This window comes from Thamnophis elegans, chromosome 9 (assembly GCF_009769535.1).
Source record: "Thamnophis elegans isolate rThaEle1 chromosome 9, rThaEle1.pri, whole genome shotgun sequence".
Lineage (NCBI taxonomy): Eukaryota > Metazoa > Chordata > Lepidosauria > Squamata > Colubridae > Thamnophis > Thamnophis elegans.
In genome coordinates this window covers 272,419-394,203 of record NC_045549.1, presented here as the reverse complement: position 1 = coordinate 394,203, position 121,785 = coordinate 272,419, and the positions used below count along the sequence as shown (strand labels likewise).

Genomic DNA, 121,785 nt, shown 5'->3' with positions numbered 1-121,785 from the left:
CTGGCTTTACAAGCAGACCCCCCCCCAGGCCCAACAAAGACCCTGGTCCCTTCCCTCCTGGGGGGGGGGGAACTGCACAGAAACTTCTCCCCAGCAGAACAGGGTGGCTCTCTATTTCCCACCCCTCTTTCTCTCCTCTCAATCCACTTCCCCCTGGCTGTGTCCCTTCCTCCCCATCCCTCCTGCCCCGGCTCACTTGCAGGGGACTTGCCCTGGGAGACAAGCAGCAAGCTTCTGCTGGTGCCAGGATCCAGGCACAGAGGAAGGGCACTCGTGGGGGTGGGGGTGGGGCCAGGGCAGCCAGCAGGTTTCAAGGGGCCGGGCATTCCCTGGGACTGGGAGCCCTGAGCCCTGCAACCTTCAGGGCCAGCTGGGAGGCCAGGCAGCCCCCACCCTGGTGAGTCAAGAGGGGGAGACCTTCCTTCTCAAGGACAGACCCCCCCACCCCTATTTTAGGAGCTGTCGGTGTCCAGGTGAAAATGCCCCCTCCCCGTTATCCTTCTGAAGGAAGAGGAGGGGAGCTGGGAGTATTTTCTGGATTTTCCTCTCTTTTATGGTGATCTCCGAGGTTTGCTTTCTTGGGGGAGGGGGGTTTGGAGGAAGAGATGCTGGGAGTTATTGTCAGTCAAAAGTGAGGAGAAGCCCCTCAGCTCAAGATGCCCTGACATTGGGATAGCAAGACACACACACACACACACAAACACACACACACACACACCATGGCTGGTGCAGGGCCGGGCAGAGGGGCTGCCAGCCTCTGCAGATTACAGGGACTGAGCCGGAGGGGGGGCTTGCCCTGGGGGGGGACACTCTGCCCAAAAAGGGCGGGGGGGGCTGTTTGGCCTGGACGAGCCTGCCAGGAACGGGCAGGGAGGACTGACTTCCAGCCGCACCTCCACGGACACGGCGAGGGGGGCAGGGAGGGGGCGGCGAGGGGGGCAGGGAGTGCCAGGCCCAACCCCGGGCCCGTCGGAAGCTGCTGCAGGAACCCCGCCAAGGGCGGCAGGGAAGCAGCCGGTCCCGCCTCTCGCTCTCCGCCTGCGCCTCCCCCGCCGGGAGCTCTGCGCCTCCTTCCCCCGCCGGCCACCGAGTGGGGCCTCCTGGCCCGAGCGCCCCTTCCTGTCTTCGGAAAGCCTCCGCTCTGAGCGATGGGCCGATGGGCATCTCGGGCCGGCTGAGGGACGGGCAGGAAGAGCTCGGCTGCGGGGCTTTAGCCAAGAACCGGCGGGACGTGGCCCCGCTCGGGCGCCCTGCCGCTTCTCCGCCGAGGGCCTGGCGCCGCATCGGCTGGGCAGAGCCGGGCAGGGCACTTCGGGGGGTGGGTGGGGGTCTTGCTGCAGGCAGGGCGGGGCTCCCCGGGCAGAGTGGCGGTCCCGGGCTCCAGTTCCCTTTCTGGCCAACCCTGCCCATCTAATCTCCCCCCTCGCGGTCCAAGATGCTGGGCTCTCCGTTCTCTGACGAGGCTGGTTCGATACCAACCGCTCCCCCCCCAAGGGAGTGCCTGGTGATGCCCGGCTCCCTTCGCAGGGCGAGAGGCAGGACCTGCCGGGCAGGAAGGCTCCCCCCCACCTCCCCATGGTCAGTGCCCCGCTGGGCCGGCATCCTGGAGGAAACGTTTGGGGAGTCATTCGGTGGGAAGGAGCAGCTGCCAGCCTGGGCTCTGCAGCCAGAAGAGGCCTTGGGCACCTCCGTCCAGCCCCCAGCCAGGCAAGGGGAGATGCCCCAGAGGGCAAGGGGCAGGGCAGCGGGCCATTCCTCCAGAGAAAGGGGCCTCTGCACGGATGATGCCCCCCAATGAAAAGTTTCCCCATGAGGCTAGGAGGGAATGGGAGCCTGGCTGGCTCTCAGGGCCCTGCACAGTGAGGGAGGTTCCCTGGCCCTGGGCTCCCTTGGACCAACTCTGCCCCCTCTACAATCTGAAGTTGGCAGGGATTGTCCACGGGGCTGTTCTCTGATATGTCCCCCCCCCCCAATATAAAAGGGGATATTTCTCAGAAATAAGGAAGAAGAACCTGAAAAAAGAAAGCCAAGAGTCCAGGAGTGACTTTTGGGGGGGGGGCTTGGTCTCCAAGACCAGGGAGCTGAGTGACCCTCTGGGAGACAGAAACACCCCCCCACAAACAAGGAGGACAAAAACAAAGGAAAGAGTAGATGATGATACAGAACAGAAAAGAGAACAAAGGAAGGAGAGAAAGGGGGGGGGGCAAAAGGACTCAGGGAATCCTCTTTTCAATACATTCAGAACAAGAACTCTGCTTCCAAAAATGAATGTTTGGCAGAAGTTGGGGAAATGACGGGAAAGGAAAATCTTGCCTGTTGGAAACTCTGGAAGTCACAATAGCACCAGTGGAAAGTCATTGTGGGGACTCAGGTTGCAAAAGAGCCTCTGTGTGTGTGAGAGAGAGGGGGGGGGGAGGGAGATTTCTGCCTCTGGCCAGGGTGCCCTGTGGGTGCAATTTCCAGCTGCAAGTGCCGGAGCAGAGCGGGGTTGGCTGCCTGTTTACCAGAGGGTTACGGGTGGGGGGGGGGGGGAGGCAGTGAAGGGGAGTTGAGAACAAATGAAGAGTTCAAATGTGAAACGATTAAAAATAAAATAAACTACATCGAAGGGAGGCGAGATAAGGCGCCTGAGCTCTTTCTCCCTATTTAACATTCATTGGATTGAATAATCAGGCCTCATTATCTCAAATTGGTTGCATATTTGCCCTCAAAATGCTAATTTGAAAGTTGGCTGCAAGCACCGTTGTGCCTATTTTGACTAAAATATTATTTTGTTTTATTGTGGGCTGCCGGTAGCTCCGGGGGCTTTTCCAGTTTAAAACAAAATAATAATAATAAAAAGAATTCTATCAGAGTCTGGCCCCGAAGAAAGCCACCAGCTGCCGAGGCTGCTTGGCGTAGAAATGCCATTTCCAGGCCTTGAAGTAAAATTAGGGCCCTTATCAGCTTCTTTGGGGGAATGGGCAATTTATCATTAATCTCAGAGAAGGAAATGGAGGGAATATTTTTATTATTATTTCACCAGGGGGCCAGGCTGGGCCGCCCCTCCTGAGCTTCAGAGCTTCTGACCTCTGCTGAGACCGGGGGGGGGGGGGAGGCTCCTTCATCCTGAACCCCCACCCCCCCCCGTCAGCCCTGCAAAAGGCCCCCTTCCCGGGCCCATAAAAGGGGGGGGGCAAGGCAGCCGAGGGCCCTGGGCAGACAGACCAAGGGGCAGCAAAGAACAGCTGGGTGAAGCCCACCTACCACACTGCAGAGGAGGAAGCCCCCTCCTCGCCAGAGTATTGGGACAGGGGGCCCAGGTAAAGGAAGTACAGGCTCCCTTGTCCTCCCCCCATCCAGAGGACCCTTTGCAGTGCAGCACCCCAGGATCTGTCCCTCTTTCAGTCCCTCCTACCCTGGCTAAGAACAGCAGCCCAGCAAGATGCAGGAAGGGGTGGGGTGGGAGAGGAAGGGTCCAGGAGGGGCTGCCTCCCAGTTCAGGGCCTCCCAGCTGCAACTGGTCAGGCCTTCACTCATCCCTCTGGGGAGCAAGCTGAGCTGACCAAGGGGTGACTTCCTTCTCCACTCCTTCGGTTGCCCTGCGTGTAGCTGCCCCAGGCCAGGGAAGGGGGCAGGGGCTCCAGGGAGGCCCCTGGGTAGGCTTGAGGGGCTGCTCAGCTCCACTGGGGAGAATGGGAGGAAGAGGAAGAAGATGGGGAGGGGATCAAGAAGCATCGGCAGAGACAGAGATGGCCTCAATCGTGGGGCTGTGGGAGGGGGAGGCATTGGAGTAGACCCCCTTACAGTCTTTCTCTTTGCATCTGGGGTTTTGGCACTTGTGGGCGTTCAGTCATTCAGAATTGCATGTGTCCAGCAGGGCACAAAGGCCCCCTAATCCCCCCACTTGCTCCTCCCTCCCCCCAGGGCTACAGACCCTCCAATTCCTGCTGGCATCTCCTCAGATCCCTCCAGGGGAGTCCTGAACTCTCCTTCCGCAGGGCCCCCTTCAAGCGCCCCCCCCCTTGGGGATTCATCACCCCCCCCAGCTCCTTGACTGGTCCCTCCCCTGCCCTTGCCTGCCAGCTGCTGGACGCGTGTCGTGTGGCACGGGAAGTGGTCTCTGGCAGCCAAACAATCAGACCAGGCGTAATTTTATTTACACGATTACCCTTTCTAAAAGTCAATCAATAGATAATAAAGTTGGAATAATACAGGGGCTTAAGAGCTCCCTTCAGAGGCCGGATTAGGGAGAGGGGCCTCAATCCCGTCTTAGCGATGCAAAGGTTCACTTGCCAGATTACCCAGCATTCCGTGGGGCGGCTGCAGGTGACCTCCCTCGGATGCGGCGCCAAAGTCTGTTTGCACAGAGGACGGCAATTGTAGCCAAGATCACACAGGCCGGGAGGGGGGAGGCAGGGTGGGCTGCGACACTTAAACATGGAAATCCCCCACTCTCGATTCCGAGGGCATCTCCTCCTGCGTTTGGCAATGACTTCCCCCCCCTGGACAGATGGACGTGCCCGGGGCAGGCCCAGAGGTGCCCAGAAGGGCGGAGAACAGGAGCATCCCTGGCTTGGCAGGCTGCAGCACAGCCCCCTCCCCCAGGGATGGAGCCCCCAGGGTGACGGGCAAGCGAAGGACACCACCCCATCTTTTGTGGGAATGAGGCACGCTTGGAGGACAGCAAAAGGACAAATCTTGGGAGCCTCTCTCTGTCCCAGAACAGTGGCTCTTCCCAGACGGAGGCAGGAGAAGGAGGGCAGAGGGGGGGGATCTCCAGCACACCAAGCTCCCCCCACAAGGAAGGGCCCCCTCAGCTGCCCAGAGCCCCAGCCTACAAACAGAGGGGCCTGACCGCTTCTCTCTCCCTCCCTTTCTCCCTCAGGCACAAGGGAAGTTGGAGTCAAAGCCTCTCGACATCCAGGAAGGCTCCCTGGGGGAGGGGGGTGTCCTGAAGCTGATGCTGCCCCTCTGCCCAGCTGCAGGCCTAGCCCCCCTCCCCTCCTGGGCCCACGGGAGAGCTCTCTGCAAGGCTCCCAAGGAGAAGTCTCCCGGAGGGCACGAGGAGGATATTGGCCACGGGCCATGGATGAAAATGGTCGTGTTTGCACAAATGCTCTCTGTTTATTGGATTCCTTTCTGAAAAGCTGAGCTTGCAATTCTTCCGAGATACGTCGGTGAATCAATAGGTTTAGAAGCAAAATTGTGACCCTGGGCTTTCTCAGCAGTGCAGCAAGAAGCGGTTTCAGCGGGTGACCTTAATGGGGGCACAGATTCTCCTACGACTGGCTTCTAACTGCCATAATAAATAGACCCATGTCAAACTTTTAACATTCTGGAGGTTTTAAAATGCTGCCGGGAGTTACGTTTCCACGTTTGGGTTTGCAATAATTGTCTTCCTTGAATTATGCGGCAGAGGCTCCTTCATGGGCTGCTTTCAACGTCTGTCAGAAATCTTCTGTTTGAATTTGGACGTCTGAGAGAGGGCTGGGGAAGCATCTGTGGACTTCAACTCCCAGAATTCTTCAGCCAGGCGGTCACGGAGGGGCCACAGCTCCCCACCGTGGTCTAAGAGAGCAGAACCCACCTAACATGGGAAAAGGTTGTCTAGGCCAGTGTTTCTCAACCTTGGCAACTTGAAGATGTCCGGACTTCAACTCCCAGAATTCCCCAGCCAGCATTCGCTGGCTGGGGAATTCTGGGAGTTGAAGTCCGGACATCTTCAAGTTGCCAAGGTTGAGAAACACTGGTCTAGGCAGTAACAACCTGGTGTTTTGACATATTTCTTTTCCTTTTTCCAAGATCTGAAGATAGTTCATTGGTCCCCTTTTCCCACTCCCCAGCACTAGGCAGCAGCCACCCCTGGGAGCCCCCGTGGGCCGTGGGGGCTTTTGGCAGCAGCTGTAGTTTTTAGCCACCGTGGAAAAGAAGATTTGGAGGGGGGGGAAATGTTTCTGGGGATCCAAAGGGGACTAGGACCCCTGAAAGGGCCACATCAGCATTTATCCCCCTGATAAAGGGGTCATCTTCATTTCCTTCACTGAAGTTTCCTTTTAAAAAAATTCCAAATTCAAAGGTTTTGCCTTTACCGGAGCCTGAAGCAAAATTTCACCCAGGAGCCCTCAAATAATTCAGGTTTGTTTTTGTTTTTTTTTTGGGGGGGGGGGAATCTCCTTCCGGAAGGGCATTTGTGGATAAAGGGAGCCCCCAGCTGGTAGGATCTGGGAATGGCTTCCACCGGGCGGAGAGACTGGAAAAGCCAAAAGATTTCCAGGAAAGAGTAAGGTAAACCTCCTGGGCCAAAGACCTCCTTTCTTTCTGGGGGGGCACTCCACGGCCAGCCCCCCCCCCCACGGAGCAGGAGGGACCTTGAGGGGCAGCTGGAAGAGCCACTGCGGAGGGCAAGGTCGGTCGGAGGGAATGACACCTGCGTCCGGGAAGCCCCCTCCCTAATTCTCACGTCCATAAGGGGGGGGGGGGCATTCAGACTGGCAAGATGCAGTTACTGTGACTCTGTAGGAAAGTACGGGGTCCTCCACTTACGACCACAACTGAGCATTTCTGTCCTTAAGTGAGCCATTTGTTAAGTGACTTTTGCCCCATTTTAGGACCTTCCTTGCCACAGTCGTTAAGTGAATCACTGCAGTTGATAAGTTAACAACCCGGCTGTTAAGTGTATCCGACTTCCTCATCGACTTGGCTGGTCAGGAGGTCGCCAAAGGGGACCGTCATAAATAGGAGCCACTTGCCAAGCATCTGAATTCGGATCCTGTGACGAGGTGGGGGCTGCGTAAGGGTGAAAAGCGGCCTCCCTTTTTTTCAGGGCTCCTGTAACTTTGCAAGGGCACCAAGGAAAAGGTTGGAAGTCGAGGGGGGCCTGGAGTAGAGTCGCCCCTCAGCTACCAACCATAGTTGGGACAGGCAACTTCCTGGCTAAGCGATGCGGTCCTTAAGTGAGACATCATCATGGGACTTCCCTGCCGGCCTCTGCGTCGGCTGCGCTTATTGGAAGCCGGCAGTGGAGCATGGGAGTGGGGATCCCACGGTCGCTTGGTGCCTTGAGGAATATCTCTGGATTTGCTTTCAGAGTCGCAGGAGCTGAAGGGCACCAGGGCTCCTCCCGCCACCTTCTTCAAAATCCACCCGGAAGGATCCCCAGGGGGAGGCATGAGGAGCCGCCCCAGGGACAGCAGCCGCTTCAGCCCTCGCCCACCCCCCTTTGGGGCCCCCGTCAGAGGGCCCTGGGCAAATGGGGAGCCAGCACCTCGAGGTCGGAGGGCTGGGGAGACGCTGTCACAGCCAGGGAGGATCACGGCTGGGCTGGCCCTCTGGTCCCAAAGGCAGAGCCCGGCTCCCCCAAAGGCTGGGCGGGGCTACGGGGGGGGGAATCGGTGGCACAAGAGCCCCCCAGCCAGTCGGGGCTGCCAGCCCTGTAGGCAGGTTGGCTGAGCTTGTGTGGCCCTGTGATAAGCCACCCAGAGTCAAAAGCAAGAAGGCTGGGAAATAAACCTAATAAAAATAATAAATAAAAGCCTTTTGCCACATCCACAGCTCATCCTCTCCTTCCAGCAGCCCTTTGGGGTTCACCCAGGGGCCTTTCAGTCTGGAGAGGCCCTCCAGAGACCATCAGGCCTGGGCTGGCAGTGTCAGCAGGTTGCCATGGAGACAAAGGCATCCTTGCTGGCCATCCGTCTTCCCAATGGCAGCTCAGCTGGGGGTGGGGGTCAACTTCCCTTCCCCTGAGTGCAGACCCTTCTGCCTTGTGCGGGGAAGCCTAGGAGGGAGCACCAGGCAGCAAAGCCCCCCCCCCCGGCCCGCTCTCCTCCAGCTCCTGGCACATTTGAGTGCCCGGCCCCTCAAGGCTGTGGCACCAGTCCGCGCTTTCCCCTTCGTGCTTCTTTCTGGGGTGCAATCAAGCACCCAGGAGGGGGACCCTGTGGAGGAATCACAGAGGCTTTCATTCTGAGCTCAGGTTGCCCGAGCGGGTGTCCATCAGAAGGTGGGTGGGGGTCTTCCCCCAGGGTGCACCTGCCCAGTCCGGCTCCACAGCCGGGGAATGCAACTGGCAGATGGGCAGCGCTTTGATCTCTGCAGCTGCAGCTTTGGGGAGTTTTATGGCATCTGTGTGTGTTCACATTCTTGTGTTGTGCAAACACAGCTTGTTTGGTCCGTGGGGGTTCAGGGTATCGTGCAGTGCCTGCTAATTGGATGGGTAGACTGGCACAGGTGGCGTGTAAGCCCAGTGCAAACCCCAGCGCCTGATCCTTTCCGGCTGTGACATAAAGCAGAAGTAGGGCACACACACACACACACACACACACACAGACTGCCCCTGAGCTCCAGAGGGAGAGAGGATAGCCATTCCTCCCCTTCTATGCAGCTCAGGACACTCCATCCATCACCTGGTGGGCACAGAGAGCTGCCCCCCCCGCCTCGTGACGGAGAGATTGTGAGCATTGCTAAAACCCAGCAGGTCTGCTCTGAAGGGAGGAAAGGCCGGGCCTCCCCCTCGCCTAAGGACTGCAGCTGAAGGGCCACTTTGGTCCAGGCGTGGAGGCACCAGAGGAGAAAGTTCTAGTCCTGCCAGGTGTGAAAGCTGGCTGGGTGACTTTGAGCCTGTCACGCTCCCTCAGCCCAACCCGCCTCACAAGGTTGTTGTGGGGAAAATAGGAGGAGGAGGAGGGAGGGGTGTCTGATATGTTTGCCACCGTGAGGAATTCTGTAAAAATGATAGAGGATGCAGAGAAAGATGCAGAGGATCCACCACAATCAAGAGAAGGAGGGGCTGCCATGCGCTGAACCCCGTTTATTTCTCAAGTTGCAACCACACCTGGAGGGTCGGAGGCCTCTGGCCCAGAATAGCCACCCATTTCCTTTTCTATAAACTAGGCTTTATTGCAGCACAAAAATATCAGAAACAAATAATAAATTAAGTTGCAGGTTAACAGCTTCATAAAAATACCAGTCCTACATAAATAAATAAGTGTGAAGAGCTATTTACAAGAATCCGACCGGAAGCATAAGAGGCAGCCTCCATTTCCCTGAGATCGGAGCATAGCACCAATGACGCACAGCTCTTCTCCTCCTCTTCCTCCCACAGCGAAGTCAGAGAGTGTTAAAGACGCGAGGGACTTCTTGGCCAGCTGCCAAGTGGGAGCAGAGCCTTCACCTGGAGGGCAGCCAGAGATGGGGAAGGGGCACAGACTCCCCCATAGCTTGCTTCCTGACAAGAAGGGCTCCCCCGTCCCCCAAAGTCAGTGCTTGCTTCCCCTGGCCCTTCCCCGCCCAGCTGCACGCCAGCAACCATTCCAGCTGTCCGGGATGGGCACCCCACAGGAGCTGTGGGGTCCCCCCACTCCTCATGACTGGTGCAGAGAGACAGGGCCTGCCCCACCGAAAGGCCGAGGCTGACCCAGAGCTGAGCGGTTCAAGGCTGGGAACCTGGTGAGCCCAGAGCAGAAGAGCTTCCTCCCATGATGGATGAGGACACAGGCCTGGTTCCCACTTTCACACGTGCCTGTGGGGCTGGGCAAGAATATCCCCCCTCCCGAGGCCCAGGACTGTCTGAGAGGGGTGGGTGGATTGTTCCAGGGCTTTCCCCATTTTAATTAAACCAAAGTCATCGGTGGAGCACAACTGTATGCCGCCACTGGGAGGCAGGCAGGAGCCCCCAAGGAGTCCCAAGAAGGAATCCACTGGCTCCATCACATCTGGAGGTTGCAAGCCAGAGGGGACAATGGGGCTCATCTGCAGCCTCTGGGGCAGAGCAGGGGCCAGGCTGGAAACCAGACATGGGGCGAGGGGGGCATTCAGTGTACCCAGGCAGGCTTCCAGAAGGCAGCTTAGGTGACCCAGGCCCCCTTCAGCTGCAGCTGGGCAACCGGAGGCAGAGGCTGCGCCATTCCCCCACCCAACAGAGCCAGGCGGGGCCTTCTGATCCGGGTCTCCACCTGCACTGACCGTCTGGTTCCTTCCAGGGGGCAGGAGGGGCCGCCACCCCCACCCACCCGAGGGGCCTGGCTTGCAAAGATCCTCTGGGCATGGGGGGGGGGAGGCTAAAGGTCCACGTTGAGCTCCTCCTCCCTGTCACTTTCCTGCCCGTCCAGCGGGCCGGAGGGGGCCATCCGTGCCACCCCGAACTGCGAGGAGAGCTTGGCCGCCTTCTGCTCCAGGCTCTGCTTGCGCCATTTGATTCTGCGGTTCTGGAACCAGACCTTGACCTGAAAGGAGAGCAAGAGGGAGTCCTGAAGCCCAAGCAGCCCCTTGCCCGGCTGGGCTGCTGGAAGGAGGCTCAGCAACACATGGAGGCCCACAGATACCCCACTGACTAGAAAGGAGCAGCAAAGTGTGCTTCTAGACCTCACTGAGGAAAGGAAGCAAAAGATGGGAACAGGACATTCCTACCCAGGTCCAGATGCAGCTCTGGGGACAGAGGGAGCCTCCCGAATATCCAGAGGACTTTGAGCCCCCATCATTCTGCTCCTTCCCTGGGTGTTTGAGGGGAGGGGGGGCTCCCTACCTGGGTCTCCGTGAGCTGCAGGGCGGCTGCCAGGTCCAGGCGCTCGGAGCCAACCAGGTACTGCTGCTTCAGGAACTCTTCCTCCAGGCGCTCCAGCTGCTCCGGGGTGAAGACGGTGCGGACTCGCTTCAGCTTGCAGGGGCCTCCGGGTCTCCAGGGAAGGGCCGGCCCCAGGGAGCCCGGGCAGCGCAAGAATTCCAGGCCTGCCATCGCGAGAGGAGCGGAGGGTGACCCGGGGCCAGGAGGGAGAGAGGACAGCGCCCCCTGCCCCGTAGGGGCTTCTCCTTGCCAGACCCTCGGAGAGCGGCTCGCCCGGCCCTTCCGGGAAAGGCGCCCCGGCGGCTCCTCCTGGCCACAAAGTCCGGACTTAGTTCGGTCTCCTTTCCTGCTGGACGCTGGATCGGAACCACCCCGCGCGCCCTCCTTCCCAGCCTCCCTTCGCAGCGTCCGTCAGTGGCAAAACCTGCCATCTGGCGGCAGGAGATGCGCGGCTGAGCCCGATCCAGACGCCTCTGCCTGGACGCTCCCTGAGGAGACTCCTGTGCTTCGAAGGGGCAGGTGGAGCGGGCTCTAGAAGGCCGTGGAGCCTCCAAATTCACCCGCAGTCTACCTCGCGGGCTTAGGAACGACCTCGACGGACGGGCCTCGGGCTCCCCGCGCGGGCAGACCGGGCGGGCGGCTTCCTCACCTGGCCTCTTGCAGGCGGGGGCGGCGCAACGGCAGGTCGGGGCGGAGAGGAAGGGCTGCTGCGCGGCCAAGTACAGGGCCGGGAAACGCAGCGTCGCCGCCAGGCAGCCGAAGTGCAGCGCAGGCGAGGCAGTGGTGGCGGCGGCGGCGGCGGCGGCCCAGGTACCGGGAACCGGCGACTCCCGACGGGGCGGCTCCGACTTGGCTAGCAGCGACTCGATGTCGAAGCGGTTCCTGGCCTTGGAGGGCGGCGGCTGCTGGGGCCGGCGGGGCAGCGCGAGCGGCGGGGCGGCGGCGGGATCTGGCGGCGGATTGCGCAGCATCCTCGGACGGGGCGCAGAGTCTGCGGCGGGGCGGGGGCGCGAGGGCCTTATAGGGCTGCGGGGCAGGCTCGCGCAAAGCCGGAGGGCGTGGCCCGCCAGGCCTGCCCAAAGCTGCGCCGTCCCGGACCGCCCCGGTACAGGAGAGCCGTCGGGCGGGAACGCGGTGACCGAGCCCCCGGCTTTTCGCGGCCGAGGCTGCGGGGTCTCTCCTGGCGAGCCGAAAGGCGGCCTTGCCCAGCGGTGCTGGGAGGAGAAAGGCAAGGCGGAGGGGCCGCAGCCGCCCCGGAGCCCGGAGGTTCGCGCGGATGGAGGCTCCGAAGACGGCGCTCCCAGTCCCAGCCTGTCAAGCACTGGCGGTGCCCGGCGGAGAACCGGAGATCCCTCCTTCTTTTCCGCCTCCCCGGCGCATTTGGCTGGCGGCCTTCGGACCGGAGGACGCTACTTGTTGGGGGTGGGGGGCTCGTGAATCAGGGTGACCCCCCCCCCGAGGCTTCCGCAGTCTTGGGGCAACCCAAAGTCCTCCCGTCCATCCATTTTTCATTCATTTTCAGCGTTAGGGACGGATTCCGAATCCTTCAGACCCACGAAGCAAAACGATCCAGCGGATTCTGGCCCTCCCACCTTCAGTCCGTGGCCAAGGTGCCTCTCCAGGGGGGAGGGGGCCACCACTGAAAAAGCCCCTTTGTCCCGAGTGGGGTCGGTGGCCCAATCTTGGTGGGGGTGCAGGACTCCCAGGTGAAAGAGGCACCAACTCCTTGTGACCCCAGGGGCCTTGTTGTTTTCCACAAAAAATGAGAAGGTGGGTCTAGCCTGGGATCTCCTCGTGGTCTCCAGTCCTGCATAGCTTTTCTGAGACTGTCAGGGGCCCACTAGTTGTGGACTGCCTAGCATGGCGCCAATCTCTCTTACAGAAGTTGGATGCCAGCATAGAAGGAATGCCAGGGCAGGCAGGGAGGGATTGAAAGGGTGCCAGTCCACGTACTGCAGCCAGCGTGGCCTGGAGGGGATACCGCGGTGTTCAACCAAAGCAGGGGCTTCCTGTAGGCCCAGTCATCCCGCAGGCTGCCCGCGGAAGGAAGGCCATGGGGACTTTGGGGCTGCGAGGTCCCGGGGTGGATGGGGGGGGGGGGGAATCATGCTGGCAGAGTCTCCTCTTCTCACAAACACAGGGGGGGGGGGAGATGTTTACCTCCCTCTGGAAGTGAGATGTAGGCATTGCCAGCCTTTTCCCTTGCGGAGGGGGGGGCGGGGCGGAGAAAGGGGGCACGGAAGGTGTGAAATTTCTCAGGGCTAAAGAAGTGAAATGAACCTGCAGGATGTCTCGTGCAAACGGGGAGGGAGGAACCATAGGAGGGCCCCCTTTTCTGAAAAGCCCGGCGGGAGAAGGATGGAGGAAGGAGCCCTTTGTGGAGCAGGGACTGTAAAAAGCTGCCCCCCCCCCCCGCACGAAAGAAGGCCCCGTTCCATCTAATAGTCATTAGCATCAATTAGGAGCCTTTGAAGTGGCCAGGCGCTTTGTCCTGCCGCAGAAAAGGAGCCCTCCTTTCGGGCAGCCCATAATAATCACATCTGGCGGGAGGAGGGGCTGCCGCCGCCCCTCCGCTTTCATCTCTTCCCAAGGTGCTTGGAATGTTAATGGGGGCAGAACCAGGAAATGCTTTCTCCTCCTGGAGACCTGGCGGTGGGAGGGGGGTCTCCAGAAGTCCCCCCTCCCTCCCCTCGCAAGAAGAGGACCGCCATCCCCGCAAAGGCGCCCCTGCCCCGGCCGCTCTTCCGCCGAGGGCGACATTTCCCAGCGAGAATCCCCCGTTTCCCCCGCAGCCCATGAAGGAGCGCCGCGGCTAACGGGGCTAGAGGGGCAGCGCAACCGCCGGCCCGGGCGCCGAGCCAGGCTGTACGAAGCAGCGGGGGCAGCCGCCAAGGCTGCCCCATGACCCGTCGCCGGCCTGGGTTAGGGCAGAGAGCCTGGTGCTGGGATCCCCCAGTGAATACTGCAATGTGCTCTACATGGGGCTGCCCTTGAAGAGCATCCGGCGACTTCAGCTAGTGCAGAACGCAGCCGCGCGAGTGATTGCGGGTGCACCCCGATTCACCCGCATTACACCTATCCTCCGCGAGCTGCGCTGGCTACCTGTCGATCTCCGGATGCGCTTCAAGGTGCTATTGACCACCCATAAAGCCCTACATGGCAGTGGATCTGGATACTTGAGAGACCGCCTTCTGCCAATTACCTCCCTACGGCCTATAAGATCTCATAGGTTAGGCCTCCTCCGCATCCCATCGGCCAGCCAATGTCGGCTGGCAACCACAAGGAGGAGGGCCTTCTCAGTAGCGGCCCCGACCCTTTGGAACGAGCTCCCCGTAGAGATTCGTACCCTCTCCACCGTCCAGGCCTTCCGCACAGCCTTGAAGAACTGGCTCGCCCGTCAGGCCTGGGGATAAGGACCATTACCCCGCCCGAATGTTGTATGCATGTTGTGTATCATTTTTATTATGTGTTGTTGTCTTAGTACTGTATTGTATTGTATTCCCCTCTCCCTGGTTTCTGTGAGCCGCCCTGAGTCCCCTCAGGGAAAAGGGCGGCCTACAAATAAAATCAATTCAATTCAATTCAATTCAATTCCCGGAATGCAACCGGTGGTCTTGAGCCGCTTTCCCTCTGCCCAGCCTGCTTCACAGAGTTGTTATTAGGATAAATTTGCAGCGAAGGCCGCCTACACCGCCCTCAGCTCTAGGGGCAAAATGGGGTTCAAGGACTCTCTTCATCCAAGAACGTTGTCTGGATGCTTTCCACTGGGGAGTTGGCCAGAGGAGGTAGTGCCTGGGGTTTTGGGGGATCAGACTGATGGGTGAGGAGATAACCACCACCACCCCCAAAAAGGAGGAAAAGCAGCCTTAAGTTCTGCAGCAGAAGAGACTCCTCTTTGGCTCCTGTGATCTCCAAGGAAGGCTCTCTTTGGACCAGAAGATTGGGGGGGGGGAGCTCCCATCGTGCTGCCAAAGAGCCAGGAGAGCACAAGGTGGGGTCCCCCCCATTTCCCCACCTTTGTGTATTAAGTTGCATTTCTCCTTTTGCCTCCCCTGCCATGCTGGGGGAGGGGCTCTTCCTTCAGCACCAGAAACAGAATTATGAGGGCTAACAGAATTCACTTTTGGTGAATATTAACACTGCTTTGTTTCCTTGTTTTATCTTTTGAATTATCTGTTTTAATCATTGTTATGTATTTTGATTGTCCTATTACCTACACTGCCCAGAGTCACTATTCAAGTGTCATTCTCGTTAATTAATGAATTGAAAGTGGATTGATTCCGCTGTCTTCCCAGGAGGCTCATCCTACTTGTAAGAAAAACTGAAATTCTACAGAGGGGGGGTGGGGGGGGGAAGATCAGTCTCCAGGCCCTCAAGGGCAGCAATTAGCATGGACAATGACCTTCATCAGCAAGCCTGGGCCTGTCCAGCTTTGTGGATTGCCATGTCTGGGCCTGCAGGGCTGCAAGCCAAGGCCTCCCCTCCCCCACAGGTCTACATCACCCTCCCAAAAACGTGGCTGCCATTCCTCCTGCTGGTGGTGGCTCCTCTGGAAGTGACCTGCAGAAGGCGGCCTCCAGCCCCTCCAGCTCCCCCTCCAGCCAACTCAGGCTCCCTAACTAGAGGACTGATCCAGGGTTGGGCTCAGCTCCCTGGTCCACAGCTGGTTCTTGCCGAAACAGGATGCTCCCGGTTCTTTGGGGCGCTCCCTGGCATGGTCCTAGGCATGTAAGCAGGACCAAGCAGGAGGGCCAGCAAGGGAGGCCAAGGGGAGGCCTGTGCCAGCTCCTGGAGCCATTGTCCAGAAGGCAGAGGGAGGGGCTGGGTTGGTCTCTCTCCCCAAGGGCCCTGGACCCTCCTCTAAGCAGCCATGGGTTCCCCTGACCAGGCTGGAGCCCGGGAAGGGCAGGGACAGGGGCTGATCCTTGCCCAGGAGGCCCCAGGAGGAGGCTGGAGGGAGCCCTTCTCAGCCTGGGTGCCGTGGCCTCAAGCACACCGGCCTTTGCTACATGCCAACAGAGTCAAGCCTCCTCTGGGATTAATTGGGCATTATAGACAGGCCTAGACTGGGCAATGTTACAGCCAGGCGTGAGGTTAATCCCCCCCCCTCCATCCTAGTCTCTGGCCAGAGGGAGCAAAGCTGTCCACTCTGGCCAGGCCCTGTATGGCTTTATACACCTCAGTTATGTCCCATCTCCCCCCCACCCCAGCTTCACTGTTCCCCCTTGGGTGATGAAAGCGCTGGAAGCAAACACCCGGCTGAGAGAGCCTCAAGGACTCCTTGCAATGTCCGAATTCTCCCAGGGTGGCCCCGGGTCACAGAGGGCTTCCTGGTGCCCAGACCTTCCTGGCTGAGAAGGCAGAGAGGGTTTTGGGGGGAGCAGCGTGAGGCTGTCCCTCTCCACAGTTCCTGCTGCTTTCCCCCCTTGGGATTTCACTTTATGCTTGGGGCATGAAAGGCAGTTCAGAATGTGAGGCCCAGGACAGGGGCTTCCATGGTGCACTGCCCACATTGGGGTGGGGGGCTGCTGATCCTATTTCGGGAGGAGCAGATGGGATCTTCCTGGCTCCCCCAGTGGTTGTGCAGTGGCACTTTCATGGCATCTTCCAGCCAGGAATTAAGAAGCGGAACTGATTAAGCAGGAAACACGATTACCTGCCAAAGGGACTGGGGGCTGGGGGGGGGGGCTGGGATGAGCTCCTGGTGCTTCCCTGCAGAGAGATTCCCAGGGCTCTTCCTGAAGGAGCCTCCCCTCCCCAAGTGGAATGTGAGGAAGCCGAGTTCCTGGAAGAAACCCAGCTGGAGTCTCTGTGTAGCAAAGAGGGTCAAATCCATTCAAAGTCAGCATTTTCCCCTCTGGTCCAATTCACTTGAGGGTGGGGGGGAGGTGGGGGAGGCATTTTCTAGACCTGCCTCTCCCAAGGGGCAAGCCAGGAAGGAGCTGGGCTCACACTTCTTTTGTCTGCTCCACCGACAGAAGGACACGTGGGAAATTGCTCCATTCCCGATATATTTTATAGCACCCAAAGTTGGAAACAGTGAAATTGATTTGGCAGTCCAGCTCTGTGTCCCAGCTCGGCCTTCACTGAGAGCCCACTGAGAGCCCACCTGGGGTGAGACTCGCCTTGGGAGGCAGGAGGAAGAATGCAGCCCAGACAACCTGCTTGATCAATGGAATCCTCCACCCCAGGGGACAGGGGGGTGGGAGCATCCCAGAAGGGACCGAGAGAGCCAGTCGGAGGAGATGAGAGCTTTGGGAAGAATCTGCTGCCAGAACCTCGCAACAGAGGCAGCCCGAGAGACTTCTGGGTGGGCAGAAAAGGCAGAGAGAAGGAAGGGGGGAATCGGGGCCCTTCCCTGTTGCTGGAGGAGAGCCCGAGGGAGGCTGCAAGAAGCCAAAGGAGGAAGTTCTTCTCCTCCCTTTGAAGTCTGGAGGGAGAAGAGGGCCAGGAGCAGCCTCGGATTGCCCTTCGGGGGGGGGGGTTCAAAAGTGGGACAGAAAACCTGCCCATCCCCAGAAGGAAGGAGGGGAGCAGGGCTGGCTGGGCCAGGACAGGGGAGAGGCCCCTCCATGCGGAGCTCTTGGGAGGGTCTTTCCACGTAGCCCCTGAGGCTTCCCCTCTCTGACTCTCATGGCTGCGACGGCTGCAGCTGAGCCTGGGGTCCTGTCCAGAGCTTCCCCCCCCCCGCGCGTGCACCCCTCGGTGGGTTTGGCATGCAGGGCTCTGCTAATCCTGAAGCCAGAGGAAGTTCCGGCCCCAGCAGGACAATGCCTGGGCAGCGTAATCCTCCGCATCCAAGTGGCAGGGAAGGCGGCCAATGGGATTAGCTGAGGGAGGAAGCCAGGTGGGGAGATGGAGCCCAGCCGCCCTTTGTCCCTCTGGGATTAGCAGTGGCCTGAAAGGGCCGGAAGGGGCTTCCCTCTTCAGGGGCCGATGGGACGTCGGTTTGGGGGCCAGGCAGCCAGGGGCCACAGGAAGGGCTCAGCGGGGCTGAGAAAGCTCAGGGGGACATGATGGGGGGGGGATGCCTGCACAGCATCAGGGAGGGGGGCAGTCAAAGGCTGGCTTCCACTGCCAGGGGGTCCAACCAAGACCCCCCACCCCCCCGAGAAGGATGCTGGCTCTGAAGAGGAGAGGAGGGGGCTACGTCTGCCCTGGAGGGGGCTCTCTCGGCCGATGCCACCCTGAATTCTGACAGTGGAACATGGAAGCAGCTCAGGCTCCAGAATTGGGGGGGGGCAGAGCAGACCCCTCTTCTGAGCAGAGGCCTGGCCCTATCCCAAGGGAGCACAGACACACAGTCCAGGACAGGAGCTCCTGGTCAGCAGGAGGCCTCCGCCTCTTCCTAACATACACTTATGGGGGGGGGGACTGCCTTGGTCTGGCCTAGATGGACTGCTGGGGAGCTTAAAAGCTGAAGCTTCTTTGGCCTGTGATCTGGGAAAGCCCCCCAAACAGCTCTCAGGGCCTGGCTGGGCTTATCCTGAGAGGAGGCAGGGGCTGCAGCCAGCCAGGCTCTCATCAAGGCACTCGGAAAGGCTGACTTGCCCCCCCACCCCCCTCCCCGGCTTGCATCCCAGAGAGTAGGTTGGGGAGCAGCTGCAGAGCCCCCCCCCACCCCATTTCAAAGGAGCCTGCAGAGGCAGCTCTGCAAATAAGACCCCATAAAGTGGTTAAACATCCTTGCCCGAGAACAGCTCTCCCAAAGAGCCCACCCCCCTCGCCAGGAAAGCAAACAGATATGTTTGTCCCAGGATGGGGCCCAGCACAGTTCCCCCCCCCCCCACCTCACACCTATCAAAGGGCCAGGAAGAACCGTTGCTCTCTGTGTGTCTGGGGGAGGGGGGAGAATTGCTTCCTTCCATCCTGGTGTTTGTGGAAGACACCCACATGCTAGTGGTCTCCCCCCACCATACCCCACTCTCAGCCGGGGCTGCCAGGGAGGGAGGATGGCCAGCTGCTTCAGAGGGACTCAGGCAGCCCCCCAAGGCCAGCCAGCTGAGCAGAGAGCGGCCCACTTGCTGATGCCCACCTGGGCCAGAGGGGGCCTGTCCCAGCTTCCTCGGCCGACTCAGGGCTTTCCCGATTCTTTGGCTGGGGAGGGAGGGGGGGTTAGGCTTAGAATGCATAGCGGGTGCAGAAGGAAGAAGGCAGGGCATCCCAGAGGATGGTGCCAGGGAAGAGCTGCCAGCATTCGGGGTCCCCTCCCTGGGCATCCTGGGCTTAGGTGGCCTGGCCCACTTGCCGTGCACCCCAGGGCCCGAACCAAGGCCACTGCCCTGCGGAGCTGAGGGTGGAGCCCAGAGGGCCCCAGGCGCATCATTTGGACCAGCTCAGCGTCTCCAAAAGGCCTCCGACCAGGGGGGAGTCTTGGCCTCCAGAGGACGTTCTCCCCCCACCTCTTCGGCCTCTCTTTTGGCCCAGGGGGGGCTTGGGGTGCTTGGGCCATGACTGAGCGCTCTCTGGGAGGCGATGGGCTTCTTCCTGGCCCTGCCCACTGCAGAACCATCAACTGCGCCCCACGGCTGCTTCTCCCACCCTGCCCCCCTCCAGGCACGGAGGGTCTATCCAGAATAAACCCCGTTTCCCCCCTTCTGTGAGAAGAGCTGGGTTTGTGTCTAGATGGGATTAGAAGCCGGGTCCCCGTTTCTAGCCTGGTGTCTTAACCAGGGCATCAAATGGTCAGGTCTTTTGCCTGGCAGGCAAGGCCAGCCCCCCCACTCCACACAGGGCAGGGTTCCTCACCCTGGATGTTCCAGAAAGCAACTCCCCTCCCCCATGAAGTCAGCCAGACAGGCAAAGGGGTCCCCCCCCCCCCCGAGAGGGCCCCTGCCTTGCCAGGGCTCAGGCGAATGGGTGTGCAGCCGACCCCCATCTTCTCCAGTGGGGAAGGGGCTGAGTCCGCCTGTGGCCGGCCGAGTGGACCGGACACGGCCAAGCAGGGAGGCCAATTGGAGGAGCCCTTGCAGGCCGCTGCTTTTGGCCAAAGGGTGGGGGCTCTCAAAGACCAAGGCTTGGAAGAGAGGCAGGAGATCAGGCCAGGGCACAGCTGGGAGGGAGGGGGGTTTGTGGGAAGGGGCACACCCAACTGACACCAAAGGTCCTGATTCCGCTGTGGCTGAAGGTCCAGGAGGCTGCAGGAGGCCGATGGCCCTTGGCCGTAATTACATCAGACCAGCAATCCCCTTAAAGACTGTTCCATGGAAGCTTATCTCATGGTCATGAAGAGGCTATGACCACCAAGCACAGATAATCTTGGCTGAGGTGTGAAGGTTCCTCATTGCCTTGTTAGTTTTGCAAAAAGCCTTCCCAGAATTTGCACTGCGTGCCATCACTTAATTGCTCAGCGTAATTAGAAGGCCAGTGTAAAGAAATCGCAATTTATGAAATCTCTGGATTTGATTTCAAATCACATTGCCGGAAGAAAGTTTCCTGAAGTAATTATTTCTTGCTTTGTTTCAATGGGTCACTTATCTTTGTCTTCTAGATAATTATCCAGTTTCCGTGAATGGGCCAGTAAATGTAATCATTAATGCTGAGCTCATCAGAGGGAGGGTGTGAAGTACCCTGGATTCTTAGGGGCCATTAAGCTTCCCTGGAGGGCGGCTGGGGAGGGGGCTGCTCAAAGCCAGGAGGATTCTGGCTAAAAGTGGCCCTTTTAGAGCTGGGGGGGGGGAAGCTCTGTCCTGGGGGAGGGGGGAGGAATCAGTAGCTGTGCCCAACAATGGAGGTCATTAACAGCTGAATCCCCTTCGGCTCAAGTCCTGTGTGGATTCCCAGTCTGGGGAAAATGCACAGCCAGCCAGGAAATTTCAGGAAGGGACCCAGCCTTCTTCAGCCCCCCTGGAGAGAGGAGGGGGAGGCCCTCCTGGGACCCGGCAGGTAGCAATTCTCCAGGGGAGGCAGGGGCTTTCACCCTGTTAAAACACCTGCTGGATCCCCAAGGGAAACCTTCCATCTTAAGGCCCAGGGTGGAGGGTGAGGGTGGGATTGGGTTGGGTGTGGGTCTCCTCCCTGTGAGAGACAACAGCAGCCCCTCTAAGCACCTTCAGATGCAAAGGCGGCTGATGGAAATGGGCTTTATTGGTTTTCTTTTATAAGGTATTTATTATGTATTATTATGACCCAAATAAAATCCCAATTCCTCCATTAATAACATTAATAAAAATAATCAAACGTTATTGCTAATAGCTCATTGGTCCCAGATGCTCCCTGGCTCTGTATCCTCCCCTCCTCCAGAGGTTTCAGCAGAACCCTGACCGGCTGCCCTCCCTCCCTGGGCAGCCCCCTCCTAGCTCCGACCCCCCCCTGCAAAGGCCCAAGTGCCCGGGGGGGGGGGCTCCCCGCTCTCTGGTCACAGAGGCCAGTCCGACTCTTGGCCCAGCACCCCTTCTGGGCTGGGCCTCTGGTGGGACGGAGGGCAACACGGGCACCAGGCTCCGAACTCCGGGAGCCCCTTAGGGAGGGCAGCTCTCAGCACCACTTGTGCCACGGCATCCCTCCGAACTGGGCAGGAAGGAAGGCAGCCATCAGCCTCATGGGAGACTGGCTTGATGAGATGCAGAGCAGACAGGAAGTGGCGCCATCGTAATCATCATTGCTGAGATTGAAGGCCCATCTGGGGGAGGCTGAATGATACATAAGTTATGTCGGGTCTCCAAACTTCAAGATTGTGGACTTCAACTCCCAGAATTCCCCAGCCAGCGTAACTGCCTTTAACATGCGCTGGAATAGAGATCCCGAGGCTGACGGTCCCCACATACCAGTCCTGCGCTGACGACGGACCTGACCTCTTTCAGTGACCGTTACCCCTTTCTGCGGGAATGAGTCCCACAGGTGAGCAATGGGTTGTGCGAAGAAAGGCCTTCTGGTCTCAGCTCTGGCTTTCTTGGATGAGCTCCCTCCCAGGAGTCTGAGGGGGGCAGAAAGACGGCTCTTTTGACACGCTGGGCCAGGCTGCTTCAGTTGGGCTCCAAGGGCCGCCGGTCTCTTTGCTAGAGGGGGAGCGACCTCCCCCCTGCCCCAGCCCTCTTCTCCACCTTCCTTTGGACGGACGGACGCCTGCATTGCCTTTTCTGGCTGGGGAGGTTAAGCTTCACAATCTGGTCCTCAGTCCGGGATCCTTCAAGCACATCAGAGCAGCCTTTCCAGAATTCAGAAGGTGGGACAGGTGCTGCAAACTGCTTGGGAAGGGCACTATTGTGCTTCGGCTGTGCAAAAGCCTGCATGGCCTGGTAGAGCCCAGCCCAACTGCCTCTGACCGGCAAGTCCTGCCCTCTGGCCCTTCTGGGGAGCCTCCAGAGGAGCCTCGTTGGCCCTGTGAGTGGGGGCTCCATTGCTGAGCCTGGAACGGGGCTGCCACCTTCCCTCTGGCACTTCCTCCAGACAGGAACCGACACCTTCCTGACCTAGATGGCAAGGAAGAAGGCAGCTTTTTCCTGGGGGTGTGTGGGGGGGGAGGAGGATCCCCATGCCCCTCTCCCAGGCAGCCCCTCCAGTTGGAAGGCCTCCTTCTCCTTCACCTCTCCCCCCATTCACACCTCTTCAGGCTCAACCCATTAGCTCCTCCAGGGCTGCTAATTGCCTGGGACTCCACACAAATAATCCCCGAGGTTTCCCAACTGAGCCTCCGGCAGCCTCCATTCCGGGCTGGGATGTTCTGGTCTTCCAGAAGGTTCTGTTGCTCCCCTGGAGGAGAAGCCTGCAGCCACGTTTCCTAAACGTCGCCTTGCTGGATGTCCCGAGATGGAGGCTGGGTGGCCATCAGCTGCCTGGCTGGGATGAGCAGCTGGGAAGGAAGGCGGCCCTGGGCCCCCATCTGCTCCCCCACCCTGAGGCCGAGGGTGCCCCTGCCGCCCTACTGCTCCCCCTCCACAGCTGGCGGCTTCAGTCCCAGGGAAGGGGCTGTTTCCCCAGGCGAGGCCCCTGCCTTCTCCCCAGAGTCTCTGGAGGAACATTCTCATTTTTGCAAAAGCTGAGCTCCATTCACGCTTTCGTGGCTGCATTCAGACGACACGCCCAGCCTGCCCGCATCCGAGTCAGCCCTTTGCATCTGAGGGTCGCCCGAGGCATTCTGGGAGTTGTAGTCTCCCCAGTTGACAAGTGGGAAAAAAAAACACCTGGGTTTGGCTCCTCCTCCTCCTCCTCCTCAAGTGAAGCCCGGAAGTGGCGCCATTCCCCCCGATCACGTGCCCATCGAGGACGTGGGGGTGGGGTTTGAGATGGGCAAGGGCCAATCCCGACGGACGCTCCTGGAAGCTGAGAGCGGAACCGGAAGATCAGGCGCCGCTCTCCCCGCCGGGCTCTCTATGGTGCCTGGAGCTCTACAGCCATGGCTCTGGCGGCAGCGCTGAGGGGCCTCCGGGCAGCCTCGGCCGGCGGGGTGACCAGCCGGGTCCCGTTGTGCCGCGGGGCGGCGGGGCGGGCGGCGGCGGCAGCTCACCCGGCCCTTTCTGTCTTGCAGCGGCGCCTGCGGGGAATCTGCAGCTCGGCGGCGCTTCTGCAGCGGGCGGCGCAGGTGAGGCTCCGGGTGAAGGGCGGGTGGGGGGGGGGCTGTGTCGGGGCCCCTTGCGACCCTCCCTCTCCCTGCAGGCGGAGGGCGCCTTCCCGGTGACGCTGCTGCCGGGGGACGGCGTGGGGCCGGAGCTGATGCACTCCGTCAAGGAGGTCTTCAAGGTGAGCGCGGGGGGGGGGGCTGGCGGGGGGGGGGCGAAGAGATGCGGGGGGGGGCGAGGGGGGTCCAGCCAGCCCCCTCCCCTCGGTCCCCCGCTGTGCCGTGCAGGTGGCGGGCGTGCCGGTGCAGTTCGACGAGCACCACCTGAGCGAGGTGCAGAACCTGGCCTCGGAGGAGATCCTGGACCAGGTGCTGGAGTCCATGCAGAAGAGCAAGGTGGCCCTGATCGGTGAGGCCTCTTCCCCGAGAGACCCCCGGGAGGGGGGGCCCCGGAGCCCTTCGGCCCCCTGACCGCCTGCGCTCTCTGGGCTTTGCAGGGAAGATCCACACCCCCATGGAGTTCAAAGGGGAGCTGGCCTCCTACGACATGAGGCTGAGGTAGGTGGGCCCCCTCGGCAGCCCCACCTTTGCTCCGGGGGAGGGATGGGCAGGGGGGGTGCAGGAGGGGACCCACCCCCGGCTCCTCCTTGCAGGCGGAAGCTTGACCTCTTTGCCAACGTGGTCCACGTGAGCAGCCTGCCCGGCTATAAGACCCGGCACAACAACCTGGACCTGGTGATCATCCGGGAGCAGACGGAGGGCGAGTACAGCTCTCTGGAGCACGAGGTGAGCCCACCGGCCCTCTCGCTGGTGGCTGCAGTTACGGGTCTTCCAAAGGGATCCAGGGGGGAAGGGGCTGCCGGCATCTCCAGTGAACCTGGGGTGGGGCTGCAGCAGGCCAAAGGGACCCCTGAGGACCTATAGGGCAGGGACTGGGGGGGGGGTCAGTTATCCCACAGGATCAACCTGCTTGAAAACTCCTCCCGTGGGCTGAAGAGAAAGGTGGGCGTGTCGTCTCACAGGTGACCCAGAGGGCTCCGCTCCCATTGTTGGCTTCAGGCTTTAAGCCTTCCCCATCAGCCACTAAGGATCCCCGGGTGATCTTTCTGAGATCCATCTACAGCAGTGGCTCCCAAACATTTTGGGACCGGGGACCAGTTTTATGGAAAATGATTTTTCCCCCACAGATCTAGGAGGGAGAGGAATGTGCAACGTAAGTCCCTCACACGAGCAGTTGCTGGTAGGCCTTGTGCTCTGATGAGGACCCGATGCCTGGGGAGCAGAGGTGGTGATCCAAGTGCCGCGGAGGCTTTGCTCCCTCTCTCACCCATCACTCTCCAGTTGTTCCAGTTCCAGTTGTTCAGCAGCCTGGGGCTGGGGGGGGCTGGGGGGGCTTGGGACCCCTGATCTAGAGGAAACAATTGGAAAAGAGAAACAAATGCCAGAGGAAGAGGGAAATTCTTCTGCAGGTCCGAGCAAAGACTTCTCTGGGTTTTCCTTCCCAGTTGCAGAGGAGGCAGACCCTTGACCCAGAATGTGGGCTCTCTGGAGTGGTGGCCTTTGCTTCTTCTGGTGGCCAGCCTGATGTAATGCAGGGAGAGCAGGCCAGGGGGAGCTTCCCTTCCAGCGACTCCAGTGGGGGGCTCGGGGGGGCTTCAAGTGGGCCGCAGAGCTTGTGCTTCTGTCTGTCTCCAGAGTGCCAAGGGGGTCATTGAATGCATGAAGATCATCACGCGGGCCAAATCTCAGCGCATTGCCAAATTCGCCTTTGATTTTGCCACCAAGAAGGGGAGGAACAAGGTCACCGCGGTGCACAAGGCCAACATCATGTACGTCAGCCTGCCTGCCTCAGTGGACCCAGGTGGGGGCTGGGCGAGGGCCTTCCAGGGATCCCCCAGATCTCTTTGCCCACGGGGGTGCCTGCTCTGCAGCAAAATTGTCCCAAGGCAAAGGAAGAACCCCCCCATGCAGGTTGAGACCAGGGAGGTTTCTCTCCCTTGGCCCTGGTCCAGAAAGGCCTTGGGGGGTTGGGTGGGTCTTGTCCCCCCTGTTTAATTTTTAATTTGGGCCTGGGAAGAAGGATCAGCCGCCTCCACCTTCTGCCCAGAAGAGCCTCCGCAGCAGCAGCCTTCCAAGGCCGCCCGATTCCTTCTGATTCTGCTGCCTGCTGAGAGGCCGCTGTGCTTTGGGCCCCCTGGCTGCCCCAGCCGGCCCCTTCGGCCCCTTGGATTCCGGCTGAGCCTTCTTGGCAAGGCGGGTGGCCCGTGTCCGTCCCTCCCACTTCTCTCTCTCCCTCCGCCCACTTCCAGGAAGCTGGGGGATGGGCTCTTCCTTCGCTGCTGCGAGGAGGTGGCTGAGCTGTACCCCAAGATCACCTTCGACACCATGATCATAGACAACTGCTGCATGCAGGTAGGGTGAGAGGCCGAGAGGGGAGGGTGCCTGGGAGGGAGGGAGGGGCTCTGGCTGGCTTCTGCTGAGGGCGTCTGAGCAGAGGCAGGAGAGCCCCCTCCTCACTGGGAGGCTTTGGAGGGGATTGGATTGCAGGGGCCCCTCCCAGCCTTTGATGTGGGGGAGGGAGCAGAGATAACTTTTCAGAAAGCTTCCTGGGGGGGGGGGAAGGGAGCTGGACTTCCAGCGGTTTCAGAGCCTCCCCCCCCCCCCGCTTCTCCAAGGGCCCCTCGGGGAGGCAGCTGAGCTCTGCCCAGTCTGTGGGTGTGTGGCCTGAGGGCCCAGGTGGGCACAGAGCCAGAGGGACGTGTGGGACGTGTGTTTTCCAGCTGGTGCAGAACCCTTACCAGTTTGACGTCTTGGTCATGCCCAACTTGTACGGCAACATCATTGACAACCTGGCAGCCGGCCTGGTGGGAGGGGCCGGAGTGGTCCCGGGGGAGAGCTACAGCGCCGACTTTGCCGTGTTTGAGATGGTGAGGACGAGGCTGGGCTGCCCCTCCCCTCCTCTGCCGGGGGTGGGCGGGGCCGGCGGGTGTTTCTGGAGGGGCCCCTGCGGGAACCACCTTTCTGCTCCTCTTGCAGGGGGCCCGTCACCCTTTTGCCCAGGCGGTCGGGAGGAACATCGCCAACCCCACGGCCATGCTGCTCTCCTCGGCCAACATGCTGCGCCATCTCAAGTAGGTGCCCAGGATGGGGCTGCTGGGCTTGAGCGGGGGGTCCCGGAGGCTGCTCCCTGCCCATCGGCCCGGCCTGCCTTGCAGGGCAACAGTGGCTGGGGGAGCCGTCCTGCCCCCCCCCTGCTGAGATGCACCCCTCCTCTCTCTCTCTCTCTCCCGAGCAGCCTGGAGCACCACTCGGCCATGATTTCAGACGCGGTGAGGAAGGTGATCAAAGTGGGCAAGGTGAGTGAGGGGCTGCCCTGTGGTGCCTGGCAGAGGAGGGGGGGTCCTGGGGGTCCTGGGACTGGAGCGGTTCCTCCTTGCCGTGCGTGGGCAGAAGGCCTGGCTGGGCTGCCTGCCCCGTCCCCTTCCTACGGTTCCTCTGGACCCCCGTCTGACCACCTCTCTCCCCCCCTCCCCTCTAGGTGCGGACCCAGGACATGGGGGGTTACTCCACCACCTCGGACTTCACCAAGTCTGTCATTGACCACCTCCACCCCCCCTATGGCGTCTAGGCTCAGGCTGCCCCTGGCCCACACCTGCCCCCTCCCGCAGCCTATCCCCCCCCCCAATCCATTGGGGAAGAAAGCCCCCTCCTGCCTGGAGGTCCTCCTGAGGTCTAAAAGGGGGCTGGGGGGGGGTTGCCCAGGGCCTTCGGGAAGAGTTTGTTCTGTGACCGCTGCTGGGGGGGGGTCATGCCTGAGGCCTTCTGCTGTGCCGGACTTTGGAGCCTGCCAGGGCTCGGGGTGGGGGTGCTGGGGGAGCCCCCTGTGGGGGTGCTGTGTAACCTGGGACTGCGCTCTCCATCCTGTCTGTGAATAAAAGGGATTTTCTTAGCTTGGCTCTTGGCCAATTCCTGGCAGCTGAGAGGGAGGGCCTGGGGGGCCAGGAGGAGCCTGGCTTGGGCGTTTGGGACGGAGAGAAGCCCTGGGCCCCCTGAACAGCCCCGTCCTCATCCTCCCACCCCCAAAGCAGCCCTGCTCCCTTGGTCTCCTCTCTCGGGAAGCCCCTCCCCTGGTCCCCCTCGGGGGAGGCCCTCGCCCACAGCTTGGGATCTCATGGGTGGGGGGAGGGGCTCCTGGTTGCCCTCTGGGACTTGGCAGAGACATTAAAATTACTATTTATGATTCTGGAGGAAGATTCCCCCCCCCCGGCAATCTGCCCAGGAAACTGGGGGGGGGGGAGAGGCACTGGGGGCTCCTCTCCCCCCCCTTGGGCTGCTCAGTCTCCACCAGGGACAGATCCTCCTGGAACTGATCTTGGTCTCCCTCAAAACACCTGGCAGTTTCTCCTGTCTCCCCCCCCCCCAATGCCTTTTGGCTGTGCCAAGGGAAGGTGCGGCTCCTTTGAGGCAGAGAGAGGACCTCCCCCACTGGCCTGACCCCCCCCCCATGCGCTCCATTGGGCGTGGCCGGAGAGGAAGAGGCGGAGAACTGCCGTCAGGAGTGACGCAGAAGAGGCGCCTCTTGGGCCAGACTGGCCACAACCGTGGGGTCTCCCCCTTTATGGTCACAAGCCATGACAGTGACAGTCCTCGTGGGAGCCACCCAATTTCACCCCCTCATCTGGGGGGGCCATGAAGCAACCAACGCAGTTGTCAGGCGAACCCCCCCCCCGTTCTGCTCTGGGCTGCCCCTCCCTGGAAGTCGGCAGGGCAAGAAAGTGCTGCGAAACGGCTGCGGGGCCTCTGGGCACAGCACCAATTGCAGCCAGGTTGCCCAGCACCTGGAGGGTGGCCATGTGACATTGGGGGGGGGGAAGAATTTCAAAGTAACCCCCCCCCCCCGTAAGTCACCATTGGAAAACTGATGGAAAGCAATCCGTTGTAAGTTGAGGACCACCCGCAATGGAGAGAGTTCCCCTGAACACTTTGATCCATTCTGGGCAAGGGGCAGCAGCAGCAGCTTCTTCCTAAAGTTGCCCCCTGTAGTCTTTGCCAGCCCCTAATATTATGGGTGGCCCACGGGGGTCCTCCCTGCCCAGAAAGAGAAAGAGGCCCCTGGACTCCGGAGCAGCGGCCAGGCCCCACCACCTCCACGCGGCCTTCAGCAGTTTGTGAAAGGGGGTTTTTTCTCCCCCCCCCCCCAAGCTGCAAGTGAAGAATTCTGGCTTGAAAAAAGCAGAGGGGAGGGGGGAGGGCATTTTCAGCTCTGCCTCCCCATTCTGAAGTTCCCATTGAACCAGCCCCTCCCCTCCTCCAGTTGCAGAGTCCCTGATCAGGCAGGCCCAAGGGGGGTGGGGGGTGAGGAGAGTCCTCCGGCTGTTCCCCCCCAGGGCAGCCTCTGAACGCCTGGCAAGGCGCTTACATACGGAGCCCGGAGCATCTCTGCTGCTTTTCTCTTGGCAGGTGCGGACTGCAGACATGGGGGGCTACGCCACCTCCGACGACTTCACCCAGGCCGTGATTGCAGCTCTGGTGGACTGAAAGGGAACTCGGCTGGCCCAGCAGTTTCTCTTCACCTATTTATTCCTAATTTATTGTAACTGTTGATGGCCGCACAGGCAATAAAAAGCACAGAAACAACGCGGGCTTTCCTTCTTTCACCTGGAGCTCACAGGAGCCCAACACACCACAAGCAGCCGCACCAGGAGACACAAACGGCCGAATCCTTGGGGGGGGGGGAGAGGAGGGGCAGTCTTCTGGACTGACAGCCCCCACTCCAGGGCCTGCGGAGGCACAGGGGAGCTCCAAGGCAAAGGGATGGAGACCAAGTCAGCACTGTTGGCTGAGAAAAAGATGGGGGGGGGGGGGAGGCAAGGAGGGGGAAACAAATGGAAGCTGTGTGTAACGTGACTCTGGCCCACAAAGCTGCCTCCTCCCAGGGACTCCCTTCTGGCCAAAGCCGGGTGTGTGGGTGGGGTGTTAAGAGAAGCTTCTGGTTCTTGTGGCAGACATTTTGGATGCCAACTCAGCCCCCCCCTCCCCAATTCAAATCTGAGGGCAGCCTGACAAAGCTTGCCCCCCCTCCCCAGAGAGGCTGAAGGCGAGTGAGGGGCTGCTGTATAAAAAGGTAGCACATTTTATTCATATCAAGTGAGTTAAAGACCATTCAGGTTTATAGTCGGGGGGGGGGGGGCGCTCCTGCCAGCCCCCATCCCCAGAGGGGAGCCCCTGGGTGGTCTCCTCCTCTGCTGGGAGCCCAGAGAAGCCGGGCCGTTCCTGGCTGCCCCCCCTCCCCCCAAGCGAAGGGGCAGGGCCTCCCATGGGGGATCTGCCCACTGGGCCTGCTGCCTGCCTTGAGAGTTCTGGGCTGTGGGAAAAGGCAGCCAGGCTCCGTTCCAAGAAGCCGAATTGGACGGACTTGGCATCGGCTGGACTCCCCCAGGCTAGTCCTCGTCCTCGTCCGCCCTGGCCTTCCTCTTCTTCGCCTTCTTCCCCTGGGGGGCCGGGGGCTCCTCCGCCACCACCACGGCTGGGGGCTTCTTCTTCTTCTTCTTGGGCAAAGGGGCTTCTTGGTCTCCCAGGCTGTTGTTGGCCGGCTCTGCCTCCCCCACTTGGGGCTCCCTCTTCTTCCTCTTGGCCTTCGCCTGGTTCTCCTGGGAGGAAGGAAGAGGCCTCAGTGCCACCCCCCACTCAGCACAACCATCCCACATGGCTGCTCCTGGAGGAGGCTCCCTGGCCCTCCACCGCAGCCCCCAACCCTCCAGGGAGGCAGGAGCCCCCCCCACCTGTTCCGGAGGCTCCAGGAGGGGGGAGGAGTTGTTGTTCTGCGTCTCTGCAGCCGCTGCCAACGCCTGCAAGCGCCTCTTCTCCTGCTTCAGCCTCTTCCTCTCCTTCTTCTGCAACTTCCTCTTGATCTCAGCTGCTGCCTCCGAAGCCTGTGGAGGGAGGGGGGGACAGTCACCGGGGCTCCACCTGCCCCCCCCCCCTTGCCAGGCAGGCTCTTGGCCTCGAAGGGCGCTGGTTGGATCAGGCTCATTAAATCAGCTTTGGCCTCCACAGACAAGGCTGGTCAGGCTGAGAGTCTTCATCACGCCCAACAACAGCGCAGCCCCTGCGGCCCCCCCTCACCTCCTCCACGGCCTCCTTCATGACCTCCAGGTTCTTGCGAGGGACTTCCCCGGTCTCATAGAAGGCCAGGCGCTCCTCCACCTGCTCCCGCAGCTTGTCTCCAAAGACGGCGGTCGGGACTTCTGGAGGGGCAGAGAGAGGAGCGGCTGAGCTGAAGCTGCTGTGAAAGGCCCTCCGGCTGCTGCCTTTGCTCAGATATTTTGATGTCAACATTCACTGTGCGTGAAATACTGCTGACGAAAAATGCAACCATCACGGCAAAGGCAGGAAGCACCTGGGCGAGTGGCTCCCATGCCGGCTCCCTTCCCCTCTCCAGCGGAGGGCAGGGGCTCTGGGGGCTCCCGCAGCCCACCTGAGAAGCAGTCGATGCGGGATGCGATGGTGCACTTGTTGGCCAGGTAGCGAGAGATGCGCCCCTTGTTCTTGGCCGCCGCTCGCCCGATGAAGGTGGAGTGGAATATCAGGCCGTACTTGGGAGTGTTTCCCCGGGTCTTCAGGGCCCTGCAGGGCAGGAGACAACCACGCAGACGACCCCGTTGGCACCCGGTTGCCCAACCCCACGGGAGGGAGGGGAAAGGCGGCTGTGGGCGTAACCAGCAGCAGCGCCTGGTCCCCGTTAAGCTGGTTACCTGAAGAGGGCCTTCTCTGCCCCCAGGATCTGAACCGTGGAGGCTGGGTACTTGGCCAGGTTGGTCAAGCTGCCTGCATGGGAGATGAGACGAGCCCCCACCTGTGCAGAGAGAACAGAGAACGGGTCCATTCCGTCCAGGCGATTTGTGTGGCCGCCCATCTTGCCCTCGTCTCTCTAAGTGGCTGCCCACAAAGAACCGAGCTCTGATCAAAGCGAGAAAACTTATGAGTGCAAAGAGCCCCCCAAGAACAACTCCAGCCACTGCTCTGCCCCCCCAAGCCTTCCGTGTCCCAAAGCCCAAATTAACACCCCCCCCCCCTTTCCTGTCCAGTCAGCCTGCCTGGGCTGGGAGCAGAAGTGAGGTTTCTTCCTTCTGTTTGCCTGCCTGCCGGAGAGGCCAAGAGCTGCCTCAGCCCTTCCTTCCTTCCTTCCCTGGCCCAGATCAGCATTCATAGGTTTCAGCACTGACATTCAGTGGATTGACAGATTCAAATGCACATCATGTCTGTGGCCAGAGAGCCCTCTCCACACAACACAGGTACGACGCAAAAGCTGCCCCAAAGGCCCCAAGCCACTCACCACTTCCCCAATTAAGGCCGAGAGGCTGGGAGCCACCTGGTTCATTTTGGAGCGGAGATACTCCTGCAAACCTTTGCGATACTCCGAGAGGGAGATGACCCGGCTGGAGAAGCTCTCGATGTTGATGAGGTCAATGGGTGAGATGTCCATTCCTGTGGGGGGCCAGAGCAGAGGGATGATAAGGGTCCTGACCGAGGAGGGCAAGCGACTCAGCCGGGATGCAGCGCATGGCCTGCAAAGGACCCAGGACTGTGTTTACTACAACAGCTGAAGTTGGGGAGGGCCGTAGAGACTTTAGCTCTTCATCTGGGGGAAGTGTGTGTGTGTGTTCAAATAGGCAGGCAGAGCCCTCTCGCCTACGTTTCTCCTTTATAGGACAAGTTGTGCTCTTTCCTGCAGGCACAGCAAAATGCGGACTTTAGAAACCGTATTACAACGTGCTGAGCAACCACACGGCCGTGTAAATTACGGACCACTCCTCAAAGTTAGGTTTATTTTGGAATGGCCTCCCTCTGACAAACCCCAGTGGAATGCCACCTCCAGCCTCCTCCTCCTCCTCCCCCTTGCCACTGACCCATGGAGGAGCGGGAGGCATCCAGGATGGCCTGGGCCTTGGCGCTGTCCATGACGATCTCCTCCAAGCCTTCCAGGCTCTCCTCGCTCAGCTCCTTGCGATTCCCAATCAGCTTGGCCAAGCGGCAGTAGGTGTAGTTGTCGCTCACGATCTTGATCAGCTCTGGGAAGTGATAGCCGTACCACTCTCTGCGCCACAGAGAGACAAGCGTGAGCAGGGATCCCTGCTCGCGGGCCTTTCCCCTCCGTTGCGCAAGGGAAGACTGTGCCCCCACAAACCAAACAGCTCAGGCACGGGGCGGCCAGGCTGGGGTGCACGGGGGGCCCTTTGCTGTGCCTCCCCTTTCTATACAGCCAGCGGTGGTGGCCCAGCTGCCTGTGGTAAGCTGGAGGAGGCAGGAAAGTCCTGCCTAACCCCACCCCCACCCCCCATACAGGGACCCAGGTGTCCGGAGGGCCTGGGGGAGGGCAGTGCAAGTCCAACCAGAGACACTGCAGACCCCCCCCCCAAAGGGAGGGTGGCCAGCTCACCTGACCCGCATAGAGAAGGTGTTGATGTCCTTGTCCAGTTGGTCCAGGAGGCTGATGGACTGGATGATCATGTTGTCCACCCGGTTGACGTTGAACTTCACCTTGGCCCGCGAGTAGCTATGTCCGAGCCCCAGCTGGGCCTTGGAGGCGGCCTGGGCAGTCAGGCCCTTGATCAGGCTGTGGAAGTGCAGGCGGATCCCTGGGGGGGGAGGGAGGGGGGGGTCAGGGCTCCGGCCACGCTGCCCCCTCCTCAGCGACCCCCCCTCCAGCCCCCCAGAGCCCCGCTCACCCCGCAAGAGCTCGGCCACCACGCCGCCCGTCTGGCACGGGAAGCCCAGCTCCTCCTGGATGGCGGCGCCGATCTTGGGGTCGCCGACGCCCAGCAGCACCTTCTTCCTCTTGGCCGGCAGGCTCGTCTCCAGCAGCAGCCGCAGGTCCTCGTGCAGCAGCCCTGCGGGGAAGGCCGGAGCCCGTCAAGCCCGCCGCCCCCCCAACCTCCCCCGGCCGCCCCCCCTTCCGCCAGCCCCCCCCACCCCGGCCCCGCTCACCCTCCGAGACGGCGTTGATGTTCTCCAGCGCGGCCTGGGCGGAGCGGAAGGGCGCGAAGGCCTCCAGGCGCACCAGGGCCAGGAAGCGGCCCAGGCTCAGCGCGCTCGCCTCCACCTGCGGCTGCAGCAGCTCCACCTCCTCCGTCGGCCGCACCGCCAGCAGCGCGTAGCCCGCCGCGTGCTCGAACAGCACGTGCAGCTGCACCTGGGGGGGGGGGGAGGCCAGGGGGGTCAGGCGCGGGAGGGGAACGGTGTGTGTGGGGGGGAATCCTGCCGGGGCTCCCGGCCAAGGCTCCCGCCCGTCCCGTCCCTCCGGTCCCCTCCGCTCACCATGGCGGCCGCCGAGGAAGAGGCCGCACGCGCCCGTCCCACGCAGCCGGAAACGCTCCTCGCGGGCTGCCCGCCCCTTCCGTCCCCTCGGCCCCGCCCAACGCTGCGCCAGCCCAGTCAAGGGGCGGAGACAACGATGGCTCGCCGTCCAATGGGCGCCTCCCTGCTCCGCTCGGGCCGGGGCTCCTGCCGGGAAACCCCGTGCCTGTTCCTGCGGGCGGGGCGCTCGGGGGGGGGGGAGGCGCCCCGGAGACGCGCGCAGAGCGGAGCCTCCGGCTGGAGCCTCTGAGTGCCCGGAGGCCGCAGCTGCGTTGCTCGCCCCCCGCCCCGCCTCTGCGAGCGCTGCGAGCGCTGCCCAGCCAAGGGAGGGTGGGGGGCGTCGGGGTCTCTGGCCGCTCTCACATCCAGCCGCCGCCGCTGCTCTTCAGGGCAGGAAACGCTCCAGGCAACGGCGGCCTCTTCTTCTTCGGGGCCTCCAGGCGGAGAAGCCCCCACAAGCCCAGGAGCTTCGGCTGCAAGAGCCGGAGAAGCTCCTTGGATGAGAAGCGAAACGTCTCCGGAGGGAAGAAGAAAGTCGCCCCTTTAAAAAGCCCCTTCGGGACCGCCAGGACTCGGAGGGCTGAGATTTGTCCAGGCTGGGCGGCCACAGACGCGGGAGGGAGATCCAGGGGCCAAGGCCCGCAGCCGGCAGTGGGGTGGAGCTGCCCCGAAAGGCCCGTTGGGGCAGATTGGGGCCAGCCTCCCTTTGGAGCCCTGAGGCTGGTTGGGCGTCTGCGCCATAGCTGGGCAGCCAGGTGGGCGAGGAGGGGGACGCGGGTGGCGCTGCGCTTCCAAAGCTTTGGGCGAGAGCAGATGAGAAAAGGGAGCGGGCTTCAAAAGCTTTGCTCTGCCTGATGAAGCTGCTGCAGAAACGTCAGAGGAAGGACAGATTCTCTCGGGAGAGGGAGACCGTTTGCCTTGACCTCTTTCCGAAAGGACAGTATTGAAATAATGTCCAAATACGGAGGGAAAAGGCTACTTCGCTCTTCCACTAACCCCATATTCAGCCGCCTTTCCAACGATTTATCCCCAGCCCTCCCGTGTGACCAGATGTGTTTTTTTAGGGTAAATTATAACGTCTGCTACCCCATTGGGTCTTGGTAACGGAAGCAATGTATATAGGGCCAATTGGCCCTTGAGCCCCTAGCGCTGGAACCAGGCAGTGTGAAATGAGCTGGGTGGGCCTGCCCTGCTCTGTACTCGGTGACCCAGGAACAAGACCCCCCTCCCTTCCAGAGCAAATAGCATTTGGCTGGGCACCACAAGCCTTCCTACACTCTGTGATGGCGTATAAAGCAGCTGAGAAGAGCCGATGTGTTGGCTTTGCCCTGTGTTGTAATATAGTTCCTTGTGTAGGTGGTCACCCATGGTCCAGTTCATCCAGGGCATGCGGAGCCACGCTGAACCACACAGGAGAAAACAAACTCCTAAAACCCCATAACATCCTGATAGTGAATAACATAACATCCTGAGATGTGCCCTACCAATGACGCCCAGGATTTGACCATATATAGACAGAACTTCCCTGAGCAGTAGATTAGAAATTGTACTTTTACAGGCTGTTTTTAACCACATGCTATTGCTCCTCCTGCCTTTGTCCTATCTCAATAAAAGGGGCTCCCAGACCCCCAATCTGGGTCGCTCCATCCCGAGAAAGATCGTGTCCTGTCTTTTCTCCACATTGGCCTCATGGACGAACCACGGGAACGTTACAGCCCTGGAGCAACCTGAGGGCCCAGCCTCCCTGGAACAGGGCCACCACGGAGCCCTTTCCAGCAGCCTTAATTAGGGCCCCACTGCCTCCTTTTATATCCCCCCTCCTGAGATTTCAAAATAGGTGGGCGTCTTGGGGGCAGCTCTGGCTGGAATGGAGGTGGGCTTAGGAAAGGCCCGGCTGCCTTCTGTGGTTGGCATAAGCGACCCTAAGGAGGTCTAAGGCCAGTTCAACACACCCACCCTTCCCCAAACCAGCTGTTGTCTATAAAGAACTACTTGCAAGCCCCCCCTCCCCCAAGCCATAAATGGGGCTAGCCCCCCCCCCCCTTGGGCGGGGCAATTGCAGCTCCCTCCTTTCCAGTGCAACAAGAGGCTGAATGACACGTGGGAGATGCAACCCCCAGCAGGGGCAGAGAGCAGCCAAGGGAGGCGCCTGAATGAAGCCACAGCAGGGTGGGTTCCAGAGAGCTTTATTGATTGATCTCCAGTCCTCGAAGGAAGCCAACATGCAAGGAAGGATCTGTTTTGTAGTGCTTGTAGATCCCTGGGCTCTTCCCACCAGGAAGCCTGTTTGGGATCCTTGACCAAAACCGCAGAGGAAGAGGAAGGCTGTGGGGGGAAGGCAGGAGAAGCCTCTCCTCTCCATGGAAACCACCCTCTGGGTCACCCCAAAGACTGAGCCCTCCCCATCTGGGGAGTGGTGGGGCCAGGTGGGGGGGGAGAGGCAGGACAGGGCCCCCAGCAGACTGAAAGGCCGTTCTGCTGCCTGCACCACAGAGGCGGCCGAGGGAGCCGGCCCTCCTAAGAGATCAGCCGGCTGTGGAGTTTGTGCAGCTGCTCCGGCGTCAGCACCAACTTGTGCCGCTGCCCGTGGCCCGGCTGGCAGGGGAAGGTCACGCGGCCCACGTAGACGGCGCTGTCCTTCTCCTCCTCTTTGGCCTGCAGGGAAAGGAGAGCGGGTGGAGGGATGCCGGGAGGGCTGGCAGCAGCTACCGCCCCCTCCTTTCCCAGCCCCGGGAAGAAGAAGCCCACCTTCAGGAAGGGCACGGAGGGGAAGGTGCCGAAGTCCGTAGGGATGGTGGCCCCGGGGCACTGCAGGATCGTCTCCTTCCTGACTTCATCCTGGAGCAGAGGGGAAGCTCAGCGGTCGCCCTGGAGCAGCCGAGGGCCTGAAATGGGGGCCCTCCAACTGTGGCAGCTTTTAAGCCCCCCGGGATTCCCCCGCCAGCTATGCTGGGAGTTGGAAGTCCACAAGGCATAAAGGGGCCACATTTGGAGGCCTCTGACGGGGGGGGGGGGGCTTCCCACTGGGAGCTCAGAGCAGAAGCCCCCCCCCATTGGAAAGAGCTGCAGAGAGAGAGAGACACAGACACACACAAACACATGGGGCTACCTTCAGCTTTTCGATGGCGTCGCTCAGGGACGCCAGGCGGGTCGTCTGCTCCAGGAGCTGAGCTGCTGGACTGCCCACTGCAGGAGGAAGGGGAGAGCAGTGAAGGGGAAGAGGGAGGGGAGGGCCACCTGCCGCCGCTCTCGGCCTCCCTGGCGCACCTGCCTTCCGCCGCGTGATGTCCACCACCTGGGCATTGGCACTCATCTGGTAGAGGGTCTCCAGCAGCCGGCTGGTCTTGCGGTACAAGGAGCTGGAGACCACCTCCTCCCCTTGCCTGTCCTTGGGCAGCGAGAGCTTGGGGACGTGCAGGGGGGGCAGCGACGCCAACTCCCTCCTCATCTGGGCGCCCTGGGAAAGAAGAGTGGGGCAGGAGCAGCTGGGAGCGGCTCAGGGGCTCAGCTGCCCCTCCCCCCATTTCTGAGAGGATGAGGATGGAATGGGGGGTCCAAGGAGGGTGGACAGAGGGCAAAGGCTCCCGTGGGAAGGTTTGGCTCCGGCCACCTTGGGGCTGCCGGGAGGAGCTCACCTTCAGCCGGTTATTCTCGTTTTTGAGGTGCTTGATGGACAGCTGCATGGCCTCGATCTGCTGGAGCAGGAGAGGGGAGTCCTTCACCTGCACAGGGCCGGAGCCCCCGACCATCACCTGGCTGGCACCCACACCTGCAGGAGAGACAGAGGTGGCTGTCAGCAGAGGCCTTGCTGGAAGAGCCTCGGCCAACGACCTCCCCCCCCTCCCCCTGAGGGAAGTGGGAGAATGGGGAGTGGCCTGGGCAAGGACTGCCCAATCCCTCCCAGGTCTCAGCCCTTATTGGGCACCTGCTTCCTGGGGAGCGTCCCAGAGAGGGGGCTCCCCCCCCCCCGAGCCCAGGTTTCTCCTATCCCAAGAACAGGTTGTGGGGCTGGGGGAAGCGCTGGCAAAGGGGAGGGAGGCAGCGAGGGAGAGGAAAATCCCTGGCCGGGGAAGGTTGTTTGGCAGGGCTCCTGACAGCCTTAGCCAGAAGCCCCCCCCCCTCTGCCCTGCCCCCCCTCCGAGCCCCCCATCTACCTCTCTGCTGTTCCTCTGCAGCCAAAGCATGGAAGAGACAAGAAGGAGATTAGAGAAAAGGCTCCTTTCCACCCCACAAGCAGGAAAAGGGGACACCAGCACCCGGGGGGGGGGAGGGGGGGAGCTCCTTTCACAGGCATCGGCCTGTTTCGTGCCCGGATTCTTTATGGTGCATGGGGGGGGGGAGTCTGTCCCCTGTCTGGGCACTTTGTGGCATCATTAAGCACAGATGAAGCCAGGATTGGGCACAAAGGGTGGAGCAGCCTGAAGCCCAGGCGCCGTCTGATGCTCCGTGTCCATCAGGGCTTCTGTCCTCAGGCACCCAGGAAGCGCCTGAAGCGGCATTGCCCTTTCTCCATGGCCCCCTGCCCACCCCCGACCCATGCCAGGGCCTGAGCAAGCAGGAGGCCAACGGAGGCTCCCCGGCCTGAGTGGCTCCGGATCAGGCTCCCCCCCCCCCCCAGACCCACCTCCTGCGATGCTGGAGATGACGGAGGCAATGCCCGAGGGGGGCGGCCCCCCACGCAGGCCCTCGATGGTGCGCTTGGACTGGTTGCTGAGCCGCTGCTTCAGTTCCAGCTTCTCCGACTCCAGCTGGTCGATGTCTGCTTGCAGGGCGTCCATCGTCTCCTCAAACTCCCTGCACAGGAAGGAGGCGGGCTGACCCCTGACCCTCCGCCCCCCCCTCTTCTCGGGCCCCAAGGGTGGGGAGCACCACAGAGCTTCCCCCTCAAAACCGGCTGCCCTTTCGGGCTGGCCCAGACTGAGCCTCCTTGGGCCAGGGGACGACCGGGGGACGACTGGCCCCGGAGGAGCAGGGCAGGCCAAGAGTCCCTCCGGCTCTGGTCCCGGCTGGCGGGAAGAGGCCAAGGGGGGCAGGCGCTGTGCTGGCCCCTCCCTGGACTATGCCAACCCCCCAGCCCCACTGAACTCCAAAGGGCAGCTCTCCTGCTTTGCCTTGAGCTTCTCAGCAGGGCAGTGGGGAGAAAGAGGGGAAGGGCTCTGGGCTGCCTTTCCTCTTCCTTCAGCCAAGTGCTCTTCTTAAGCTCCTTCAAGGAGCAGCAGAGACCCCCTTTCCCTTAAGGCTCGCAAATAATTGCGGGGGGCCTGCAAAGCAAAGGAGCTCAGGCAACTAAGCCGTCCCATTTTGCAGCCTAGCTGACCCCCCCCCCCCCCAGGGGCATAAATATCCCAACCGAACGGATCCGGCCCCGGGAGCCCCCCCACCAGCTTACTTCTCCTTCTTCTTCAGCAGCGCCTGGGTGTCGCTCAGCTTGCTCTGGATCTTCTCCACCCGCTCGTCGGCATCCTTGGAGGCGCTGTCCAGCTTCTTCTCCAGGAGGCTCAGGCGCACGTTGGCTTCGCTCAGCTCCTCGCCCTGGAGGGCAGGGAGGAGAGGTGGGCGTGTGGCCAGGGTGCCCAGGCTGCCAGGCACAGGCGTAGGCGGCAGACGGGCCGCCAGGCGTACCTTGATTTTAAGGGACTTCTTCAGCTCTTTGATGACCGTCTCTCGGTCCTCCAGCTTGAGCCCCAGGCCCTCAGCGTCCGTGATCTCGGCCCGCAGCGCGGCTGCCCGCAGCTCCACTGGAGGAACAGGCTGCAAAGAGAACGGACGGCCGTTCGCTCAGGATCCGCAGGGGACCCCTCCACCTTGGAGCTGCCAATGGCGGCCTCCCTCTCTGAGCTCCAGGGCAGCTCTCAAAGGGGAGGGGAGGGGGAGGCGAAGGCAGAGGAGCCCTCCTGTCGGCTGGCCCATTCCTAGCGCCAGCAGGGAGCTGCCTGCGAGAGCTCAGCCGCCGGCATGGGGCTCACCTTGGTCTGGGGCTTGTCTGCATCGTATTCGCCCTCCTGCATGGCAGTGGCCATCTTGTTCATGGTGGCGACGAGGTTGTTGCAGGACTGGCGCAGGCACTCGTAAGGGCTGATGCCCTGCGCCCCATAGATCTGGGGAAGAATCTCTCATGCCTCACCCGAAGCAAAACCTCCCGGAAAGTCTGCAGCCACCAGAGAGGAAGGGGCCACGCCCACTTTCTGGGTAGCTTCGGAGGACTGTGGGCAACACGGCCTTCCTTATGAGTCTGTGCCCCCCCCCCCAGTCCCCCCTGGCCACGGCAGCAGCAGAAGAGGCAGGAACCGAAGCGGCCTTGGCCACTCCAAACCGCTGGCAGCCCTTCCCCTCACAGGTGCAAAAGACCCCCCTCCCTGCCAGATGTTCCCAGGCCTGCAAACGGATCAGTTCCAGATCCTCTCCTCCCTCTCAGCCTGTCCTTCCCCAGAAGGGCTCCGCTGGCCTTCAGACGCAACGGAGGGGAAGGAAGGGGCTCCCCCCTACCTGCTCGCTGGTCTTGAAGGCCAGGTCCTCCAGCTTCACGGCCTGCAAGCCCTCGTTCTCAGTCAGGGGGGCGATCATCTGGGCCCCTGCGGCCGCCACCTCCTGCAGCACAGCCACCACCCAGGTCAGGTGTTTGCGGCAGTCCAGCAGGGTATCCGAGACCTGGGAGACCGGAGAGCGCAGGGTCAAGTCTCTGCGGAGGGAGGGGCTCCCTGCCAGCAGCGCAGGCCGACTCCCACCGGAGGGCAGGCCCCCACCTGTTGCCCAAAGCCCAGGGCTGCAGGGATGCCAGGAGCGTCGGTGCCCGGCATGCGCCGCCTGATCTTCTTGCAGAACTGGCGGATGTCGCTGCATGAGGTCTCCAGGTCCTTCAGGAGGATGGCGAAGTCGGAGGCCTCCTGTCCGGTCTGCAGAAGGGAGAAGGCAGCTCAGCCGGATTCGGCCGTCCACAGCCTGGCCGGGTGGGGGAGGCCGGCTCTTCTTACCTGGAGGAAGGAGCGCAGCCGGCAGACCTCCACGCTCATGCAGTCCAAGGCACTCTGGGTGAACTGCAAGGGAAGGGGGGGGGGCTGAGCTCAGAGCAGGACCACCAGGCAGCCCTCCTCTCTCTCTCTGGCCCCAAGGGGGGGGGTCAGCAAAAGCAGAGAGACCTGACAACCCCCCCCCCCACACACAGAGCAGCCCCTCCTCCTACAGGTCCCCTCACCTTGATGTGGTCGGCCAACTGCACTGTGCAGTCCTCGGCCTGGTCAGCCAGGTGGATGCTGTACAGGTGCTGGGAGGGGAAGGAGAGACGTCTCAGCCACAGAGCCCAAGGCTGCCAGCCGAGGCTGGATGGGCCTCGCTCTGGCACTGCCCTCCCCCCCCCTGCCGCCGCCCGTGGGCTGCACCTGGTAGTACTTGATGGCTTTGGTCAGGGGCTCCACGTTGACGGTCTCGTCCAGCTGGTCCTTGTGCAGCAGCTCAATCAGGAAGTCCAGGGACCTCTCGTGCACACACATCTCCTGGTACAGGAGGCCCACTTTCCTGTAGACGTCCACGCTGCACTTCCTCAGGGCCCTGGAAGGGCAGGGCGTCAGGGCGGGCCGATGGGCCACGCCCTGGACCCCTCTGCCAGCCCAGGCCCAGCCACGCGCTCACTCACTGCTCGTATTTGTGGAGCGTTGCTTGCAGGAGGAGCAGAGAATAGACCAGCCCGGCAGCGAAGCTCAGCTGCTCCCCCGGAGCCCCTCGGAGACCGACGCGCTCGGCACAGTTCTCGCTCAGCTCAAACTTCTCCTGCGCCTGCCTGCTGATCAGCTCGGCCTGTTTGGGAGAGGAAGGGGCTGCTGGGCCTCCCTGTCCACCCTCTGCCCGGGGGAAGCAAGAGAGGGCCCCGCCCTCCAGAAGCACCACCGGCCCCTCCGGTGCGGCTGTAGCCAGATTCCCTTGAGGGGAGACGTGATGCAACTCACTCGGCCTCCCCCTGACTGGAGCTCAGCCCTCAATCACAGCGACAAGAGGTTGCCGGGCAGTGTTAACTACCAGACTACTCATAATGTTCCTCTGCCTTACAAAAGGTCTATTTTTGGGGGGGGGGAAAGGACGAAAATATTCCTTTGCCTCTTCCAAGGAGGTTGAAGGGGTCCTTCCCTAAGCAGAGCCTGAGGGCTAAAGGGAGAGGAGGAATTGATCTAAAGCGGAGGGGGGCTTGAAGGGCAGTTGGGTTCAGGGCCTCCTCCGGACACTTACAGGAATGGGGAAGAGAGCTTCAAGGAGAAAGGTCGCCTATCGTGCCACTCCAGCTGGCATCCAAAGGGAGGGAAACCTAGCGCCAGTACCTTGCCCACCAGCCGGGGAAGCAGCAGCAGCACCAGCACGCAGTCGTGGTCCCCGCCGTGCCGCAGGAAGCTGTCGGGCAGGAAGGAGGTGAGGAGGGAGACGTGCCGGTTGGCCTGCTGTACCTCCATCTGGCGCAGCTCCATTTCGATGGCCTGCAAGGCAAGAGCGCTCCAATGGGGCCCAGCCTGGGGGAGCCTCCTCAGCCCCCAAGCTCCAGGCAGCCTCTCCGTTCAAATGCCCCACGTAGGCCTGGGCCCGCTGGGGCCCCTGCAGCTGCGGAGGCCAACGAAAGGGGACTTGCCTCCCCCTTTAAAACGGGCTTTTCCCCACAGCAGATCCAGGTAAGGAAATGCCCCACCGGGGGGACTGGAGGGGGCGGGGGGGCGTGAAGCGGGGGGGGGGGACACCAAAGCTCAAGACCAGGAGCAGAAGGAGGGGCACCTTGGCCCAGACTTCTTTCATCTGGGCATCCGGGCAGAAAGGGAAAAGGAGGGGGAGGGAGCGACGGAGGCCTTGGCAGGAAAGGAGGCCGGAGGAAAGGAGGGGGGTCGGAAGGATCGGGGAGGCTCACGGCCTGCTTTAAGGCACGCTGGGGGTAAGGGCAGAGGGGCCCCCTCAGCTGTGGGCTCTGCTTGCAGGCGCTTCGTGGCCCAGCTGCCTCCCCCCTTCAGGGCAGGGAAGGGTGAGGGTTGCAGGGCAGCTACTGGCACTGGAGGTCTGGCCCAGGTGGGCAGTGAAACGGCAGCTGCTCAGGGGGCAGCAGGGAGACCCCGGGCCCAACCGGACAAAGGGAGAGGGAGAAGCTGCTTGGACCAGAGCCAAAGAAACCTACTCCTGTGGGGGCTGCCAGGGACAAGAGGGCAGCCGCTGAGGCCGAGGACCTCCTACCTTGGCATGAGCTTTTGTCTCTGCAAATTTAATCTTGAAATCAAACATTTCGGGCGGCGGCTGCTGCTGCCTCTCCACAGAGGCCTCTTGCTGGCTCATCAGGTCCCGGTTAACGTCCTGCCAGGCGGAAAGGCAGCGTCAGCCAAGGGGGGTCCCTGCTCCCCCCCCCCGGGGCAGAGGCCCTCAGGCCCCCCTGGAGGAGAGGCTAGAAGATCCCCGAGCGGCTGGGCTTTAGGCTGGCCTTCCAAGGAGAGAAAGGCCTGTCCCTCTAGGGCTGCCCTGTTGGGGGAGCCTTTTTAAACGGGGGCCTGGGAGAATCCGGGCAATTGACGGGTAGAAAGCGAGGGAAAGAGGGGTCCCGGGCCCTCTGCCCGCCTCTGCAGCCCCCTGGCACCTGCAGGTGGGCCGTCAGCTCTCGGTATTTCTTGATGGTCTGCTGGTAGTCGGCCACCGTCTCCTGCGCCGCCTCCACCCGCTTCTCAGACTCCCGGACTCGAGCCGTGGCCATGTCCAGCTGCTCCCGCAGCTCCAGCTCCGTCTCCCGGGCGTTCTCCTGCAGCTCGTCATTCATCTCGTTGATGGCTTCCTACGGGAGGGAGGGGCCACGAAAGGGCGGATGGCGAGGGCGTCCCAAGCAAGCCCCCCGCCCCCCGCCCCTCTGCCCAGGGAGAGCCAATGTGGCCCTTTGTGACTGGGACAGGGGAGCCCCTCCCTCAGGCCGGGCTCCATCCTGCTTGCTCTCACCAGGTCGCCCACCGTCTCGCGGAGCTCGCGGACCTTCTCCTCCAGATCGAGGTTCCTCTCGGTCAGCGTCTCCACCATCTCCTCGGCCCCCAGAGCAGCATCCACCTGGGACGGGAGGGGGGGGTTAGGGGGCGCAGGAGAACAGAGCACAAGGGGGGGGGGAGCGGAGGTGGCCTGGGGGGCCAACTTGCCTGCTCCTTCAGCTCATCGATGGTGCCCTCGGCCTGCTTCAGCTCCTCCTGCAGCTTGTCCTTCTGCTGCCGCAGGGCCTCCAGCTCCGCATTCTTCTTCTCCATGTGCTTCTGGAGCTTCACGTGCTCCTGCTTCTCCGAGGCAGACAGGTCCCGCATCCTTTGGGGGCAGGGAGGGGCTGGAGCCACCGCAGGCCAGAGAGGGAAGCAGCCCCTGCCTCCCCCGAAGCCAAAGGAGGGGGGAGCTGCTTCCCCCCCCCCCCAATCCTCCCCCAACTTCTCTGTCCTCACCAACAGCCGGTTTGTGGGCCTACCTCACAAGGGCCTCCTTCAGGCGGCCGTTCTGCTCCTCCAGCTGCTTGACGTGGTAACTGGAGGCAGCTCCATCAGAACCTACAGGAAACCAGACAGAAAGACGGGGTTCCCACGGCAGCTCAAACGGGCCCATCGAAGAAAAGCGTGTTGTTGAGCTCTGCCTGCCTATTGAACTGCCAGAGCCTGGCACTGGTTTCGGTGTCTTTCCTTTTCCATCCTTTGGTCAAGCCCTCCCCTCCCGTGAGCCCCCAACCCCTCCCTAGCTGGGCCTGGCCAGGAGATCCAGAGCCCCAGGCCACAGCCTCCATTGCCAGGGCTACTCCACGTGCTTCCAGGTGGTCCACGAGGGGGAGGAGGGGGAAAGGAGCTCCTGGAGGCTGCAGACGGGAGGAGCCCCCAAGGGTGGGGCAGGGGCTCTTCCCTCGAGGCCCCCGCCATCACGCTGCCTGCCGGGGACTCACCCTTCTCTTCGATCTCGTGCTTCAGGATCTCCAGGTCCATGGTGAGATCCTCCGCCTTCTCCTTCAAGGAATCCACCTCCTGCTGCAGGGACTCCGCCCGCTCCTCGGCCATCTCCTTGTCCAGGGTGGCCATCTCGATGGCATCGGCCGTATCCGCCATCTCCTCCATGTAGCGCTCTTTGGCCTCCAGGGCCTCTTTGGCTTCCTGCAAGGGCCGGGAGGAAGCAGCCGGGGCTGGCCATCAGGTGGAGGCCCCGGGGCCCGCCCCCTGATTGGCAGCTGTCAGTCAGGCCAATGCCTTTCTGAGGGGGGAGGAGATGTGGCTCTCGAGGGCCGCCTAGCAGACCCCAAGGCAGCCCCATCAACGGGAACGTCCGGCCTCCCCCCGCCCCTCCTCCTCCGAGAAGCATCCCACCTTCTTGGCCTCCTTGAGGCGCTTCTGGAGCTCCGCCTGCTGCTCCTGCATTTTGGTCTTCCACTCCTGGACCTGCTCCAGCTGGATCTTGTACTTCTCCAGCTCCTTCAGCTTGGCCTTGTCTTCGTTCCGCTTCATCTTGAGGGTCTCCAGCTTCTCCTCCAGGTCTCGCACCTGCCCTCGCAGGGACTCCTCCTCCTGCCGGGCAGAGAAGGACCCTCTCAGGCCCTCTGGGCCCCTTGGGAGGAAGGGCTCCCCCCCCTCCCCAGTCACCCGGCTCCCCACCACAGCGCCAGCCCCCCCCCTCTCCAATTCCTGCTTCCAGTGAGGAGTGGGCTCCTCTCTCAAATGGAACCAACGTCACGCGCGTGCAATCAAAATACTTTCATCTCAGCAAAACGTTTCTGTCTGGAGAATACGCCACCCCGCCTCCTGGCTGGCCACATGCTCCATGGAGCCACCAAAAGAGGCAGCCATCTTTTGTCGCAAGTGACACAAGTGATTCTTTTCCACCAGCAAAGCAGTCGGGGTCCTCCCCGGCTGTTGGTTGCGCTTAAGGCCTACTTTGGTGTGGACTGGGGGGGGGGGGGGAGCCCTGCCAGCCTTCCTACTTCCAGGACCCTCAGAGCTGTCAAGGCTTTATAGGTGGCACTTAGATCCTAAAAAACTGGCTTGCATGTATCCGAATTTGCAACCTAAATGCTGGAGATGTGATTGTGTTGATGCTACATATTACCATATATGGTGGGGAGGGTGGGGGAAGGAGGTAAATATTTGTAAAAGCTTTTTAAAATTTTCAATTAAAAAAAACAAACGAAATAAAATAAAAAAGAGGTGCCAAGGCTGGGATTTAGGGATTCTGTGAGGAGGTCCCATCCTGGCTGGTGAATTTCACACCAAGGGAGCCTGCAAGGAAAGGCCAGAGGCCGCCACTCTATGGGGACAGACCCTCATTCTCCCCCCCTCCCGCCCCTCTTGGCCAGACACAAGACGTGGCTCTCTTGAGGCTGCTCACCGGGGCCTGGCTTGGCTTGGCCTTAAGAAAGAGGGCTGCTTCCCGTAATGCTGAGCCCCAGTTCAGGCCCTTGGCCTCGCCTGCCCCCTTGCAAGTGCCCGACTCCAGAGGGAGGGGGGCAGGAAGCAGACCCTCCACATCCAGGGTCCGGCCACCCTCACCAGCAATACCCCAAACCTGCACCCAGGACGCCCGGAGGTTGCAGCCTGTCCCGGGTTCCCAAGATGCCTGTTGCAAACATGCCACTGCACAGACACCCCTCCCACCGCCTCACCTTCGTTGGAGACAGGATTGCTGGAGGAGCCACTGGGGATGCCAGAGCCGGGACAGGCACCATGGGGGCAGCCAAGGGGGTCTGTGCAGGAGTGCTTGGTTCACTGCTGCTCATTTCCCCGGCCGAGGCCGAGGCCGAGCCAGAGAGGCCCGCGGTGCTGCTGGATGTGGCCGAACTGCCGGTTCGGGTGGGCTGCAAGGAAGAGGAAGGGTGAGAGGAGCATTTCCACCAGAGGAGATCTGCCAGGCTGGGCATCTGCCTCGGCCTTTGTAAGTGGCACCATGGAGATGCAGAACCACTCAGCGCTTCTGGAAAAAATGCCAAGGAACGGAGGAGTCCAGCTCTCTGCAGAAGCCAAAACCTTCACGTTTTGCTGTGTAGGGGTGGGGGGGCAGCATTGGCAAAATGCCTGTGATTTCCAAAGACGGCTCCTCTCCCCTGCTCTGAAACACCACCTTGCCCAGACCGGCAGGGATGCTCTGGGGGGGCGGAGGGTCCTGCTTCGTGCTCTGGGGCTTCTCCCTCTTCCATAGTTTTTGGGTGGGCGAAATCCACCTCGATGGGCTTAAACTGAGCCTGCAGGTTGGTCTTTCTGCCGAAGCGGCTCAGGGCTCTCGTCTCCTAAGACCCCGCGTCCGTTCCCCCTCCCCCTCCCGAAAATTGAGTACAGCAGGAGAAAATTATAAAGTATAGGGATAGCAATGAAATCAGCTGTATTACAGAAGAGCATGAAGGCTAAATCAAAAGTCCCTCTTCCCTTGGAGGAAAAGATGGAACTGATGAAATCTGCAGGTGACAAACTGGGTGGGACAGTTAACACCAAAAAAAGAATAACATTTACAATTGGTCTTCGGGGTTATAAAAACAGACTGAGTACAATGGAAAGAACCAGAGACTGGGAGTAGAATCACTTCACAGAGGGAGAAAAAGAATCCAAAGCCCAAGAGGAGGGTGGAGGGGAGCAGCTGGGCCCAAAACAGTCCTGGGGGAAAAGGCCAGTTGGATGATGAGGTCATCATAGGAGACAGGTTTAAAAAAAAAGGGTCGGGGGAGGCAAACACAAAATGTTAGGCTGCCTTTTCCAAACTGGGGGAGTTAAATGGTTCCAACTTTATTTCCTTTGCCCCCCCCCCCCCAAGTGCCCCCTCCAGATCAGGGCCTGACCCTGCAGTTCAGAGGGGGAGGGAGAAGAGGGCCAGGAAGGCAGGAAGCAGATCCTAGAAAGAGGTTCTGGACATCTTTGGCCCTGAGAAAAGACGGCCGACTGAGAGGGAGGGGTCCCAAAGGAAGAGGGGTCTTCCCTCACAGGCCCCAGGGGGGGGGGGCAGGAGCAACCTGCAGTTCCTGGGGAGGAGCTGGGCTCCTGTTCCTGAGGAGGATGGGGCGCAGCAGAGAGAGCCGATTCCTGCAGCCACTGGCCAATTCTCCGATTGGGAGGCGGTTTATTCCCCTCCTTTTCCTTCAAAGCGTCTCCAGTTTCCCTCTGGAGGTCTGCCTCATCTCCGCTGCAGAGAAGAGGCCTCCTGACCCACAGATGCTGCTGCCCAGGGGGTGCAATCAGACGAGGGAAGGAGGGGGGGCACCAGATGGGGAGAGAGACTGGGGAAGGGCCCACCCTCAGGGGCCTGGGAGGGGAGAGTGGCGGTGGGAGGCTGCTACTTGCAGACTTGACAGGTTCTCTGGCTGCAGCCCTACAGTAAAGTCGGGTGAGTTCATCAAGCCGCGTTTCCTGCTTCACCTGGGAGAGGCGAGGAGACCAGAAGGAGCTGAAGATTACAATGAAAGGAGGGGGGGAAACCCTCAATTGGACTAATACAGAATGGAGCAAAGTATTTTGACCCTGGAAATATTCAAGGATATATTTGAACAATGGACCCAGAGGTTAATTTTAACAGTGTCTGCCTCTATAGACAGATTGTGTAAAAAAAAAGAAAAGGAAAAGGTTTTACTGGACAAGATTAAGGCGGATCTGAAAGTAGATTTAAAAATCACAGGCTACAAGAACGACATGAAAACAGATGCCTTGTTGGACATACAAATCACCTCGGCTGATGTTGAATAATTAAGAGAGATATATGAATAACAAATCACGAGGGAGACCTGGACAATCTTCCCATATTGGACCTACAAAAGAGTGAAAGCTTTGAAAAACTTTGTGAGAAGAGACAAGGAAGAAATGAAAAGGAACCAACTTCTAAGACATTATTTGAAGGGCCTGGACATCCAGGTTGTTAGAAGTAAAAAGAAGGAATGTAAAGTTGGCTTATTTGATCAAGGTTAAGGATGAAATAAACAAGCGAAACTAATCATAATCCTGGGACATGGGCGGTTAAGCAACATAAAATATAAATAAATAAAAAAATGGATGCATTGTTATCTTACTGGTAGCCCTAGGAGGACATTTGCTGGTTACGATTGAAAGAGGGTTGGGGGGATTTGTTCACAGGTGAGAGATGGGAAGAGAGGCCTTCTGGCATTTTAAGAGACAGCAGTTACTTCACACTTGTCATGAAGGGGGAAGTCATTTGTTCTTATGGTTCTTTTCTTTCGGTTTTGCTTTTTATTCTTTTATGCTTGTATAAAATTACCATTAAAAATAGAGCCCAAGGGCGCCCCCCCCCTTCTCACCTTGGGCCTCCTCGTTGTGGTCTGGAGGCCGGCAGGAGCAGAAAGCAGAGGAGGAGGAGGAGGAGAGAGACTCACACGGGGGAGACGGGAGCAGAGAGACACAGACGGTGGCGGCAGCAGCAGAGGCAGAAGGGGAGAGCAGAGTGAGGGGACGACAAGAGAGACAGCAGCGAGATTAGTGCGCACAGCATCAGCCCACAAACCTCTGCCCTGGGCCCTCTCCGCCCCGCCGGACCCCAGCAGGCCACCCGTCTACGGCTCCTGGTCCCCCCGAAACCCCAGCAGCAGCAGCAGCAGCAGCGCCCGAGACAGGCATGAAACGCTGCCGCCTTGCCAGGAAACCTGCCTCCCGTCCACAGATGGTGGCGTGTCTGCTGAAGGCAGCCTGCTCTCCAGCGGGAGAGAGCCAGAAACGCCTGCCTGACCCACTGCCTCTCCCCAAGCCTGCTCTGTCGGCTCCTCGGACGACCGGCCACCCTGGAGGGGCTGCTGCCAACAAGGCGGCCCTGGGTGCAAAAAGAGGGTTGGCCTCTCCTGCAGGGCTCCGGGTCTGGCCCTGCCGGGCTCTCAAGAGCCTGGAGCCCAAGGACTGACTCTGCGGACCCCCCCAGGACCAGAGGTCAAGCAGCTCCCCCGGTGGGCAAGGGCTCCGAAGGCCCCGGCTACCTAGAGGGAGGTGGGATCCCTCTCCGGGTGCAGGTGGGAGGCTCCCAGGACCTTCCCTGGCATCCGGCCCCCTCAGCCTTTCCACAGCCGCCTTGAAGGGCGGATCGGCCCTACCAAGCACACCCTGGCATTTGGGCCAAGATGCCAATCTAGAGCCTGCTGCCAAGATTCGGAAAGGCCCCTGCGGTGCAGAAGCTCCAGAGCTCATCTTGAGAGGATGGGTCGACTGAGTCTCAGCTGTGCCGGGCTCTGTTTATCTGGGTCTGGCTTATGAAGTGGGGCTCCCCAGTGCCAGGCGTTGCTCAGCCGACTGCCCAGCGAAAGCAGCCAGAGTCTGGCGGAATGGAGGACGGGTGGACTGAGTCGGAGGGCTGAAGGCGTGACAGGCATAGGGGGCAGCTGGTGGGGCTCTGACTCCCTGACGGTCCCCCTCCTTGGGCAAAGCTTTGTCCTCGCTTGCCCAAGGCTCTGCCCCCCAACCCCTGAAGGAAGGTGCCTCAGGAGGGAAGCCAGGCCTCCATGCCCAGACAGGAAAGAAGGGCAGAGCTTGGGGCACGCCTGACTGGGGCTGACCCATCAGAGAACCCCCGTGCAGCCCCACTAGGAGTGGGTGCAGGGGGGGGGAGTGTCCTTGGGGGCAACCACTGCGACTGGCATTTGCTCTCCACTCCAGAGTTCGGCCCACGGATGTTCTAAGCTTGAGCTTCTTCCAGAAACGGCAACGTCCGGTTGTTGAGGAGGCTGAAGAAGACCTGAGCAGGTTCTGCTAAAGCCCAGGATGGGGAAAGCCCACTCAGCAGCCGGTCATCTCCACAGCTCCACCTGGCTTCTTATGGGCTCCACAGCCCTGCGACCCATCTGGAGCCCCCCCACCCCCCATGAATCGGTATCACTCAAGGTTGCCTCCCCAGTGAGACCAGCGCTAGAGCGGCAGCCGAAGCGGAGGAGAGGAAGGGTCAGGAGAGCGAATCCCATCCACTCCTCCCTTCTGGTGGCCCTTTCCCCTCTCCAGCCCATCAGGCAGAGGATCTGCTCACCAGAGAACCACCACCCGGGGGTCTCGGGCAGGCCTGCCCAGGAGGTCTACAACCGGCCACCACACTGGCTGCAATATTTCACTCCCCACCCCCTCCGAAGCTCCCTGACCACTGAACCGCTGCCTGCTCTCCGGTGGAGGCGAGAATGTGATCCCACCCTGGAGGCTCCAGGGGCTCCTGAAACACCATGAAAAGCAGAACTTTGGGGAAAGGACCCAAGAAAGACAACGGATCTGGTGTCCCCGGTGCAGTTCGTAGCAGGGGCTCCTACCGAGGATGAAACTTAATTTAGTCCAAAACGCAACCGGGGTCTTGACCCAGGCGGGCCCAGATGGTCTGCTGCAGCCAGAATCCCCCACAGCTGGGAGAACAGCCCGATCTCCGAGGGCTCCCTGGGCCAGAAGTGACTCAGCATCGGGAAGGCCTTTCAGCCAAGTGCCTGAAGGCCGCATCTGATTCTAAGGGACAAGGAGGGAAGCTCCCTGTGCTGACCGGCTCCTTCCTCACCCAGCCCAGCCTCCTCCGGCGCTTTCGGACCACGCATTCAGACCTTGCTTCCGTCTTCAAACCACGTAATCTGAAACACATCTTTCCTTTTAGGACGGGGGCGGCTGAAAGCAAACCGTCTAAATTGAGGTAAGCTGAGAAAGGCCACGGGCTCCCCCCAGAATTTGCCAACCGTCTGTAGATCCACTCAGAGCAACTCTGTAGGACGGCTCCACGCGAGGGCAACAATGGCGAAAAGGGCTGCATGAAAAGAGCTTCTCTGGGTCAAGTGGAATCCAGAATCCCAAAGGCCTTCCGTTCTGGCCTTCCTCCCCATTTGAGGGAACCCATTTGGAGGAGGGTGGGGGGGCCTTGGCTCCAGGGGCGGTGCAGGGCGATGCTCAGGGCAGCCACTCTCCTTGTGATGCCTAAAGGGAAGGGAGGCAGCTGGAGCTTCTCCTCAGAGAGGTCCCACCTAACCTCAGCACACCTTCCAAGTCTCAAGCCCAGCGCGAAAGGCCGGAAGGGGCTCAAGTGCCCAAAAGATGCCACAGCCACCCACAAGCATCCTAGCGATCGGAGGAGCCAGGCTGCTGACTCTGAAAACTGCTGAGAGAGGGCCGTAAAGCACCGTAAAGGCCTGGAGGAGGCTGTGGCTAAGCCACCAGGCACGGCTCAGCGTTCAGCTCTCGGTGTTTGGGGGACAGCAATTCAGTCGTCCAGATGTTTCTGCTTTCGTGCCACAAGCAGACTCTCCCGCCTCAGCACGCAGCTTCCAGACAACAATCCAAAAGGCAAAGCTTTGTGTTCCTCGCAGCACAAGGCAAAAGCTGGGACGCCACGGAGAGGCCGGTTCCCGGACTCCTTTCTGACTCCTGCTGCTTCCCTCTCCCATCAACAGGACTGACGGGAGGGAGATGAAGTGCTGCCAAAGGACAAGCGTGTAGACAGGCAGTTCGGGGCAGAGGCCGTGGGGAGGCTCAGAAGCCCAGAAAGGTTTCCAGGTGAGGAAGAGGATTCATAGCACCTGGCAGCTGCTGGGAGATTCCCCCCAGGACGCGAGGCAGCTGCGTGAGCTCCAACGTGCACTGCAGCCTCCTCACAAAGGGCCGAGCAGACGTCCCCTGCTCTGCACGCCGGGGAACGCCTGGGCCTGCCCTCTGGGTGTGGCTGCACAGGGGCCCCATTTAAATTTCTGCCAATGGGGTGTCCTGGCTGGGGTGTCCCCTCAAGCAGCAAAGCACGGAGCAGGTAGGGGGTTCAACCCATCGGAAGGCAGGATGTGCACCTCCGCACAGCGCGCAGCTGGGATTTGTGAGGTGCATGCACAGCCCTTCCGCAGCCACCTGCAACCTCTGCTTACCCATCAGGTATGCAGGTATGTGGCGAGCCTCCTGGGGGGGGGGGAGATTGCAGGCACCTCCAAATCAGCCTTAAGACAGCCGTTCTTGGGAGGAGGATCAGGCCCCTCGGCTGTAAGAATATGTGCAGCTCTCTTTCTGCCATCCAAGCCAAGATTCATCATGCAAGTCTCAAAATGCCAGAAATGTCCGTGCCACACCTTGAATGGCTGATTTCACCGGCCTCCTCTGCTGTCTCCTAAATCATCCAGGGAGCCGAGCAAAAGTTTTGCCATGAAAGCAACTCGAGGGATGCCCGAGGCCTTCCTTGCACAGGGGGAGCAGCACACGGGGAAGGCGAGCCTCCGTTCCTTCCCCCCTAAAGGCCACAGCCGGGCTTTGCTTTAAATTATAACCAGGAATTTGGAAGAATAATTGCCTCCTTCTCTGTACTGAGGCTTCTTTGCTCATTACAATTCACCCAGGGCGCTTCTCTCTCCTGCCTGGGATGGGTCTCTGGGTCCAGAGGGCCCTTGTCCCCCACTCCCCTGGGGCAGGCGGCCAGAGAACGGCCCTTTGCCTTCTGGGGCGGTTTCTCATGGCAGGATCCCCCCCGGCTCCCCAGCCTCACGCTTTCTCCCTACCCATCCCCTCCCATTTGAAATCATGGCCACAGACAGCTCTTCCCCCCACTGGGAAGCAGATATTGGTTGTCCTGCCTTGCTGGAATATAACAAATGAGAAGCAAGTCACGGCAAGAGATTTGTGAGCATCAAAGTCTTAGATGAAAATACCGGGCAAAAATAAGGCTGCCGCTAAGGAAGGAATGATCCGCCGCTGGGAGTCAACACAATGTGCTTAAATGGAATAAGTGCGAATGTAGATGAGGAACAAGACAAGCATCCCACCCTTTGGACCTTATAAACTGCATTTCCATCTTCTTTCCATTTCTGTTTATTCCGAAGAGGCCTGGGGAGTCCAAATGTCTTTCAGAGATTCAAAATGGGCTGTGCTCCTTAGCTGTCCTTCTGAACAATAACAGTAGAGAGAAAGGCGTCTCCAGGCAAAGATTAGTGACCATATTTGATTTCAGAGATTGTGGAGCCTATCCGCATTTTATTATTCCTTAACAGATTCCGGGGGAAAGAAAGTAAGTAGGATCCGCAATGAAAACCAACGAAGGTTTCAAGGGGGAGAACCGGCCTTCTGGACCTCCGTAGAATTCTGCAGAGGAGGCCGTGGGGCTGCCCCACGGAGTGACTTCCACAAGGTGCTTCCTCTTCCGTGATAAGAGACGCTTCCTGAGGTTTCCTGGGATGAGGGCAGCTCTCCATTCTGGTGGCTCATCCAGAGCTCGACTTCCGCACCCAAACCTCAGCCAGCTCCTAGGAAGCAACCTTAGCTTGTTTTTGAAAGGTTCCCAGGAGAGGAAGGAGCAGAATAAGAGAAGGGACCTTGGAGGTCTTCTAGTCCAACTCCCTGCTCAAACAGGAGACCCTACATTGTTTCAGACAAATGGCTGTCCAATCTCTTCTTGAAAACTTCCAGTGTTGGAAAAGTCACAACTTCTGGATGCAAGTTGTTCTACTGATCGTTTAGATGGGCAACCTGCATTTGCTCACTTTCCACATGGAAAGCCTAATTTCAAGGGACAATTTTGAGCGTGCAGAAGTTTCTCTACCCCCACCAAAAAAAGTAGATTTCCCGAAAACCCTGGGAGACAGTCCCAGATGTTCCCTTTCCTTAAGCGAAGGAGAGATCGGATTAGCAAGGCCTTTCTGCCAGGAAGAAGGCAAAATCTCTGGGCACCAGCAAGCGACAGCAGGTATCCACAATAAGAGCCCAAGCAGGGGGAAATCTTCAAAGAGAGCGGGAAGAGCATCCGTCCAGAAGGAACTGAGCAGGGGGTGGGATGAGGTCAAGGCCCTTCCAGCCCTAGGGCTCCATGGTTCCTATGCAACACGGCCCTCCCTCAGCATCCCTCTCTGATGCCTCCTCTTCGGCTAAGCCAAGCACAGCGCCTGGGTTCCCTTCCTGGGGCTGAGTGCGGCCCAACCCAACCCTCCTGCGGCCCTCTCTGTAGCTTTCCTCCACCTCCCGGGACGGCAGAGGAGGAAGGGCCTTCCGAGGCTCTGAGCAGGACCTAGAGAAGGGCTGCAGCTTTCAGGCTACGGGGGCCCGGAGGGTCAGTCGGCCTCCAAGAAGCCTTTTCCTCCAGACGCCATATCCAAACAGCCGGAGAGATTCCCACGGCCACCACAAGCCTCACTCTGGGCCTTTGCTCCGGACAAGGCAGGAAAAAGCTTCTCGCCCCTGAGCCTCAGGCCCTCAAGCCCACCCACCCCATCCGTAACTGGGGCTGGACGCAGGAGCCCAGCTGGGCCGGCCGTGAAGCAAGCGGCCTCTTGGGGGGGGGATGGGGAAAGCGCCCCAGAGAAACAGAGACCTCCAACTGGCCGAAGAGACGGGAAGGAAAATGGCTGATGGGGAGCCCGGCTTGAGCAAAGAGAAAGGGGGCAATTGGCATGCAGTTCTCCCAGGATGGGCCCACTCGTGCCCACCCTGCCCTTGGCAGCCGCACCACTGCCCCGCCGGCTGCTGCAGGCAGCAACAACAACAACAGGAGGAGGAGGAGGAGGAGGAGAGCACCAGCTCCTACGCGAAGGCAACGAAAGGCAACCGGGGGCCTCGGAGTCCAGCCTTCCCCGCTCCCGCCATCCCTGTTTCCCCCCCCCAGCCACCCCCCCAGCCGTGCCAGGCAGAAGGCTGAGGAGCAGCAGCCGCCTGAGACTGTACCTTCCGTGTGGTGGCAGCCTGTTTCATGGTTGCAGAAGGGAAGGAAGGAGCAGACAGAGAAGAGGAGAAGGGAGAAGAGAAGCAGACAGAGGATTAAACCATCCAGTCAGTCACAACACCACAGCCCCTCCCTCCCGCAGAGCCTCCTGCAAATGGCTGCAGCCCCGTCTTGCTTCCGGAGCCTCCTGGATCCCAGGCTGATTCCCGGGGCTGGACAGCTGGGGAGCATCCGAGCAGCCGCCAGAGCCACGGGCGGGGCGGGGGCAGGCGGCACATCCCCTCCGCCAGCAGCCTCCAACCACCGCCTGGTTGCTGATTACATCACCACGCCAGAGCCCTCCCCTCCCCTCCCCTCCCCGTCCTTGCAGGCATCTCCCGGCTCCAGAGCTGCGGCTGCTGCTGCTGCTGCACCAGAGATGGGCCAGGCGCCTTTCCCGGGGGGGGGGGGGGAGATGCACCTGGAGTTTGGCTGTCTCTCCATTCCCCCTCCCCCACCAAGCCTCCCTCCAGGGGTTCTAAGGAGCCTCCTTCCTTGCAGTTCTTCTCTCCACCCCCCCTCCAAGGCTGCCTCTGTCTGGGGGGCTTCTGGCCGTCCCCTCCCCACAGGCCAGAGCCTTCTGGGGAGGAGAATGTTGGTGGGATATCCAGGGGAAAGCGCCCAAGAGAGTGGCAGGGGCCCACTTTGCCCCCCCTCCTCCTGGGAGGCCCCCCCCCCAGCCAGAGGAGGGGAGGGATTTAGGGCAGAGCCTAGTTCTGTGATGGGGAACCTTTGGCACATGTGCCAGAATCTCTCCGGGCAAGCCAGCCGTCACCCGTGGCTCTTCCGGGCACGCCCGCCAGCTGGCCTCCACGCGCAAGGGGCAGCACCGGAAACCGGAAGAGCATCCGCCCAGGACGCGCACAGGAAGAGGATCTTGCAGTTTCCGGGGCGCAGATGTGCAAGCGCACCGGCCAGCTGTTCCTTCCAGCACGCGTGGGCACTCCTGCCCTGGGCACTCAGTGCCGAAAAGGTTCGCCAGCCCTGGCCTCGTTGGGGGAGTTGCCTGAACTCATCCTCAGCCAAAGCCAGAGGCCCCCGACTGCAAGGCCACTCCAGAAAGGAACCCCCCCCCTGCTTCTGGCCCAGAAGGGGGACCCCCTGCCCCCTCCCCATGCCCTGCAGGGGTGGCTGAGGACGGGAAGGGCTTTGAAAGGGAAGGGGAGGCTGTGGGAGATGGGAGTCCTTTGACCAGAAGGGAAGAAAGGCCGTAAATGGACAATTGCAGGCAGGGTGAAATGGATCCAAGGACACATTTCATGCCCAGGAGCCTCTGGTCCTCCTCCTCCTCCTCCTCCTCCTCCGTTTGGAGCCTCTGCCGTGTTTGTCCCTTTTCTGGGGCTGGGAAAGGGAGGCTGAAGGAAGAGCCCCCCCTCCCTCCCTCTTTGGAGGCCCAGCTACCCAAAGTCTTGGTCTGGCAGCTCCTGCGGCCTCCAAAGCCTCCGCTCAGCCCTCCCAGAGGAAAGGAGCTGGCAGGGGCCCCACAGAGAGGGCCCCTCCCTCCCTCCCTCCCTGCTGCAGTGGGCCCCCAGGGTGCACCTGGCCCTGCCCCCAGGCTCTGCTCAGGGCCCGGGGAGTCCAGGGGGGGTGGGGAGGGGGGCAGCAAGAGAGCTCCTAAGCAGAGCAGAAGGTCTGGCTCTGTACGAACCGGACGTCTCCCAGACTGGGGGGTCTCTGAAGGAGACAGACTGCACGGCTGGGCAGGAGAAGCACCGGCCTCTAAATATTTCCCCCAAGCCCCTTCCCCAAATTCTCCATGGCCCTTTCAAGTGGGCCTTCCCAGCCCCAAGATAGGAAAAACTGGCCATTGGGCCGAAAATAAAAAAGGGAAGGGATTATTTCCTGCAGAAACAAAAATGCTTACAGAGCACAAGTAGTCCTCGACTTACGACCAGAATTGAGCCCAAAACTTACATTACTAAGCGAGACATTTCTTAAGTGAGTTTTGCCCCATTTTATGACCTTTCTTGCCACAGTCCTTAAGTAAATCACTGCAGTTCCTAAATTAGTAACCCGGTTGTTAAGTGAATCGGGCTTCCCCAGTGACTTGGCTGGTCAGAAGGGCACAGAAGGGGATCACGTGGCTCCGGGACACTGCGACCGTCATAAATACGAGTTGCCAAGTGCCTGAATTTTGATCAGGTGACCACTTTTTCCAGTCGTGTTGTAACTTTGAACGGTCACTAAATGAACCGTTGTAAGTCGAGGGCTGCCTGTATCCCCAGAGAGCTTTTGGGGGCCAGAATGGAAGCTCCTCCTCTGACACTCGGTGCCCCTCTGCTTCTCCCAGAGGAAAGGCGGCCTTCCACTGAGCCCGCTCCCTCCCACCGGCTGAAGGCCCACGAGCCACTCCGGCCCCAGGGGCTGCCAGCCTTTGGTTCCTACCAACAGCACTGAGACCTTTCCAGGACCAAAGTCCCCTGCACGGATCTTTCCGCAGAAGGCAGACCCGTCCAGAGGCCTTTGGAGACGGAGGGTGAAGGAAGCCCTCCCCCCCCCCTTTGGAGAAGAGGCGGCAGGCGCAGCCAAGAGGGTCCCGCAGGGCAGCCGGAGGAGGAGGAGGAGGAGGAGGACTCTCCCCAGAGGGGAGGCTGCCTAGAAACAAGGCCCATTATGTGCAGACACCAAGGGGGGGGGGGGGGGGAGGACACATGATTCCACAGCGGAGGGGGGAGGAGATGCCCAGAAGACACGGCTAGCCATTGTCTGCTCCAAAGCAGCTTATTCTTGGAGGGGGGGGGCTCCCCTCCCCTCCGCGAGTGGCTCTGGTCGGCCTAGAAGGGCCGAGAGTCAGGCCTCTTTCCCTGCACGGCCCTGGCCTTACGGAACCCCCTGGGCACTCAACGGAGGGCCCTTCCTCCTGGCCCCCTAGGTCGATCAGAGCACCCCAAAAGCTTCCTCCTCCTTGGAAACCAGCCTCCCTGCACCCCATGGCCTCTGAGGGATCCCCCTCCCGAGGGCAACCGCAGGATCCAAGGAAAACCTCCGTGCAATCAAAGGGTGGAGTTTTGCAAGATCCCTGGGACTCCCCAGGCAGCCCCTTCAGTCTCCCCCCCCCCCCCATGACTCCCTTAGGCCTCGGGGCAAGCAGGCTGGGGCTGAGCACCCAAGGACCCCTCTGAGAAACACGATCCTGGGCAGGGAAGGAGCAAGGAGGAGGGGGGGCGCACTCTCCTCCCAATACCCCTGGGCTGCCTCAGCACCTGCGCCTCTCCCAGGCCGGGAGGCAGGTGGCAGGCCCAGAGGGGGGAGGGCCAAGGGGGGGTGGGAGGGGCCTCCCCCCCCAGCCATCTGTCATCCAGAAGGACGGCCGGAGGCACCAACTAATCCAATCAGCCGCTTGCCTGGCTGGACCAGGAGGGACCGGCTGCCCAGAGCCCCCCCTGGACTCAGCTTAGTTTGGACAACATGGGGGGGGGGGGGGGACAAAGACCGGAGCCCCTCCCAGCCTCACTTTCCTCCCGGGTGCCACCAGGGCCGCCCTGGCACTCTCAAGGGCACCAGGCCACCTGCCGCCAGGCAAGCCCAGACCTGTTGCCGGAAGCCAAACAGGGGAGAGGCCACTGAGCGCTGGTGGGAGGGGGGGTCTCTGCCGGGCACTCCTCCAGGCGGGCAGAGACAGAACCAGGGCCAGATTGGGCCTCATGCAGAGCCGGACGGACGGAGGTTCTGCAAGCAACGGGCGCAAGCAAGCAAGGAAGGAAGGGAGGCATGCAAGGCCAGCCTCAGGCACATGCAGCAGCGGGAAGGAAGCAGAGCTGGAAGACGAGGAGGCGGCGGAGGCTCCCTCCCCCCCCCCCCCCGCGACTCCCCGCTGAGGTTCGGAGCCAGGAGAAAGCAGGTAGGACCCCGCAGGCTGGAGACCAAAGGAGGGAGGGGAGGGGGGAATCAGAGGGCTTAGAAACGGTGCTAGGACTTTCTGCAGGGATGGGGGGGGGGGGCTGAAAAGCCTCAGCCTCTGCTTCTCCTCCGCTACTTAGAGCAGGGACCCCCCCAAAGGGCTCCTTCCCTTGCTGGACAGCATGAACAGAGCTCCAGTCCAATTCTCCTCTAAGGCCACCTTCACAGACCCCCTGCGGCCACATGCCCCGCAGCCCCCAGCCCAGCAGTGGGAAGCCTGCCCTCCCTGTTGCTCTTTGGGCAGAGCAGTGGCCGGAGACTCGGGGGGGGGGGGGTCCCCAAACCTGGCGGCTTTTAAGACTGCTGGACTTTAAATCCCAGGCAGCAATGGATTCTGTGGGTTGAGGTTCACAAGTGGAGAGACCCTTGTCCTAGAACAGTGTTTTTCAACCTTTTTTGTGCAAAGGCACACTTTTTTCATGAAAAAAATCACGAGGCACACCACCATTGGAAAATGTTAAAAAAATTTAACTCTGTGCCTATATTGACTATATATAAAGTGTTTTTCCCATGGCACACCTTACACTATGTCACGGCACACTAGTGTGCCACGGCACAGTGGTTGAAAAACACTGTCCTAGAAGACAGTTAAAGAGCCGAGGGGGGGGGGGAGATGGGGGTCTCGATCCCTACAGCAATTACCCGCAGCTGCCCTCTGACTCTGGGGAAATCTGCCCCCACAGCTGCAAAGAGGGGAAAGACCCTGCTGCTCTCCCAAACTGCTGTGGGGATTATCAGGGCAAAGGGGGCTGCCATGGCGCCCTTTCCCCTCCACTCACGGCCAGGTCAGGCGGGGTGGTGGTGGCAGGAGGGGGGGGGGGCATCTGGGTTTACAGCTTTCTTTGTGGCTGCCAGAAATCCCAAGTAAGCCGGTTGGAGAATTAGCCGCCTCTTTCCAGACACGGCTAAGCTGGTGATGGGACGTGTGTCCCAGGTGTCCCAGGGAGCCCGTCAGACCCCCCGGGTGCCCTAACCGGAACATCCATGCAAGGGGGACGCATGCGTGTGTGCAGCGGCTGAGGCCACGGCAGCCACAAGCGTGGCCTTTTGCACAACCGTTTCATGCGCAGGAGAAAAAAGAGACACCACCTTTTTAGGTTTCACTCCGCGCTGCATAGAAAGAGGACAAAAGGAGAGGTTAGATGGGGGGGAGGGGGGGTGGAAAGGTGTCCCAGGTGTTCCTGCTTTCAGGGCCTTTCAGGGCCTTTCTGGAAAGCAAAAGAAAAGCCTGTGTGCCCCCCCCCCCACCTCACGAAGGGCAGAATCGAAGCCCAGCAGGGAAAGGGGTGGGAGCTGAAGCCCCTTTGGCGCATGTGGTCCACCAATCCTTTCCAGGACCCTCATTCCACGCACACCACACGCACAGTTTGAGTGCAAGGAGGACACCCAATTGGTCTCCAGACAGGAGACTCAGAACGAAGCAAGGCCAGAAGACGCAGCCGTGTGATGGGCTGGGGTCCCCCCAACCCCCCCCCCAGCAACCTCTCCCCACCCCGTACAACCTGCAGCCCAGCAGGAGGAGGGCTTTGCGTGATTGTGGATTTCTTTGCAACGCACTTTCCTGAACCTCCCAGTTTTGCTCCAAAAGAAAGAAACGCCCAAAGGGCCAAAGATGAGGGGAAACTGCAGAAATCCTGATGGCTTTGTGGGAAATTATGTCAACGTTTTCTTTGAATGGACGCATAAAAATGCTTTTTGAAAGGACGATTCAGCCACGCAACATCCGGTTCCTCTGTTTGTCACCACCGGCCACGTTCATACTAGCAAACCCCATGGAGAGAGGAGAGGGGCCGCCTGCCCCATTGGCCCCTCCTATTCCTCCCCCGTGACTGCAGGACGCTCCCCAAAGGGAATTCTTGCCCAGGGAGTCCATGGTGGGAAGCAGAGCCTGTGCCCAGCCCAGCCCAGGAGGACACAAGCCATGTGCTTAAGTGACAGCAGCTGCTCCCGGAGAGCCCAGGGGAGACGGCCACAGCTGTCCTCCCTTCTGGGAAACCTCTCTTTCCAAGCTCCCCACCCGACTCCCAACGGAGCTGCCTGCCGCTTCAGACTGGGAGCCCCCCCCCCCCCGCCCAGGCCGTGATTTGCCCCTCCAGTTCAGGGCAGGGGAAAGAGAGCTCCGGCCCCAACCCTCGCCCGGTGTGGGGAGGCGCCAAAGGCTCCTGTTATTGGGGGAGACCTGGGCAGGCACCCAAGGTTGACGGGCTCTGACCGTGAACAGCGCAGGAGCCAGGACAACATGTGGCGGTCAGAGGGATCCCACCATTCAGGATCTCAGCCACTGCCTGACATTCCTGCAGGGCGGACAGGAAGCTGGTCCCTTCCCTTCCGCAGCCCTGATCTGGGCCCAGTGCATTCCGAGGGGGACCGGTGGGAGCAGGGGGGCAAGAGCTTCGGGACTGAGGGGGCTTAAGGAAGGGCAAAGTCCTGGCCGGAGCAGAGAGGGCTAAGAGAACCAAGAGGAAAGGCCCCTGAGGAGGGGCTGCAGAAGTCGTGGGGGGTGGGGGGAACCAGCTCCGAAGAAGGCCCAGAGGAGCAGCTGCCTCCCTGCAGCACTCAACGGAGAGAACCAGCCTGGCCGGAGGACGGGCTGGATGGAGGACCACAGGGAGAGGCCATCCGATGGACAGAAGGAGCAAAGAGCTGAGCCGGATCTCGAGACGGAGAAAGCCATAAAAACAGAAAAGCAGAAGAAAAACCCTCCCAAAGGCCGAATTCTTTTCCGTGGCCACAGAATCAGAAGAGGTTAGCAGGGAAGAGCCTGGGGCGCGAACGGAGCCCTCCGGGAGGCTTCATTCAGGGAGACCCGGAGGGAGGAGCCCCTCTTGGTCGGCACAGGAAGACGGGCGACCCAGAAGGGCTTCGCTTCCAGCTCTTGGGGAGGGGCCTTCCGGATTCCCAGTCCTTTTCATCAGGGGCTGATGGGGAACCAGCTGAGCACACAGGGCAGAGGTGTTGTTTTAGGTGGTTACGAAAAGGGTCAGGAGGGGGTGAAGGTTGTCTTATGTAAAGCAGGCACCCCCCTCCCCAAATGATACGCAGTGGGCTCCATTGAGCAATCTCTCGTGGGAAAGGGGCCTTTTCCTTCGCAAGGAACCTCAGGCGGGCACAGAGGGCATCAAATGACGACAGAAAGAAACTACTCACCAGTTTGCTGGTCTTGGGCCCTTCAGAAGAATCTGGAGGAGAATCAAAACAAGGACATTTTGACAGTGATTCCACTGGGGGAGGTTTTCCATAGGCCCCCCAAGGCTGCCCCTCAGGAGCTTCTGGGGGATTCCCTGGGCCCCTTTGGAAAAAAGAGCTCTGAAGGGGGAAGCCCCGAATCCCGCATGCTGCCCACTCTAGACGTGGCCCCCGGGGGCCCTGGCAGGGACTGGCGGAAGGCTCCCACCAGAAGGTGCGCCCAGTCTGTTTGTGGCTTCAGAAGTCCGGGGAGCTTTTTGTTCCACCGCTGTCCTATTATTAGCGTTTCATACGATACTTTTTTTGCACGTTATTTCTTTGATTTATTGTGATTCCTTGTTTCCTCATCCTCCAGAGTTGGGATTCAGCTGCCTGCATAGGGCTCTCTCCCTCCCCCCATTTTTCCTTACCAAACCCCCCCCCCTCCCGGCCCTGCTGCTGACTGGCATCACTAGCTGCGAGGCAGCAACCAGTCAACCTGCAGGGCGGAGAGACCGATATTTGCAGTGCAGCTACCATGAAGACTCTCTCTGGCTTCAGCTGCTCCTGGCCTGGCCTGAATGTCCAGCTGGAAGAAACGCAGGCCGAACCACAACCGGAATATAATCTAACGGTTGGGTTGGCAATATATCAATCATGTAACAATGCTGTACCTGTTTCTTTAAATCATGCTGTAAATGTGATTGGTTGCTGTTTCCTCAATCGGCCATAAGAGGGAGCCAGAATCACTGTTAGATGCTGATCTGATCTGAGTGTTTGGAAGCTGGCTGTTAGAAGTGCCGTATTGTGATCAGCGTGAGCTATTGTGAGTTTTGCAACTGCTAGCAAACTTTGTGTACCGGACTGTTTGTATGATTATGGACTATGTTATTTGGATTATCCCTTAACTGAAAGACGTTGATGACTGACTGTCTTATCCGTGTATGACTTGGACTGTTTGATGGGCTCTAATACCTCTATTTCCACGACAGTGAAAGCCTATTGAAACTGCAGTGTCTCTGTATGCTGGTTTGTGTGTTCTCCAACGCAACTCTCACAACGCTTCTCTGAACGCACTCGCTCTCCCAACGGGGAGCTTACCTAACAAAGGGCCCAGCAAGGAAGAGAGCAAGGGAAGCTCTGCTGCCTGCACTCCAGGCTCCACGTTGGGGGCCGGCTGGGAGGTGGGCAGGGGGTCCTTCCTCTGAGCGCTTGGGCACCCGCAGTGATCCATCCAAGACCTGGGATCCAGCTCTCCTTCTCTGGCAGTTGGAGCCCCTGTGCAGCTCTCGGGGACCCCTGCAGCCCACCCTCCGCTAATGGCAGCTGGGGAAGCCCCAGCCGGCCGGAGGAGAGGAGGCCAGCAGAGCCCTGGCAGAGCCTGCGGGAGCTGCGTTGTCTGTGGCAGTTTCCAGGGAAACCTTCCAGCAGAGAGCGATCGTCAGGGAGGCCGGAGCTCCTGCTAAACCAAAGGCTGCTTGGAGGCCGCTTCCCTGCCGCCTCCTTTCTGGCATGCCGGCTCCTCTCTAGTCACCCTCCTTAATGGCCACCTCACCTTCCGCTCCACGCCTGAAAGTCACCTGCTTTCTCAGGCCAGAAGTGGGCCCCTCCCACGATCCTTTCCTTGGCCCCAACCCCACGGGTGGCCCTGGGGGATCCCGGCTCCACCAGCCCAGGCTCCCCTAGGACCGGCAGGAAGGGCTTTGGCATGCAGCCCTGGCTAGCAAGGGCAGCAAGCTCCCCCGTGAGCCAGGATGCGTGAGCCTCTGGGGGCTTCTGGAATGCCCCCACAAGTCACCTGCCCTGAAGGGCAGCCCTCGTGGCCAGAACCTTTGTGGGCTCTCCTCCACGGCTCCTCTTGGAAGGCAAGACACCGCTGCCCAGAGAGGGGCAAGGGGCCATCTTCTCGGAAGGGGTCTGGCCCCATTTCATGGGGGTTTTGCTCTTTGAATCTGTGCTGGCCACCTCTTTTATTCCTAGGTAAATTGCTTCGAGACTCAGAATCCTGGCATACAGGAGGGGCAGCCACCCAAGGTTCCCAAAGGAAGAGATCAACCTGCTAGGGCAGTGGGGACATTTTCCTTCATAAATGGCCAATGTAAACAGGCAGGGGAGGCCCCCAGCTGATGCCGAAAAAGCCGAAGAGCCTACCTCTCTTGGGGACCCTTGATGCCGAAGCCTCTGGGGTTTCTGGGGAGGTGGTGTCTGCGCCATCCTCAAACACCTGGATCTAAAGAGAAAGGAAAGGTGGTGACCAAAACGGTTCCTCTTCCGTCTCCTTCCTTCCGGCTTCTCCCGGCCTCAACGCAGCAAAAAAAAAGGCTTCCCCTGCACAGCGCTGCGTCCACCCGCACGGTCAGGGTTCTGCCCTCCGTCCTTTACCAACCCAGAGTTTCAAAGGGGTTTCATGTCCTACTTGAGCTCCAGGAAGAGGCCACTCAGGGGCCCTGGCAGATCCCCAAGGGATCTTGAAGGCCCAAGTGGGAAATGCTGGGCTTCCCCCGTCAACCACGTGTTCTGCAGCCGATGAGGAGATCGGCATTGTGGGAGCCAGTCTTTGCCTAAGAGCTGCTGGTTGCTAACCTGGGACTAACTGCGGTTCCTTCAGCAGCCCTGTGAACTCCTGCACATCGCCTCATTCGGAGCCTTTTAGAGCCGACAGCCCACCCGCCACGCATTTCATGCCACAAGTCCTCGGACCCCCAGGGGAGATGCAGGGGAAAGCAAGGCCGTCGGAGACCCACGGGAGGAGGTTGTATGATTCACAGAGGGCCCCTTGAGGATTCCAAGCAACCCCTTCTCCACTCCAGACTCCGGGATTCGCACCACCCCGGCTGCCCCTTCCAAAGCTGGCATCTCTTGAGGAATGCGGCCCAGCCAGAGTGTTGGGTGAAGCTGGGGAGGAGCTCCAGCGGGAGAACAGCTGGAGGAAACTGCTCTGTCTGCCTGGGCACAGAGGCTCAGCCAGGAGAGAGGGAGGTCTCCGGGAGCCACACCCTTCTGGACAAAGTGCAGGGAAGTCCTGGGGCCCTGAACCATGGACCGGAGGCCGCTTGGAGCTTGGGACCGAAAGGCATCAGGAGCAAAGGCGGGACACCAAAGGGAAGCCACAGACCCCTAAGCCAGCATTACGTTTAGGAATGCAGCAGCCAAGGAAGGAATTAAAAATAATGTTATGTATTGTCCTATGACCAGCACCTTTATTTTCAATTGATATTTACCTTTATTTATTCATTTATAACCTGCCTTTACTATTTTTTGAGAAACAACTCAAGGTGGCAAAGCTAACACTCCTTCCTCCTGCTCCATTCCCCATGACAACAGCCCCGTGGCTGAGCTGAGCGAGGAGGACTGGCCCCAAGTCTCCCAGCCGGCCTTCAGGCCTCAGGTAGGACTAGCCAGCTGAACCAACTAGGCCAAGCTTAAAGGCATCTGGATTGAAAAGCAGCATAAAAATCAAAATCCAAAATCCTTCTAAGAGTTCCAACAAGCATGACATCATGCCTGCGTAGATGTCAAAATTTAGGCAGGTGGGTGGGTAGGTAGGTAGATAATCATCAGGTTCTTCCTGTGCCAAGAGCCAGGGAAGAGAGCGGCATGAGTGGTTAAAGGAAGGCCTTGAATTCTGCCCCTCCTCCCCGTGTTTTCCTCAGGCCCCTTAAAGCAAGCCAAGACCCAAAGGGGTTTCCCCCCCCTTTACTCCCTCCCTTTTCCTTCGGGGGGGGGAGCTGCTGTTGATGGAGGGAGGGAGCAGTTGGGGCCCCACCAGCAGAGGCTCACCTGTGACTGTCGCACGAAGATGCCGTGGTTCTCCTCGCACGTGAAGTACCGCCTGCCCTGCACCGTCCCATCATTTTTGCCTTTGGCTTCGTCCAGGATGACGCCGACCCATTTCCCTGTGGCAAAGAGGGTGGCCCCCACGTACGCCACCGTCCCACGGTGGCCCTTGCCTATCACTTCCACTCGGGAACCCACTTTCAGGGGCTTGCCGCCCACTTCCGCGCTCATCCTGGCACCGGCGCTGGAGACCTAGAAGGGGCAGCAGAAGAAGGAAAAGGGTGGCCATTTGTGCCTTTGCTGCTCGTGGATTTCCAGACCAGCCTTCCGGCCGGAGCTCAAGGCAGCCCATATGGCTCTCTCTCCTCATTTGCTCCCAACAACGATCCTGCGGAGTAGGGTGGGCCGAAGGTCAGTAACTGGCCCCAAGTCACCAGAGAACTACCATGCTGGCGTGGGGGTGGGGACTAGAACCTGGGCCTCCCAGCCCAACAACCGCTAACCGAGATGCCAAGCAGTGAAGGCCTTCCAGCCACATGGAGGCCAAGAGCCAGCTGGAGTCCCGGGGGAAGCCGGAAGCCCAACCACTGCCCACTCGGGTGAAAGCTCTGAGCCTCCTTCTGGGGCCTCCTCAGGACCTCTCCCAGAGCGACTCCTCTGCCACTGACGCTGGCCCTGCCCTCTTGGGCCCTGACGGGGGGCCTCCGCAGGAGAGGCCTCCAGACCGCCTGGATCTGCACTGCCTCTACTTCAAAGGGCTGGGGGCCCCCAAAGTGCTCCAGGAAGGGGGCCAGCCGGCCTGACTCCAGAGTCCAGGGAGCCTCTCTGGGCAAACTCCCATGTAAGCTTGAGAACCCGGCCTGGTCTGGACCAGGAGCGGCCCCGGCATCAGTCCTGCCCCACCCAGGGGTAGCCCGGGCACCCAACCCTGTGAGGAGCCTCCGTTGCCCAGCGAAGAGGCAGAACGGCTTCCCAGCACCACAAACGCCTCCCCGCAATCAGAGATGGGGAAACGCGTGGCCCAGAGAAGCTCCCCCCAATCGGTTCCCTCGGCTACGTTCCTGAGGGTGTCACGGAAAAGGGAGGAAGACCCCTGTCTGGGATCAAGAGCCCCCAAGGATGCCTGGCACTGCCTGGCCCTCGGGAGAAGCCTTCTCCTAGGCCCCACAGACACCGAGGCTGCCCTTCTTTGAGAGCCCCCAAGCCTTCCGGAGGCTCTGCCTGTGCCTGGCAGTCGACGCCTGCCTCTCCTGCCTCCAAGGCCTCTCAATCCAAACGGCCCCAAAGGGAACCAGCCAGATCAGGGAGGGAGGGAGGGAGGGAGGGACCTCAGGGGAGCCTTTTGGCATATGGGCAGCTTGGCAGGACAGAATGGGTGCCAGTTGACTGACAGTTAAGGTTATTATCTGTATTCTGCTCTTATTGATTTCATTATTCATTTATGTAGTTAACAGTCTTATATGGCCGCTCATCGGATAAAACACAACTCTGCGCAACAGCAATAAAAACCAAACACCTGGTGGTCCCTGACCAGCCATCCCCCGTCTGCCCAACAGCAGCCAAACCCTCGGGGCCCAGCCACACCCCTCCCAGGGCCTGGGGGAAGAGCAGCCGTTGCACCGGGGGAGGGCTGGACCCCGGGCGTCCCACAAAACGGGGCCGTGATGGGGAGGAGGTAGAAGGTAGGCTCTGACTAACCCATCCGCCCCCTCCAAGATGCTGACCGACAGGGCCCGTCGTCCATGTGGTTGGGGCAGCCACTTCCTGTCAGGGTCAGAAGGTTCCTGGACCGATGCCACGAAAGGCTTTCAAGGAGACAACCAACACCGTGAATTGGAACGGGAAGCAAACTGGCAACTGGGGGTGTAACTGCCCTGCAGCTCAGTTGTGTAGCAGCTGAAGCCTCCAGATACTCTTCCAGGGTGGCCCCACGTGGAGCGCGTTGCAATACTCCAACCGGGAGATGGCCGGAGGGACCGAGCACAGGAAAGGGAGCAACTGGTGCACAAGACAAAGCTGCACAAGGGCTCTCCCAGCCGCAACTGCCACCCGCTCATCAAGCAGGGGTTGCCAGTCCAGCATTGCACAGGGGGCCCAGAACCCAAGTCGTTGGCTCTGGGTGCCGTTACATTCTGGAGAGTTAAAGTTTCTGGGTGCCTTCAAGGGCAGCCCAGCACCCTCTGGGCCTTTTGAAGCTGTCATTGGCCGATGCCCAGAGCAGGCGCCGCTTCGCCTGCCCTGAGGCCCCCGGAGGGCTTCAGGACAAAGGTCCCCCGGCCGTGGTCATGCCCAGGACGGCTTGCCTTGTTCAGACTGGAGAGAACAGCCGGTCCCAAGAGCCCACTGCCTCTGCAGAAGCTTTTGGCTGAGGTTCACCCGGAAGGGATGGAACCAGGCAAAAGCAGGTGGCCGGGCGATGCCAGGAGGGCGGAGGAAGAAGCACCTTTCACCACCCTTGTTGCCAAAAGGCGGCCCTTGATACGGGCTCTGCCTTCCTGCAGCAGCACTTGGGGCATCTCTCAGGCCACTTCCGCTCCTGGAGCTGAGCCAGAGCCCGGGGCCCCAACTGCCACCCAATCCGAGGCCGCTGTCCCTGCTTCTTCCAAGCAGCAGCTCAGGCCGCTTCCAGTGAGATGTGCTGCCCAGAGCCCCCCCAGCTCCCTCTGGAGCGCCATGGAGGCCCATCGGGGTCCTCCCTTCCTTCTGCCGGCAGGGCCACAGGAAGGGACTGAGGACAAGGTCTCCCCATTCCAGAGCCCCCTGCCACCCTATCCCAAGACAAGCCCCAGCTGCAGCGAACGCGACCAGCCTGGCAGAGTCCCAAAGGCCTCCCCAGGCAGATCTCCAGCCGCTCCATCTCGAAGCAGGAGGAGCTCCAGGAGGGAGGAGGCCGGGCGGCTGGCCTTCCCCACCTTCAGGAAGTGCTTGGCCACTGCAGGCCTCAATCTGAGCTTACACCCACATCCGGCCAGGCTCCCTCATTCCCTGCCAGCATCACTCCAGGTGTCTCTGCCCCCACCTCACCTTCCAGAATAGCAACACCCGCCCAGCCGGCAGCTGAAAGAAGGCGAAGCTCACAGCATCCCAATCTCTCTACAAAATTAACATTCAATAAAGCCCACCAGAAAAACATCCCCAAAAGTGAATGCCCCACTAATTAGGAACTGGCAAAGTGAACGAAGCAGACCCTGAGGCTCGACTCCCAGTGGAAGCCTGAGAGAAACCCCGGCTGCCCCCTGCCCAGAGCCCCCTTTCCTTCCTTCCCCTGGAGCAGAAACGCTCCTCTCTCTCCTGCCTCGCCTGAAAGCCCCCCGCCAATTGGGCCTTTGACCAGCCTAACAAATCTCTTCCCTTCCTACACCCCAAGGCCAGAAAAACCTCCGACTGCAGCCATGCTGGGGGAGAAGAGGGCCTCCTGGGCCAAAGCCCTGAGCCCGGCCTCCGAGGAGACCCCTGCGCTCTCCCATTGAAGCCATCCAGGAAGACCAGGGCTCCCCCAAGGACAGAAGACTGGATGGGAGCCGGCGTCCCTGCGGCAAGGCGGCTTCCAGGCAGAGGAACCAAAGGGGCTTCCAAGCAGATAAAGGGATCGAAGCCAAAACCTCCAGCATCCAAACTGAGGTTTGACAAAAGCCCCAAAGTGTCTGGAGGAGGAGCTGACACGGCAGCCGAGGAGAGGAGAGGAAGTGGGGGGGGGACCTTAGAGGCTCTGCATGGACGAGGGGCTGATTTAAGGCCAGCCCAGAGTAACCACCCCCCCTCCTTTCCTGGCGACTTCAAACCTCTCAGCCCCAGAGGGCCTGCCTTGTCTGGGCATTCAGGTCAAAGCCCCCCCCCCCACCCCTGGCCTTCTCCTGAGTCACTCCCCAAATCCTCCCCCTCCCAGAGCCAAGACCTCCCTTCCTTCCTTCATCTCCACTCAGGCATTTTCAGCCGGAGGTAACGGGAGGAGGAGGAGGAGGATTGGGCTGCTCTAACAAGGGTTTTTATTCTCTGCTGTGAGTAACAGGACTGAGAGCCAAAAGCCAAGTGGGCGTAAGGGGAGGAATGAGGGGCAAGCAGGCATGTGGGCACCAGCCTTGACTTGAGCCCAGCAGGCCCCCCCTCCCATCCTCCCTGCTTCCTGCAGCCCCCTTTCCCCCCAGAGGACAAGCTGAAGGATCAGAAAGGCGGGATGTCAATCGTGAAAACAAACCAAGCCAGCCAGTCTCAGGTGCCCCCAAGGACGGAGACCAATTCTGCAACCACCACCATAAAGGGACCGTCTCAGCTGTGGCGTTAGCCTGGCCGAGCCACAAAGTCCCATCCCTTCCTCCTTGGGAGGCCCAAACAAAGGAGCTGCAGCTACCGGCTACCATCTCTATGGACCTTTCTAAATCCAGATGCCAGCTCAGCCTCCGGTGCCCAGTCCCACAATCTCCCTGTCGTCTGAAAGAAACGGCAAAGAAAACCACCGAGCAACAGGCACCACCCTGCCCTTCCCCAGTGGTCCCCCACCCTCTAGCACAGCTGCCCACATCTTCTGGAAAAGCACCTGCACCACCCAAAGGTTTCCTCACCCCGAATCAAAGGACTGGGCAGGGGCCGCTTCCCAACCTCTCTGGGGATGCTGCCAAGGAGAGACCTCGGGCTCTCCCGCCTGAGAAACCCCTCTCCACCCCCAGGCTAAGGCATTAAGGCCGCCTCCAGGCCTGGACAATGGCTAAAGGACGGACACCTCCGGGAGGCTGAGCGCATTTTGCATTCGAATGTCAGAGCGCTTCCCCTGGCCTCCATTAATCAGGCCGTGTGGCTGCAGGAGTCGCAGGGGCAAGGAAGGCACAGCTGGGAAGCCTGGGAAGGTCGGTCCTCTTCAAACCGCTTGGGGTTCCAGGCTTTGCGCCAGAGAAGGAAGGGGGTGCTGCTCCCAAGTCCCCGGAGCTCAAAGCACATTGCCACGCCACCCCTCGGACGGAGAAAAGAATCGGAAGGAAATGGCCAAAGCCCCCAAGGGGAGGGGGCCCCTGGGCCTGCAGGGGACACCCAGGCCACCGTGAGTGGGCAGTCTGGGCTTTCAGGGACCGTCCAGGGCCCTCCCGGTTTCAGTGGAGGGGCAGAGCAAGAAGGGGCAAAGGGTGGGGAGGGTGAAGCGGGGGCCCCAGGTGCCCAGCTGACTGCCAAGAAAGCCAGTGGCAAATCCCAACTGCAGAGGCTTTTCCCACCTCCCTCCCCCTCCGGACACACAAAGCCAGGCCGGGGGCAGAGAAAACATGGTACCTTCCTCCTCCTCCTCCTCCTCCTCCTCCTCTCTCGCTCTCCTCACCCCCCAACTGCTGGTGCTCCTCTCCTGCCTGGAGAGCCACCCGGTACACAGCAGGAGCCCACGGCTGCCCAGTCCTGGGCCCCTTGTGGTCACTCACCTGGCCATGGGGGTTTCGCTTGACCTGGGCCATGCTGATGCTTTTTCCTGCCAATCTTCCTCCAGAAAGGCTGGCTCAGCTCATAGCCGGGTTCGATAATCTGGCAGGATGCTGCCCTCAGGGCAGAGGGGAAGGGAGCATCCCTGGGCACCGGGTGAAGTCCCCGGGGAGGCCGAGGCAGAAGAGGCCTTTTTGTGGGAGAGGCCCCTGAGCCTCACACACACAATCCTGCCCAGCTGATGGAGACACACTCTGCGCTAGTGCTGCTCCAGACTCTTGTCACAGGAACTGCCAGCCCACTGGGTCCTAATGCTAGATTGTTCCGCCCTGAGACCCACAAAAGCCATGAAGGCAGGAGGCTTGGTAAGGCAGGGCAGGGACCCAGAGAGCCCCCAGCTCTGGGACTGACCCAAAGGGCGGCCCAGAGCAGGAACTGGCAGCCCCAGCTCAGCTGCAGGAGGCTCCCTCCACCCCAGAGAACCAGGATGACAAAAACACCAGGCCCAGGTCTACGGCTCTCAGCCCCCCCTCTTCATGGGAACAACACACACACACGGACACACACGGACACACACACACACACGGACACAGCCCGCCTCCCTTTTGACCAGCAGGGCATTGATATTTCTTGCTCTCTCCTGGGCTCCTCCCAGCAGACCAAAAGGGACTGTCCGAATGGCAAAGGCCCAAGCCCCCCCAGAGGCTGCCCTGGCCTGGAGGCCTGCAAGGCCAGGCTGGCTTTAGTCCAAAGACCCCACCAGCCTCCCACCATAATCTCCCACTGGATGGAGCAACAGGGGAAGGACACCTTGACCCCCAGGCCCCTCTGGGAAACCCCCAGCATGTCTGGACTCCTCCCCCTCCCCAACTGAGCTGGGCTCCCTCAAAGGGCACCCAGGGAAGCCAAGAGAGAACAGATGCCATCAGGTCCCCCCCTGGCTTCCCGAGAGGCTTCTCAGACTCTCCCCAGCATCGAGTCTTGAAGTGGGATCCTCTGAGATGAACAAGGTCCTTCTCCCTCTGCCTCTCTTATGCGACAATGGATCCACGACTCCGTCCAAGAGTAGGTTGCATTCAGATTGAGAGTGTGGGCGTAACGGATCTTCTCCAAAATGCCTGCACTGTCCACCACTTCCTCAAGCCCTGTGTAGGATCCCTCTGGGCCCACCGAGCACTTTCCCCTCTGCAAGCGACACACAAGGATCCCTCTGGCCGCTCCAGGGCTCCTCCTGGCCAACCTCCAGATGGGCAATGGTCAGCAGACCCCCCCCAGCCCGGGGCTCCACAAGCCAAAAGCTGTTCCGTTCATTGGAAGGGAGGCTCAGCACGGCCCCCATGACAAGAAACATTCACGCCAGCAAAAGTCTACGTGGTTTTTCTTTGGGAATCCTTCACGTACATCCTTCAGGGTGCCAAGGGGGCTAAAATAAGCCCCTGATGAGCCAAAAGCGTCATGCCAAGGGTGGGACTGGAAATACAAGGACGGGAGGCCACCAGGAAAGCTTCCCTGGCTGCCTCTGCGGTCACACCGCAAAACTCCGTACGCCGACCAATGGGAGCCTGCCATTGTCCGCCTCGCCCTGCTTCCCCCACGAGCTTTTACAACACTGAGCGGAAGGGAAAAGGAGGCAGAAACTGGAAACAGCAAAAAGGCAAAATCTGGCAAAGCTTAGCAGAATCAACACAAGCTGAGCAGAGAAAAATATCAGGATTTGGTCCTAGCTAATGCAACCGTTTTGGCAAAGTAAAAAAACAGAGCTTTGCCCAGGAAGCTATTCACATCTACGCCCAGGAAAGAGACGCCAGCTCCTCCGCCAGTTCTGCCAAAAAGCCCCAAGTAGAGAGGCCCTCCTCACAGGGGCTCTGGAGTGGCCACAGGTGCAGGAGACACGTGACCCAAGAGTCACAGGACGTCCCACCCGAGGCTCATGGCCAACGCATTGGTCCCCTCCCCCAACCGCAGGTATTACGTGGCCAACAGCCAAGTTTCAATGGTGCAATTGTGGGCCAGGCTCCCCTTATCCAACAAGGTCTGGATAGAATCAGCCCCCGGCTCTATTTGGTGACATCAGGGCCCTGGGTAGCCTCCAAGGAAGGCCCACTGGAGCCCTTCCCCACCCCCATCTCTACTAGGTAAACCCAGGAGAAAAATGGGTGCACGAAGGAAGGTGCATTTCTAGGTGAGACAGGCAGCATACAAATCTGATAAAATAAATAAGATTCCCTGATCCTCTCCAGCATTTTGTCCTTCAGCCCAAAGGAGACTCTGCCTTGGATGCCAAGAGCCCCCTCAGCTGCCCAGTCTATCTTCATCTTTGCAATTGACACTGTTTTTAATTATCATTATGCACGACTGAGAATGGTTTGACTGCAGCAGTTTACAAAATTAATTCACGAATGACCCACCTCCACGCTCCTAAATCAGGAGAGGTCAAGACGAAGGGATCACCCATCCATGCAGAGTCCAGTACAGGCATTGCAGCATATATAAGTAACTCCCCTCTGTGCCTGTGTGAAAAATGAATTCGCTTCCATTTCACTTGCAGGCTTTTTCTGGAGAAACTTTATTTTCAGAATTCTGACCTTGCAGAAGGCTGGGGAGGGATTTAATAGACCAACTGTTCCTAGAACTGAATAACTTTGCACCATGATACCCAAGAAGTCATCGCATCTCACAGGAAACCTTCAGGCCAAAATCTTTCTGGATTCAGTTAAGTCTTCCTCTCTGAATAACTGGCTACTCTGAGGAACCGCTAGGACTTTCACTTGTTAGCACAATGACATCGTCCATCTCAGGTGATCCAAAACAGGATGGCAAAGGAGACACCACAAATAATTGAATCGAGCCAGGAGATTAATAGACCAAATACAGAAAAGATTTAAGAAAAAAGAAATGCCGAAAAGACATCTGGGGAGAGGCTGGCAGCTGGCTGGACAAAAAGCCTCCTCTATTCCTGGCCTTGGCCAGATCCAGCCCGCCATCAGAGCCACCAGGGAGCAGAGGGCACGGCCTGCTGAAGGCCTCGCCACCGGAGCACCTCTTAAGAGAGGCAGACCGCCAGGGGAGTGGTCAACTACCTTCGGCCAGGCATCTCTCAGGTCTATAGGCCCTGAGATACTTCGCTTGGTAACCAGAGGAAGAAGGAATGCCCTACCGAAGACAGCTCTGCAAAGGGAAAGCAACGGGCACGGAGGGATGAAGAGCCAGTGAGGAGAACCTCTCTGGACAAGTAGACCACCACCCATGCGTGTGGGTTGAGATCACCCACAAATGCTACCGACAGCTGCTCCTTGTGAAGAGACTGCAGGATGAAGGGTCTCCAAAGAAGAAAGAGCCTTCTTGCTCAATCCACGGATAGCACCTTCAAAGGGTTCATATATTTCCTTTTATAATCACTTCTAGAAAGAACGGTCAATTGCTTTTCAGCCATTAGGAGCCTTTGGACAGACAAGTTGGCTTAAGCTTCCTCCAACTGAAGGTAAGTTTTAGCTACAAGTTTAAGAAAAAAATGGAGTAAACAGCAAAAGGGTGATTAAAACTTTTGATTTTAAAAAGTTACAGAGAGACTAAGCATCCAAATAAATGTGAAATATTGGCGGTGCAGATAGTTCTTGGGCCCCTAAGGTGGCCTCGGTTCCATTGCTCTTTCACCCAGCTGTGTTGGTTGCAGGTTTGCTTCCAGGTACAATTCAAGGGGTGGCTTACGGCCTTTGAAGCCCTGTGCTGGCAGAGGGTGCCCTGTGCTGCAGACTCCCTTGGCCAAGGAATTCCAGGTGGCAGGACAAAAGGTTTCCTTCTGCCAGGGTTCCTGCCCTTTGGAACATCCCCTCCTCCACCCCACCCCCCACCAGGGGTACTTGAGGCTCTTAGGGAATTGTATCCCAGGCACACAATGGTGCAAAGGGGAGATCTGCACCCACCCAGCTGACCTTCCGTAAGGGCCCGAGGACCTGCTTCTGCCAGTTGGCCTGGGGCCCAAGGGGGGGGGGGTGAACCCTTCTGGAGGCAGCTATTGGATTAAGAAAAGCACCTCCCCCTCTCCATGTGCTTCCCCTCCTCCGCATCTTTTAACCGCACTTGGTTTATGGTTGTTATTTGTTGTTTTATCATTTTAATGTCTACCACTTTTAATGCTTGTAGGCCTCCCAGAGTTACCTCTAGATGAGATGAGCAGCATATACAGAAATACATACATAAAAGAAGTTCTAAAGAATCCTTCCTGTGGGAAATGTTTTTGTTTTGAATTTTAAAATATGAGATTTTTAAAAAATGGCCACTAGAGGGAACCAGAGGGAAGTAAATACTGCAATTAAAGGGGAAGAGCACATAAATTCCCCTTATATTGGAAGGACATTTTTTGAACAACAATGGACTGGGGAGTTAATTTTAATAGTGTCACCTGCACAGAGATCGTTTGTAAAAGATGTTCTGGAAGAGGAACAAGTTTTACCTAACAAGACTGAACTGAACATGGATTTACAAGTGACAATCTGCAAGAATGAGAGGGAAAAGGACAGTTACAAAGAAACGGCTTGAAGGGTGTTCTCATTAACAACTTTCTCAAAATTGGTGCTCAAAAGCTTTTCTATGTTAATCCCTTCAATTCCTGCTGAGGAAAAATTATTTGTCATCCAAGATTTTACCAGCTAACAATCCATCGATCCTCCCGAGGGCCCTTCTGCCGAGCCCTCCAGGGTCCCTCCACGGGGGGCCCAGCAGCCGGTTCGCCTTCCAGCCTCCCAGCTTTTCCCCAAAGGGAAACGGGAGCCCACCAGGCATTAGGACCCTGAAGGCGTTCAAGAGTGGGCATCTGCGCACTGGCAGATGCCACCATTTCACGTCTTGGGCAGCAGGTGAGCCCCCTTCTCCAGGGAGGAGAGCAGGGCGGCTGCGGCAGCACAAAGGGGGCCCTGGCGGAAGGGGGGGGCTGGCCGCCATCCTTCGCCCCTTTTTCTGTCTTGTTTTTCCAGCAACCGCTGGAGCAACGGAGGGGCAGACCGAGACAGCAGCGGAGGATGGGCTTCGCTGAAGGGTAACCATAGCAACGCCGAGAGCGCCGAGGAGGAGGCTGGCTGGTAACCAGGTGAGCTGCTTCTGGTGCAGGGTGGGGGGTCCCGTGCAGCTCAGCCGGCCAGCCCCGCTCCTTCCCGGGGGGTGGGGTGGGGGGTGTCTATGGCTTCCTTCCCTAGAGGCAGCCCCAGAGACCCCCAGACCTGCTTCCCAGGATCTGATCCCCTCCCTTCTTCCAGCCCTGCCATCCCCTCTTCTCCACCTTCCCTGCCTTTCCCTCGCTCCTCCTCCTCCGTGGGTTTTCACCCAAGAGCAACACAGCTGGATTGAAAGCGTCCAAAGGAAACAGCCCCTCCCTTCCATCCAGTTCGCCTCCGGCTGCCTCAGGCTAGATCCCCCCCCCCTGGTCCCCAGCCCCAGAGCCACTGTGACAGGGCTGTGTGTGTCAAACTCGGTTTCACTGAGGGCTGCATCACAGTTGTGCTTGATGTCAGGGGTGTGGGGCGTGGCCAGGGTGGGCGTGGCCAGCTTGACGTGTCACTCGTGTCTGGGGCGCCTGTGGTGGCCTCAGAGCTCTGCTTGCACAAATGGCCTCCCGGCCCCCGTTTCCAGCCGTCAGGGCCTCCTGCAACCGTCTGCCACAAAAATGGAGCTGAGGAGGGCCGCAGAGGCGTCGCGGCTGGTCCTTCGCTGTTTCCCGTGGGCCAGATCTAAGCACCCAGTGGGCCAAATCCTTGAGTTTGAGACCCCTGCACTGTGGCTACTTGAGAGGCTGGGAAGCCACCAAGCCTACCTGGGGGGGAGGGGCCAAGACTGGGGAAGGCCACTGGCTGTCACAAGGCAGCCCCATTCACGGAGACCGTTGCTCCCCAGGAGCACCTTGTCCAGCTGTGACCGTTAGAGGAGCTTTCTGGATAAGAGTGAATCCCCTTTTGACCAGATATGCTAAAAAAAAAGAAAAGCTGCAGCAGGGCATCTGAAGACGCCTTCCCTGCTGCCTCTAACTATAAAGAAAGGTCTCCTCTGAACCGGGAGGGCCCCATCCTGGAGGAAAACTTCCTCCGAAGGCCATGGGCCAAAGGGGTGCCACAGGGTCCCTGCTCCTTCTCTCGGCCTAAATATACTGCCCATCAATGCCTGCAGAACAGTTCAGGACTGGCCGTGTAGGAATCCACAGCCATGGAGGCTTATCCAGAAGTCATACCTTCACATGACCAGAGCTCTTTTTATTTATATCCAAGAGAGATTGTCCCGGATGGAGTATTAAGTATCAGGATGCAACCACAGCAATCACCAACCAGAACAGGGGGAGGGATGGTGGCATGGAAGCCCACTCCTCTTTCCCAAGGAATCTGTAGCTGCAGAGGCATTCCAAGGAAGGGAAGGGGCTACTTTTACATTAGGTTAGTGTGTGTTTTATAACCCTTTATTAGTTTTACAAATAACTCAAGGCAGCAGACAAATCCAACACACCTCTCTCCTCCTACTGTCCTCACAACCACAACCCTACGAGGCGGTGGCTGGGAGGGAGGGAGGGGGTGGGAGAGAGAGACTGGCCCAAAATCACTTAGTTGGCTTTCATGGTTAAGGCATAACTTTCTAACCTGGTGCCTTAACCACTAGACCAAGGGTGTCAAACCTGATTTCATTGAGGGCTGCATCAGGGTTGTGATGGGGGTGGGGGGTGGCATGGCTAGCTTGACATCACTCCTGTCTGGGTGGGGTGGGGCACCTGTGGTGGCCAAGTGCTAAGGCAGGACTTCCCTCAGACCCTCCCTCCCTCTCATTATAATCTCCTTCCTTCCTTTTCCTCTTTTTTCTTCCCTCTTCATTCTCCTTTCTTCTTCCTTCCCCTCTTCCCTTCTTTTTCCTTCCTTGCTCTCTTCCCACCTTTCCTTGTCTTTCATCTTTCCCTTTTTCCTTTCCTGTCCCTTCTTGCATGCTCAAATGCAAAATTTCCATGACGGCGCAATGGTTAGGGTGCAGTACTGCAGGCTACTTCTGCTGGTCACTGGCTGTCACTGGCTCAAGGTTGACTCAGCCTTCCCTCCTCCCGAGGTGGGTAAAATGAGGAGCCAGATTGTTGGGGGCAAGAGGCTGGCTCTGTCAGCCACTCAGAGAGGGATGTGAAGCACTATGAAGCGGTAGATGTGCTTTTGCTATTTCTCCTTTTCTTTTTAGTTTGCTTTGCTAGCCTTTTGCCAGTGAAAGTGGAGCTGGAGGGGCCGTGCCTTTCCCCTGGACCCTATTTTCAGGTATGGCAACCTCCTGCAGCCTCTGCCAGGGGAAACGGAGCTCAGGGGGGCACCCACTCTGCTTTTGCTGGCAGATCCTTTGCTGTTTCCAGGGCAGCCCCTGTCGGCCGGGTCTAAGCACCCTGTTGAGTTTGACACCACTGCACCAGGCCAACCTAGCTCTGAGCGGCTGCCAAGGGCCTGCTGGAGCCTCCCTTCCTCGGCCTGAGCATGTAACCTTCACCTATGCCTAAACTAAGGAACTGCAGGAAGCGGGGGGGGGGGGGCTACAGGGTTATAAAACTTCCCCAGCGAAAGCCCTTCGGGAGTCAAATTCTGGAGACCCTTCCCAACACTCAGGCTGGCAGCTGGGGGGGAAACCCAAAGAAATTAGCAGGGAAGTTTTTAATAAACGTGATCCGGTGGTTTTGCCCTGGAGCCCTCTTGAACATCCTTCGGTGCCTCCCAGCAGCTCCGACCTAAACCTCACGGCCCCTTTCGCAGCCCCCCACCCACCCTCGGAGGGAGGCAAGGGAGCAGGTCCGCCTCCAGGCCCAGGGGACCAAGGGGGGAGGGAGGAGCCGAGGAGCCCCTGGGCCACTGCGGGGGAGGCAGCCGAGGGAGGGGCCGCCCCATCGCAGGAGGGGGACGGGGGGGGGGAGCTGCCCCGTCCAAGGGCGGGAGGGGGAGGGGGGCACCTTCCAGGGACCGAGCTTTGCCTCCACGGCTCCCCCTCCGCTTCCTCCCCCCCCCCAGCTCAACGACAGCCTTGCCAGGTAGGCCGGCCAGGGGGAGAGGGGGAGCCGGGGGGGGGGGGGGGGGTCCCATGGGAGCGCCGCCTCCGCCTCCCCCGTGACGGCTTCCCTCTCCCCCGCAGGGGCCGCTCCCGCAGCAGCCAGCACCGCCGCCGCCGGCCGCCCTCTAGCCCAGCCGTCCCCGCGGGAGGGAGGGAGGGAGGGAGGGAGACGCCGGAAGGGAAGGAAGGGCCGCCGGCTCCCGGGACGGGCCGAGCGGAGCCGCCGCCGCCGCCGCCGCCGCTCCTCCGGGCCTCTTTGGGCCGCGCGCCACGCCGGCTCCCTCCCTCCCTGAGCCCGGGTCGGGCGGCCGAGTCCCGCGGAGCCTCGGAAGGGCGGCCGCCGGAGCACCCTCGCCTACCCGCCGCCGCCGCTTCTTCCTGCTGCTCCTCCCGCGGGATCCGCCGCCGCCGCAGCCTCAGCAAGGCCCCCGACAGAGGCTGCCCTCCCGCCGCCGGTCCCAGAGTCAGCGCCGGGCGGCAGCCACCTCCTCTCCTCCGGCGCCGCGGGCAGCCCGGCCGAGGACCCCTCCAGGGCGCAGGCGCGAGCGGCGGGGGACGGAGGCGCTTCCGGCGGGCGCCCCCTGGGGGCCGGAAGTGCCCTGGTGCAGCGGGCGTTGCCGAGGCAGGTTCCCGCCGCTCCGTCTCGCGCATCGCCCGGAGCCTCCGGCCGCAGGGATGCCGAAGAGGAAGGCGGCGCGGCCGCTGCGGGCCCTCTGCCTGGAGAACGTGGCCGCCAACATGCAGCAGCTCTGGGCCAAGGACTACGTCGAGCGCTCCCTGGACGAGCAGCGCTTCCGATACGTGCTGGGGCCCTTCAGCGACCTGGGTGAGGAGGAGGCATCGGGGACGGGGGGGAGGGGGGCGCTGGCGGGGGGAGGGAGGGAGGGGGGAAAGGGGGGGTGGGGCTGCAGGCGGGGGGGGGCGGAGGGGAGAGGGGGGGCTGGAGGAAGGGGCGGGGCGGGGGAGGGTCGCCTCCCCGCAGCCCTGGATCGCCAGGCGGCGTTGGGGGGGGGGGGCGGCCCCTCGAGCCCCTCCGCTGGGCGGGCGCCACCTGCCTGCGCAGCCTCCCTCCCGCCTTAGGAATCCCCTCTGCCGGGGCGGGGGAGGCAGCCCTCTTGCGCCCGCCTGCCTTGACCCTCCCCTCTCCCCCCCTTCCTCCTCCTCTTCCAGCCGGCTGCCTGGTGCAGGAGCTGATCGAGTTCCTTGGGATCAAGCGGCGGGTGACGCGGCCGGTGCTGCACTTGCTGCTGGTGCCGCAGCTGACGGAGCTGCACCTGCGCAGATGTTCGCAGCTGGTCACCAAGGACGTGGCTCAGATGATCTCCAGCCGCTGCAAGGTGGACGGTGGGGGGGCTGCTGGGGGTGGGGGGGCTATGCCTGGAGGGGGGGAGGGCGAGTATCCCGGTTGTTTCCTCTGGTTGTCTTCTCTGGCCCCGCATCATCGCTAGCTCTGCAGCCATGGGGGAGGGAGGGAGGGGCTGTTGGATAAGCACCTGTCTTTGCTGGGTCCTGCCTCCTTTCTAGTTCTGCTACCTCTTGGACCAGATGAGTAAATCGGGTAAAAAATGGCAGAAATTATATATTTAAACGTTCAGCTTGCTTCTAGCTGTAGTGGGAACTCTGGATGCCTAATAAGCCAATCAGAGCAAAGAAAATTCAGGATAAAAGGACATTGATGTATGTGCTTTATATCCCATCACCCACCCTGGCCACTAGGCACCGTAGGGGGATTAAAATGCAAAATACCAACATACAAGCTCCCGGCATATAAAATTGTAACCTGATCGGACCGGAGAAGAGGGGAACTCCGAGCCCTCAAGATCTAAGCTGGACGAGGCCAGGAGCTCTAACATCCGCCCTGCCTCTGTCGCTCAAGGGGCTTCAAGGTTATTTCCCGGAAGAAGCAGTTTTTTCTGATGTGGTTGCGATCTGATTCCCCCCTTTGTGGCCAGATAGGATCCCAGGGCCGCTGCACCGTCGGAAGTTCCGTCCTGCCTTAGCTTAGTTCAGCCTGCGGCACAAGCAGAAAAGGTCTCCAGGCAAGGATTCATTGAAGGCAAAATACCAAATAGGCCTTTAAGACAGAGGTGGGGCATTTATGGCTCCTTTAAGACATGGGAGTTCTGGGATCTTTAATTTTAAAACTCTTCTAAATTTAAAATCTGTGAACAGCGGCATCAAAAGTAAAATCGGGAAACAGGTGCAACATGAAGAATGAAATGTCCAAGGAGAATTAAAAGGTCTGCCTGAAGTTGGACCAAAGAGGCCAGGCAGGGCTGCCCAGGTGTGTGTGCTGAGAGAGTCACGTTTCCTCCCTTCTCTTTTTCCTCCCTGGGACAGAACCTGTCCGTGCTGAACCTCGACAGCTGCAGCCGGATCCCCAGCGACGCCCTGGTCAGCCTGATAGAAAGTTTGCCTTCTCTCAAGAAGCTGGACCTGTCGGACACCCAGTGCAACACCCAGGTCTTGTCGGCCGTGGGCTCCACCTGCCGGCATCTCTCTGAGCTGAACATCACCGACTGCAAGCGGCTGTCCGCTGAATCCCTTTTCCACCTGGCCTACGACGTCACGGCCGGCTCCTTCTCTTGCCAGGGCCTGCAGCTGCTTTTGGTCGACGGTTTGGAGCCCAGTGGTAGAAGCCGGGATCTGATCTGGGCCTTGGCCTTTGTCCTGCTGGCCCTTCCCAGCCTCCTTTTCGTAGAGAACGAGTTTGTTTCCGACGCTCTGCAGGAGATCCTCGACCAGCAGTTTGCAGCTGCCCAGGTCGCCCCCCGTTTCCCCTCCCTGAAGGAGCTGGTCCAGCGCAGGATGGCCATGCGCACAGACCAGACCGGCTCCAGGCTCACGCTGCCCCTCAAGGAGCTCCTGGAGGTGGAGGAGACTTTCCTGCCCACGGTTTGTGCCGTGTGCCCACACTTGACCAAAGCCGTCGTCCTTCTGGACGACGGTTCCGCCTTGAGCCCCGCCTTCTATACCTGGCGCACCCTCACCAACCTGACCTTGGACTGCAGCAGGCCCCGGAACCTGGCTGAGCTGCTCCCTGTGGCAGCCGTCCTCGGCGCCCAGATGCAGTTCCTCTCCGTCGATGGCTTCTATGTCAGGGACGAGTTGTCTTTCCACACGCTGCTCAACCGCTGCCCAAATCTCCAGAAATTCACCGCCAGCATCTTCCTGTCCTTGAGGGGCCAGGGAAGGCCCCCCCCGGAGCAGGAGGCTGTTTTGACCCCTCCCAGGTTCTCCCACCTCACCGAGTTTACCTTGAGCCTTTGCCATTTGCACACTTCCGCACCTTCCCAGCCGATCCCGAGGTTGAGAGCAAACCTCCTGTCTGTCCTCCAGAACTCCCCCTGCCTGGAGACCTTGGAGCTCTTCTACCTGCCTTTCGGCCTGGATGAGGTCTTTGAGAAAGTGCTGGAGCCCCGGGGCGCTGCCCTGGTGCGCCTCTGTGATCTTTTTCTGCTCCAGTGCCAGGTCTCCATCAGCACCATCCACCTGCTGCTGGCTGCAGACAACCAGCTGAATTCCCTCCACTTGGACAAATGCCCAGACATCTACCGGGGTGACTACGAGGAGCTTCTCCGGAAAGTCAGCCGGGAAGGCCTTGACCTGCACATCGAGTGGCAGTGAAGGGAGTCACCTTGGGGAGTCGGCTTGGTTTGTGCTGAGGCCAAAGCAGAGGAGCCGCTCTAAATAAGAAAGTTTAATAAAGTTTGTATTCTCCCCCACCGTCTGCCTGGCTTCTCTTGACACCCAGGTGTAGAAGGGGGCGGCCCCTGTGGGTGCAACTCAGGAGGTGGTCGGAGGGTAGCTGCTGTCCAGGGCAAGGCAATCTAGCCCTGTGTTCTCAACTGGGTAGGGAGGGAGGTGCCCCGAAAGGCTCTCCAGAACCGGTGCTCAGGAGCCTCCCTCTCCCTGCAGTGGTGGGGGACCAGTTCCCCCATGTTGGCAGAGCTCTCTGCAGGGCGCTGGTTTCTTTCACTGGGAGCAGACAGCAAACGGAGCGTTCCCAGTTGCCTCAAGCGCAGGGAGACGGGCCGAGGGATCCAGAAAAACCCGGGGGTGACGGAGGCGTTCCTCCCAAGGGTGGCTTAAACTAGAAAGGGGGAACCCTAGCCTTGACATCTGATCGATTGGTGGAGTTATAGTTCCGAAGCTATTAAGCAAAGGACTGGAGAGAAATCAGGTTATAAGGTCTCTCTGTCGTCCCTTCCGGGTTGTTGGCTGTTGGCAGAGAACTCACTGGGCATAGGCCAGCTGGCTTTGTTTCGTTCCGACACTAATGACCTATTTTGCACCCCTGGAGCAGCTCTTGTTCTCGCTCCTGGAATTTAACTGCAGCTGCTGGCTAATTTAGAATTTGCCTCCTGGACCCCCCAAAAAGTTGAAGTAACACCGGGATCGTGAGAAAAATATCTCAGATATAATTTCTTCATACCAAAAAATGATCAAGGAGGCTACGGCAACCGAAAGCAGCTATTTTATTACACCTGCGCAGGTAGATTCCCAAGCAAATGAGTATCCCTACAAGGTGCACAGGCGCACCTTAAATACACAAAATGACGTACCATGTGCGTCATAACGTGGGTACAGAAAATACAATTGCGTGCACAAGATACAAGCGCAAAGTACATGGAAATTCCCCAAATGTTCCGAAAGCACATGTGCTCAGAAGCCCCAAAGGACCTTGCTTTCCCAGCCCTAAGCAACAAGGTCATTACCGGCTTCCTGCAAAACTGTGACTCCCTGTTACAAAAGGAGTTTCCAAGCTGCTATTAGGTTATTTCTGAGCAGGTCAGGCTGACCCTAGGATTTCATCCCAGGCTGTGATTTTCCAGACAAGCTTGCTGGCTAGTCAGATATTCAAGATTGAGTCTATCAGGTTCCTCAAATAACCTCATCTAATTTACCCAAATAATTCAAGGTTCTGTCCTTATTCTCTCAATTCACCCTCTCTCCAATAAGGACATTTATTTGGGTAACTTCAGGTGAATTAATTCTCAATCTCTTGCATCATAAACAGAGCTTTCAGTGACATGGATTCAATGTATAGTTATATTGTGCAAAGCATCCGGCTTACCTGAATTTAGCTGTTTCAGGGAGTTGAAACGACCTCCAACCTTTACACAACAAAGTTTCTCATAGTCCTAATCAATTGTCACTCCGGTCTGGTCACACACCCATATCATCAGCTAAAGCAGCTATCGCTGATGAAGGTTCATTGATGCACTCTCATCCAAGGCATGAGTGTGATGGCCAAGCATAAGCATGCATCTCCCCGCCCCCCCCCCTACCACACTGGTAATATTCACTGGTGGTATAGACCATTTTACAGGATGTGCACCTGGCTATATAACAACATGTGGCTCTTGTCCCCCTATAGATGATTCTGCATGTTCATGTTCCCTTCCACCATCAGGTGCATGAACCAGATGGTCATGTGCATGTGTTCCATCCACAGGTTGTGTACCTGTTGTGATATCTGTATCGTGCTTAGGACGAGCATGAAGGTGCTGTAGGTAGGATCCAAACAGAGGAGGGAGCTATAGGTGGTGTCGACATTAGAGAACCACAAGAACTGAGATAAAGTAGAGCTATAAATCCTAATTATAAAATATAGATATGGAAGAGAAGAAATGATCTCAATTAACATAAATGGACAATTCAGCAATTAAAAGAATATTTCATAAATTAGAAAATTAAAATTGGATATAATCTGCTTACAAGAAGTGCATATTCAAAAACAGCATGAACATTTATTGGTGCAACCAAAATTGGGGGAAATATTCACAGCATTGGAAAGCTGTAAGAAAAGATACAATTCCAGCAAAACAAATTTATACAGACGATGAGGGAAGAATCTTGATGGTGGAAATTATGGACAATTCGAAGGAAATACTTTTGATTGCAAAATATGCCCCTAACAATAAACAAGATGAATTTTATAGAAAAGTACATAGGAAAATAATTGAATTGGACTATGCTGATATTTGCATGATGGGAGATTTTAATGGAATTGTAGATCAAAATTTGGACTATATAACAGAAAAAGTTACAAAGATAAATAGAAAACCACTACCTAAAGCCTTTTTTTAAAATGACAGATGAAATAAACCTTAAAAGATTTTTGGAGAGAAAGAAATCCTACAAAAAACACAATACACTTTCTATTCAAATACACACTTATCATACTCCAGAATTGACATGATGTGGGCTACAATGGAATTGAGTTGTAATATGCAGGAACTTGAAATTGAAACAAGTACTTAGGCAGATCACAATCCAATCATAATTAAATGGAAAGGACAAAGAAAGAGATCCAGATGGACATTAAATAATACAATATTAAAAGAGAAGGACTTTGTTCAGAAAATGGAAAAAGAACTGGCTTTTTTCTTTAAAGAAAATAGAAAGGAAGATACATCGATGCAGAATCTCTGGGATACAATGAAGGCTTATACTAGAGGTTTGATAATAGACTATACAAGAAAGAGAAACAAAGAAAAGACAATGAGAATAATTACAGGGCCCTTGAAAAAGAGTTACAGAAGTCTCCACAAAAAAAGGATATTAAAAGAAAAATCGATATAAATAAGCACAAAATGGATCTATTGGAAAAGGATGAATTAGCACAAAAAAATAGAGGTGCTAAACAGAATTATTTTGAAAATGCCAATAAACCAGGCAGATGGTTGGCATACAAATGGAAAAAAGTGAGAGAATCAAAGAAAATATTGCGACTAAAAGATAATCAAGGGCAAATTTGTTATGGAATTGCTGAGAAGAAGAAAATTATAGAAGATTACTATGGTAAGCTGTATGAACAAGAGAACCTAGAAGAGGGAGGAGCTAAACAATACCTACAAGAAACCAACTTTCCTCAGATATCTAAAAAAATGGAGACAATATTAGAAAGTAGAATAACTATGATGGAATTAACTGAAGCACTCAAAAAACAAAATAATGGTAAATTTCCAGGCCCGGATGGGCTGCCTGCAGAATTCTATAAGACTTTTCAATATTTATTGTCCCTTCCTCTACTGGAAGTTATGAATGAGGTGATGTCGGAGTGTAGGATACCCAAATCATGGTCAGAGGCATATATTACTCTCCTACCCAAGGAGGAGGCTGATCTATCACAAATTAAGAACTATAGACCCATCTCCTTGTTGAATTCAGATTATAAGTTATTTGCTTCAATACTAGCAGAAAGACTTAAAAATATTTAAATGGTTTTATTCATCCTGACCAAAATGGGTTTCTACCAAAAAGATAAATTCAAGTTAATATGAGAATAATTCTGAATACATTGGAGCCTTACGAGGCACACCCTGAAAAACAAATGGCTTTGATCTTAGATGCCCAGAAAGCATTTGATAACCTGAATTGGCGATTTATGTTTTTACCATTGGAACTTTTTTCACTTTAATTTTGTTTGTTTTCTATGGATGGACTTTTTATAAGCCCCACAGCAGAACTAGGGCAGCAGGGGAAGCTCGACAGGTTGCAAAGGCATCGCTGGGGAGAAGAGCCAAGAGGAGCCTGGACTCCAGACAAAAACCATCAGGAAATGAAGAAACTCGGTCCGTCATGCAAACAGCCTGGGAAAAGGAGATTCAAAGCAGACCCCGGCCCCACCAACTCCAACAGAGGGCTGGAGGGGCCCCAGCAGTCCTCAAGGGCCTCCATTCACAGCAGGAGAAAAAATCCAAGGTGAATTTAGCTTTTCTGGCCATGGCTCACAGTTAAAGGGCTTGGCAGCTTTGCAGGGAAGAGTTCTTGGAAGGGGAGTCAGAAGATCCATGTTGCTGAAGGGCAGCTTTTCGACTCTCTTGGCCAGAAAAGAGGGAGAAGCCCCCTAACGTTCCCTTTGCACAGGGAACGCCTGCTGGCTTCCATCTGCCTTGAGGCCCGTGGCCTTCTCCAGCGCATCCCACAGTCTCTGGCCAAGGCCTGGCTCGTGCGCGAGGGTTTGAGGCAGCACCAGTGTGCAGTTGCTGTCAAAATACTTGCCTGAAATCCCCTCTACTTCTGGGGCGACCGCGCAGTAGAGAGTGCTGGTGGCTCCCCTTTGGGGGTTCTGGGGAGAGAGCAGGGAAAGCCCCTCAGAGCAAGCTTCGGAGGGGGAGGCGAGAGAGAGGCCCAGCCGCCAAAAGCCCCCTGAGAGCGAGAGTCTGGTCCTCCGAGGCCCCATTGAGGAGGGCCTCTGGACAGCTCTGCTCAATGGGAGCTCTGGGCTCTGCTGCAAGGAGCTGGGATTCCCCCCCCCCCCCGCCCCGAAATTCCCCATACCTCTCGCAGTCCCGCCCCCCCCCCCTGCCCATTTTCCTCAGCAAGGTCTGCTGCTGGAGCTGATGCTTCAGAGCCTCACTCACCATCATGAAGGGGCTGCAGAGCCAGTAGAGCAGGCGGCTGGCCCGGCCATAATGGCGCAGGATCTCCGTCCGGACGATTCCTGGGCTCAGCACATTGGCCGACACACCTGCAGAGGAGACGCCCTGCTGAATGAATCCCGGCAAGAGGAGGCTGGTCTGGGAGCCGCCAGGATGGGAGAGCGGCCCCCTCCCATCCAGCCCAGAAGAGGGGAAAGAGCCAGCAGGCAGGGCCTCTGTGGGAGTATCCGGGGCACCTGATACCAAACTGGCCCCAGCCCTTCCCTGGGAGCCCCCGGCATGCAGGCTCTGCCAAGGGCTTCTCACCGCCAACAGAGCACAGCAGCAAGGGAGCCTCAGCAACCCCCCTGCGTGTCTGTGTGGCAGGGACTGTGAATCATGAGAGCACCACCTGCCTCATCCTACGGAAGCCCATGCTGGGCAGAAGCATAAAAGTGAGCTGAAGTTTGTGCGAATGGCCTTCCAAGATCAGAAGGTCAGAAATGGCCGGAGGAATGAACAGGGCCGGACAATCAAGAATGCGGAGAGAACGGCCAATCTAAGAAGGAAGAGCAGATGACGAGGGAGAAGGAGAAGCTCTGGGACAGGCAGGCTGGGTGGGCAGGAGAAGAGCCAGGAAAACCTACGGCCTGGGGAAGCAGAGGAGGGAACAGGCTGGATCTAAACGGCCCACAGCTGCAATTTCTGCTCCAACGTTCCTCTCCTTCCATTTCTGTGACTTTGCGTAGCAACGGGGACCCCGCAGGCGGCCGTGTGCTTACCGGTGCCCTGCAGCCTCCGAGCCAGCTCCGTGGTGAAGAGGACGTTCATGAGCTTGGTGCAGTCGTAGGCCTGGCTGGCATTTTTGGGCAGCTCCTCCCCCGTCAGCCACTTCAGGTCCACCTTCCTGACACAGAAGTGCCGGAAGGAAGAGACGTTGACGATGCGAGCCGGAGCCGAGGCCACCATGGTACCTGCACGGAGGAGGAGGAAGGGCAGTGAGGGGAGCCAAAGCCCCCTGGGAGAGCTCCCACTCCCGGCCTCCCACCAGCATCTCTCTCTCTCTCTCTCTCTCTCTCTCTCTCTCTCTCTCTCTCTCTCTCTCTCTCCTGTCTACTTCTTGACACCAAAGGCCGGCTTCAGTTTCTCCTCATCCCTGGTTCCCTCCTCTTGGTACCCATGTTTTAGATAGTTGCCGGTTGCGACTATACTGCGGCCCTAAATAATGGCTAACAGTCAGGTCTCCTTTGAGATCCCAGCTTTTATTTAGTTATTTCTTTGCTTGTCTATTTATAACATTTATATCCTGTAGCTGCTGATCTTCAAAATAAAACAACTTGTGCGACTTACAGTACAGAAGAGTAAAAGCAACACTAAGGCCAGTCACGGAAGAAACTGGTGCCCCGGCCTCTCTTCTCTAGGGCCCCCCCAACCCTCTGTCTCAAGGCCTGAGGGAAGAGCCGGTCTGAGGTGCCCCTGGAGGGGCAGAAGGTTGGGATGCAAAAGGGGAGGAGGGCGTTGTGTAGGGCAGGGGCTGCAAGGGCAAAGGATGGCGAGAGAAGGGGCCTGAAGCACGTCCACCCTCTCTGCTCTGGTGGGGCGGGGAGAGGCGCCCTGCAGCCTGCCTGGTCTCTGCTCTGTAGGGCTTTAAAGATGTGATGGGAAAGGAGAAAGGAGTTCATTGTTTTTATAGAGATTGTAGCAGGACATACTAATCCTTGCAAAGAAAACACGGGGCACTTATCTAATCTCCCAAATGTTGCTTGAGCTCAGAGCTGCATTTGGACGGAGGGGGAGAGGCCGCTTGGTATGCTCAAAACTGGTTTTAGCTGAAATTTGCCGGCAACTACAGACAAACCCCAGAAACGAATAGTTATTAGAGATACGTTGTAAATAAAGGACAGGGGGGAATATATTCATTTTAGGCGCCTCGGATAGATAGTGACGGCCTGAGTACTCAGCCAATGAGGAAAAGGTGGAAGGCAGCCTTGCGACGGTGACAGGGAATACAAAGGAAGTTATTGATGGTTCAGGGAGTGTCCACTATACCTGCCTGTACGTGAAACCCCCTCTTTAGAAGGGCCTGGCCCCTCAACACTCGGCACTGAGAGAGGAGCTGGTGGATTTTGAGGGTTTCAGGCGACGGGGGAAGCCGCAGAATCCATATGACCTTCAGGTTGCATGCAGGAGAAGCTGGTCCTTACCAAGCAGCAGGTTGGTGAGGAGGAAGGCACCCGAGACGTTGGTGGCAAACGTGAGCTCCAGGCCCTCAGTCGTGACGGCAAATGGCAGGCCTAGACAGGAGAGAGGAGGGAGGGCAGCTCAGGAGGGGGCAGACTTCGGGATTGGGTCTCTGCCCTCCACCTGTCTTGGGGAAGGGTCTGCCTCTTTCTTAGCCCTGGGCCCTTGGCGTGGAACTGCAGCTTCCGGGTCTCTTGCCTGCTCGCTTCTGACCCAGGCAAGCAGAGGGCATAGCTGCCCAGTGCCCATTACCTGTGACGCCCGCATTGTTCACCAGGATGTGCAGCTGGCTCCCTTCCTCCAGAAACCTCCTGGCAAAGTCACGGACGGAGGCCATGGAACTGACGTCCAGCAGACGGAGCTGCACGTGGGGGTTCCCCGTGGCTCTGCGGATCTCCTCCACCGCAGCCTGGCCTTTCTCCCTGCAGCGGCAGGCCAGGATGGTGCGTGCGTTCTTGCGTGCCAGGTCAAGAGCGACAGCCTTGCCAATTCCTGCAAAGGATGGCCATCAAGAGCAGCTGCCCCAGGACCCCAGGGTGGCACCTGCCCACCCCCACCCACCCGTAGGCTACTGATCCCGAGGTGGCCAGAAAGGCCGCTGGACTCTTGCACTGTGAGGAGGCTGAGCTGCGTCTTGTGAACTTGGGAGAATTGCAATGCCAACTTTGTCACCGCCACAGCCCTGGCACACCGAGCTGGTCCAAAGCAGATGGCACAAATGGCTTGGGCGCCGTCTAACAGCAGTGCTCCCTTGCCAGCCCTATGCAACCAGATGGAGGTGAAATTGCAGGTGACAGCTGCGGCAGGGCCACCCCTCACCGTGGCCAAAAGGGAGGGCTGGAAACACGGCAGGCCTAGTCCTGTGAAGGGAAAAGGCCTCTCGTGGTGGGAGGGGAGGTGAAAGGGGATTGCGGGTGCCTGGGGGCTGAAGGACTCCCCCCACAGCAATTGGAATTTTGGAATTTATTGCATTTATATGCCGCCCTTTTCCCCAAAGGGGACTCAGGGCGGCTCACAATGGTTGGTGGGCACCTGAGTCTGAGCCCTGAAGGGGGAGGAGGGCGTTCAGGGTGCTCAGTTGAATGCCCTCCAGGAGAACCCTGCATCAGCCAGGCCTGCCCTCCCCAGGGCTCCCTGCTCTTCCGCAGGCAGAGGCTGCCACGTTGGCTGCCCTTATCTCCTCGTGGCCAGGGAGGCTGCAAGCAGAGATGGCCCGGTGGACTTCCCATCTTCCTCCGAGAGGGAGGAAGACCATCAGCTGCTCATAACGGGCCAAGGGCTGGCCTCGGTGGGTGGCCTTCTGCCAAAGGAAAACCCTTCTCTGTGGGAGAGAAACAGGCTGGCGCCCCCCTCCCCAAAGCCTGCAGGCCTCCATAACCTATAATCAAATTATAACAATGCCTTGAAACGGGAGCCTTATTAAATATCAGAGAGCAATAATGCCTAGTTAATTGTAGTTGTGGGATCATGAAATGAGCCTTCTCCCAATCCCCTTTATTCGTCCTTGGGGTGCAACTCCTGGCACACCACCCCTAAGGGGGGCAGTGGTCTGAAAGGAAGGGGCCATTCCCTGAGGGAGGAAAAGGTGACTTTCCTGCTCCAGGCTTCTCCCCCCAGGGTGCCCTTTGCCCTTTAGCGGGCAGCAGGAAGACGAGGCCCGGCCCCTCCCTCCCCCTGTCTATTTGGAAAGGATGATTGACATTTCCTCTACCATCCCACTAGATGAGGGTCCCCTCCTGCCCTCAGACAGACATGGAACAATTGGAGAGGGGGACGCAGGTCAGCGGCGGCCATTCTTTAGCAGCCTGGCCGACTGAACAGGCCGGCCTCTTAAACGCCCACATTAAGACTGTTGCCCCCAGGAATATTTGGGGCTGCTGGCCCTTCTTCTTCTTTTGGACAGTGGTTCTGTCAGGAGGCCAACGAGCCTCCTTCCTTGCAGACCCGGCAGCCGCCTGCGGGCAAAATGTCCAGAAACATCAAACCAGTCTATTCCTTTCCTGGGTTTCTTTAGGAATGCTCACCAAGCAAAAGGCCAGAAACCCAAACTAGCCAGGACTCCGCTAAGGTTCGAGCTGACGTGGCTAAGAGGCCAGACTCACCACTGCTGGCTCCAGTGACAATGGCCGTCTTGCCACTCAGGTCTACAGGACAAGCATCCGGACTCCAGCTCTTTCTTCTTCGTATCCACAGCAGCACCAGGAGGGCCAAGGAGCAGATGAACCAGAGCGGGTGGCAGAAGAGAGCGGCCCCCTCCATCGCAGGCAGTCTTTCCAGGATCAGCTCTGGGGAACGCGTGGCGGCCCAGAGGTCCGATCTAAAGGAAGGCCTATTGAGCTCGGAAAGAGGAAGGCTCCCAAGGGGGCAGCCGGTGTTATCTGGGCAGAGTCCACTTTCGACAAACGGTCTGCCCATTTCTTGGACAGAAGCCAGGCAGCAGAACTTTGGGAAGGCCAACGGGAGGGAGGGAGGGACGGACGGGGCAGCAGGGGTCAGCTGAGGGGAGGAGGCCTCCCAAGGAAGTAAGGTGCCTTGCGTAGCATTTCTCCGTTTTGCCAGGCGGAGGGGGAGACCAGCTCTGCAGCGCTCCCATGGGTTGGAGAATTTTATTAACAGCCCGCAAATCATGCAAAAAATGCCATTTACCAGATTTCTTTTTTATAACAAACACAGGGGTATTGTAAAGGCTGTGGGATATCTCTTTCCTCTTCCTCCCTTCTCTGTCACTTTCTTCACTTTCTCTTTCCCTCTCTTCACGTTCTTCTGTCACTTTCTCCTTCTCCCTTCTCTCACTCTTTTTCTCTCTCCTCTTTGTCTCTTTCTGTCTCTTTCACTCTTTTTCTTTCTTCCTCTCTCCCACTCTTTCATCACTTTCTCTTTACTCTCTACTGCCCAACCTGTCCGCATAATTTACCTACTTTCCTAAATAGGCGCAGTTCCCTTACTGGATCCCTCGCTCACTCAAACACACACACACACAAACTTACACATGCACAAAACCATTTTTCTCCACTCCAATTCGGATCCTATAAATCAATTGCTCTGTGAAACATCTGTGAAAAGAATTCCAAGGGCTTCCCGGGGGGCCGTGGCCTGAAGAGGCCCCGTATCAAACCCATCCCCTCCCTGTAGCTGAGGGGCGGTAACATTGTTGGACAGACCTTGGCAATTGCCTTGTTAATCTCTCTAAGGTATTCGGAGGTCCAAATGGCAAACTGAGAGGGGATAAGAAGCATGCCGAGGAGAAGTTTCCAATCCTCCAGCACGTAGGGGTCCCCTGACAAAAGGTTTCGGAACAGTCCTTTGCAGTACGGGGATTGCACCCCATAGGTGGAAACTGCTTGCTTAAGATCCTTAAGAGCCCTATAGGGGATTGAGTTATGAGTGGGCACAACGCCCCCAGCCGCGTTGGTTTGAAAGGAAACGGGGAAACAATCCTGTGCCAATTCCATGTCCCCTTGATTGAAAGCATCGCGCAGAGCGTCTTGGAGAGCGCTACGCCACACTTGCGGGGCGGGAGAAGGGGTGGAAGGGAGAGGGGAAACCTTCTCTTCTGGAGGGGCCGGGGGAGTTGGAGGGGTCTCGGAGAGGGCCATCGCCTGACCAGCAGGAGGGGCGATCTCCTCGTAGCGTGGGGGAGGTGATTCCGAGGGGTTAAAAGCAGCCCCCTGCATATCTTCCTCATGAATTTGAAGGCATCTTACAAGAAGTCTCCAAGTAGTGAGAACTTCCGGCAGGGCTCGAGGTTCCTTATGGAAGTAAATACCCAATTTGATCCATAAGGAGACTTTAAGAGAGCCCTTCTCAGGGTAGATGGGACAATTCTTATAGATGTAAGCCAATAGAGAGAGGAAATGTTTTTTTGGGGGAAGGGGAAGCAAGCAAACTGCTGCTTGAGAGATTGCAATGGGAAGCAGGCGATCTGCCGCTTGAGAGATTGCAATGGAGAATTTGGAGATATCTCGAAGCTCCTGCAGGTATGCAGTCTGAGCCTTTGAGAAGCTCGAGCCCATACTCACGATTTGGGAGGGTGCTCCGTTCGCTGACGGCCGGCCCTGGTTGCGAGATTTTGCCCAGTCGGGGATGAGTGAAAGGCTGGTGACCCAGGAAAATCACATCACATCGGGGTCACCAAATGTGAAGTAACCATCCTCTGCTACCAAATGTGATGTTCCCGTGGGTCGTCCATGAGGCCAATGTTGAGAAAAGACAGGAGACGACCTTTCTTGAGATGGAGCGACCCAGATTGGGGGTCTGAGAGCCCCTTTTATTGAGATAGGACAAAGGCAGGAGGAGCAATAGCATGTGGTTAAAAACAGCCTGTAAAAGTACAATTTCTAATCTACTGCTCAGTCTATATATGGTCAAATCCTGGACGTCAATGGTAGGGCACATCTCAGAATGTTATGTTATGCACTATCAGGATGTTATGGAGTTTTAGGAGTTTGTTTTCTCCTGTGTGGTTCAGCGTGGCTCTGCATGCCCCGTTATCCACTGGGCCATGGGTGACCGCTATGCCTACACAAGGAACTATATTACAACACAGCTCCTCGGAGAAAGGCGAGTGAGGGCACAGATGCCCAGGTTGGCACTGAGAGTCCCAGGGACACTTGTGTCAAATCAGGGCTGGGTGACCTCCATCCTGTGTCACTTCCCTCCCCCCCCGGCCAGGTTATGTCATGTGGTCCTACAACATCCCTCCACCAAAGCTCCTGCTATATCAAACGCATTTATTGAGTCAATTTCAGACCTTTAAAAAGCAGCTCCTGGTGAAAACTGTGGCCCACCTTACAGGAGGAATCAATATGGGGAAGAGGGCACACATGTTTATTTCTGTTAAATTTTTCTGATTTTCCAATGAGAATGAGAAACAATAGCAAAAGCAAATAGACCAGTGTTTCTCAACCTTGGCCACTTGAAGATGTCCGGACTCCAACTCCCAGAATTCCCCAGCCAGCATTAGTCGGAGGAAGCTCGTAAAGCCGCGAGAGGAAAACGAAGGCTCCGGCTTCTTCTCCGCTGTGAGGGCCCGCAAGGCCCAGTTCGAACGAGCGACTTCGGGGATTGGGACGTGGCGGCCAATCAACAAGGAGCTTGCAGTTCATCCTGACGAGACGAAGGGAGCAACCTCCTCCTTGATTGGCTGCTGCCGCCGCCGCCGCCTCAATCCCTGAAGCAGAAGGCTGCCGTGGCCCCAGCCGAAGTCTTTTCCTCAGGTTTCACGGTGTTTTAGCTTCGCCGCCATCTGAATAAGAGACTTTTTGTTCACCTCCTCCGTGGCCACACGCCCTGTCCCCGGCCCTCCGAGGTCAAGCACGGCCCTGATCTGGAGGAAGAAGCCCACTTGCCCACGACGCAAAGCCCTGGATCTTGTGGCTAAATGACTCTCTGCTAGCGGCGCAAAGGCTGATTTCAGCAGGCACCGCGACGGGGGCTGTCAGCCGTGAAACAGAGGCCATGAAAAACAGCCTTGGGAACTGAAGATGGTCAAAACAGATCCCAAGGCTCTGAGGGAAGATAAAGGACTTGCAGCTGGGAGGGAGGGGAGCTGGCCAAGGCCGAGAGCGCAGCCGGGGAATTTGTGGCGATTCCTATGTTTTTGCAACAGGATTACTTATTTATTTATTTAGTAAACAAACCTACCTGAGAAACTCTGGGCAGCAAACAATAAAAACCCAAAGCAACCACCGAGGAGGCTCCGTGGAGGAGGGAAGGGGGTGCCAGGGAAGCCTTGGGGTGCCCAAGACTCTGTGGCTCCGGATTCCCAGGGACTAGAAAGCCACAGCGCAGCATTGAGGGAGGAGGGAGCTGGACTGCCAAGTTCCCTCTACAAGGACAGGAGATAAAAACCTCCCAAAGAGAAGGAGGAGGAGGTCAAGGCAGAGCAGCAGAGCCAGACCTGGGGGACGGGTGGGGGAAGTGGGGCAGGATGCCAGGCTCTCCCAAGGAAAGCCTTTTTTGGCTCTATAGCAGTGTTTCTCAACCTTGGCCACTTGAAGATGTCCGGACTTCAACTCCCAGAATTCCCCAGCCAGCGAATGCTGGCTGGGGAATTCTGGGAGTTGAAGTCCGGACATCTTCAAGTGGCCAAGGTTGAGAAACACTGCTCTATAGCAATGATTGATTGTTGTAATATAGTTCCTTGTGTAGGTGTGTGTCCCCCATGGCCCAGTTCATACCAGGGCTTGCAGAGTCACGCTGAATCACACAGGAGAAAACAAACTCGTAGAACGCCAAAACATCTTGATAGTGCATAACATAACATCCTAATATGTGCCCTACCATTGACGCCCAGGATTTAACCATATATAGACAGAACTTCCCTGAGCAGTAGATTAGAAATTGTACTTTTACAGGCTGTTTTTAACCACATGCTATTGCTCCTCCTGCCTTTGTCCTATCTCAATAAAAGGGGCTCTTAGACCCCCAATCTGGGTCGCTCCATCCCGAGAAAGATCGTGTCCTGTCTTTTCTCCACATTGGCCTCATGGACGAACCACGGGAACATCACAAGTGTACATTACAGTTATAAAAATAAAAACACAAACATACATCATTCACATTCAATACAATTAAAACCCGATATTGCACTATACCATACAATTCAATATGGTTATTGCCCTGGGATAGAAGCTGTTTTTCAGCCTGTTTGTTCTTGTTTTTATTATCCTGTACCGTCTGCCAGATGGTAATAGTTCAAAAAAAAAAAAAAGGGTGCCCAGGGTGAGATGGATCTTTAAGAACGTTTTGAACTCTCTCCCTCTCTCTCTCTCCCCCTCCATATATACATACATACATACATACATACGTACGTACATATTCAATCCGCTGGTCTTGTTGTATTCGGGTCTTGAGATTGTCTTGGCAACGTTTCAGCGAGGTTTCACTCACCATCTGCAGGCTGGGTTTTGGGCCCAATAACCTGGTTAAGTAAATCTGGCTTCCCCTGGACTCTGCTTGTCAGGTCACAAAAGGGATCACGTGACCTGGGATATTGCAACCATTATAAATATGAGCCAGTTGACAAGCGTCCGAATTTTGATCATGTGATGCTGCAACAGTCGTAAGTGTGAAACATAGTTGTAAGTCACTTTTTTCAGTGCTGTGTTAACTGCCTCGCTGAGTAAATTTCTAGAAGGGAGGATTCCACGGAATGGCCCTTCGCCAATTGAGATTTAGCCAAATCTCAACTAACGAATGCTCCGTCTTACACATTGGCAATACAAATCATCAGAACACCAAATACAAGCTGGGCAGATACAACCTCGTAGACAATCCCCACTCTGTCATAGGAGTACATATCTCAAACGATCTGAGCCCCAGAGCTCATTGTAACAGCATCGCCAAAACGGCATTAAGTTATTAACCTAATTTTGCGAAGCTTCATATCTGGTAACATTGTACTACAAACTAGGGCAGGAATAGTCAACCTTTTTATACCTACCGCCCACTTTTGTATCTCTGTTAGTAGTAAAATCTTCTAACCGCCCAGCGGTTCCACAGTAATGGTGATTTATAAAGTAGGGAAGTCAATTAAATTAAAAAAAGGAAAGTGTGAAGTAACCATCCTCTGCTACCAAATGTGATGTTCCCGTGGTTTGTCCATGAGGCCAATGTGGAGAAAAGACAGGACACGATCTTTCTCGGGATGGAGCGATGACCCAGATTGGGGGTCTGAGAGCCCCTTTTATTGAGATAGGACAAAGGCAGGAGGAGCAATAGCAGGTGATTAAAAACAGCCTGTAAAAGTACAATTTCTAATCTACTGCTCAGTCTATATATGGTCAAATCCTGGACGTCAATGGTAGGGCACATCTCAGAATGTTATGTCATGCACTATCAGGATGTTATGGCGTTCTAGGAGTTTGTTTTCTCCTGTGTGATTCAGCGTGACTCTGCAAGCCCTAGTATGAACTGGGCCATGGGTGACCCACACCTACACAAGGAACTATATTACAACAGGAAAGTTCTTCAGTATCGGACAAAACCCCTACCGCCCGCCATGAAAGCTGGAACGCCTACAAGTGGGCGGTGGGGACCAGGTTGATTATCAGTGAACCAGGGCATACCTTTGCCAGACCAATTCTTGAATACAGCTCGTCTGCCTCAAATCCACACTGTATATCGGACATTAATACATTTGAGTGAGTCCAGAGGTATTTCACGAGTGCTCCACGCCTCTGCTCACAATAGAATACCTTATGCCACCAGGATTGAAATTTTGGGTTTAGACAACCTAGGACTATGCCGCCTAATTGCGCAAAATTGTCTGCTACACCCTGTCAATGATTACTTCAGCTTCAACCGCTTCAGCTGGAACGCACTACCTGACTCTGTTGTCACATCCTCAAACCCACACAACTTTAACCTTAACCTGGAGCTCACCCCATTCCTAAAAGGTTTGTAAGGGGGGTGTAGAAGCACACCAGCGTGCCTACTGTCCCCATTTACTTGTAGCCATTTCCTGTGTTCATGTCCATGTTTATACTTATACTTGCTATCTTGTACGTTTGACTAAATAAATAAATAAAAGATCATGCCGATTCACACATTTAAACGCCCAGACTGGTCAGGAAATATACGGCACTGGCTGATGAGCAGGCAGCCCTTAAGAGCCCACATTTGACCATAGACAATGTCTTCATTTTACAACATCTATTTGAAAAGTAAAGCTGGGTCAGCGCTGTATGTTGCTTTTATTGATTTTAGAGTTGCATTTGATTTTATTTCTAGATCTAGGATGCGTGCAACTTGGGAGAAAAAACACTGTAGATACATACTGGCTCTACTAATGTGCAAACTTTATGAAAATTCTCCATTAGAAGTTTAACGCAATATACTAATAAATCCCTATCAGCAGTGGGGTTAGGCCTCCCCTCCGTGTTTTAATTATCTTGGGTGAAATAACCTTATACAGCCATCCTCTAGTAAAACACCCTGAGATACCACAGCACAGGGGTGTCGAAGTACTCTTGTCACACCCACCCCCTCATTTAAAACAAACTGTGTGTGGTCTGTTTTTTGCTTGTTTGGCTAATTTAGAATTTGCAGCTCAGGCACTGAAGCAGGGGACGTTACAGGAGCTGGGACGGCACCTCCTGTATTTAATGAAATGCTCCCAATTAGTTACTAAGAGCTGGGGGGGGGGGGCTTCCCCATAGCAGCCTCCAGAATGCCACTCACAAAGGGGTTGTCCTTTCCTTGATGGCCCCCTGACCCTCCACACCCAGAGTGGCTGAGGCTGCATAAGGGCGAGGCTGAAGGGTCTGGCAGGTATTGGGCACCTGCGGGCACAACTTGCAAGTTAAATAGGCAGAGCTGCCTTCTCCGAGAGCTTCTCTTTAAAATGTAGTTTGATCGCAGGACACGGAGAAGAAGAGAAGCTCCTCTAAACTCTTGGTATTTTCCAAGCGCTCCAGAGCCTAAAAACAGCTGATTGAACAAGCGTTAAATATTTGGGGAGAGCGCTTCATTCCTCTGGGAAGTGTGGGGGATTTCTTGGGATTACACTCTTTTGTTAAAAATGCCACACAATTGTCTGAAATCCTTTTATTGCCCTGGAGGGGCATCATTTATACTCAAAAAGTATTTTCAGCAAAGGTTTGTGCATAGCTTTTACTTGGAGCCAGTGTAAGCCAGAGAGAGAGGGGGGGGGGAAGGGAGTGAGGGAGAGACAGAGAGAGACAGAGAGAGACAGAGAGAGAGAGGTTTCAGGACAGTGTGAGGCTAGGATGTATGTGGTGAACACCATCACCCTCATCCCAGCACAGGACTAGGGCACAAGTGCGGCAGAAGCTGTGGCTCCTGAAGGAAGGGCCCTTTGGCCCTGCTGGGGAAGGGCCCGCCCGCCTCCTTGGCATCTTCTGCAGGCTGCAAGCGTGCACTCAGACAGCCACTGCCGCCACGGTGGAGGCTGACCCCCGGGGCGAGGTCAACCGTCTCCACCAGCAAGGCGGGGTTGACAAACATAAAGCTGGTGGGCTGGAGGGTCTTTCCCGGTGGAAGAGAAGAAGAGGCTTCCTGCTCTGGGTGGGCCTTCATGGGATCCTCCGTCCCCGCCTGAGCCCGGAGGCTGCTTTGGTCCATGGGGGCCTGCTTGACAGGGCCGCTCGGGGGACGGCGCTGCTTGCAGCGGCCTGAGACCATCTTCAGGGTTTCCTGGCACTTCGACTCAACGTTGGGGTCCACCACTTCCACGGTGGGCTTGATCCACCACTTAGGCAGGCGGGCCAGCTCCAGGTGAGGCACCAGCATGACGTTGCCCATCTCGTCGTAGAAAACATCCTTGATGTTGGGTGGGCGGCCCATCTGGATGCGGAGGAGGTTGCTGCAGGAGGAGGGGAGCAGGGGCTGGGAGCTGCCCAGCAGGGAGCTCACCTGCGGGGGGAGCTGGGGCAGCTTCCGCCACAGCAGCTCCTTCTCGGAGACGCTCTTTGCGCTGCCATCCAATCTGGCCGAGGGCTGGGCCACCGGGAGCGGCGGGCAGGACGGCCTTCTTCTGAAGGAGACCCTGGCAGAGGCAGCCACCGGAAGGGACTCCGCTCGGCCCTTGGGCAGCCCCCTCCTCCTCTGGGGCTTGGGCGGCTTGGCTTCCAGCAGGGAGGGTTGCTGGCGCAGCTCCTCTCCCCACTGGAGGGGCATCTCAGCCTGGGCAGTTTCCTCGCCTGGCAGCTCCCCTGGGACAGGGCCTTCCCCCTCCGGCTCCAGGAGGGCAGGCGCTTCCTCCTCCTCCTCCTCCTCCTCCGGCACTTTGACGGCAGGGACCTGCAGGGGGAGGAAAGGGAGAAGCGGGGGAGGCCTGGGTGACCCAGCCTGGGTGCCCCTGGGCTTCCATGCCGCTCCAGCCTCAGAAGGAGGGCAGGAAGAGGGCAGCGGCCTTGCTCAGCCTGGAAGACTCTCCCATCAAGGGGGAAGCAGGGAGCTGTGGTTGCCTGCCGGAGCCTCCCTCCTGCCTGGGGGCTCGGGGCCACCGAGGGGCCTGAGAGCTTTGGCTCAGCAGCGCCGGCGGCTCCCTCTTCCCTTCGCTGCCGCCGCGGCCGAACCGGGGAATCCGCCCGACCCGAAGCTCCCCAGTCTGGCCGGGCCGTCCCGCCGTCGGATCGCCCTGCGCTGCGACCCCCCCCCCCCTTCGGAGCGGCTCTAGCCGTCGTCGGCGCCGCGCCCTACCTCCCACTCCGGGCTGGGCACGGTCTGCAGCAGCGGCACGGAGCCCTGGGCCCAGGAGTCCGGCACGGAGGCGGCCGGCTCCTCGTCCTCCTGCCAGGCCGGGTCCGCAGCCACCTCGCGCTCGCCCGCGTCCCGCACCAGGAAGCGCCACTCCACGATCTGCAGCATCGCCTCCCGCGCCTGCGCGATCACGTAGGGCACGCACTGCGGGGGGAGGGGGGGAGGGGGTCAGCGGGGGGGGGGGAACCCCTCCCACCCTCCCCCCGGGGGGGGGGTCTGCTGCTGCAGTGGGGTGGGGGGGGCGCCTGGGGGGCGGGGCTGACCTGCCGGGCCAGGTAGACCTTGTAGCACTCGGCCAGCGCCAGGTCCAGCAGCGCCGCCAGCACGTCGCCCGCCACGTCCTCCGCCTCCTCGAAGCCCAGCAGCGACAGCCACTCGCCCTCCGACAGCCGCCCCGGCACGATCTCCACCTGCGGCACCGGCACCGTGGGCGGCCGGGACCGCTCCGCCCGGGACTTGGCCTGCGCCACGCGGTCCCGGGACGCCATCGCGGAGCCCCCACCGCCGCCGCCTCCGCCGCCGCCGCCGGCCGCCGCGCCACGCCCCCCCGCCACGCCGTTGCCGGGCAACCGCGCGTCCCGGGCAACGGCCGCCCCGCCCCTCCGCGCCTGCGCGCGCCCGGGAGCCTCGGAGGAGGGCGGCGGCGGCGGCGATGTACCGGCGGGAGCGGGGGCTGGCGCTGCGCGGGAGCAGCCTGGCGCTCTACAACAACCTGGCCGTCCTGCCGCTGCCCGCCAAGCGCCTCACCTACTTCGCCAGCGTCCACGGCGCCTCCGTCGGGCTGGTCAGCGCCGCGGCGGACGGGACGGGCTGCGCGCACCGCCAGCTGCAGGCCCGCGAGGGCGGCCTCGGGCCCCCCGTCGTCACGCAGGTCCGGAGGGGGCCGGGAGGGGCCGGGAGCGGGGGGGGGCGGCGGGGGGCGCCGCTCCCCCGCTACAAACGCTGCGCTCTTGCAGGCGGCCTGGTGCGCGCTGCCCTCGCGGACGCTGCTGGTGCTGGCCTCCTGGAAGGGCATCCAGGTGAGCCCCGGGGGGAGGGAGGGGGGGAGGGAGGGGGGGAGGGGGGCGAAGGGGGGGAGACCTGCGCCCAACCGGCCCCTCCGCCTCTCCCGGCAGATGTACGAGCCCGACGGCTCCGCCATGGTCTACTGGCACGCGCTGGACGGCATGGAGGCCTCGGCAGGTACCCTCGCAGGGGAAGGGAGGCCGCTCGCCCCGCCCAAGCACGGAGCCCCCCCCCCCACCACCCCGCCGGCCACGCGCGACCGGACCCCTGGCCTGCGTGCCTGCGGATCCCTGGGATGCAGCTCCTCCCTGGGCCCCGGAGCTGTCCGAAGGGAGCTTCGGTGGGAGCAAAGGGCGGGGGGGGCGCTTCCTCCCTGCCCGCTGATCTCTGCCTTCTCCCCCCCAGGGATGCTGCTCTTTGCCAGGGGGATCGCAGGGACAGGACTGCACTTTGTGTGTGTAGGTGAGCGAGCGAGGAGCCCAGGAGGTGGCTGGGAGGGGGGGGGGGGGGCTGGTTGTGCAAGGCCTCTGAAAGTGGCACTTGGGGGGGGGAGGGCATTGTGGGCAGGGGGGTCCCTCATTGCCCAGTGTGAGGCTGCCTCTGCTGCAGGGACAGGGAGTGGCAGCCCCGGTTCCCCTCCCCCTTGCAGGGACCTCCACCGGTTCCGTCCTCGTCTTTGACGTCCCGTCCAAAGGCACCAACATCACACTGAGCGAAGTCCTCGAGCAGCACAGCAGCCCCATCACAGACATCAGCGCAGAGCTCTGTAAACAGCCGGTAAGGCCACGCTGAGCCCCCCCCCCCCCACCCTGGTTCTGGGCTGCCTTCTCTGGGCCTGGGGGGGAGGGAGCAGCGCTCAGCCCCCCCCCCCCCCGGTTGGCTCTCTGGGTCCCTCTGGCCCCTCTGGAGAGGCTCCCCGGCCAGGCCCTGCGACGGCCGTCCCGTCTTTCCTTGCTGCAGGAGGGAGCTGCGGATCTGGTGACTGCAGACGACTGTGGGGCGCTGTGTGTTTGGGGCTCTGGAGAGACCTTCAGGCTGATCACCAAAATCCCGGCTTCTGAGTACGGGCCGGGCGGGGGGAGAGTGGGGGGCCAAGGCAAGAGTGGGGGGGGGGGGGCAAGTGGAAATTCTGTGCAGCAACAAGGCCAGGCTGCTATGCGGAGCTCAGGGCGGCTGCTCAGAGCAGGGGCTGGGAGGCCACACACCCCCCCTCCTCCCAGCGGAACCGGCCCTGCTCTGGGCTGGCAGGTCCAGGCAGCGACTTCCCACCCCACCCCCACCGCAGGGTGTGCTCAGTCCATTGCCCCCCCCCCACTTTGCCTCCAAGCTCCAGCAGGGCCTGATCCCTCCCTTTGCGCTCCAGCTGCACCTGCTCCTCCGTGAAGCTGTGGAATGGGATCATTGCGGCCGGCTATGGGAATGGGGCGATTCGCCTGTATGAAGCGGCACATGGGACCCTGAGAGCCCAAGTCAGCGCTCACGCCCGCTGGATCTATGCCCTGGACCTGGCCCCACTCTCCGGGAGGGTGAGTCCGTCACCCTGGGGGTAGTGCAAGCCAGAATCTGGCAAGAGGCCTCCGTGGGGCACCGGTCAGCTTCCCTGGGTCTCGCCCCCAACCTTCAAGGCGTGACGGTGCCTCAGCTGCTGCATGCTCACCCCTGGGCCCTTGGGCCAGGCAGGCTCTGCGGAGCTGGTGGAGGTGCCCCATCCCTGTCCCTGTGGGCAAATGGTTATGTGAAGGCCAGCCCAATCACAGCCCGCTTAGTGTGCTTGGCCCAGTTGGGACCACTGCTGGAAGCTTTGGCCCAGTCCTGGAAGGGTCGCTTCCTGTCGGAAGAGTCTCCAATCCAGGGCTGCAAAGCCGGAGGGTCCCCCCGTGTCTCTCTCCTGCCCAGCTGCTGTCTGCCGCCGAGGACTCCTTCGTGCGGGTCTGGGGACTGAGCCACAACGCGGAGACAGACTGCCTGGAGGTGAGCCCAAGGGCCACTCGGTTGAGGGGGTGGGAAACGCCCGTCTTCCACAGCTTCCTCTGGGTTCCTAGGCAGCCCCTCTTGCTTCACTCTCGAGGGAAGGCTTGGGGGTCCCCTCACACAGCTGGAACGGGCCCACCTTGCCCCAGGCCTGGCTGGATCAAGAATGCCGGCTGAAGGTCTCTGGGCCTGGGGGTCCCCCGGGGAGACCTGTGAGCGATTCTGCTTGGGAGCCTCGGGGTAGATTCCTTCCGGTCAGGCCCCTCCCTCCGGACTTCCCAGCGCGATGACTCTCGGCGGGGGGGGGGCAGGAATGCCTGAAAGGGTCCCACCTGTTTCCCTCAGATCGAGCATTGCCATACGGAGTGTGTGACCGACACCCAGATTTGTGGCGCCCGCTTCTGCAACCCAGAGGGCACGGCCTTCGCCGTCACAGGCTTCGAGCTGACCGAGATCATTCTGTACCACCAGGTGTAGCCCTTCGGGGGGCAGGTAGTCGCTAGAAGCAGAGGAAGGACTTCGCTTGGCCAGAGCAGGGCAGGAAGGCACACGAAGGCAGCCCCTGCCTCACCACCCCCGTGCCTGAAAATGCCCCCCCCCCCCCAAAGGCTCTTTTGACCCAAGCAGGCTTCCCCTGGGGCTCCTGGCACGCGCGGGGCCAGGGCGCCTCCTTTGGCCCCATAGCTCAGGTGCCCCCTCTGCCAGGGAGAGCCCCACCTGCAGGGAGGGCTGGTGCCGCCTTCTCACTGGCTCCTCTCCTGGCAGCCGAGGGGCAGCTGGGCCTGCAGCTGAGCCCCTCCTGGCGTCCCCCTCCCCTGCCGAGTTCCAGCATAGCTTGGTTGCTGTTTCAGCCTTTCAGAGCAAGCAGCTAAATTGTCTATTTTCCTGATGAATAAAACCCAGTTACGTTTGGCTGACAAGATAGAAAATCTGCTGCCTTGGCGCTTTTTGGAAAGGGGTTTCCCGCTGACGCCCTCCGGATCCTTCTAGGTTGCCGCTTAGGAAGAAGGGCCGCCCCAAACCCTCCACCGGGCCCCCAGTTGCGGGGTGTGGCCCAAGGAGTGGGAACGCGGGGGGCTTGGAGCCAAGCAGCACGGTCACCCCCCACCCCAATGTCTTCTTCAGAGCGGGGGGGGGGGGCGCCCCTGCCCCATCAGGTATGAGCAGACTCCGGGAGTCCCAATACAAAAGGCTCTTTATTAAAGGTTCCAAACAGCCCAACAGCAAAGTCTGTAAGAAACGGGGGCTGGCCCAGCTCACAGTGGTTATGCAGACGCCCCCCAGGCCACGAGGGGCCCGGGGGCATCAAAGCCCTTCGGTCCGGGGTGGGAAGGTCACAGTGGCCCACCCCCCAGGCCAGTTTGTGCTTGGCTGACGTGTTGAGAAAAAAGCGGAACAGGTAGAAAAAAGTGAAAAAGGTTTAAAAACTGCAGCTCTGCAGGGCCCCCCCTTTTGCTAAAATTATTGGCAGTTTCCCTTAATGCACCAGGCGGGAGGGACGGGTGGGCGCCCCCACCCCTTTGCCCCCACCCAAAGGAAAGGCCAATTCTGGTGCCCGAGGCGCAGCCTCAAAGCCTCTCCACATTGCCCCCCCCCCCTCCGTGGACAAGGGAGCCCTTTCTACAGCTAGTGCCCCCCCCCCCAACTAAGGGGCTCTAGCTCCTCCGCTCATGCAAACCCCTGGCCTCCCCAAATCCCCCCCCCCACCGATCCCCTTCCACAGCACATAGTCACACCACAAACCCCCCACTCTTTTGTCCATCACCTGCACGTCCACTTCCCCCCCTCCCATCCCCCCCCCCCCCAGAATACTGCCAAGGTCAGAGGTAGCAACTGATGCTGGGCCCCTGCCCCCTCCCCAGGTAAAGGCATGGCAGCCGCGGCAAGAGGCACAGAGCTGTGGGCAGAGAGGCGGCTGGTAGACAAGGCAGAGGAGCCCCCCTCCCCAGCAAAGGCACCAGCAGTAGGGTGGCCCCCTCCCTCCCTCCCTCCCTCCCTCCCTCCCAGTGGGCAGGGCCCCGCTCAGGAGACGTGGCTGGGCTGGTGGGGGCGCCAGAAGCACCACTTGCTGTGCGGATGCTGCTTGCGGAGGGCCTCCTCCTCCTCCTGGGCCCGCTCCTTCTGCATGCGCAGGTAGCGGTCCTCCTCCTTCAGGTACCAGATGGGGGGCCAGCGGTGGCTCTCGAAGTGGGCCCTGTTCTCTGGGAAGAAGCCGGGCCCGGCTGGCGTCAGCTGCGCCAGCTGCTCGGGCGGGAGAGGGGCCCCCCTGATGCCGCCCTTAAGGGAGCCCCCAACGGGACGGGTCTGGGCCGAGGGAGGCAGGAGACGGGTGGAGCCGCTCCCTTCCCTCGGCCGCAGGGCTTACCGGGAGACAGGGCCTTCATCTCGCGGGGGAACCGGCGGCAGACGCTGTTGTAGTTGGTGCAGATGTAGTGAAGGCACCAGGCGGCCAGCTGGAGGGCATTGTGGAACTGCAGGGAGGAGCACAGCCAGCCCGCCTGAGCCCTGATGCCACCTCTGGCCTGAGCAGCCTCACAGCCCCAAGAGTCCCCGGGGGTGGGGGTGGGGGATCTGGCCCACTTTGGGCCTAGCGGTGAAGGCGTCAGGCTAGACACTGGGTGAGGGTGAGTTCCAGTCCCGCCTTAGGCATGGAAGTCACTCTCTCAGCTCAACCCACCTCACAGGATTGTGGTGAGAGGAAGAGGAAGGCGTGTTAACTTTCTTCGCCCCTTGAACTTTTAATAAAAATAATAAAGGTGGGATTAAAAAAAAACCCTAAAACCTAAACAGGAAGCCCCTCCTCCACTCAGGGTTTCTGCCAGGGCTAAGGGGGCAGCCAGTCTGGTGAGCCTGCACCATACCTGTGTCATTTCCAGGTAGAGGATCACCTGGGCGTCGATTTCCACCTGCTGAAGGCTGGCACGCACCAGCTCATCCACCGCGTACTGTTCTGAGGAGGAGAGGAAGAGGTGCCACTCAGGGCGGAGCGGCCTTTCTCGCAGCCCCGTGGATCTTCCCTCCTGCCTGTGCCACCCTGGGTGCCCTGAAGGCTGACGGCCTCCCGGAGGGCAGCCCCAGAGACACTCACCAGTCAGGGCCTGCAGGCGGCTCAGGCAGAGGCGGTTGGTGAGCACCAGCAGCTCCATGGCGTCCAGGTCTGGGCTGGGCACAAACAGCTCCGTGTACAGAAACTCCAGCACAGCCCGAAGGCAGGCGCGGTTGGTGCCTGGCAGGGAGACCTGGGGGTGGCAGAGTGGGCGCTCAGGGAGGCTTCTGCACACCCTTCACCTCCAGCAGATGCTCCTGCCGATTCGGGGGGAATTCCTCTCGAAGCACAAAACTGCAGGCTCCATGGTCCCCAGCAAACGGGGGAGGAGGTTGGCCTTGTGGGCGGACGGAGTCCCTGGACACTCTTTCCAGAGGTCCCAGTGTTGGGGGAGGAGGAGCGGTGGGGCTGGCTGTCCATCCCAGGAACCAGGGGCAGCACCAGGGCCCTTCCTGCTCCCCTGCTGGACACTGGCCCCACAGGGTCAGCTGCCAAGCGGCCAGCCAAGCTAGGGAGCCTCACAGGCACTCATCTACTTCAATCATCTCCAGGAAAGTGGTGGGCAGGAGAAGGCCCTGTGGCCTCAGGCCACCTCGGAGCTCCCTTGTTCCTACCACATGGCTGGGGTCTCTAGGGGCCAAGCCGGGCTTCTGTGCACCCAGGCAGGGAAGACACTCCTCCCAAAAGCTACCTAGGAGAGAACGCTGAGACGCACACCTGGAGAGCCCCCCCCCATGGCACCTGCACAGCAGCTGAGGCTGCCCCTCAAGCACAGGCGGGGGGGGGGAGTCCCCTGCACAAGCCTGACTCCCTTATAAGGTGGCAGCAGGGCCACCCGCCTCACCTCAGTAGCACAGCTCTCCCGGAAGGTGCCCCCAAACATGGCCACCATGAAGTCGCAGCCTGCGAGCAGGAGGGGCTTGTGCGCCGGCACCGACCCATCGTCCACCAGGAAGACCACATCTGCGGGGGGGGGGGGAGAGAAGGGAGGCCGGTCCTGAGGAGGGGCTGCCTTTGGGAGCTGCTGCTGCCCTCCAGCCCCCCTGCTCCCCTCTGCTACCTGCGAAGGAGCCTTTGCTCAGGCACTCCTTGATGCGGTTGGCCCTGCGCACGTGGAAGGCCTTGGTGATCTCGCCGTTCATGAAGCTCTCCTTGTTGAGGACGTTGGCCACCATCATGCGCAGGTCGAAGACCTCCAGCAGTTCGGCCATGGCGGCCACCTGCATGAGGCCGGCCGGGGGCTGGTCCAGGCACCCCGTGTACAGGTACTCCAGCACCACTTTGAAGGGGCCCTCCTGCACCGGCTCATCCAGGTACACGGCAGTCATCGGCTTCTCCTGCTGCGTGACGGGATCCCGCACCGTCTCCCGCTGCACATCAATTATACCCCGGCCCCAGCCAGAGACCGGGCGAGGCATCCCAGGGGCGCACAATGGCTCCTCGCTCTGAGAAGGCCGCAGTGGCACAGCCCGCGTGGCTGTGGCCAGGCATCCCTGGTCGGCAGCGTCCAAGCTCTTTGTGCGCCCGGCGGGCTCCTTCCCACCGGCCAGCTCCTCCCCCAAGTCCAGAGCGAAGAGGTCGTAGAACCGGGAGCAGGCCGTGGCCAGGTAGACTCTGTGTGCAAAGAACTGTTGGCCGCCAGGTAGGCGGAAGACCACATCAGCACAAAGGGGCTCGTGGAAGAGCGCGCCGGGCCCCCGGCCTTCCCCGGCAGCCGGCTCAGGGATGTGGATGATGGGTGGGGGAGGCTTGGGGGGCAGGAAGGGAGCCTGCAGGAGTGGCCGCTGCGTCTTCTTCAGGTGAGATTTCCAGAACTGGAGGTGGCGGCGGGAGATGAGGGCGGCCCGAATTGCATTGTCGAAGACGTCCTTGATGCCAAATTGGGCCACGACGCTAGTTTCGTAGTACGGGATGCCCAGCTCCTTGGCTACCTCATGCCCGCACTCAGGGGGCAGGATGTCTGAAGGTTTGATGGGTCTGAAACAAAGCAGAAGAGTGGATGCCAATTAGCAAGGGTTGCCCAGGAAGGCTCCTGTGAGGGCAGACTAACCCCGTGGCAGAGAGCGGAGGGGCCCCCAGGAACAGGCAGGAACCGATCTAGGATGGGGGGGCTGACCACACCTGCCAGCCCCCCCCCCCTACAGAATGAGTGGCTTCAGACAGCAGGACTGGGCCCTACTTGGCCAAGGGACGGCGCGCCCGGTTCACTGCCTCAAGGTCTGCATAGCGCAGGTCCAGCTGGCAGCCCACCAGCACGATGGGGGTACGCGGGCAGAAGTGCTTGATTTCTGGGTACCACATGGTCTTCACATGCCGCAGCGAGTTGGGGTTGGCCAAGGAGAAGCAGAGCACCACCACATCGGATCTGTCAAGAAAAAAGAGGAGGGGGGCAGGGAAGAGAGCATCAGGCAGGCGAGATCCTCCCCCAGTGGCAGAGGAGGCAGCTGGGTCTACCGGCCCTGGAGGGGGAGGGTCGCAAAGGGCCACCCTGAGTGTGGGCAGGCCAAGGCCAAGATGGACGGCTGGCTCTACTCCTCTGCAGGCCCCAGCAGTGCCCCAAAGCCCCCTTCTTCCCTGGGGCCCACCTGCGCGGCTCTCCTCCCACTCGGGGGCTGCAGAGGCCACTTGTGACTGCCCTCCCGCAAATCCTGGAGACCGCAGGGATCCCTGCCTCTAAGTTCCATCTGCACTTCCTTCTCTGGTGAGGCCAGGAGCAACAGAGGCCCCAACACCCACAGTCCCCCAGAGGGGCTCAGAGACCACCTGAACCTGTAATGGCGAACCTTTTCAGAGTGCCCAAAGCGGAATGCCAGCTGGTCTTCACGGGCCCACAACACCAGAAACTGAAGACCACCTGACTTGCGGGCACATGCCTGTTTTTTGGTCATTTTACGGCACATTTTCAGGTCATTTTTAAGGGCCATTTTTTGGCTGTTTTTCGGGTTAAGGTTAGGAAAATGCCCCCCAAAACTGTTTTTTGTGCCATTTTCAGACTGTTCCCCAGCGCCATCGAAGACCAGCTGGCCATGTGTCCCCAGAAATTAGAAGAGGAGCTGGAGGTGGTGCGCAGGGCCACAGAGAGGGCTCAGCATGCCACCTCTGGCATCTGGACCATGGGCTCCCCATCAGGGACCTAGACTGCTGAGGCAGGCGGGAGAGGGCTGGGGTGCTGAAGGGCCTGTGCGTCCCTCTGGACAGCTGCCTTGCGGCCTCCCAGGATAAGGAAGAGGAAGGGGGCGGCCCAAGAGCGGCTGCTAGGAGGGGGACGGGGGAGAGCAGCCCCCCGTGCTCAATGGGGCCATGGGGAAGCGGACCTTTTGGGCGGGGGCGGCGCCCTCACCTGCCGTAGGCGAAGCGGCGGTCCTTGTGGTGGTCCCCGAAGGTGTCCCAGAGGCGCAGGGAGATGCTGACCTCGTCCACCACATCGCGGGAGCGCTCCAGCACCTGCGGAGCGCCCAGGCGTTAGGCGGCGGGGCGGGCGGGAAGCCCCCCGCCGGCCTCCCTCCCTCCCTCCCTCCCTCCCTCCGCGGGGCTCACCTCCTGGCACACGCGGTACTGGTCGATGGCCCAGACGGTGGGCACGTGCGTGGCCAGCAGCTGGTACTGGGTGAGCGTGGCGTTGCAGGCCCGCGCGCAGATGAGCCGCGTCTTGCCCACCGCGTTGTCGCCCACCACCACGCACTTGATGGTCTCGACGTTGGGGCGCTCGTAGTCCAGGTCAATATCCATGGGGGCACCGCCGTCGCTGCGGGGGGAGGTCGGGATCAGGGCGGGGGGCGCGCGGCCGGTACGCCCACCCCCCGCCACCGGTACGGGCCGGGCCCGCCCTGCGGAGTGGCGCCTTCACGGGCCCCGGGGGGACGGCCCAGGCCCTTCCCTGCCCCGGGGGGCGTCCCGGGTAGCGCATCCCATCGCTTCCCCGAGCCTCTCGGCCGGCAGCCGCCGCAGCCGCCGCGCTCCCCGCGCCCGCTGCCCCGCCGCCGCGCCCATCGCCGCCGCCTCCCGCCCGGCTGCCCCGCGGCGTCGCCCCGCCAATCGGCGCCCGGCCGCGCCCCCTCCGCCCGAACAAAGGAGGCGGCGGGGGGGGCGTCGCAGCGCTCCCAGCCCCGCCCCCGAACCTCCCCCCACGTGATCGGCCCCCGCGGGCGGGGCTGGGAGGGGCGGCGGAAGAGCCCGGCCGGAGGGTCCGGCGGCGGCGGCGCCTACCTGGCTCGGGGCCGGCTGGCTTCGCTGGGGCGCCGCGGGAGGAGGCGGGGGGCGTCGGCCGGAGGGCGCTCTGCACATGGTCTTGGGCACGCCGCTCGTCCGTAGCTCTTCCCCGCGAAAGCCCGGCCGGCGGAGAGCGCTCAGGCGGCCCCTTGGCCTCAGGCCACGCGGGCTCCGCTGCAAGCGAGAGGAGAGCGCCGCGTTCAGGGCAACGCCCAGCCCGCGGGACCGGAGCCTCGGACGGCGGCGCAACCCCCGCGGATCCCACACGTCGCTGCGCCCCCGGGGGCCGTCCGCCCCGCGCCCCTTCACCTTCGCTCCGGCCCCGGCCACCGGGCTCTGCCTACGGGACCGGGCGCGCCCGCCCCGCTTGCTCCAACGCGGCCCCTCGGCTTCCCCTTCGCGGCGCTCCTGTTGTCTCGGGGCGGAGGCACTTATGCGGCCGACCCCTCCAGGCGGGCCTTCCGACGGGCGGGGCGCAGAGCTGGCCCCGCTCACGCGCCGGCTGCCCCGGAGCTGCCAGGCCGTCGGGCGGGGCGCGGAGAGCGGGCTTCTCAAGCCTTCAGCCGCCTGGAAGCTCTTCTCCTTCGAGGAACGGCGCGGCTTTCGCGTCTCCCGCTCTGGGCCGGAGAGGAGGCGCCACCGCGGGACCGCCGACCAGTTCCGCTTCTTGCCCGGGGCTGCTGGGGAGTCTCGGGGGCTGAGCGCGGCCGCGGATTTCAGCGCTCTGGTTTCGCGAGCGGGGCCAAGGGCCGCCCGGCTCCTCCGCCATTCGGACTGGGCCCGGCCCCAGGGTCGCCGGACGGGAGCCCTGCGCAGCTGGCCTGGGCGCTGGGGAGATGGGGCTGCCGGGCTCGGTGGAGCAGCAACAGCGGAGGGCAGGTGCCAATGGCAGCGTTGGGCCTCCTGTCTCTCCAGGGTCCTCGACAGCCAAGAAGACCTGGGAGCACCAGCGGGTGGCCGGGCGTGTTTTGAGGGGCCCAAAGAGCATCGAGGGGCTTCTCGGAATCCCCTCCCCAAATGTTCCCTCTGGCTTTTCAACTCAAGGCCAAAAGAGCCGGGCATCCAAGTGGAGCCCAGCAGGGGCAGCCCGGAGGGGGGGGGAGGGGGTTTCCAGGGCGTCTCCAGAGCCAGCCTTGCCAGTCCTTCCGCTGCCCCCAGCTCTGCCAGCCTTCCGGAGGCCTCTCTGCCAGCCTCACCAGCCTTTCCTGCCGCTGAGGGGCGGCTCCAAGCCAAAGATCCCTGGCTGGCCAGGGGGGGCCCTGAGGTGCCAGGGAGCAGCCGGGTCAAGTAGCCCCCCAGCCAGCCCAGCTGGATTGCTGTGCACTGTTTTCATCTGTTTGCTTTGAAAACCACTTGCTTCCCCCACAGCCCAGGGTGCATGCGGGGAGCATCTCTTTTCTGCCCAAAGTGGCCGTTCCTGGACCCCCTGGGAGCATTGGATGCCCTTCCGTCCTTGGGGAGGATTTACGAGCTTGGCTCTTGGTTAATGGGGGCCCACCTGGAGGTCAGTGAGGTCTGTGGTTGATTTAGATTCTGCAGGGTGGCCCTTTGGTCTCTTTTCTTGTCCCTCCTCCTTTAGCTGTGGTGCTCTGGTGTTGCCCCAGCGTTGATCGCAAGATGGGCGAGCAGCTAAAGACGTGTGGTCAGGAGACGCCCTGTGGCCTGAAGGGAGGGACTGACCCCTCTTCTGTTCACGGCAGCCCCCCTTGTTCTCTGGGAGGGGGAGGGGGGAGTTTGGGGTGGGATATTTTGAGGCTCTGTGTCCACCTGCCACTTTCCTCGCCCAGCAGCCCGGCAAGATCTCCAGCTGGCGGATCTCTTGGTGCTGGAAGGGGATCTCCTGGGCTACAGCCTGCTAGCAGGAAGATTGGGGAGCATTTGTCAAAAGCAGCTGGAGACGAGGGGGCACCCCCCCCGCTAAGCCCCGCCCTCAGAGAGACTGACCCCAACCACGGTCACCTCTTGTCACGATCCAGGAGGACCCCCCAGTAAAGTGGTGACTGCTGAACTGATGGAGGGAGACCCCTGGCTGAGATTCACCCCGGATCCACTCCCGGACTGAGTCTGAGGCTCATCATCCTGCTCTGCCCACTTGGTCCAAGCAAGCTACTTGATCCCCTGGACAGCCAGGCTAATCCTCACAGCATCTCAAGGGAGGTTCTGAGGGGTTCCCCTAAACAGCTGCTGGCAGATATCAACAGATGGAAAGAGGACAAAGAGGTTCTGCCACCCTCCTCGCCACCAGTCAGAGTCTTCCTCCCGTGGCGTCCGGGGGCTCCGCTGGGCCTTCCTCCTCTCCCGGAGCCCATCGGTGAGTTTAGATGCACCCCTGATTGGCAGACGAGTGAGGCCGCGTAGGAGTCCAAGACCCCAGTCCCCCCACCTATTCCAGCAAGCCCCCCCCTGCTCCCTCTGGAACCCCACTGGCTCCCTCAAGTGCTTGGGGGGGGGGACATCGAAGGGGCCTGTCTCCCTGCAGGGAGGGCTGAGCTGAGGGGGAAGCAGAGAGCTCTGTCCAGGGAACAGATGAGGTTAATGACCTCCGCTGTGTAGATCATCACATCTCAACCCCCCCCCCCCCAGGCCCAGCATATGTCCGTCAATAGGGGAAGGTGTCCTCAATTGCCCTGGAGGCCATTAACTCCCGAAAGGCCTCAGATTCAGCCACTTGGTTTTATTTCACTTTATTCTTCAGAATACAGTTTGATAATAAGCAACTTAAGTTTGCCTGTAGCAATTGCTTCATTTCTTATGCCTGCACTGGGCCTTTAGAATACAGAATAAGAATTGGAAGGGACTATAGAGGTCATCTAGTCCTGCTCAAGCAGGAGACCCTGGACCAACCTCCTCTTAAAAGCCTCCAGGGACGGAGCTCTCTCAACCTCTGGTGGCAAGCTCTGCTCCACTGGTTAATTCTCCTCTTCGTTAAGAGGTTTCTCCTTAGTTCTAGGTTCTCCCTTAGTCGTCGTCCCCCCCCAAATTGTTTCTTGTCTTGCCTTCTGGTGGTTTGGCAAATACATTGACCCCCCCCATACATCCCCTCAAATATTGGAAGACTGCTACCACGTCACCCCAGTCCTTTGTATGAAACCAGCCATGCCCAGTTCCTGCCACCCTTCTTCATGTGTTTAGCCTCCAGTCCTGCAATCATCTTAGCTGTTTTTCTCTGCCCTCTTTCCGGGCTCTTCTCTTTCTACAGGGAGGGGATGCATAAAGCCACCTGTCCTAAGCTCTGTCACCACCTGTATTTGGCCGCAAGGCAGTCGGGCCCAGACAAGGGCCTTTCCCTCCCCGTACCTTTGCCATTGTCCCTGGTCTGTGGGTGAAGCTGCCTCAAATTCCCAGGGTCTGTGCCCATTCATGCTTGTGGCTCCCCTCACTCTCCCCCAGTGCAGCCACGTTTCTTCCAGGACCTGCTGCCCTCCTTCGGGTTTCCTTTGTTCCTGACGCCTGCGTGTTTTCTGCAGGAAAGAGCTGGCATTGGTGCTCTTCCACTGTATTCTGAAGCGGGCAGCCCTGTTTTCCTGAGCAGAAAAGGAGGAGGGAAGTTGGGACTTCCCTGGATCTCTGCCCGCTCTGCTCAGAGATGGGACTTCCCGGTCAGTTTCTGTTTGCAGGGCTCAGCCAGTTGCCTGGCCAGGGAAAGTTCTTCAGTGCTTCTTTCACCCCAAATTTTAACTTGGGCGAAGCCAAGGCAAGTGGGCATCCCACCGAGGAGAAGGAGGGGCCGCCAGACTAGCCTAGAGGTGGCCAAGCAGCCTCTTTGACACCTGACCCTCCATGTGGGGCCTGGGTGGTTGGAGGGGACACGGGGCCAGTGAAGACTGAGGAGCGCCCCAATGCCTCCCTGCGGTGACTGGTGCTAGCAGGGACCTGGAGCAGCCTCAGGCAGAGACGCTGGCAGTGGGGAGAGCCTGGTTTTGTGCTGGCAAGGGCAGATGAAGAGTGTTGGGGGTGGGGGCTTCGGGTGGAGAAAGGCTGGCTAATGCGCTGCCAACGGGGAGGGTAATCCAGCCAGCCGTGTGGGGCAGGGAGGGAGAACGCCTGCCCTCTGTCCGTGGCTCCAACTGGGGTGCAGTCCTTCAGTTGGCGCCCCCTCCCCCCCATCCCTGCAGCCCTCTGAACCCCACGGCTGCTTCTCCCCCTCTCAGGCTGTTGGCTTTCTTCTATGAATCCAACCTTCACGGCTCCTTTGGGATCCAAATTTGGTTGGCATGCCCCTGTTCTGCAGCAGCTTTGCCCAGGTAATGCCCGGCTGTCCATTTCCATCCTCGTCAGGTCTTCAGTAGAAGTTTAGGACGCCTGTGAAAAAGTGTGCGATCTGCACGGCTGGCGGAAGGTGGATTTCGGCTGGGGAAGCCAATCCAGCTCTGCCAGCTGAGTCAGCACTGGGGGCCTTGCAGGTTTCCCTCGGCTTCTGCTGAATGGGCTTTCTGCCTGGCCTTGCTTTTTAATATGTTTTTATCGTTATTTCTCTGAACATATTTATTCATTAAATATTTATGAACTAGTAGAGCACAGGACGTGAACTCCAGCAGAAGGCTAAATTTATTAAGATTGGTTATAATAATAAAATCTTGCAAGGAAGATTGTGTTAGCCCCCCCCCCTTCCTCCCCCACTTCCTCCAGGAGGCGTCTGAGGCTAGTGGGGGAAGGGTGGGGCGTCTGCCTTCTTCCCCTGCACCCCCAGCTGCCTTTGGACACCTCAGGAGGTTGGACTCCAGGGACGCCCTCCTAACGACATCGGTTTGGCCACCGTGGATGGATGCTGATGAGCGTCTTCCACAGAAAAGGCTTTTGAGCCATCAAGAACATCCTCATCACTGACCCTGAAACACAGGCTGCCCGCCCACCGGGCTCCGTGACTGCGCAGGAACCCAGAACTGTTTTACCTTTGGAGAGAAAATGTTGCTGCAGCCCAGTGGCAGAGCCGCCTCTGTGGTGGCTCCTAAGTGCACCTTCATGGTCGGGCTAGAACAAGAACCTCTCAACTCTCCCCCCCCCCCCTGGAGCTGCTCCTTCATTGATGGCGTTTTCATCAGCCGTGGCCGGGGAGATGAATCTCTCATCAAATTCCTTTATGACCTCGAGAGATTCCACCACCCCCATCAACTTCCATCTGGGCCCTTGCGGCCCAACCTTGGCAACGTCAAGAGGTGTGGGGCCTGGCTGGGGAACTCTGGGAGTTGAAGCTTTATGTCTTGAAGTTGCCGAAGGCTGAGAAACCTGGGCCTCCCTAAGAACAAATCCACTTCCTTGGTATCACGATAAATCTATTTCTGACGGAGACCTTAACCCCGCGTTTGGTAGAAAACCCCAAAGGTCGCCCTGCGTTCCACATTCCTGGTGAAGCCACCAAGCCCGGCTCTGAGCTCCCACTGCATCTGTTCTGACAGAGATGCACATCTGATGGGATTAGACCAGGCAGACCGACCGTCCGCTGAAATGATCGATAGATGAATCAATAGAGCCAGGTCGATTCCCAGGGAGGACATATTAAAAAGATGGACCATAGAAGCAGCAACAGAGCATCAACCCAGCTCACAATCCAAACGCCTTATTAGTGACTCATGGATAACAAGGCCACGCAAATGGCAGAAACTCTGTGCAAAAGAGGGCAGCTTACCCCTCCCTGCCATCCCTGGAGAGCCTCGGGAGAGAGGGCAAGAGCAGAGCCAAGGGAAGGCAGGAGAAACCTCCTGGGCTGGTTGAGCCCCCCCTGAGGCTGCAAATGCAGCAGCCTCCAAGAGAGACTCTGAGGTTGGCCAGGGACTCTCCAGGGAAAACGGAAAGCTCTGATGTCCTTTTGGGTCCTGATGTGAAACCTGCGTCTGTTCATTCTTTTGCACAGAGTTTCTGCCATCTGCTCTTGCCCTCTCTCCCGAGGCTCTCCAGGGATGGCAGGGAGGGGTAAGCTGCCCACCCACCCACCCCTTTTTGGCCACTAGGCTAGTGATGAGCTTGTGGCTGTAGCAGGCCGAGGGCTCTTCCGTTTCTGGGGAGGCTCCCACCAAAGGGGCTTTCCCCAAAAAGGCAAACTAGAGTCGCTTGGTCCCCCCCCCCCCGGAAAACCTTTCTCTTCTCACCCGAGAATTTGCTTCTTCGGTTTTCAAAGAAAAAACAAGTAAGAGCAATGCCCCAAAGCCTCGGCTGGAGCGACACACGCAGGATGATGGTGGAGGCACCAAGTCAGGCTTGCAAATTCCACAGAAATGATTCACACATCACCAATGCTGCACTTGACAGAGGTTGGGCGACTCTGAGGCGAAAGGGGGTGTGTGTGGAATCCGTGGTTGCCTTATTACGCAATGTTGTGTGGTCTGCGCTTGCTGTCTTGTGCCTCACATGTGCAACGTATCTAAGGCCACCCTGAGTTGCTGCTTGCAGGTTGGGCAGCTGTACTGTATAGAAATCTAAATAAGGAAAGAGCCACCTGCCAATCTTTTGCCCTTTGGCACAGCTTCACCCAGAGAGAGAGAGAGAGAAAATGGCTTTGACCCCGGCTCCGGCTCCACGAGACGCTGGCTGCCCTTCGGACCGCGGGAGGCCGCCCGCGCAGCAATTCGCGCCCTCCGTTGAGCAGTCCGAGCCGTCTCATTTCTGCAGGGAGGCGGGCAATCCCGCCCGCCGTCTCCTCAGCCCGGAATCGGGGCGCCCGGAGCGCCTTTGCCCTCCGGGTTCCTCTTCTCCTCCTGCCGCTGGGAAAGTGGAAGCAGCCGGGAACCCGCTGTCCTCCGTCTGCCTCTAGGGGGCGCGCCCAACCTAAGGAAGGAAAGAAAGACGCCCCACAACTCCCCCCTCCCGCCCCTGTGGACTCTGCGGCCAATGGCCTGTGCCAGCTGACCCCCAGCACCGAGGGAGGCGGAGCCTTCATCTGGCAGGACATAGGCGTGGCATGCTGGGCGGGGCCACTCCCAGGGACCCGCAGGGGCTTCTGGCGCAGGGGAGGGGTCTCCTTCTCCTCTAGGGGAAGGACAGCAGAGGTTGGCATCCAGGGACCACGGTCAAAAAAGGCCTTGCGGGGGCGGGGCGCTTTGCTGGCTCTCCTAAGTGTCCCAGGGAATCATTGGAGTCTGCCAGCCTCTCTCAGGCTCCAGCCTGGGGAGAGGGGGATGGGGTGTGGAGAACACGGATGCAGATGTGGCTTCAGCAGCTGAAGTTACCATCTGATCAAGAGAGGTGGAGCTGCACTCTGCACTGCACACCTGCTCAGTCAGGTGAATGAGCTGCCCTGCACCTGGGTTCAAAGGAGTGGAAGCATAAGGAGGAGCAATGTGGTGGATGGTGCTTAGTATCAGCTGTCCAGCCGAGGGGAAGGCAGAGGTGAAGCTGAGAAGGACAAACACGGGCTGGAAATAACCCAGGCTTTTGGCTGGGCAGAGGCCAGGTGACAAAGAAAACCCACAACCCCCCAGTGGTTTGGGGCCCTGTTATTTCAGGGGAGGAGAGCCCCCCCCCCCATGGTCACCAGGAAGAGCCGAGAGGGAAGCAGCAGAATCCCAGCAGAGACTTCCTTGGGGCCAGGCATTCATCTGGAAGGAGATCAGAGCTGCAGGTTGTGTCCTCAGCTACCAGATCTCCACGATGGCCGGCTGAACCTTTAGATCTCCTTTTTGTGATGAAGAGCCCAGTAAGTTCAGAAGGGGGGGGGAGGGCACGGATCCAGGGAAATACGTGCCAGTCAGTTGAACAGGGCAGAGAAGGGCTTCCCTGCATTGACCGGAAGCCCCCCCTGCTTGGGAGATTCTCCAGCAGATGAGAAAGAGGCTGGCCTGGAGGCCTCTCAAAGACCAGGCCGTGGCTGCTAGGCCATCTTGGGATGATGAAGGAGAAATATTATTGGGCTAATTTACGTCTTTTTTGAGTGGCTCATTTCCCCACTAGGGAGATGGAAAACTCTCAGCACGATCATCAAAAGGACAGAAGAGGCCCCACTAAGAGCCAGACCCCTCGCTCCATCGCAATCCCAAAACCCTGGCGTGCCACTTGCACACCATCGGATTGACAAAGTCCCTGTTGGTCAATTGCAAAAGAGAACTGGAACTTGGAACAGCTGACGTTCTACAGACGATATGCCTACCACCATCAGACACCCACACCTGTCTCTCCCAGGTCCTTAGGCAGGCAGATAAAAATGCTGAATCTCAACATCTGTCAGTGCAGCCATCAATCGTAATAATAGCACAAAACTTTAATGGCAATAAACGCAGATTTTTCACCAAGTATTTTTTAATTTATTTGTTAAATGTATATGCCCTTCATCTCACTCTGAAAAGTGTTTCTGGATAGCTTACAATTTAAATCATAAATACAAAAAATATGATTATTGATGAATAGATCTTGTCTTTTTATGTACACGGAGAGTATCTGCACCAAAGACAAATTCCTTGTGCGTCCAATCACACTTGGCCAATAAGGAATTCTGTTCTATTCTGTTCTAAAATATTTAAAAGTTTAAATAGAGAGACAAGAAGGAAAAGGGGCACAAGAAAAAATACAATTGCTAGAGGAAGGGGAAGGACTGACTTATTTTCTCTTGTGAAAAAGTTACTGGGATAATAATAATGAATTAAAAATGAAATATGGATCAGCAGCCTGAATATAGTTGCGGAAAGGGCAAATGCAGTTCCAGGCTGGAACCAGAATGGACCCAAGTGTCATTTACAAATCCCAGCAATGTTTCCACTCAGTTCTGGAGTGGCGAGACACTTCTGGGGCTCAGCATGCAACTGTAGGCACCAGTCTTTCAAAGGGAGTCAGAACTGGGGCAGAGAAAGGGAACCCGGATGAAGGGTGGGGTGGGAGGAGCCTGGAATGTGGAGTCTGGGCAAAGACCCCTGGTGTGTGTGTCTGTAACACCATGATAGCCCTCTTCAGGGACCTGAAAAGAGAGGAGGACGACAAAACTTGTTTTCTGTCTCTCTCCAGAATGGAGGACACAGAATAATGGATTCAAGTTACAGGAAAGAAGATCGAATGCCAGGAAAACATTTTACTAGTTTACAAAGAAAAAATAATTAAATGAGGTGCAGCTGTACATACCGTGGGCAGAGTTTGAGAATGGGGATTGGTAGTGGGGGGGTCAGGAAGAAGGGCTCATACCATCCGCTGGGGTGGCTGGCCTGGACCCAGCTGGCCTAGGAAGCCACGGGCTGTTGGCACCAGAGCGAGCGCTGCCTTGGTTCATCTTGGCAGGCAGAGGGAAAACAGAGCCCGATGACAAGGGGATTCAAATAACAGGATAACAGAGCTGGAAGGGATCTTGGAGGTCTTATAGTCAAGCAGGAGACCTTCTACCTTTTCAGACAAGGGGCTGTCCAGTCTCTCCTTGAAACCCACCAGAGATGGAGCCCCCACAACCTCTGGAGGGAAGGCCTCCCACTGGTTAACTGTTCTCAGGGTCAGGACATTTCTCCTTAATTCTAGGTCGGACTTCTCAATTTATTTCCATCCTTTGCTTCTCGCCTGGTCTCCAGGTTCTTTGGAGGTTGAGCCCCTTTTCCCTGTGGCAGCCCTTGGAACAGTGGAAGCCGCTATCATCATGTCACCCCCAGCCCTTCCCTTCGTTAGACTAAACCTACCCAGTCCCTGCAACCGTTCTTCATGTGTTTTATCCTCCAGGCCCCTCGTTCTCTTCGTTGCTCTTCTCTGCCCTCTTTCCAGAGTTGGATGTAATATTCCAAGTGTGGCCTTATAAAGCGGTACGAGACCCTCACACGACCTTCATTCTAGCCCTCTGTTGATGCAGATCTCTCTCACTTCTCTTGAGCCAGCTGCCCCTCATCCTGTGTGTTTGGCTTTTCCTGCCTGACTCCCGTGGGTACCTTACATGCCTGCCCTTGGTTTAAGCCACCCAGAGGGCTGGCCCAGTACAGCAGCCCCCACCCCCCCTGCAGCACAGGCCAACAGTGGAGGAGAGAATGTGGGCGCACCGCCACAGAACTCCCTTCTTGGGGTTAGGGGGAATTGCTGCCTCTCCGTCATTTGGGGCAGGAAAGCATCTTGTACTGGACTGTACAAGGCTGGGAGAGAGAACCGGCCCCGCAGTGCAGTCCTGGAATGGGGGGGGGCTGGGGGCGGTTGGCAAAGGCACCCCGAGGAAGGAGGGGCTCCACTGGACAGGCCTCCAAGGAGGACCCCAGGCTGGCCTTCAGCTTCTCCTCCAGCCCAGGGCCGAGATGGGCTCCCTCGACCCAGCACAACGCCCAAGCCAAGGTACCCGAAGAGCAGGGGCCCTGTGCAGCTCAGCTGCGGAAGGACTTTGTGCAGGGAAGATGGTTTAACTGGCCAAGTAAGGCAAAGGGAAGGAGCTGTGCTGGTTCCTGGCCAGCCCTGCCAAAGGGCCAACCAGAAGGTCCAAAGGGGGGGAGGGGGTCTTCGATAATGTGCCGAACTTTCCCTAAAATTCTTGGAGTGGGGACTGTAGGAGCCACAGGGTTGAAGG

At 59.1% G+C, this 121,785-nt stretch overlaps 9 protein-coding genes and 2 non-coding genes across 15 annotated transcripts; 3 read left to right on the top strand and 8 right to left on the bottom strand.

The window, feature by feature from the left end:
• Positions 1-10,037: 10,037 nt before the first annotated feature.
• LOC116512917 (homeobox protein not2-like) lies at positions 10,038-10,753 on the bottom strand. Its single transcript, XM_032223614.1, has 2 exons — positions 10,502-10,753; positions 10,038-10,202 (listed from the first exon to the last, which is right to left on the bottom strand). Exons 1-2 carry the CDS (start codon positions 10,709-10,711, stop codon positions 10,038-10,040), a joined length of 375 nt encoding a protein of 124 aa, XP_032079505.1. The 5' UTR covers positions 10,712-10,753.
• Positions 10,754-22,828: 12,075 nt separating this feature from the next.
• Positions 22,829-28,673, top strand: IDH3B (isocitrate dehydrogenase (NAD(+)) 3 non-catalytic subunit beta). Of its 2 annotated transcripts, none has more exons than XM_032223897.1 (11): positions 22,829-23,060; positions 23,135-23,218; positions 23,325-23,445; positions 23,534-23,594; positions 23,690-23,822; positions 24,732-24,865; positions 25,346-25,448; positions 25,817-25,963; positions 26,073-26,167; positions 26,332-26,392; positions 28,497-28,673. In XM_032223897.1, the coding sequence occupies exons 1-11, from the start codon at positions 22,875-22,877 to the stop codon at positions 28,572-28,574; spliced, it is 1,203 nt and encodes a 400-aa protein (XP_032079788.1). In that variant the 5' UTR covers positions 22,829-22,874; the 3' UTR covers positions 28,575-28,673. The 2 variants fall into 2 exon arrangements, with proteins under 2 accessions (XP_032079788.1, XP_032079787.1); XM_032223896.1 differs by lacking the exon at positions 28,497-28,673 and adding an exon at positions 26,575-26,985.
• Positions 28,674-29,149: 476 nt separating this feature from the next.
• Positions 29,150-33,456, bottom strand: NOP56 (NOP56 ribonucleoprotein). Its single transcript, XM_032223895.1, has 11 exons — positions 33,354-33,456; positions 33,024-33,228; positions 32,765-32,926; positions 32,476-32,674; positions 31,946-32,133; positions 31,372-31,523; positions 30,791-30,891; positions 30,514-30,662; positions 30,162-30,283; positions 29,819-29,968; positions 29,150-29,686 (listed from the first exon to the last, which is right to left on the bottom strand). Exons 1-11 carry the CDS (start codon positions 33,354-33,356, stop codon positions 29,477-29,479), a joined length of 1,641 nt encoding a protein of 546 aa, XP_032079786.1. The 5' UTR covers positions 33,357-33,456; the 3' UTR covers positions 29,150-29,476.
• On the bottom strand, positions 30,057-30,129 carry LOC116513610. The gene has a single exon (XR_004256015.1). It is a non-coding gene; the product is annotated as a small nucleolar RNA SNORD57 (small nucleolar RNA).
• LOC116513612 lies at positions 32,206-32,342 on the bottom strand. Its single transcript, XR_004256017.1, has one exon. It is a non-coding gene; the product is annotated as a small nucleolar RNA SNORA51 (small nucleolar RNA).
• Positions 33,457-35,561: 2,105 nt separating the features above from the next.
• Positions 35,562-79,787, bottom strand: DCTN1 (dynactin subunit 1). Of its 2 annotated transcripts, XM_032223524.1 has the most exons (29): positions 79,634-79,787; positions 67,884-67,886; positions 65,838-66,086; positions 64,209-64,287; positions 62,040-62,071; positions 46,003-46,194; positions 44,714-44,911; positions 44,299-44,503; positions 43,837-43,915; positions 43,523-43,682; positions 43,332-43,436; positions 42,982-43,173; positions 42,588-42,704; positions 41,699-41,851; positions 41,023-41,183; positions 40,769-40,937; positions 40,585-40,653; positions 40,364-40,426; positions 40,136-40,285; positions 39,879-40,040; positions 39,359-39,490; positions 39,015-39,143; positions 38,782-38,924; positions 38,017-38,186; positions 37,028-37,161; positions 36,660-36,849; positions 36,502-36,578; positions 36,141-36,230; positions 35,562-36,047 (listed from the first exon to the last, which is right to left on the bottom strand). In XM_032223524.1, exons 3-29 carry the CDS (start codon positions 66,063-66,065, stop codon positions 35,910-35,912), a joined length of 3,717 nt encoding a protein of 1,238 aa, XP_032079415.1. In that variant the 5' UTR covers positions 66,066-66,086; positions 67,884-67,886; positions 79,634-79,787; the 3' UTR covers positions 35,562-35,909. The 2 variants fall into 2 exon arrangements, with proteins under 2 accessions (XP_032079415.1, XP_032079414.1); XM_032223523.1 differs by lacking the exon at positions 67,884-67,886.
• A 63-nt stretch (positions 79,788-79,850) lies between these two features.
• On the top strand, positions 79,851-83,000 carry LOC116512863. The gene is made up of 3 exons (XM_032223526.1): positions 79,851-80,100; positions 80,445-80,611; positions 81,615-83,000. Exons 1-3 carry the CDS (start codon positions 79,950-79,952, stop codon positions 82,899-82,901), a joined length of 1,605 nt encoding a protein of 534 aa, XP_032079417.1. The 5' UTR covers positions 79,851-79,949; the 3' UTR covers positions 82,902-83,000.
• Positions 83,001-86,490: 3,490 nt separating this feature from the next.
• LOC116513247 (retinol dehydrogenase 11-like) lies at positions 86,491-92,243 on the bottom strand. The gene is made up of 6 exons (XM_032224239.1): positions 91,987-92,243; positions 90,137-90,376; positions 89,848-89,937; positions 88,426-88,617; positions 87,647-87,753; positions 86,491-87,351 (listed from the first exon to the last, which is right to left on the bottom strand). The coding sequence occupies exons 1-6, from the start codon at positions 92,141-92,143 to the stop codon at positions 87,130-87,132; spliced, it is 1,008 nt and encodes a 335-aa protein (XP_032080130.1). The 5' UTR covers positions 92,144-92,243; the 3' UTR covers positions 86,491-87,129.
• A 6,816-nt stretch (positions 92,244-99,059) lies between these two features.
• On the bottom strand, positions 99,060-101,628 carry C9H2orf81 (chromosome 9 C2orf81 homolog). Its single transcript, XM_032223569.1, has 3 exons — positions 101,374-101,628; positions 101,051-101,254; positions 99,060-100,648 (listed from the first exon to the last, which is right to left on the bottom strand). The coding sequence occupies exons 1-3, from the start codon at positions 101,596-101,598 to the stop codon at positions 99,641-99,643; spliced, it is 1,437 nt and encodes a 478-aa protein (XP_032079460.1). The 5' UTR covers positions 101,599-101,628; the 3' UTR covers positions 99,060-99,640.
• Positions 101,629-101,719: 91 nt separating this feature from the next.
• On the top strand, positions 101,720-105,023 carry WDR54 (WD repeat domain 54). The gene is made up of 9 exons (XM_032224752.1): positions 101,720-101,981; positions 102,067-102,129; positions 102,226-102,292; positions 102,521-102,577; positions 102,765-102,892; positions 103,076-103,176; positions 103,479-103,641; positions 104,012-104,086; positions 104,432-105,023. Exons 1-9 carry the CDS (start codon positions 101,763-101,765, stop codon positions 104,561-104,563), a joined length of 1,005 nt encoding a protein of 334 aa, XP_032080643.1. The 5' UTR covers positions 101,720-101,762; the 3' UTR covers positions 104,564-105,023.
• A 240-nt stretch (positions 105,024-105,263) lies between these two features.
• On the bottom strand, positions 105,264-111,784 carry LOC116513325 (rho-related BTB domain-containing protein 2-like). Of its 3 annotated transcripts, none has more exons than XM_032224343.1 (11): positions 111,651-111,783; positions 111,339-111,515; positions 110,670-110,877; positions 110,473-110,576; positions 109,312-109,497; positions 108,193-109,109; positions 107,977-108,095; positions 107,175-107,325; positions 106,948-107,036; positions 106,452-106,557; positions 105,264-106,287 (listed from the first exon to the last, which is right to left on the bottom strand). In XM_032224343.1, the coding sequence occupies exons 3-11, from the start codon at positions 110,859-110,861 to the stop codon at positions 106,109-106,111; spliced, it is 2,043 nt and encodes a 680-aa protein (XP_032080234.1). In that variant the 5' UTR covers positions 110,862-110,877; positions 111,339-111,515; positions 111,651-111,783; the 3' UTR covers positions 105,264-106,108. The 3 variants fall into 3 exon arrangements, with proteins under 3 accessions (XP_032080234.1, XP_032080235.1, XP_032080236.1); XM_032224345.1 differs by having other exon boundaries at positions 106,145-106,280; positions 111,651-111,784; XM_032224344.1 differs by lacking the exon at positions 111,339-111,515.
• Positions 111,785-121,785: the final 10,001 nt, after the last annotated feature.

Bases quoted from the DNA above. Each gene is read 5' to 3' on its own strand.
- LOC116512917 (XM_032223614.1), bottom strand. From the start codon at position 10,711: ATGGCAGGCCTGGAATTCTTGCGCTGCCCGGGCTCCCTGGGGCCGGCC. The intron at 10,203-10,501 runs GTAGGGAGCCCC...CTCTCCTTTCAG, and splicing joins TGCAGCTCACGGAGACCCAG to GTCAAGGTCTGGTTCCAGAA.
- IDH3B (XM_032223896.1), top strand. From the start codon at position 22,875: ATGGCTCTGGCGGCAGCGCTGAGGGGCCTCCGGGCAGCCTCGGCCGGC. The intron at 23,219-23,324 runs GTGAGCGCGGGG...TGTGCCGTGCAG, and splicing joins CCGTCAAGGAGGTCTTCAAG to GTGGCGGGCGTGCCGGTGCA. The intron at 23,595-23,689 runs GTAGGTGGGCCC...TCCTCCTTGCAG, and splicing joins TCCTACGACATGAGGCTGAG to GCGGAAGCTTGACCTCTTTG.
- NOP56 (XM_032223895.1), bottom strand. The intron at 32,675-32,764 runs GTGAGCGGGGCT...CTCCCCCCCCAG, and splicing joins GGTGGCCGAGCTCTTGCGGG to GGATCCGCCTGCACTTCCAC. The intron at 32,134-32,475 runs GTGAGCTGGCCA...TCTGTGGCGCAG, and splicing joins ACCTTCTCTATGCGGGTCAG to AGAGTGGTACGGCTATCACT.
- DCTN1 (XM_032223524.1), bottom strand. From the start codon at position 66,065: ATGAGCGCGGAAGTGGGCGGCAAGCCCCTGAAAGTGGGTTCCCGAGTG. The intron at 40,654-40,768 runs GTGCAGCCCACG...TTCCCCTCCCAG, and splicing joins AAGCCATCAAGTACTACCAG to CACCTGTACAGCATCCACCT. The intron at 39,491-39,878 runs GTAGGGGGGAGC...ATTCTTCCCCAG, and splicing joins CCTTCAAGACCAGCGAGCAG to ATCTATGGGGCGCAGGGCAT.
- LOC116512863 (XM_032223526.1), top strand. From the start codon at position 79,950: ATGCCGAAGAGGAAGGCGGCGCGGCCGCTGCGGGCCCTCTGCCTGGAG. The intron at 80,101-80,444 runs GTGAGGAGGAGG...CTCCTCTTCCAG, and splicing joins GGGGCCCTTCAGCGACCTGG to CCGGCTGCCTGGTGCAGGAG. The intron at 80,612-81,614 runs GTGGACGGTGGG...TCCCTGGGACAG, and splicing joins TGATCTCCAGCCGCTGCAAG to AACCTGTCCGTGCTGAACCT.
- LOC116513247 (XM_032224239.1), bottom strand. From the start codon at position 92,143: ATGGAGGGGGCCGCTCTCTTCTGCCACCCGCTCTGGTTCATCTGCTCC. The intron at 90,377-91,986 runs GTGAGTCTGGCC...CATCCTTTGCAG, and splicing joins TGTCACTGGAGCCAGCAGTG to GAATTGGCAAGGCTGTCGCT. The intron at 89,938-90,136 runs GTAATGGGCACT...TCTCCTGTCTAG, and splicing joins GAACAATGCGGGCGTCACAG to GCCTGCCATTTGCCGTCACG.
- C9H2orf81 (XM_032223569.1), bottom strand. From the start codon at position 101,598: ATGGCGTCCCGGGACCGCGTGGCGCAGGCCAAGTCCCGGGCGGAGCGG. The intron at 101,255-101,373 runs GTCAGCCCCGCC...CTCCCCCCGCAG, and splicing joins AGGTCTACCTGGCCCGGCAG to TGCGTGCCCTACGTGATCGC. The intron at 100,649-101,050 runs GTAGGGCGCGGC...CTCCCCCTGCAG, and splicing joins TGCCCAGCCCGGAGTGGGAG to GTCCCTGCCGTCAAAGTGCC.
- WDR54 (XM_032224752.1), top strand. From the start codon at position 101,763: ATGTACCGGCGGGAGCGGGGGCTGGCGCTGCGCGGGAGCAGCCTGGCG. The intron at 102,578-102,764 runs GTGAGCGAGCGA...TCCCCCTTGCAG, and splicing joins ACTGCACTTTGTGTGTGTAG to GGACCTCCACCGGTTCCGTC. The intron at 103,177-103,478 runs GTACGGGCCGGG...TTTGCGCTCCAG, and splicing joins ACCAAAATCCCGGCTTCTGA to CTGCACCTGCTCCTCCGTGA.
- LOC116513325 (XM_032224343.1), bottom strand. From the start codon at position 110,861: ATGGATATTGACCTGGACTACGAGCGCCCCAACGTCGAGACCATCAAG. The intron at 109,498-110,472 runs GTGAGGGCGCCG...TTTTCTTGACAG, and splicing joins CGCCGCTTCGCCTACGGCAG to ATCCGATGTGGTGGTGCTCT. The intron at 107,037-107,174 runs GTGAGTGTCTCT...TCTCCTCCTCAG, and splicing joins CCGCCTGCAGGCCCTGACTG to AACAGTACGCGGTGGATGAG.